General features: G+C 49.4%; 6 protein-coding genes across 9 annotated transcripts; 4 read left to right on the top strand and 2 right to left on the bottom strand.

The window, feature by feature from the left end:
• The first annotated feature begins 4,821 nt into the window (after window positions 1-4,821).
• Window positions 4,822-7,837, top strand: LOC119828074 (left-right determination factor 2). Its single transcript, XM_038350121.1, has 4 exons — window positions 4,822-5,071; window positions 5,830-6,076; window positions 6,273-6,518; window positions 7,474-7,837. The coding sequence occupies exons 1-4, from the start codon at window positions 4,822-4,824 to the stop codon at window positions 7,835-7,837; spliced, it is 1,107 nt and encodes a 368-aa protein (XP_038206049.1).
• Window positions 7,838-14,765: 6,928 nt separating this feature from the next.
• Pycr2 (pyrroline-5-carboxylate reductase 2) lies at window positions 14,766-18,451 on the top strand. The gene is made up of 7 exons (XM_038349340.2): window positions 14,766-14,987; window positions 15,226-15,296; window positions 16,234-16,413; window positions 16,533-16,754; window positions 16,949-17,041; window positions 17,133-17,296; window positions 17,824-18,451. The coding sequence occupies exons 1-7, from the start codon at window positions 14,921-14,923 to the stop codon at window positions 17,987-17,989; spliced, it is 963 nt and encodes a 320-aa protein (XP_038205268.1). The 5' UTR covers window positions 14,766-14,920; the 3' UTR covers window positions 17,990-18,451.
• A 19,187-nt stretch (window positions 18,452-37,638) lies between these two features.
• Window positions 37,639-40,557, top strand: Lefty1 (left-right determination factor 1). 2 transcript variants are annotated; one of them, XM_038350124.1, is made up of 5 exons: window positions 37,639-37,888; window positions 38,971-39,013; window positions 39,116-39,217; window positions 39,404-39,649; window positions 40,194-40,557. In XM_038350124.1, the coding sequence occupies exons 1-5, from the start codon at window positions 37,639-37,641 to the stop codon at window positions 40,555-40,557; spliced, it is 1,005 nt and encodes a 334-aa protein (XP_038206052.1). The 2 variants fall into 2 exon arrangements, with proteins under 2 accessions (XP_038206052.1, XP_038206051.1); XM_038350123.1 differs by having other exon boundaries at window positions 38,971-39,217.
• A 2,913-nt stretch (window positions 40,558-43,470) lies between these two features.
• Tmem63a (transmembrane protein 63A) lies at window positions 43,471-80,736 on the top strand. 3 transcript variants are annotated; one of them, XM_038348982.1, is made up of 23 exons: window positions 43,471-43,509; window positions 48,161-48,360; window positions 50,929-51,008; window positions 53,811-53,874; window positions 54,827-54,864; window positions 57,409-57,551; window positions 58,369-58,420; window positions 58,751-58,859; window positions 60,104-60,174; window positions 62,164-62,244; window positions 62,467-62,590; window positions 62,690-62,823; window positions 65,225-65,362; window positions 67,727-67,880; window positions 70,371-70,477; window positions 70,568-70,654; window positions 71,070-71,132; window positions 73,909-74,071; window positions 75,984-76,089; window positions 77,424-77,591; window positions 78,147-78,262; window positions 78,544-78,606; window positions 79,804-80,736. In XM_038348982.1, exons 2-23 carry the CDS (start codon window positions 48,175-48,177, stop codon window positions 79,969-79,971), a joined length of 2,415 nt encoding a protein of 804 aa, XP_038204910.1. In that variant the 5' UTR covers window positions 43,471-43,509; window positions 48,161-48,174; the 3' UTR covers window positions 79,972-80,736. The 3 variants fall into 3 exon arrangements, with proteins under 3 accessions (XP_038204910.1, XP_038204911.1, XP_038204912.1); XM_038348983.1 differs by lacking the exon at window positions 43,471-43,509 and adding an exon at window positions 43,510-43,642; XM_038348984.1 differs by lacking the exons at window positions 43,471-43,509; window positions 48,161-48,360 and adding an exon at window positions 49,019-49,303.
• A 1,439-nt stretch (window positions 80,737-82,175) lies between these two features.
• On the bottom strand, window positions 82,176-99,072 carry LOC119827559 (epoxide hydrolase 1-like). The gene is made up of 9 exons (XM_038349338.1): window positions 98,812-99,072; window positions 94,676-94,870; window positions 92,317-92,497; window positions 90,481-90,708; window positions 89,818-89,947; window positions 88,996-89,204; window positions 86,406-86,514; window positions 83,078-83,203; window positions 82,176-82,682 (listed from the first exon to the last, which is right to left on the bottom strand). The coding sequence occupies exons 2-9, from the start codon at window positions 94,856-94,858 to the stop codon at window positions 82,481-82,483; spliced, it is 1,368 nt and encodes a 455-aa protein (XP_038205266.1). The 5' UTR covers window positions 94,859-94,870; window positions 98,812-99,072; the 3' UTR covers window positions 82,176-82,480.
• Window positions 99,073-106,735: 7,663 nt separating this feature from the next.
• Window positions 106,736-138,673, bottom strand: LOC119828107 (epoxide hydrolase 1). The gene is made up of 9 exons (XM_038350162.1): window positions 138,516-138,673; window positions 120,750-120,936; window positions 118,210-118,390; window positions 112,601-112,828; window positions 111,608-111,737; window positions 110,923-111,131; window positions 109,079-109,187; window positions 107,542-107,667; window positions 106,736-107,135 (listed from the first exon to the last, which is right to left on the bottom strand). The coding sequence occupies exons 2-9, from the start codon at window positions 120,930-120,932 to the stop codon at window positions 106,934-106,936; spliced, it is 1,368 nt and encodes a 455-aa protein (XP_038206090.1). The 5' UTR covers window positions 120,933-120,936; window positions 138,516-138,673; the 3' UTR covers window positions 106,736-106,933.
• Between the last annotated feature and the right edge of the window lie 719 nt (window positions 138,674-139,392).

Here is a 139,392-nt window from a genome sequence, read left to right as displayed (position 1 = left end):
CCTGGTGGAAAGTGACAGGTGGCACAGCCGTGGGCTGTGGATCTAAGGAAAGGGAAGGCACAGGGCCATCCCTGCAGTCCAGGGTTGGCTTGCATGGAGCCTCCATGATGCCCCACTGAGCAGAATAGTGGCTTGGCCTGTACTGTGGGCCCTAGAGAGAATGGAGCAAACCAGGCTGGGGGAGATTGGTGCTCGCAAGGGGTGTCCTGAGGAATCTGTATTTTCTACAATCACTCAGAACATCCACCACATAAAAGCTCCAAAGGGCGGGGCTGTGGGGGAGGGGGAACGCATCATCAACATCCATCCCAAAGATTGACGGTTCATAAATAGTCTGGACTGTCCCCACTTTAGACTCTGATTTATAGAGCTCTAGGAGTGTCCCCTGCTCTCCAGGACCCGAGGAGCAGTTAGACAAGCTTTCTGCTTTTTCAGGCCTGACCTGACCCCACCCCAGACACTATGTCCCACTCAGATCCACAATATAAGGGGGAGGCCTGGCCTTTACATGACAAAAGTAGCTCCCCTCCCCCAACTTGAGCAATCTGCCCATTGTAAAAACTTTCCAATCCACATCCGCATTCTTCTTTAGGCAATTGGCTAATTGCCCAATTACTGTATTTCCCTAACAGAACTCTTAGGGCTGCTGGGAATCCACATCCAGAAGCCCTGGCCTGGGTCTCGGGAAGCCTTGGAAGTCTGGTAGATTGGCGCTCTGTTTCTCTGTCTGCTTCTCACGCTGCCCTGCCCCCATCGGGACCTGACTCTTGAGTTGTCTGAGTTCCCAAGTGGCCTGCGACTTGATGGATGGCTTCTACCAAAGCCAGCGCTGGGGATAGTGTGGGGTGCGGGAAGAACTGTGGCCTTTGAGTTGGCGCATCAGCTGTGTGTCAGTCCTGTGTGACTCTGATGGAGCTGTGGCTTCTCTGACCCCGCTTTCTCTGCACTGTCTGTGTGGCCCAGACAATCTGTTTCTGCCCTGAGATGTCTGGCATTACAGACTGGCAGGAGAAAGAGGATGTCAGTCTTTCCCAGGTTTTAAACATCCCCAGGTTCCGCAATTTCAGGAAGGGTTAAATAGACACCCCTAGTGGCCACCCTGCCCAGAACCCTTTCAGTACCAATTTCCGGGAATTCTAAGTCCCTAAAGAGGCTCCCAGGTATTCAGGGCCCTTTCCTTTTTAAGTTGAAGTAAGGTGTTTATTGGGGGTGAGGAAACACACATGCAGTAGACACTGAGAAAAAGACCCTCTGCGAAACCAAGGGAGGACTCGAAAAGGGGTTAAAGATGAAAACCCTGTTCTAGGTCCTTAAAGAAGCACAATAATGACTGGGCAGTTCCTGTCCTACTCAGAACCCAGTTTCTAGCTTGGCTCTGTCTTGGTGCAGAAGCACCCACAGGACCTCTGGAGAAGCAGGAACGCAGCAGAGAAGGGGTCCGGCCTTCTATCTTCTCTGGGAATGGACCTTACTGTGGCTTGGTTGTTCTGTTGCTGAATGGTAGAGGGAGGTACCCTGATCACTTAGGGTGTCTCTGATGGCCTCAGATCCAAGATGTCCATGAGATGGCAGTAGAGAGGCAGTAGAGAGGAGCATCTGCAAGTCAGGAAGTCGACATCAGCAGATGCTGTTCTTTGGCTCTGGGACAGAAGGTCTCACTGAACCACAGCAGGGCTTCGGGTGGTGTTACATCTTTGACACCAACCCGGCTATGATAAGCCACAGGGTTTCCTGTCAGCCAGTGGCAAGGGTGGTGGACTCTTGCATATTTATGGGACACCAGCCCAGAAGAGCTTCCAGGGACTAAGGACCACAGGTCCTGGTCGCCTGTGAATGTGACACTTCTGTGCCGTTTGGCCCGACTAAAACCCCAAATGTTAGCATCCCTTCCCTGTTAATCGCTTGCAAAGGAAGGCAGCCGATGTTCCTTTTGAAGAAGGCTGTGTTTGTCAGCCACCAAGGGCTCCTTTGGGCTGGATGCAGGGTCTTATATTTCACGGGACCCTCCTTAGGAGATGTGAGCTCCAGGATGGGATTAGTTTTTTTTTTTTTTTTTTTTTTTTTTTTTTTTTTTTTTTGTCTTGCTGGTGCTGTCAATGGAACCCAGGACCTTGCACGTGTTAGGCAAGCACTTAACCACTGAACTATCCCTAGCTCCAAAATGAGATTTGAATTCCTTCTGGGGGATTACCTAGTCTCCTCGGAAACAGAGGTGGGAGAGAAGAGGAAAGAGACCGCGAAGCAGCTGAGGCCATCGGTCTGTGACTGCGAGACCTCCCTCTCTGGGGCCAGCTGTCAGGGTTTTTATTTCTCTCATCTCAGTCTGCCTATCATGTGACTCAATCTCCATGTCATTTTCTTCAAATAACCCTACCCCTGGCAGTCGTTGTCCACCCTTGGGCAAGTCACATAGCAGTTCTGTGCCTCAGTGTCTTCGTCTATAAGGTGGCAATAATAATGACTGGTCCACCCCCAGGTTATTGTGAGGGTAAAGACTGAACAGTGCCAGCCATGAGAGTGTGTGCCTATAATCTTGGCATCAGGAAGGTCGAGGGAGGAGAACTTTGAGTTCAAGGCTAGGCTGGGCTACATAGCGAGACTGTCTCAAAATTAAACAAAGCAAGTACACACATCTTATAAGTGTTATGAGCCATTATGATTATCAGCAGATTTTTTTCTCTTTTTTTTTTCTTTTTTTTTTTCTTTTTTTCACAGTGGTGGAGCCAAACCTGAGGATTTGGGAGTGCTAGGCAAATGCTTTCCTACAGAACTATACCCTTGGCCCTATCAGAGTTGGTGTGTGTGTGTGTGTGTGTGGTGTGGTGGCTGTTTGGGCTATTATCAGAATTACTTTTTCCCTGAGTCCAAGAGAGTTTTCTTTTCTGTCGGGGATGTCTAAGAAAGACAGAAATAGTTTTAATAGGAGACAGGGCATACCCAGGGGCCAGTGTCCCCCAACTGGGAAGGCAGAGAGGTGGTCCCTGCCTACAAGGTCCTTTGGGCCTTAGCTCCTCCATGGTCACTGTTCACCTTCCATGAGAATCGAGGATACAGGAAGGGCTTTCCTTTTGCACACTTAGATCTCTGAGCAGGAAGAAGCATTAGGAGACAGATGCCCACATTCATGTCCAAAGGTCTCTGCTAACTGAACATCATGACAGGTGACTTTGTTCTGTAGTGATCTGACCAGTCTCTAAAATCTGTCTCCTGAGGGCTGCATGGATCCATGCTGCCAGCTTGAAATGGCTGGCACAGGTGAGCACTCAAGCAATGTCTGCTACTGCTGTACATACGTATGTATGTATGCATGCATGTATGTATCTATTATGTGTTTGTTTTGAGACAGGGTCTTGTGTATCCCGGGCTGGCCTCAAACTTGATATGTAGCTGAGGAATACCTGAAACTTCTGATCCTCCTGTCTCTGCCTCCCAAAAACAGTGCTGGATATTGAGCCTAGGGCCTCACATTCATTAGGTAAGTGCTCTATTGAACTGTACCCCCAGGCTCCACGTTGCTCCTACTGATGTCTTTACAAAAGCCACAGTGCTGAGAATGCACCCTTCAAGGGGATGATGATGAAAGCAAACCCTTCTCTAGCATTTTATAAGCTCCAGACTCTGTGCCCATTCATCTATTCTTCGTGCCAGCCCTATGCAGTAGATTCTGCCATTGTCACCTGTTTCTTCAGATGAGAAAAACAAAGCATCAAGAATGTAACGAAGTCCCTAAAAGTTCTGGCACCCACCATACTGTTTTAAAATGTAGTCGCGTGTCTGCGACTGTGACTGAGGACTGGACATGCTTCTGGGCAGATCTGGCCTCTGCTCTGAAGTTTCTGTCCCTAATTCTGTGACCGTGAACAAGATGAAAGTCCAAGTACTCATGGTATGAACCTAGTGTGTGGACCCCTCCCAGAGAGACTATGCTACCAAATCTCTAGTTAACAGGACTGTTCTTTCTCTGACATGGGTGGTGTGAGGACTGTGATGAACCCCGGGGGACCTAAGGGGGGACTGAAGGATGCAGGATTCTTTGACTCTGAGATATCTGTGAAAGTGACCAGGCCCAGCAGGAATGCGGGACTCAGCTCCCTCTGACCTTCTCCACGGACCAGCCTAGGCTAGATGACCTCCAGGAGCAGTCTGAGAGAACTTAAACAGGTTGGGCAGGTTGGGCATGGTGATGCACACCTGTCAGTGTGTGTGCGTGCACGCGTGTATGTGTGTGTGTATGTGTGTGTGGTGTGTGTATGCACTTGTGTAAGTATGGTGTGTGTGTGTGTGTGTGTGTGTGTGTGAATTTGTGTAAAGGCAGGAGGACTGTCACAAAGTTTGGGGCCAGCCTGACCTAGGATTGTTTCCCAAAATTTCAGTCCAGCCAGGGCTACATAGGTGACATAGTAATATATGTTTAATAAAATCAGTAGCTGGAGGAAGTGAAAGTGACTCTCCTTCTCCCAGGAATTCTTTTTCCCACCAAGCAGGACTGTGACACTGTCAGATAACCCCAACAGGCGTCAACAGTATTGTTGAGAGGCAGGGGCCCCACAGCCAGAAACCCTGGCCTGTGTATCTTCCAGACAGCTCTTTGTACCCTTTCTAGACAGCCCCTCCTCGGGGCTCAGGGACTTGTCTGGTGTTGAGCTCCCAGGAGGTCCCAGGGGTGTGACCTTTCTTGTCCTTCCTCCCTGCCCCCCACCCCAGGGCCAGCTATAAAGAAAGTCAGCACTAGCTCTCAGCAGGCCATCTAGGCCCCGAGAGCTTTTCAGGGCACTTTAGGGACCACATATCTGATATCCACAGTTCCTCCTGGGCAGCGCCATGCAGTCCCTGTGGCTTTGCTGGATACTAGGGGTGCTGCCCCTGGCTGGTCATGGGGCAGCTGTGACCGAGGAGCAGGTCCTGGTCAGGCTGCTGCAGCAGCTGAAGCTCAGCCAGGCTCCCATCCTGGACAGGGTGGACGTGGAGGGGATGGCCATCCCTGCCCATGTGAGGGCCCAGTATGTGACCCTGCTACAGCGAAGTCATGCTGACCGCTCCCGAGGCAAGAGGTTCAGCCAGAACTTCAGAGGTGAGCTCTTTCTGCTACTCCCGGTCTCTTGAGAGGGTAGACTGAGCATGCCTACTCTGGGGATGTCAGTGGACCCTTTCTTTGTGTGCATTGCACACAAAGGTGGGGGGCTTAGTCTGAGGGGTGGTGAAACTCAAACATGGCCCTGGAGGGTGGCTGGGTCTAGTCTCTGGCTGCGCACTGAGGACTGTCACTCTCGGGCAGGAGGAGGTAGATTAGGTTGGAGTAATGGGCAAGACCCAGACCCAGATTCTAGGAGGAAAGCATGGAAAAGCGGAATCTTAGGGTATGTGTAGGGTGTAGTAAGTACTAACTCTTCTGGAAGCAGTAGTGTGACTTAAAGGGGTCATCATCTCGGACCATCTGGGACAGTGGCCAACTGGGTTTTGTACTATGAACATCGAAGTGAGTGATGGGTTGAGACAAACAAACAAACAAACAAACCAGCATCCTGAGAACAGAGGTAGCCAGTCGTTGAGATGCGGGAGCCTAGATGGTAGCCTCTCCCCTAAGGACTGGGACCAGACCTCAAAACAGCCAGACCCAAGGCCAGGTGCTTGTGAAGACCCGATTCTCTATAGCTTCGTGAGTTCTGGGTCCCAGAGCTCTTTGTGCTTGGGATTTTAAATAACTGGGCTTTGTACCAGCGGCATAGAATGGGAAGTCTGTCCCAGCCGACTCCCAAGCACAGTGGTCCTGCCATCCTAGAGGTCTCCCAGTTCCTGTAGAAGCCCGGCTGACTCTGTCCATGTCCACAGAGGTGGCAGGCAGGTTCCTGGTGTCCGAGACCTCCACGCATTTGCTAGTGTTTGGCATGGAGCAGCGGCTGCGGCCTAATAGCGAGCTGGTGCAGGCCGTGCTGCGGCTGTTCCAGGAGCCGGTCCCCAGAACTGCTCTCCGGAGGCACGAGAGGCTGTCCCCACACAGTGCCCGGGTTCGGGTCACCATTGAGTGGCTGAGAGTTCGTGAAGATGGCTCCAACCGCACCGCCCTCATCGACTCCAGGTATAGGCTGTAGGTGTGTGTGTGTGTGTGTGTGTGTGTGTGTGTGTGTTGTGGGGGAACTGAGCTCAGCTCGGCCCTGCTGGGGGAGGGGAGCAGCAGAGGATGGGATGGGGACAGGACGGGACTGGAGACTCCTCTACTAGTAGGCTAGAGACAGTCTCCCAGTCCCCTCGTTTAACGCGCAGCTGTGTCTCAGGCTCGTGTCCATCCACGAGAGCGGCTGGAAGGCCTTCGACGTGACGGAGGCAGTGAACTTCTGGCAGCAGCTGAGTCGGCCGAGGCAGCCACTGCTGCTGCAGGTGTCGGTGCAGAGGGAGCATCTGGGTCCGGGGACGTGGAGCGCACACAAGTTGGTCCGTTTTGCTGCTCAAGGGGCGCCGGGCAGCGAGGGGCGGGGCGAGCCCCAGCTGGAGCTGCACACACTGGATCTCAAGGACTACGGGTAGGCTGGAGGTTAGGTAGCCTGGGGTACAACAAACTGAGTCATCCTTCCCAGGTGTCTTGGGCCGGCTTAGGGCTGGGCTGTGTAGGCTGTCCCATGAGATGACCCATTCCTATCCACACGAGTTCCTAGCGGTGCGTTTAGAAATGGTATTAGTCAAACATTGAATTACACACATTATTGTAACAGTTTGTATCCACTCTTCCCTTTATGAATAAGTCTTCGAGAATTTTAGCTTGAGCTATCTTAAACTTAGTTTTTTATTCAAGCTACAAGTTAGGTATATTTGGAGCAGACAAGGGCTGTGTTGCCCTGTGCATCTAGGGTCCTTAAACTGGATTCAATAACCATGGATCCAATGATTCTAAAAACAAAACAAAACAAAAACATCTTATTAAGCATACACTTTAAACATTTGTATTTGCTATTACTCTCTCTCTCTCTCTCTCTCTGTGTGTGTGTGTGTGTGTGTGTGTGTGTGTGTGTGTGGTGTACCTGTGTGCATTCAGAAATCAGAGGACAGCTTTGTGGGGTTTGTTCTATTCTTTCTCGTTTATAGGGTTCCAGGGACCCATCCAGCTCAGGCCTTCAGTCTTTCATGGCAGGCACTTTACCTGCTGAGCTATCTTGCCTGTCCCACATATGATTTTTTTGTTGTTAAAAATATTTTTATTGCTGGCCGGTGGTGGCCCACACCTTTAATCCCAGCACTGGGGAGGCAGAGGCAGGTGGATCTCTGAGTTCGAGGCCAGCCTGGTCTATAGAATGAGTTCCAGGACAGCCAGGGCTATTACACAGATCAACTCTTAGTAAGCAGTAGATGACTTTATGTTCTAGCATGTTTATTTGTTCTTTATCCTTTGGATGCCTTAAGAAATGGATGGTAAGTCTCCTCAGAGGCTCCTGACCTTGTCTCTGTCTGTCAGGTGACTTTGGGCCTCTCATTCCCCCACAGAGCTCAAGGCAACTGTAACCCTGAGGCCCCAGTGACTGAAGGCACTCGATGCTGTCGCCAAGAGATGTACCTTGACCTGCAGGGGATGAAGTGGGCTGAGAACTGGGTTTTGGAACCCCCAGGGTTCCTGGTCTATGAGTGTGTGGGCAACTGTCTGCAGCCACCAGAGTCCCTGACCATCAAGTGGCCATTTCTGGGACCACGGCAGTGTGTTGCCTCAGAGATGACCTCCCTGCCCATGATTGTCAGCATGAAGGAGGGAGGTAGGACCAGACCCCAGGTGGTCAGCCTGCCCAACATGAGGGTGCAGACGTGCAGCTGTGCCTCTGATGGGGCTCTCATACCGAGGGGGATCGATCTGTAGTCCCCGCACAGCCACTCTTTGACACTTAGCGAGTTAACTTGTCCTAACTCAGTGCCCACATTTCACCTTTGTCCCACAGTCCCACATCATGGCTGCCTTGTCCATCACCCGGTCTAAGCACTTACGTGAGTGAACACTGTCATCTCACTGGGACACCCTAGCCCGCTTAGCGGGGGACATGGCAGAGGACAGGTTGCCAGCTGAATCTGTTTTCTGGCCAATTCTCAGCTAGTTGTGCAACAAAACCCTATGGTGAGAGCAGGGGAATCCGCTAATTTACTCTATCACGTGGTGATATTTAAATTCATTTAAACCAAACAAAGCAAGTAGAAAAATCCCAGCGAGCCCCCGTTAGTAGGATATCTAAAAAAGAGCCTCCTTAGTACTAGCACATCCTAGACTTTTTAATTTCTTTTGGGACAGGGTCTCAATATGTAGCTCAGGATGGCCTCAAACTCAAACACACCTCTCTCTCTGCTCCCAAGTGCTGAGTTAAAGGCATGCACCATTATGCTCTGCCCCTTCTAGATGTTTAAAAACACACTGGCCAGGCAGTGGTGGTGCACACTTTTAATCCCAGCACTCAGGAGACAGAGGCAGGTGGATCTCTGAGTTTGAGGTCAGCCTGGTCTACAGAGCTAGTTCCAGGACAGCAAGGGCTACATAGTGAAACCCTGTCTCTAAAAACCAGAATATAAAAAAAAAAACCCAGCAGCAGCAGCAAAAACCAAAGCAACAATGACAAAACCCACATTGTTGTCTCCTTTGTTCTAAGAGCACTAAGAGGAAGGAGGAAGAAGAGCTACAGTTTGGGACACTGGTCAGGAAACCAAACACTTAGCTTCTGGAGCTGACCTCAAGCAGGGTCTCAAGGCCTTGGAGAAGCCTGTGAGTTACTGTGTTAGCTCAAAAAGGAGTGGAGGTCTCCAGCTCTGAGGCTTCATTGCCCCAGGGAACAGACGGCCCCCAGCATTGTGTGCTATTGCAGTGTTAGCGTGACCTGGGTGTGTTTAGCGTTCCCCATCTATCTTAGAGAATTGCATGAGAAAGTATGTGTGTTAACAGGATACTTTGTTTGTATTTAGCAAAAACCAGTTGAACACAGATTATCTGAAGGAACAAAATTAAAGTGATGTCTCACTCTGTGTGTCTGCGTCATCTCTAGTACCCTTCACTAGAGGGTGATGGGAAACGGTAGCAACGTGCTTGGAAGATAAGGGGCTAATCAAAGACTCCCAATTTGGGAAGCTTGAACACTGCACTAAGTTTAAATCCCCCATGTGACTCTTATTCAAAATATTATATTGGACAGTTAGATAAACCTCCTTTTTAGAAAGAACTTGCAGTGGAGATGCAGGTGATAGTTGCATGGTAAGCAAGCATTTCCTGGGCTTGGCAATAGCGTGTATATATCACATGTATGGTCATGCCCAAGTTAATTATCCCCACAAAAGAACCCCATGGATTCTGATGTAAAGTGCAAGAGGGCTTTTAATATTCAAACTCAAGTTTGGACCACACCTCCAGCACCCAATGCAGTAGGTGAAGGAAGTGTAGCGCCCCCAGTCATGGAAGGGGAGGGCTTTTAAAGGGGAAGCACCGTAATCAGGGGAGTTCATGTCCTGTTGGCTTGGGATTGGGTTAAGGAGGGCATAGGATAAGGTAGTTTCTGAAACCATTGGTCAGTTTTTTGGGTGCAAAAACCTAACAAAGAGCCATTAATAACTGACAAGGTATCTTCAAGGACAGGATGCCTCCTAGGAACATCTGGACCTTGTTAAATTTTATCACCCTGCTACCTAAATCCTTAATTGGCTGTTTTCAGGGTATCCGTTCAAATTTCTGCTATTGCTGCACATTTCTGGAGCTGAGCTCAGCCCCTGCTCATTATACGGCTTAAGATGAAGCCCTTCTTTAAAATGGAGTTTGCAAAGTCAAGGCCTCAGAGCATCACTTAAATCCTTGTAACTAAAGGCAGGTGCGGTGGTGATGCGCACAGTTAATCCCAGCACTCAAGAGGCAGAGGCAGGTGGATCGAGTTTGAGGCCAGCCTGGTCTACAAAATAGTTTCCAGGACAGCCAGGGTTGTTATAAAGAGAAATCCTGCCTCAAAAAAACAAAAACAAAAACAAAAAAACCAAAGCAAAAACAAAAACTATAGCTAACCAACCAAACAAACAAACAAATAAATTCTTGTAACTAACACACAGAAACTGGTCCTTTGAGTCTGGATAGAGTTACTAAGATGCCATTGTTTATGTCTGGGACTAGAATAAAATTATCCTTGGGGATCTTCCTGAGGACCCAGGCTTGATTCCCAACACTCGGATGGTAACTCACATCTGTCTATAACACATTTCCACAGGACCCAACACTGTCTTCTGGCCTCTGTGGGTTCTGGGTGTGCATGTGATGCACAGATATACACGCACACACGTTACCCATACACATTAATGGAGATAATTTGGAGCTATCCTTCCACAGTTGGTTAGTGAGAACAGCAGAATCCTTGGTAAGAGCAAGGACACAGTATGGATTAAATATACTTTTCTGGTCTGGTTTTGTTTGTGCCTTTGTGGGTTGGAGTCTACAGTCATCTCTAGTGCTTTAACACTAGGTGGCGCTCTGAACCCGGGTTTGCAAGTGAACTCTGCTATTGCTTTGTGAGTTGGCTAGCAGAGGATTGGGACCCTTTCCATGACAAGTGGAACTTGTCAGAATCTTTGGTCTGTCTGCATTTCCTTATTTGGTATGAACAGATATTTCTTTTACATCTCTACAGGAAAAAAAATCACAAAACTCTATTTCTTTTCTTTTCTTTTTTTTTTTTGAGACAGGGTTTCTCTGTGTAGCTGTGGCTCAAAACTATTTCTTGAGAGAAGGAAACAAATACAGGCAGTAAGCCAGATCCTGTTAGAAGTGGGACTTTTTTATTTTTCAATTTTGTATTTGTTTGTATAGTTGGTTTTTTTTTTTTGAGGCAGGGTCCTATGTTATATAGCTATGGCCTTGAACATTTGATCTTCCTGCTTCAGACTTTTCTTTTTTTTTCCATTTGCCTCAGCCTCTTAGAAGTTGAGATTACAAGTCTGCATGGACATCACAACACCTGGCTAGAAATTGAACACAATTCTATATTTTTTTCACTTGCACTGAGCTAGGGGTTGTAGCTCAGTGGTAGACTATTTGCCTAGCATACACAAAGCCGTGGGTTTCATCCTTAGACAATGCAGAGAAATAAAATAACGGCTGGGCATAATGATATAATAATGAAATAAAAAGAAGACGAGCTGGTTGTGGTGGCACATGCTGGTAGGATTTGCTGAAGGAGGCAGAGGCAGGAAGATCACAAATTTGAGGCTGGCCTGGGCTATACGTTTTGCTGAGTGGTGGTGGTGCACACCTTTAATCTGAGCACTTGGGGAGGCAGAGACAGGCTGATGATCTCTGTGAGTTCGAGGCCAGCCTGGTGTACAGAGTGAGTTCCAGAACAGGCTCCAAAGCTACAAAGAAACCCTGTCTTGAAAAAAACACAACAACAACAAAAAGAAAAAAGAAAAATGAATAAAGCCAACACAGAGGGATGGCTCAATGGGTTAAGGTGCTTGTCATCAAGACTGAGGTCCTAGCCAGGCGGTGGTGGCGCATGCCTTTAATCCCAGCACTCGGGAGGCAGAGGCAGGCGGATCTCTGTGAGTTCGAGGCCAGCCTGGTCTACAAGAGCTAGTTCCAGGCCAGGCTCTAAAAAAGCTGCAGAGAAACCCTGTCTCGAAAAACCAAAAAAAGAAAAAAAAAAAAAAAAAAGACTGAGGTCCTGAGCTGGATCCCTGTAATGCATTGCGGGAGGAGAGAATCAGTGCTCAGAGTTACCATCTGACCTTCGCATGTACACCACGGCACATACCCCATGGCACATATCCCATGGCACAAACCCCATGGCACATACAGCATGGCACACACACCATGACACATTGCTCACACACATAAATAACAAATAAAAACAATGTCTTAAAAGAAAAAAAGTGTGGGGGAGGGAGAGAAGGGAAGCAGAAGGCAGGGAGGGCTATGTGAACTACCCACTTTGCACCCTGCACAGCCTAAACCTGGTCACGTTCAAGAAGAGGAACTTTGTATTTTTTTTCTACATATTGTTAGGTCAATTTTTTACCCCCTGAGATAGGGTTCATAGGATTTTTCTCTTTCTGTGTAGTCATGGCTGTCCTGGACCTCACTCTGTAGACCATACTGGCCTCAAATTCAGAGATCTGCCTGCCTCTGCCTCCCAAGTGCTGGGACTAAAGGCATGTGCCACCACTGCCTGGCTCACCCTAGTAATATATATATATATATATAATATATATATATTATATATATATAATATATATATAGTCATACCGCACATAGTGAATGAAAAAAGAAATAAAGAGGAAAAGACATGACTGGTCCTAGGTATGGTAGAAGAGAGAGTTTATTGTAGATAAAAGAAAGCATAACCAGAGTGGGCAGGATCCCAAGCCACTTGAGCATGGGACACACACACACACATGGACACGGACACAGACACACACACGGACACACGGGGGGGAGCACAGACGACACACTGACCAGGTTCAGCAGCTAAGAGGACAAGAGGTAAAAGAGGCCAGTAACCAAAATGTCTGAATTATATAGGGAAGAGCCTCTGGGAGAAGGGCAGCCCAGTCCCTAGGGTGGAGAGTTCTGGGTGGGGGTGGGGGCTGGGGGTGAAGGGGGAGTGAGAGTGTACACCAGCCATACCCTGAAACCAGTAGAGACTAAGGGATGCTGGGAACCTGGCTGCCAGGTCTGCTTTGATATGTTAAATAGGCACCTCAGCCATTTGTCCCAGGGTTTGAGATTTAACGGTTGGTTTGTGTGAGATGGTTAAAAAAAATCCAGAGATACTGAATTCAAGGCCAGCCTGGTGTATACAGCTAGTTCCAGAACAGCCAAGGCTACACCAAGAAACCCTGTCTCAAACAAACAAACAAACAAACAAACAATCCACAGATAAAAAGTTTCATCAGTTTTGTCTATAAAATTGTTGTTTATTTAGTTTGTTCTATGTATGAAATAGTGTTGTCTAATATGTTTTTTTGCTTGTTAGCCACAGATGACCTTGTGCTGGGGTTGCTGGGATTGCCCTATCTCCCTTGGTTACAGCAGTGTGGGGGAGGGAGCCAGTCCTCACTGGGCTATATCGCCAGCCCTCCAACAGTAAGCTGGAATTTTAATTCATTTTTTTGAGACAGGGTTTCTTTCATCATATATCCCAGACTGGCCTGAACTCTCAATCTTCCTGCCTTGGCCACCCGAGTGCCGCGATCACAAGATCTGCACTTGGGTCCCGGCTTCTTGTTGAATTGTTCTTACAAAAACATCAAGATTAGAAAAATCTATTTTAAAATGTGCCTCACTGTGTAGAAAAAAGAAATATAGTGCTATTCTCCAAAAATGTCATTGGTTCTCCTTAGGTGGTGAAGACATTTCGGGGTGCCGGTCAAAGGTGAGTCCTTGCCTGCTCTGTGCAAGGTCTGAGTGCCAACCCCAGTACTGTAAAAGAAAAAAAGGACAGCTTTTCTACTGAACCTAATTGCTAATATTTGTGTTATAAACATGGATACCCATGTAATAAAATGAAGGGAGGGAGGACTGGGTGCTGGAGACTTGCCATCTGCTTAGCTGAGGGCAGCTCAGTTTTCTGTTCTATTGCCTGGATCACCCAGTTCTCAGAAAGGGGCAGGCCTGTTAGCGAAGGATAAGACAGGAGGAAAGCCCTGAGGCCCTGATTAAAAAAAAAAAAAATGAAGCTTCTGTGTTCCGACTGCTGGATGGGGAGAATACAGAAAGGACAGGTGGAAAGAGACTGAACTGGCTTGACAAGAAGAGGGGGTGCACCCATGGAGGAGGTGAATTTAGAGGCTGGGAGTCCAGGAAGGGAAAGGCAGAACACCCATGAAATAGATGCCAGATAGGACTTGATGCCATGGCAGCTTGGCATGGTCAGGCTGGGGCCGTCCTGGAGGGTGTGTCTCAGATGGCTGGGTGGGATGGTAGGTACCCCTCAGCTTCACGTTAGACGGCAAGAAGGCAGTTGGTAGGCAGGTAGTTTCTGCTCCTGAGAAGACTGGCACTTCTTAGAAGACTGGTCCACTGAGTTTGGAGTTTAGGACCAACCTGGGCAAACAAAACAAAACAAAAAGCGCCTGCGGCTACGCGGGCGCCCTCCCGTGGGTCTGGGACTTGTAATGGGAAGCTCTCTGGAATAAGCACTACAGTGGAAGAGACATGTCACTGGTGGACCGAAGCCAGGATAGCTCCTGAAAGGCCTCAATGCTGGTTCCAGTTTACATTCTCATTTTATCCTCTAAACCACAGTGTGGTGTGGACAAGCAAGTACGGTTTTACAGAAGCCAAAATGGCGATCAGCAAGTTGTCTAGATATCTCCCCAGGTCATTCTGTTCCAGGTAGCAAGTGAAGTCATGCTTGGCAAATAGACCAAACAAGCAGTGCTTTAAGTGAGCCACTAAATAAATCGACAATTCGTCATCCAATAATTGGCCTTTTCTACCTATTTCTACTTCCGAAGGAGCAAGCCGAACCGGCTTCCCCTGACACTGGAGGCGTACTGCTCGAGTCCTGCCATCTTCTGGTCTCCACGTGGGGTTCATCTCTTGAAGGCGCTTTGGAGACCCCAGTCCTGGATCAGAGTCAGAAGCAAGCCGCCCAAACCTGCAAATCCCAGCTCCCCGGGGAAGCGGAGCCACAGGTTCCACCCTCAGAGAGAGCAGGAGGCGGGCGTACGACGGACAGCGCCACCGATTGATTGGTCGGCCCCGAGTTGCCAGCCTCGGATTGGTTGCCTGGGACACGTGGCCTAACCGAGGCCTGTGTATTTGGCAGCGGATGCTCTGATCTTGCCGGGGCCTGCCTAGCAGTGAGCCCAGTGCATACCAGCTTGCAAGGTGCTCCGAGCTCTTCCGATCCGGATTTTTATACGCGTAGAATCTGAGACCGGAATTCTCGCGTCTCTCCGGGTCGGCGATTGCAGAGATCCTGCGGCCATGAGTGTGGGTTTCATCGGTGCGGGCCAGCTGACCTGTGCGCTGGCGCGGGGCTTCACGGCCGCAGGTGAGCGCGTGGTCAGCGTGGTTAGCCTTCCGTCTCACCAGAGTGAACGAGTGAGTGAGGAATGGTGAGTGGGTGAGTGAATGAGCGCATGGGCCAATGGGAATGAATGGGAGGTTTGCATCCATCTGCAGGGATGCCATAGCGTCGGAGGCCGGCGCTCCTAGAGCTGCTCTGGGCTTCCTTTGATGAACTACATGGTTGGGCCACGATCCCCTGTTGAAAAACCTTGTTTTCGCAGGCGTCCTGTCGGCTCACAAGATAATAGCCAGCTCCCCAGAAATGGACCTGCCCACGGTGTCTGCGCTCAGGGTAGGATGGATGGAGAGGAGTGGGAAAAGCGTGATTCGAGGTGACCCTGCGTCTGGCTGGCTCAGACCTTCCCCTAGGGAGGTCATCATTACAAGCCTCCCGCCTTCTTTGGGGCAGCGTTGTGTGGTGGGAACCCCCAGACAAAGTTAGGGTCGGATCCAGAATTTCTGTTTGCTAGTCTACTTAGCTTGGAACTCATTACATAGTCTAAGTCTGGAAACGTCTGCTTCAGCTTCCCAAGTGTTGAGAATCACAGGCATAAGTCACCGAGTGAGCCAGAGATTTAGTTTTTCTTCATTGATTAGTTGTGGGACACTGAAGTCCTCAGACACTCGGAGCTGTTTCCTCATTCTATAGCCTTTTACTGTTGAAAAGGACGGTGTTGGAAAAGGGCCTGGTGAGTTAGTTTCTTTCAATAAGGCTTAATATCCTGAGTCTTATAAAATCTGGCCGCCGTGGTGCAGGACCTAGTACCGTCTTATGTCCCTAACTCTGTACGGCCCTGACACTCACTTTGGGGTCCTACAGGAGAGCCCTGCAAAGGCTTGGTACTCTGGTAAACTAAGGTATTCTAGCTGTTATGTTGGGAGTGGACTTTGTGTAACTCTGCTCCCAGATTCCGTGTGCTGAGACCTCTGCCTGTGCTCTTTCCACCATGGGAGCTCTCACCTGGCAAAGGGGTGTCGGAAGATTGCTGGGGTTGAGGGAGCATCCACTTTTCTGGCCACCATGGAGAAGCTTGTCCTGCGTAACATCTGTGCCTTCTTGCCCAGTGGCAGGACTGGAAAATTATCATTTGGGGGTAATCATGGAGCCCTGAAGGGACAGAATAAAGAGTTTTGGTTGCAGCGGTCAGAGCAGGGGTTAGCTGTTCCCTGGGAGGCATGGGCTCAGCCATATTACCTGGTACTATTGACTGGGTCCTCTTCTCCTGCAGAAGATGGGCGTGAATCTGACCCGAAGCAATAAGGACACTGTGCGGCACAGTGATGTTCTGTTCCTGGCTGTGAAGCCCCACATCATCCCCTTCATCCTGGATGAGATTGGGGCCGACGTGCAAGAGAGGCACATCGTGGTCTCCTGTGCAGCTGGTGTCACCATCAGTTCTGTGGAGAAGGTGCTAATGCCCCAATGCCCATTGGGTGAAAGGAGGGGGTGGCCTGTGAGTGGCTGCTGATGGGTCACACCTGGGGAGCTGTGCCCTGGGTACTTAGTTGGCTTGCTCTCCTGTTCTAGAAGCTGATGGCGTTCCAGCCGGCCCCCAAAGTAATCCGCTGCATGACCAACACCCCCGTGGTGGTCCGAGAGGGGGCCACGGTGTACGCTACAGGCACCCATGCTCTGGTGGAAGATGGGAAGCTCCTGGAGCAGCTGATGAGCAGCGTGGGCTTCTGCACGGAGGTGGAGGAGGACCTCATCGACGCCATCACGGGGCTCAGTGGCAGTGGGCCTGCCTATGTGAGTGATCCTCGCTTGCCCATTGGCTTGTGTGAATCCTAGGCAACAGGAGGGACAGCGGGGCTTATCCCCTGAGCATGGCTGGCTCTTGGGAGGGACTGACTCTGAGGACTGGTTCTAGTCACCAGAGAAAACAGCCTCTGGGGCGTGGGTCCATGGTGCTTGTTTCCTGAGTTCAGAGAGTGTTTCCACAGGCATTTATGGCTCTGGATGCCCTAGCAGATGGTGGCGTGAAGATGGGCGTGCCTCGGCGTCTGGCAGTCCGGCTGGGAGCTCAGGCCTTGCTGGTTGGTGTCTTTGTGTTTGGCCTGAGGGCTGTGTTTTGGGGGTTACTGAGCTTCGGGCTGAGGTTAGTGCTGATGGCTCTTTGTGCTGCAGGGAGCAGCTAAGATGCTGCTAGACTCAGAGGACCATCCAGGCCAGCTTAAGGACAACGTCTGCTCCCCTGGGGGGGCCACGATCCATGCCCTACACTTCCTAGAGAGTGGGGGCTTCCGCTCTCTGCTCATCAATGCAGTTGAGGCCTCCTGTATCCGAACAAGGTGGGTGTGACCCGCTCTCCCTTCCTGAATTCTTCCATTCCTAGCCTGCCCTACGATGGGCTGGTTCTGCTTTTCTTAGATCTTGTGAGTGATGTCTTAGATCGTAGCTCTCACTAGTCTGTGCTCTCTTGGTGACCACAGCTTGCTTGACTTTTTTGAGCTAAGGGTTTGGTAGCCTCCTTCACTCGGTTCTTACCACAGTTTTGATTCGTAGGTGGGGAAGTTTAATGGCAAACAGATAAATGATGGAGGTGGAGTTCAACTCCTGCCCGGTGTAACTTTTAGCTCAGACTCTGTAATTCCCAAACTCCCTTTCCTGTGTGGTTCCCGATACCACTGGATGCTGTTTAACTTGGATCACACGAGATAAATGTGACATTCCTTGCTTAGTTAAAGAGGACTCTTGAGAAGCTTGGCTCCTCTTTGGTTTATGATTCTGAGTTCAGGTGGTATCAGGGTGAGGGTCTAGAAGCTTCAAAGCTATAACTCCAAGGTTTATCACCTTCCCTGTGGGGCTTTGTTTACAGAGAGCTGCAGTCCATGGCTGATCAAGAAAAGGTCTCCCCTGCTGCTCTTAAGAAGACCCTCCTGGACAGAGTGAAGCTGGAGTCACCCACGGTGTCCACCCTGGCCCTGCCCGGCTCAGGGAAGCTCCTCACGAGAAGCCCCGCCCAGGGAAGCAAGAAGGACTGAGGGGTACCCTGGGGTGTCCCTGTCCCCAGCAGTGCAGGGAGGTGCAGGTCTGGGGGTGAAAGCTGCTTGGATCTGTTCACTTGATGGCACCGAGTTCTCTCGTCCCATAGCAGCAGGTGCTCTGAAGAGGCAGCTAATCCAGAAGCCAGGTCGTCCTGCGCCTCTCTGAGAGAGGTGGGAGGCCCTGCGTTAACATCACTGTCAGCAGATGTCTGTGGAAAGAGTTAGTTAGATCCCAACGGTGTTTCCTTTGACCTCAAGAGGTGAGAAGAAGAGAAGGAAGGCCAACCTCTGAATTAAGCATATGTAGAAGAAGCAAGTGGCTTAGTGTTGCAGTTGGAAATGTGCGGAACCCCATGATGCTTTTGCTTAGCTCTGGCTTCACAGCTGTCCCATTAGAAGGTGAAGTTCATTCCTGGTTCTTACAGCTTTAATAAAGATTTTATTTATTTTTGAGATAGAGTTTTGGTGTGGGAGGTCCTTTGGTCTATGTGCTGCTTTCATTGGTTAATGAATAAAGAAGCTGCCTTGGCCTGTTGATAGGGCAGAACTTAGGTAGGTGGGGAAAATTAAACGGAATGCTGGGAGGAAGAAGGCAGAGTCAGAGAGACGCCATGGATCTGTCAGAGACAGATGCTGGGAATTTTAACCGGTAAACCACTGCCACGTGGCAATACACAGATTAATAGAAATGGGTTAAATTAAGATGTGAAAGTTAGCCAATAAGAAACTAGAGCTAATGGGCCAAGCAGTGATTTAATTAATGCAGTTTCTATGTGGTTATTTCAGGGCTAAGCTAGCTGGGTGGCTGGGACGAACAAGCGGGCCCTCCTAAGTACTTGTGCACCCAACCTGGCACTACAAACACACCCAGGTCTGACGGTTTCCTCTAATGTGTCATGCCCAGATCACGGAGTCCTCCCAAAACCAACCAGGAGACCAAGTCCTGTGTGTAAAAGCACAGAGTCTTTATTCTTACACAAAGTATTGGAATGATCAGAGAGCCTCCAGCTCAGTTAGGGTTGGGTTTTTATAGTAGCAAAGGTAGAGGTGAGGGATTTTTAAGGTTCAGGACTCCCTGATTGGCTGACATTTGTCTAGGGGCGTCCTGGTGAAAAGCGTTGGTGTGTGCTGGCAGGTGATCCTGTCTACAATGGTTGGAACGTTCGGAATTTCCTTTGGATGGTCTGTTTCTGGGTGGTCTCAGTTTGTGGTCTTTCTTAGAATTTAGGTAAACTACCGAGACTTGGGCCTCTCTTGAGTTTGTCGTGGCTGGGTCCTATAAATGCAGATCCCGATCTGTGAGGGAAAACTAAACGGAGATACAGAAAGACCAGTGCCGGTTCAGTTCTCAGTGAGCGTGGTGGACATTTGTGTAACAAGCCCGGGGCGAGGGACAGGTGTGAGGCCAGAGAGGCAGGGGGTTGTGGTCAGACACAGGTCTGCAAAGATAAGGGACTTTTTCAGCTAGAGAAAAGATGGCACAGGGCAAGGTGGCTAAGGCATGATCTCAGAATGTGACCCTTTAAGTGTGGGTAAAGTAGGGGGAGTGAGGGATGAAGAGTGTGAATGTGTGTGCCAGGTGTGGGGGCTGCACCTGGAAGAGTGTGTGTGTGCCAGGTGTGGAGGCTGCACCTGGAAGAGTGTGTGTGTGCCAGGTGTTGAGGCTGCACCTGAAAAAGTGTGTGTGTGCCAGGTGTGGAGGCTGCACCTGGAAGGTGGGTATATTCACAGGGAGATTAAACAGGGAGGAAGCACCACTAATCTTTGTCAAAAAAAGAAAACTGAGTGACTCAGGAGATGGCGCTAGGGGAAGGCTGAGCTCCATACCTAGCGCCCATGTCAAAAACTGGGCATGGCAGTGTGTGGCTCCATCTCACTTCTGGGAGGTAGGGAGGGCGTCCCTGGGCTTACTGGCCAGCATGTCTCATTGAGTCAGCGAGCGCCAGTGAATCCAGAGACCCTGTCTCAAAAAACAAGATGGGAGCTGGAGAGAGAGTCAGTGGGTAAAGCGGTTGCTGTACACATGTGTGTTTGAATCCCCAGACACCGTGTTCATCTCCCTCTCTGTGGTGAGATGGGAGACCAAGACAGGAGAATCCCAGCAGTCTGTGCGCCAACTAGCGTGGTTGGTTTATTCAACAGGCCAAAGAGAACCTGCCTCTGGCAAGGTGGAGGCGAGGACTGACAGCCAAGGTTGTCCTCTGACCTCCTCAAGTGTACCCACACATGTATGTATGAACATACATCACACACACACACACAAATAAATAGAACTTTAAAAAGGAAAAAGTCGAAGTGGTAAACAGCTGAAGAAGAGAAGAGCCCTGACTTTGACATCTGGTCTCTAGACGCACAGGCACACACATGCATGTGTACCCACACAAGCATGTGACATATGCACAGCCACACACATGCACCTGTGCCCACACAAGCATGAGCACACATCAAAGAAAGAAAAACAAAATACAATGCTGTACATTCATGAAAATGCCACAATGAAACCCATTGCTTCGTATGTTAGTTACTAGAGCTGGGCATGGTGGTGCACACCTTTAATCCCATCACGGGGGGGGGGGGGCAGAGACAGATGGATCACTGTGAGTTCAAGGTCACCCTGTCTCAAAAAAAAAAACACAATAAAATAAAAATAAATAAAGAAAATTTTAAATGGGGGTGGGGGGGGATGGTGGAGAAAACTCTGTTGCCTTACAGCCATCTGGATGATAAAGGCCAGGGCCTGGTCAAGTGCAATTAACAAAATCTAAGGATCCTTGGCTTCCCCCAGCAGTGCTCATTGTGATTGATTGTTTAAGAGTTAATCCGTGTGATGCAAAGCCCACAAGTCCACAGGGTCCCTACTGTGTGCTCAGCCAGAGCACAATGCCCCACACTTAGCAGGTGCTTAATGGGGGATGGTTGAGCCCTGAGATGGGGACAAGGTGAGAGGGAGTAGGCATGACAGTGTGTCAAACCTAGCTTCATCCTAGCTCATTTAGTTGGTTTCCTTTCCTTTCTTCTTTTCTTTCCTTCCTTCTCCTTTTCCCTTTCTTCCTCTGCCTTCCCACCCTGTGTGTGTGTGTGTGTGTGTGTACGCACACAAACACCCATGGAAGAACACTAAGTATATCTACTTCTGAGTCACACCCCAGCCCCTCTGCAATGCCATAAACTAACCTGTGGAACACAGAGACGTTTGAGAAAAATATTAACTGCAACAGCGACCACCCTGGGTGGCGGACACCTGTCACCCAGGGCCGAGCCCTTTGCCTGCCAAGTGGATATTTTGATCTTTGCTTTTAGGAATGAATTCTACTTGGGTCAAGTGGAGATGGAGTCTCAGAAAGGGCCCCAGCCAGGAGGCAGGGTTGCAAGCCAGCACTAGTAGAATTGATGTCCAGTTGATACTTGTGCCAGGTGACGTTTAAAGCTTTACTCCTCCACACTGTACCTCAGGTGGGCAGCCTGCACACATTCGCTCACCCGCCTGCAGTCTGGAAGCCTGACATTCAGGTGTCAGTGGGGTTGGAGCTCCTGAGCTTGCTGATTTCCTTTTTCTCTCGGGTTCCTCCTCTGTGTGTCTCTCCTGACTAATTTTTAAAGTGACGCCAGCCATCTTGGGTGAGGGACCACCCTCAATGCCTCGCTAAGTGTAGCTGCCTCCTTAAATGCCTTATCTCCAAATAGATGTGTCCTGTGGTATTGAGGTATGGCTTCGGCACATTGATTTCAGGTGGATCAGAGTCAGCCCAGACAGAGCCAGATTTGGGCCTCATGAAGACTCAAGGCTTGGAGGCTGGGAAGAGAGAGTACTGGGAACTCAAAGGGGAGCTTTTAGGATGGGAACGGCACGGAGTCTCTGAGGGTAGTTGAAGCCAGGGCCTGGGGAAAGTGAGCTTACGTTCTGGAATTTAGGGAAAAGGAATGAGGTTGGCGCAGCAGCCACCGTTGTGGCTCAGACTGTCAGTGGGTGTGAAGGCTCCTCCTGAGCTGCAGAGGGCGCTGCTGTACCAATCACTTCTTTGTGGGGCCCGCCAGTTGGAAATGCAGGCTGAAGGCAGTCGTCCTCCTCCTGGTGAGTCCTCCCTTCAGTGCAGCGGTCCTGCTGGAGCCAGGTTGCATATGGGACAAACGAAGTTGTGAGCACCAATAAGTGACCCAAAGCGTCCGCCTGTCAAATTTGGGACTCACCACCAACTCTGCTCATTTTGTCTCAGTATTTTATTTCTCCACCTTGCTCTGAAGAATCTGCCTTTCGCTGCTTATGTCTGGTTGTCAAGGTGCCTGGAAACTGAGATGATACAGGTCTGGGTGCTGAGAGCCCCAGGCTACAAGGCAACAGGATCTAAGAAGTGAACATTAAAATTAGCAAAAACCACATTCTCTGGGGATCACGAGCCCACTGTGTAAACATGGCGCAACCAAGAGCTTACCTCCCCCCTTCCCTGCTGCCTTAGTCAGGGGTAGCTAGGGAGGGCCTCGGACACACTCAGGCTCACACTCATACATGCACACATACCGCCCATATATCACACAAATTCACACACATCACTCAGTTACACAATATACTTCACACATGCACATGCGCAGAATCAATCACATGCACACATGCAGATTGCTTGCACACATGCCCACATGCAGAATCACATGTACAATGCAGAATCACATGTACACACACAGGATTACATGCACACATGCAGAATCACATGTAGACATGCAGAATCACATGCATACAGGCATTATAACATACACATATGCAGAATCACACACACATACATTCATAGTAATATGCACCCATATACCTACAGGATTACATGCTCAGACTCATATATAAACACACTAACTCACGCACATGCACTAACTTGTGCACACACTACCACTCTCACATGCACAACACTCATTAATATATATATGTTCATGAATATATATATTCATATATATATTCATGAATATATATATATACACACTCAGAATCACCCTTACACACATGCAAAAATACAGAATCACATTCTCATGTGCATACATACAAACTCAAATGCATACAGGTCATAGTCTCATAAACACACAGTAGTTGGTGTACACACTCACAGGTTCACACTCATGCATGTACACCCACCCTGAGGATACTTCTGTTTATTCCACTGCCACTGGTGAGAGATTCAAATGTGTGAGGTCTTTCCGTGGATAGTGCCAGTGGTGTAGACGGGAAGTGGTAACAGAATGGATCCCCATTGGAATGGCTGTTAACTACAGAGCCAGGTATACTGGAGGGAGGCACACATGATGCAAAGCAAAACCCTTTACAGTCTAGGGAGGCTCCTTGGCTGCCCAGGGTCACACATACCATCCTGACACTCTGTGCTGTGTCCAGCTCCTTAGACTCCCTTATGGGCAACTCGCAAGACAGCCCAGGCCTCCACAAACAGGCTGTCCTCATAGCCATCCCTTGTGCAAAAACCACATTGCCCCGTGACTGTAGTCCTATTCACTTGCAGGGCTTCCTGGATAGGAAGTGAAGACCGGTGTACAAAGCAGAGAGGCTTGTTCCATGGTAGGCCCCGGATCAAGTCCCCTGTTATAAATGACATGTTATTTTGTTGTTAATTAAATGACAAGGGGAGAGGAGCCTCCCAGGCTGAGAAACATGGGTAGGGGTTGCATGAGCTATGACGTGCACGTGGAAGTCAGAGGACACTTTTCAGGAATCCAGTGTGTGGGTCTGGGGACAGGAGGCAGATCATCAGGTGTGGAGAAAAGGACCTTTACCCACTAAGCCCTCTGACTAGTCAGACCTTGACCTTCTGAGCCTCCTGCCTCCGCCTCCCCAGAACTGGGACCACAAACATCTGCTGCTGGAAGTGAGGTTTTAATTAGCTCTCTGGGTGCTGGAGAGATGGCTCAGAGGGTAAGGGCACTAGCTGTTCTTCCAGAGGTCCCGATTTCAATTCCCAGCAACCACATGGTGGCTCACAAACATCTGTAATGTAATGAGACCTGGTGCCTTCCTTGCCAGCAGTACATTGTATGCTTAATAAATAAATCTTAAAAAAATACAGCCTGTAGGGATGGCTCAGCCGTTAAAGGCTAGGCTCACAACCAAAAATATAATTAGCTCTCTGGTCTTCTGAAGGAGAGCTTCATAGGCATGGAGCCAGGGCTGCCCTGGAAAAGCATGGGTTTGGGAGACAAAGGTAGATCATAGGACCTCCATGCTTGCCTCTTGCCCAGCTCAGCTATCTACAGTGGGATGACTTTTGTAGGCCTCATCTTCCCCAGCTGTGACACAAGACTGTGGACCAAGGCCTGCACCAGCACTAACTGCCCCCAGGCCTAAGCAGCCTCTCACCAAGGCACCGCCTCTCACGGCTTCTCTGACTTTTATGTCTGGGCTTTCATCTACTGTAAAGATAAAGCTATCCTCCCAGCCTCCCTGGTCCTGATTCTAATCAGCCTGCAGCTGTCTAAAGTGGGGTGTCTGTCCCCTCTTCTCTTGGTTCTTTGTCCCTTCAAGCTTTGTTCTTCCCTCAAGGGTCTAGCTACTAGTTATTTTTTCCAGAAGCTTCTTCTGTCTGGATATCAGCTCTGCTGGGTCTCCTGCTCTGCTACTGATGTAGCCAAAGCCCCTCCCCCAGCTGGCTTCCCCAGGTCTCTGGGTGTAGTCCTCTGTACACCCCCAGTAGCTCCTCAGGCTTGTTTTCTCATTTCTGTGTCCCTCCTGCATATCCTTACCCCTGCTTCTGTGGGTGGTACCCCTCCTTTCCTGGCCTGTACCCTGGACCCAGAGGCTCATAGCTCTGACCCTGGCCAGGAGGATGAACTTAATCTAGGAGCATCTTCCTGACTTTCTCCATAACAGCTATTCTACCTCTGTTCTGCCATACTGCAGCTGCTCCTGATTTGGGTGTTGTATCTGAAGTCACCCCCAGACTCCAGATTGTCTAGATTTTCTTCTGTGTTATCTTCTACAGAACTTATATTTTCTTTTTTTTCTCTCTCCTTGTTTTGAGACAGGGTCTCACTATGTAGCCCTGACTGGCCTAGAACTCATTATATAGAGACAGGTCTGCCCACCTCTGCCTCTCAAGTGCTGGGATTAAAGGAAGGTGCCACTACTCCTGGTTACTATTTTATTTATTTATTTATTTATTTATTTATTTATTTATTTATTTTGTATACAGTGTTCTGCCTGCACCTATGCATGCACACCAGAGGAGGGCACCAGTTCTCATTAGAGATGGTTGTGAGCCACCATGTGGTTTCTGGGAATTGAACTCAGGATCTCTGGAAGAACAGCTAGCCAGTGCTCTTAACTTCTGAGTCATCTCTCTGACCCTTATTTTATTGTTTTTTTTTAAAATATTTATTTATTTATTATGTATACAGTATTCTGTCTGTGTGTATGCCTATAGGCCAGAAGAGGGCACCAGACCCCATTACAGATGGTTGTGAGCCACCATGTGGTTGCTAGGAATTGAACTCAGGACCTTTGGAAGAGCAGGCAATGCTCTTAACCTCTGAGCCATCTCTCCAGCCCTTATTTTATTGTTTTAAAAAGACTTATTTTATGGGTCTAGACAGATGGCTCAGCGGTTGAGAGCACTTACTGTTTTTGCAGAGGACCTGGGTGCAGTTCCCAGCACCTACCTACAACTGTCCTTAACTTCACAGTTCCAGGGATTCCAACTTCCTCTTCTGACCTCCACAGTTGCCAGGCACATAAGAGGCCTACATGTATATGCTTAGGTTTTCTTTTCTTTTCTTTTCTTTTCTTTTCTTTCCTTTCCTTTCCTTTTCGTTTCCTTTTTCTTTTTCTTTTTCTTCCTTCCTTCCCCTTCCTTTCTTCCTCCCTCCCTCCCTCCCTCCCTTCCTTCCTTCCTTTCTTTCTTTCTTTTTTAAAGGTAAACTCTTACTATATAGCCTTGGCTGGCTTCAAAGTCTTTACTCACAGGAATGTGTCTGCCTTTGTCTCCTGAGTACTGGGATTAAAGGGTGTATGCTAGTATACTTATTCATCTTTGCTTTGAAATCTTGTTTGTTTGTTTTTGAGACAGGGTTTTTCTGTCTGATCTGAAAAACTCACTTGAAAAAGTCTGGTCTTGAACTCAGAGATCTGCCTGCCTCTGCTGGAACTAAAGACGCTTACCACCACATCCAGCTTTTGCTTTGAATTTTTGAGATAGGGTCTCACTATAGCCAGCTCAGGCTGGCCTTCAATTCAATCTGGAGCTAAGGATGGCCTTGAACTCCTGGTCCTCCTGCCTCTACCCTCCCAGTGATGGGTTTACAAGCATGAGTCACAACACCCTGTTTTCCACAATTCCCTTTGAGTTTATTTTTGGAGGGTTTTGATTAATGCAGCTCATCTTATAATTGAAGTGTTTCAAAAATCGTTACTGTATTGGAGTTGGGAATGGAAGTAGGTGGGCATTTGTCCAATAAGTGATGGAAGGTCTCAGATGGAGAAAAGTGAGACCAAAGACCAAAGGGACTTGTGGGGGATATGAGGGAGGGAGGAAGAACGCTAAAACGACTCTAGGTCTGGAGGCCTAACTGAGTATAGAAGTTGGAAACAAGAGGGTAGGGGCAGAGAACACCTGAGCATAGAGTTCTGGGCCCAGAGGAGAGGCCAAGCCCAAGCCCAGAGAAGAGAACCGCAGACCTGGCTCTTCTGTGACCTCCAGCTGTTGGCAGCCGCAGGCGGTTCAAACTTCGGTTGTATGGCCAGGGGTGGGGAGGTGGTGAGACACATCATTAAAGAAGGTGAGGCCAGCAGACAGAACAAATATCCCTCTGCAAACAGATCTCTTTCTTGAATGTGGATTCCGGGTAGTCTTTGGGAAAATCCAGTAATTGACCAATCAGCCAAAAGGAAGTGGATGTGGATTAGGGGTGGGTGGGGATTTCACAATGGACTGATTAGGTGTCCTGTGGGAAGGAGACTACCCTTTGTCGTGTAGGAGGAGCCCGGCCTGCTGGCCTTGTGGATGGGCGGGGCCGGGGGGGTTGTATGTGCACGGAAGTCTTGGGGTCAGACTGGACTAGAGGTTATTCTGAAGTTGAGTTTGCCACCCTGAAGGAGGGGGCAGAAGAATGGGGTACAAGAAGATATTGACTAGTGCTGATTGAGAGCCCAGCCGTGGGCTTGGGTTTGTGGTGGGTGGGGCAGGGTTGAGAAATTTGACCCCGTAATAGGTCAGGCTACCAAATAAGCATCAGGGCACAATATGGGGTCAGGGTTCACTGGGGCGCCTCCAGGACTGGGGGTCAGCTCGACAAGGCTCCGATCCCAAGGGGGCTCTGAGGCCAAGCAAGGGTCCAGAGTGTATTCCCTCTAGGCAAGAGTCCAGCAACCGACTTTCCCTTCTGGGCAGGGGCAGACACTACTCTTGTTGAACAAATGCGCCCAGGCCAGCCCAGGCACCTTGTAAAATCCCAGTCCTAACCCTGCGCTACGGAATTCCTGACCCTAGCCCAGAGCCTTGTGGGGTCTCCACACCCACCCTGGGTGGGTTCACTGCTCTCCCAGCACAGCTTGGCTTATTAGGGTCCCACTGGGCCAAGGAGGGAGGTGACTAGACAGGAAGAGGCATGTTTCAAGCATGTTTCAAGCCATGCGGCCCCTTCCTCTTTCTGACACGTGTTCATCCTTTCTGAGTCCCGGTGTTCATCCTAGATGCCTGTGACTTGGGAAGAGCCTTGGGACCTCTCTCCTCTTGTTAGGTGAGGCAAAGCAGAGGTAGGAGTCTGCAGAAATGACTGGAAGGAAGTTCAGAGATGTCATCAAGGGCCCTGTCTCACAGATAAGGAAACTGAGGCACAGGCTGCTGATGAACACATCTGTGGTCGCCTAGTTAGTACTGGCCTTCAGTGAACTGTCCTGAGGGTGAGGAGAGAGCAAAGGAGATGGGACAGAGCAGAGGTCCCCTCACCAACCCACGTATCTGGATTCCTGTGGCGGCAGTCGCCTTAAAAGGTTCACAGTCATCAAGAAATATTTGCTTATGTGATTGAAGAGAAAGAGAGGCAGGAAGAGAAGTCTGTGAATACCAGGACTTCCAGGTTTTTCTGCAGAGAAAGAAGCTACCTTAAGCAATCTTCTTCCTGCCTTAATACCTTTTAATTGGGTGGGATAGGTTAGGGAGGCAGAAAGAGAGTGGTATAACAGACAGAAAGAGGGGGTACGGGGGATGGAACCAGCACCTTGGGCATTCTAGGCAAGCTTTCTCCAACACAGAGCTACATCTCATCCTCTGCACTTTCCTTACCCTCTCCCCAAGTCCTCTGTGAAAACAGGTGGAGTTTGGACTTCTGAGAAGAAACGACTCCCCTCTCCTCTGCCCCCACGCGCTGTGGTGGTGCATGCCTTTAATCCCAGCACTCGGGAGGCAGAGGCAGGTGAAAAATGGAGAAAATGGAGTCCGTAACTTGCAGTGCTGAAGGAGGGAAGGGTGGGTCCTTCGGTGGGTCATTTTGATTCCTGCACAGACGTGACTGTGATGCAGCCATGAACAGAGATGCACTGCAGCAGGGTGCACACTCCCGTATGCGCATGCCTCCACCCCTCCCTCCTTGAGGGTTTTCTTTAATGGGAAGTGGTTTGCCTGCAGGTGCATCTGAGGTGTGACTAATGCCCCACAGAGAGCCAACAAATGACAATGAGGCCAGCGTGTGTGGCCGATTCCTGTCTTTAGCACCCCTGTATGTTTGGTAAATATGTAAAATAAAATGACTTCTCAATGACCTGTGTAGGGTTTCCATGTAGTTCAGGCTGGCTTTGAACTTGCTTAGTAGTGGATCCAGAGGGCTGAGATTACCATACCCAGTTTTATGCCATCCAGGGGATTGAACCCAGGGTTTGCCTGAAGCACCCTATCAACTGAGTCACAGCTCAAGCCTCATTTTGGTCGTTTCTCAGCATCCTTGTTGCCTGAGGGTGATGATGGTATTGAGTTGTGTATATTTCATTTTGTTCCAGTCTATTCCCAGCCCCGAGGTTTCATCTTTTTGCCTACGTGATATGGTAGGGGTTGTGAGGGTGGGTAATGTCTTCTTTTCATCAAGATTTTTTTTTTAATTTTGGTTTTTTTGAGACAGTTTCTGTGTAACCCTGGCTGTCCTGGAGCTCTCTCTGTAGACCAGGCTGGCTTCAAATGCGCAGAGAACTGCTGCTTCTGCCTCCCAAGTGCTGGGATTAAAGGCATGTATCACCAACACCTGACTCATGTACATTTTTTAAAGATTTAAAATAATATCTTTAGCTTACTTTTGCATATGTTTAACAGAGCTTCCCCAGTAAAGACTATCATAGTGAGAAGCCAAGAGAAGGGCCAGGCACAGCGGAGTGTGCTTATGATGCCAACACTTAGAAGACTGAGAGGATTGCACTGCGCTCAAGTCTGCTTTAGCTACACAACAAGCACAGGCTGGCCTGAGAAGAAGAAGGAAAGTAAAGAAGGAAAAGAAGAAGAAGAAGGAGGAAGAGAAAAAGGAGGAGGAGGAGGAAGAGGAGGAGGAGGAGGAGGAGAAAGAGGAGGAGGAGGAGAAAGGAGGAGGAGGAGGAGAAGGAGGAGGAGGAGGAGGAGGAGGAGGAGGAGGAGGAGGAGGAGGAGGAGGAGGAGAAGAAGAAGAAGAAGAAGAAGAAGAAGAAGAAGAAGAAGAAGACAACTTCTTTTTTTTTTTTTTTTTTTAAAGATTTATTTATTTATTATGTATACAATATTCCTCCCCTGTATGCTTGCACGCCAGAGAGGGCACCAGATCTCATTACAGATGGTTGTGAGCCACCATGTGGTTGCTGGGAATTGAACTCAGGACCTCTGGAAGAGCAGTCAATGCTCTTAACCTCTGAGCCATCTCTCCAGCCCAGAAGACAACTTCTTAAAGTGTACCTTTAAAACAGAAAAAGTCAGGCATGGTAGTGTGTTCCTACACTCTCAGCACTTGAGAAACTGAGACGGAAAATCAGTTTATGTTGGAGGGCAGCCTGGACTACACAGTGAGTTCCAGGCCTATGTGAACTACATACAGAGTTAGATCCTGTCTCAAACATAACAATAAACCTAAACCCCAAAACCAAGTGAACAAAAATAAAAAACAAAACATCAACCAATTAAAGGGGGAAAATGAAACGACAAGAGCCATGGTGTGACCACACAGTGAACTGGAAAAACCCAAGCTATGAAGGAGCTGCGGGCACCCCAGCCTGGATGGCCTTCTGTGGCACAGACACCTACCTCCTACTGCTCCTCAGCCTGTGTGGCCCTGAGGGAAGGCATGGAGCCCTGGAAGTCATGTGGTGGCTGCTCACTGCACCCACATGCTCTTTCTCCATGACTGTTCTCACTTAGTCTGATGTGGTCTTCACCCATACCTCTGTATGACTTGGGACACGGACCCTGGCACTAGAGGTCTTAGCACACTCATGGGTCTGGGCACTGTGGGAAGCCCCCCAACACGGGTAGGCATAAATCCAGGGGTTTGAGAAGCCAGGAGTACCCCTCTTAAACTTTTTCACTTGTGATCCCTTGGGCCTAAGGCATTTTTATGTGACCCCAGGTATACAGGGATATAAAATAGGTGTACAACTCAAACATTCGCTGATAGTAACCATAAAGATATTTATTTTGGTACAATTCATTGGTATACGCATGTAACGTGTATTAGATAGTGAACTGTCATTTTTTTCTTTGTTTTTTGAGACAGGGTTTTTCTGTGTAAGAGCCCTAGCAGTCCTGGAACTAGACCAGGCTGGTCTTGAACTCAGAGATTCACCTGCCTCTGCCTCCCGAGTGCTGGGATTAAAGGCGTGTGCCACCACCACCCAGCTTGTCATATGTTTTTATGCTTTTTGAAAGCAGGCTTGGGGAGTGAGAGGGACTCTCCAGTTCCAGACTCCAGCACCTTGTCTGGGGATAGGCTGCTCCTTGACTTTGTAATGGGAAGAAGGAAGAAGAGCAAAAATAAAACCATTGTGTCCTCGAGAACAAACTGCGGCTGTGTATTTCATCCTGCAGGACAGAGAGCATCTTCAGTCTCTATAGAGTCGATGGGCGTTTTGATTTCATAATCGTCAGCCCTGAGAATGCAATGTCACACAGATGCATAGTATAAAATGGCAAGAGTATTTCCAGGCCGTTTAAGCAACTGTTGAGAATTTCTGCCCAGAGAAGTGGCTCAGTGGTTAAGAATGCATTTTGCTGTTCCTGAGGACATGAATTCCACTCCTATTACACTCGCTTGTGGTTCATAACAGACTACAGTCTTGAACCAGACCTGAGATATTTCCGGTGGGTGTTGGAACCGCGTGATGCGATAGCATGCGCAGTTCACATGCTCTTTGTTCAGAACAGCGCCTGTTGTGGAGGCATACAATGCAAGGCAGATACCTGAGATTCCTTGTGCACTTGGCTTTAAATTAATCCCCATATGGGGTTGCAAATTACAGTTTAAGAAGCTGGGTGTTGCTGGGCGGTGGTGGCGCGCACCTTTAATCCCAGCACTTGGGAGGCAAATGAACTGGAAGCCAGCCTGGACTGCAAAGCAAGTTCTAGGACAGCCAGACCAGAACACAGAGAAACCCAGTCTCAAACTCTGCATCCCCAACCCCTGTCCCAAAGGAAGCCCTGTGCTCGGTTACCAACAGCCCTGGGCAGGGCTGGGGGATCCTTAGGCAGGAAGTATAGGCGATAATAAGGATGAGACTCCGGACTGGGAGGGCAGAGGGTGTGGGGCAGGGCAGGGATAGGATGCAGCCTTCTTGGGACCCTGGTGGATCTTGATTATGAATGGTGACTTTATAATTTCCATCTTAGGTGCTCTAAAGCCTGAATTTATTGCCTAAAGCTGTGCTCAATCACTGCAAATCCCCAAAATGAGTAAATATAGGGAAAAAACCCTCAAAGGATTAAATATCAGAAAAAGGAGCAAAATGATGGTTACTGGCAGCTGACTCCCTGCGCCCTGCAGAGGAGTGCGTGCGTCTCTGAAGAGTGCAGCCTAATTCTGCCTGGATCCTGTTTGGGTCTGGGTCCTGTTCCCTGTTCTGTGCTCACAGTGGCCAGCACTGCACAGCTTTGGTCTGTCTTCCCTGTCACAGGATATCCCTCCCATGCGAAGATTTTACTGCGTTTTATTTTTCCTTTACACTGTTACAAGACGTTTCTGGTAGGTTACTTCAGTTTATCCACTTTGTTGGGTTTTTGGTGTTTGAATGAAACCTAGGCTCTCTTGCATGCGGGGAAAACCCTCTGAGTCACACAGCCAACCTGTTTAGACTCATGCACACCACCAGTCTGACAGTTACCGCTACGAATGTGTTTATGGCAGACTGAGGGCAACTGCTGGATCTGAGAATAATGTAGTTTCTTCAGCTACAGAATGAACTGCTAAGGTGTTCTCTGCAGTGCTTCTGATTTTACTATGAGAGTTCCCATAGGTCCAAATAGTTGGTAAATTGGTATAATTCAATATCCATTCTTGATTGTTTTAAACAAATTTTTACTAAGCTGGGACTGTATCTCAGTGATAGAACACATCCTTAGCATACCCATGGTCCTGGGTTCAGTCAGACTAATAAATAACAAAACACTGCATGCACAACTGTGCGAATGCGCGCGCACATGCGCGCGCCCACACACACACAGGCCACTTTAAAAATTACTATGGATATTTTCTTAACATAAGAATGCATTTATCACAATTATGAAGTTTATACTTAGTGGGGGAAATAGTAAAGGAATCCTATTAAAATCACGAGCAAGATAGTGATAATTACTGTCATTACTTAGCATTAATCTGGAGATAATAGCTAATGAGTCAGACAGTAGAAAGAAAGGACCTCACCTGCAGAGCTGAGCTGCAGAGTCCTTTTTTTTCTTTTTTCTTTTCTTTTTCTTTTTTCTTTTCTTTTCTTTTTTCTTTTCTTTTTTCTTTTTTTGGTTTTTGAGACAGGGTTTGTAGCTTTGAGCCTGTCCTGGAACTCGTTCTGTAGACCAGGCTGGCCTCAAAGTCACAGAGATCCACCTGCCTCTGCTTCTGAGCACCACCACGGCCTGACACTTGCAGAGTTCTTGCCCAACATATAGTAGCCAGTACTACAAAATAAGTAAGTAAATAAATAAATAAGATTAAAAGAATAAAGTTAAGGAAGAAAGGGAGGAAGGAGGGAACCAGAGAAATAAATTCTGGAAAAGAGGAATCATATTATTATTAGCAGGTGTGGAGAGATGGCCCAGTGGTTAAGAGCACCTTCTGCTCTTGCAGAGGACCTGAGTTTGGTTCTCAGCACCCACATTGGGTTAAACACAGCCACCTGTAACTCCAGCCCCAGGCCTCCAAGGGCACCTGCACTTATGTGTGCATCCTCACTTCCCATGATCATGATTTAAAACTTCATATCATTAGCAAAGGTCTGGGAAGGAGCTTAGTCAGTAGAGTACTTACCTAGCATGCCTTAGGCCCCGGGTTCAATCCCCAGCACTAAATAAATCATGCGTGTTTGGAGGGCAGAGGCAGGAAGATGAGAAATTCAAAGTCATCCTTGGCTACACAATGAGTTTGAACCCAGCCTGTAAAACATGAGGAGAGAGAGAGAGAGAGAGAGAGAGAGAGAGAGAGAGAGAGAGAGAGAGAGAGAGAGAGAGACAGAGAGAGAGACAGAGAGAGAGACAGAGACACACAGAGAGAGACAGAGAGAGTGTGTCCCAGTGGCAGAACCAGAGCAAGGCCAGACACAGAGACAGACAGAGACACAAAGAGACAGAATTTTGTTGATCTATATTACATTTGCACCTAACAAAAGGAGATGATGAATTTAGAAATGTGAGTCACCTAAGCATTGTTACAAGGACTATAAAGGACCCAGAGGTTGATTTGACAGGTTACACATGGACATACACATAACTAAAATAAAGTAAAAATTAGAAAAAGGAAATGCACATTGTAGTGTGTTGGTATGGTAGTACTTCCTGTCTGACCATGCTCGCTAGTGTCAGAAAGTAGACATGTCTAGCATGCAGGAGACCCTGAACTCCATTCCCAGCACTGGAACAAACAAATAACCAAATAAGTCATGACTGTGTCTTAATTGCCACCCTGCTCACAGCCATGATAAGGTCTGATTGCCTAGAGGCTGAGGATCCTGTCAGGGTAAACAACTGGAGCTCAGGACCCATCCACCTAAGGCTCGCTGACGCCTGGGAAGGGGATTCTGGGTGGAAGAGACTGTGCTCTGGAGTGCTTAAAATAGAGAACTGGAGACATGTCGACATGGAAGGGTGGACATTTCATACGACCCCACCCCTAGACAAAGAACTATGTGTAACTCATCTCTGCAGGAGAGGAAGAACTAGCCTGTCCCACGATGGGCCCCTTATGCTTGTCCACTGCAGAGGGGTCAGCTCTGAAAGCACACACACACACACACACACACACACACACACACACACAAAACAACAGGGCCAGCAGGCTGTATTTACTTATATTAGTGTGCGTGCGTGCGTGCACGCGTATGTGTAACAAATATCAAATAAAAAAGAGGCTATTAACCTGAAAGCAGTAGGAAGGGTGTGGGAGGGGTTTGAGGAGGTAGGTGGAAGGGAGGGAGGAAAAGCAGGGGAACAAATGGCAAATGTTGATGATGTGGACGAAAATGAAGCTTAACCTTGGCTGGTGGGAAGGCAAACCTGTCCAATAACCGTGAAACTCAGTACATAGGTGTCTTTAAACAAATTTTGAAAATTTCCACGTGACTCAGTTAAAGCCTTCCTGGGTATTTGCTCCAAGAACTTGAGGTTGGCGCATGACAGAGATCCTGGCACACCAGTGATTATTCAGCTCTGTTCACAACAGTGAGTCAGGGAACCAACCTTGATGTCTCAAAACGGAGGACCGGAAAAGGGAAGTGGGGTGTGCAGGTTCAACTGTTTTCTCCAGGTAATGGAGTCATGACGTTTTCAGGAAAATGGGCGCAACTGGAGGTAAGCATATACGGGAGTTAAGTGGTCTCAGAAACACAGATGCTGCACCTTAGCTATCATTTTGGCTCCTAGATTGTGTGTATACATCTATCGTGAAAGTTGAACTGCCTGGGGTTATAAGGAGGACCAATGGGAAGAGAGAAGGGAGAGAAAGGAGAGGGTAGAGAGGGCGCAAGGAAGAAGGTGTTCAATGTGCAGTATATACATTAAGGTTTTTCTTTCTTTCCTTTTCCCTCTCTCCCTCCCTCCCTCCCTCCCTCCCACCCTTCCTTCCTTTTTTTCAGTTTTTCGAGACAGGGCTTCTCTGTGTAGCTTTGGAGCCTATCCTGGCACTCGCTCTGTAGACCAGGGTGGCCTCGGATCCTACTGCCTCTGTCTCGAGTGCTGGGATTAAAGGCGTGTGCCACCACTGCCCAGCCAAAAGCTTTTAAAAATTAAAATATGGATCGGTGAGATGCCTTAATGAATAATGGTGCCCGACACCAAGCTTGACAGCCAGGCCCCACATGGTGAGAGAGGAGCGCCAGCTCTTAACAGTCCTCTTTGACATTTACATACATACCATAACCTGTGGCTCCACCCCCAAATAAATAAATAAAAACAACAAAAAATTTAAAAATATCTATATATAAATTAAAAACACAGCTTGGGAAAAAATACAAAACTGGCTATGGTGGTCCACAGGAAGAAGAACCAGTTTGTTCCTATATTCACTTTCATAGATTTGAAGGTTGCTGAGTTGTAATTATTTTCAAAAGAATAAAAAAATGTCAACTTATATTTAGAAAGCTCATCCCTTCAAATAAGTTAATAGTGCAGGGCCATACAGCCCTAGGCAGGGGTTAGGGAACTACGTGATGTGCGGCCAGGCTGCCTGTGACTCGTGGGCAATCACACACAAATGTCTGCGCCTGCCCAGTGAGGGGACCCCAGACACCCGGAGCTCTCCTGGAAAGACTGCCCTGGACTTCACTTCGCTGACTTCAGAGGTCCTTGGGTCTGCTCTTACTCCAGATGGTCTCTACTCTGGAAGTCCCAAGATGACGTCCTGTTCCCATGGCAGTGTGCTGCTCCAGCCCTCACCTGGCACCCAGCTTCTGTTTGGAGTCAAATCACAGGAGCCAGAGAGTGGTAGGGGGACCCTGGGGAGGACAGCAAGCTTCTCTCTTACCTTAGCCCTCATTCCCAGCGTGACTGGGCCACTGGCCTAGAGTTAGGAAAGGCACCGTGTGTTGAGAGCACCAGGCTTCATTCCAGGGGTCCCCTCTCCCGGAATGGGCCAAAGACCTGGTTTGGGGTCTGCTTTCCAATCTCAAGCCTGACCTGGGTCAGACCCAGTCAGGAGTGGTGGGGAAGACAGCTGCTCTTCTGCATGACAAAGGAAGACCCTGCTGGAGAGCCAGGGGGACACACCGGCAAGTCTTGCAATCCACTATGGCTTTTCTCTTTAGCCCTTGACTGAGGTCGCCAGAATCTGCAAATAAAAGCTCTAGATACTGGTGTAATGCAAATCACAGGTAAACAACGAATAATATATTAGTGTAATCTGTCCCAGTACAATTCTTCAACCAACTCACAAATCCACATTCAGGTGTTCGGCCTCTGTCCTGGGGAGGGCTTAGTAGACTCTGGAATATAGCCACCACCACCAACCCCTCCCCACTCCCCCCACTCCCGCCTCCAGCCATGCACATTGCATTGAGTCCTTCTGGCTCTCTTTAGGTGCCTGAGCAGAACTTGGCAGAAAATAACTAGAGATATTGAAAGCGCTGAGTATGTGGACACTTTTTTTTTTTTTTTTTGTCTTTCAGGACAGGATTTCTCTGAGTAGCTTTGGCTGTCCTGGAACTTGCTCTGTAGACTAGGGTGGCCTGCATCTGCCTCCAGAATGCTGGGATTAACGGTGTGTGCCACCACCGTTCAGCCATGGGCATTGATCTTTATGTTGCCCCTTCTCTGAGTCATTATTCTCTTGGCTCAAAAATTGGGAGAGGGTGGACTTTAAACTCTAATTTCTATACAGCAAGGAAAAGAAAGGATGGAGCTTCTTACTGGCCAGTCCCAGGCTTTGTAGCTAAGGAAGGTCTACCCAAAGTAGGACATGCTGGCTCCTATCAGTCCCAGAAGTCTTTTGAACACCTGGCCAGGTGTACTGCGAAGCAAGTCGGTTGGAGAGCCCAGGTGTTGATTAGCGTTTGGTTCTTTCCAGGGTTTGGAAGCAGCAATGAACAAGACTATAAGCGCACATTCCAGACACTGGGAACAGGCACCCAGCAGAGAGTGAGCTCTCCACCACATCTCCAGGACCTGCCTCCCGAGCCGTGCTGGGGTTGGATTTGGGGCTTCATGTGTGCAGGGCAGGTAATCTACCACTGAACTGTTCCTGCCCCTACCCTGAATGTCTTAACTGGCCAGGCACCCTTAAGTCAGTGTTAAGACATACAACTAACAGACAGTGGTGACCAGATGTTCTCAGTCCAGACAGGCCTTTGTGTCTTTTCTAGACAGCCCCTCCTCAGGGCTCAGGGGCTTGTTTCATGCTGAGCTCCCAGGAGGTCCCAGGGGTGTGACCTCTCTCCTCCTTCTTCCCCACCCCCCTACCCCAGGGCCAGCTATAAAGCTGGTCTGCACCAGCCCTCTGTAGACTCAAGACTCCTTCGCCTGGGCATCACCATGCGGTCCCTGTGGCTCTGCTGGGCATTCTGGGTATTGTCCCTGGTTGGCTCTGGGGCAGCGCTGACTGGAGAGCAGGTTCTGGCCAGCCTACTGCAACAGCTGCAGCTTAGCCAGCCACCGGTCTTGGACAAGGCTGATGTGGAGGGGCTCACCATCCCCTCCCATGTGAGGGCTCAGTACGTGGCCCTGCTACAGCATAGCCATGCCAGCCGCTCCCGAGGGAAGAGGTTCAGTCAGAACTTTCGAGGTAAGCCCTCCCACATTGCCCTTAGTCTCTAGGCAAGGCAGGCTCACAGGTCCTTCCATCTGTGGTGTCAATGGGCTGTGGGTTTGTGGGACTCAGAGTGGAAGCCATGGGGTCACAGTCTGAGTGAGGGGTTTATTAGAAGGAGCAGGTCCGGGAGAGTGCTGGGTCCGGGCACTGGGGACCTGGCTGTGCACTGAAGGACCCTTGGGGATAGGAAAAGGGGGCTGAACTTGCTGTTAAATTCAGGAGCAGAGAAGAGGAGGAGAATGGAGGAAACAGAGCCCCAGGAGAGGTCAAGGCCACATAGAACTTCCTGGGGTCACCATCTGGAATAGTGGCGGACTGTTTTGCCATGAACAGAGAACAGTGGCTGGGTAGGGGCAGCCCTGGGTAGCAGAAAGTTCGGAAGAGTGAGAGTATAAGTATCTCATTGTCAAGACAGCAAGGGCTTGCGTGGTAGCACCGCCTCTTCCAGCTGGAATCAGCCCTAGGGCACAGCCACATCCCCAGATTTACTCTCCTATGGTACCTTATGGTCTGGAGACATAAGGATGCTGGTTCTGAACAGGTGATAGCGGTGACCGCTGAGGATAGGTGCGGCTAGCTGCTCAGGTGACCACCTGCTATCCTAGAGCCTCAGGTGTTCACAGTGACTGGTGCCATTTAGGATGCCACAGCCCTTAACATTTGCCCCAGGCTCTTGCAGTCTTGATAAAGATGTCCACAGGCTCTTTTGTGGAGGAATCATTGACTCAGTACTCTCCAGCTACCTTCTCCTGCAACCTTCGCTAAAGAATCCTGCATTGCTGCACTCTTGAACCCCATCAGCTCCTTCATTACACAGGGGTTCAAAGCCACCACCAGGGGTGGCAGTTGATAATAAAAAAGACACAACTCCACTGATTATTTTAGCATTCAGGGCCTCATTGCAAAATTTATAATTCCTAGGCAGGGAGAGGTACTTCTTTTCCCCCATGCTCATGGGCTTCCTGCTCCCAGTTCTTCCTGTAGATTAGTAAGGAACCTTGGCCTTGGGTCTTGGTGCCAGTAGAGGTCCGGCTGACTTTGTCCATTGTCCACAGAGGTGGCAGGCAGGTTCCTGGTGTCGGAGACCTCCACACACTTGCTAGTGTTTGGCATGGAGCAGCGGCTGCCGCCTAATAGCGAGCTAGTGCAGGCTGTGCTGCGGCTGTTCCAGGAGCCGGTCCCCACAACTGCTCTCCGGAGGCAAAAGAGGCTGTCCCCACACAGTGCCCGGGCTCGGGTCACCATTGAGTGGCTACGCTTCCGTGAAGACGGCTCTAACCGTACAGCCCTCATCGATTCCAGGTATAGGCGCTCTCTCTCTCTCTCTCTCTCTCTCTCTCTCTCTCTCTCTCTCTCTCTCTCTCTCTCTGTCTGGGGGAGGGGAGCAGCAGAGGATGGGATGGGGACAGGACGGGACTGGAGACTCCTCTACTAGTAGGCTAGAGACAGTCTCCCAGTCCCCTCGTTTAACGCGCAGCTGTGTCTCAGGCTCGTGTCCATCCACGAGAGCGGCTGGAAGGCCTTCGACGTGACGGAGGCAGTGAACTTCTGGCAGCAGCTGAGTCGGCCGAGGCAGCCACTGCTGCTGCAGGTGTCGGTGCAGAGGGAGCATCTGGGTCCGGGGACGTGGAGCGCACACAAATTGGTCCGTTTTGCTGCTCAAGGGGCGCCGGGCAGCGAGGGGCGGGGCGAGCCCCAGCTGGAGCTGCACACGCTGGATCTCAAGGACTACGGGTAAGGTGCTGTGGGTTAACTTGATAAGTGAAATCGAGAGACGAATGTGTAATTTGACTTAACTGTGAACTGACAAAGTTTCAGAGTGTGAGACTATTTAGAAAAGTCCCTCTGACTGTTAGGAAGCCCCCAGTAAAAAATTTTAAATTATTAGCTATTCACTCCCACATAAATATCCAATTCAGTCGTTTCCTTTGCCGTAGCACTCGGGCCAGAACCCAGGGCTTCACAACAGGCCAGTGTTCTCCCAGTGAGCTATATACCCAGCCCAGTTCTTGACCTGGATTTTCTCCTCCTCCTCCTCCTCCTCCTTCTTTTCTGAGACAGGGTTTCTCTGTATAGCTCTGGCTGTCCTGGAACTAGCTCTGTAGACCAGGCTGGTCTTGAACTCACTGAGATCCACCTGCCTCTGCCTCTCGAGTGCTGGGATTCAAAGGCCTGTGCCACTACCGTCCAGCCCAGTGGAGAGCTGGGTCTTAAGTCTCCCTCCCAGAGGCTCTTATTCTAGCCTTCTCAACTGACTTCTGATGTCTCATTCCCACAGGGCTCAAGGCAATTGTGATCCCGAGGCGCCTGTGACTGAAGGCACTCGATGCTGTCGCCAAGAGATGTACCTTGACCTGCAGGGGATGAAGTGGGCTGAGAACTGGATCCTTGAACCCCCAGGGTTCCTGATTTATGAGTGTGTGGGCAGCTGCCTGCAGCTGCCTGAGTCCCTGACCATCAAGTGGCCGTTTCTGGGACCACGGCAGTGTGTTGCCTCAGAGATGACCTCCCTGCCCATGATTGTCAGCATGAAGGAGGGAGACAGAACCAGGCCTCAGGTGGTCAGCCTGCCCAACATGAGGGTGCAGAAGTGCAGCTGTGCCTCGGATGGGGCTCTCACACCCAGAAGGCTGGAGCCATAGGCAAAGGAAGTGGCCTCCCCAACGATGTGACTTTCATGTATATCCGAAGTGTTGTATTGTACTGAGAGACGGGGATTCTGAATCCCTGATGGGCTAATGCCCTGTCTGTGTTCTTTGCTGAGCTCTCTGTATTGGAGTCCAGGCTCTTCCCCTAAATTTTACCTTTGTTATGAGGAATGTGACTTACTGGACACTAGGGGGCCCTACCTAGCCGTCTCTGTTCTTATAGTCACTGCACTGTATGTTAAAGCACTTAACATGTATAGTCACTGTAAGCTAAGAACAGAATTCCTAATTGCCATTGTTTCCTTAACCTGTCACCGAGCCCCAGTGACCTGACTTTGTCCCTAAGACACAAGTGTATCAAACATGCTCAACCTAGGTAATACGGACTTTGCTAGATGTGAATAAAATACATTTTGTTCTGTAACTTTTGTTGTTTGTTTTGTTGTTTTTGAGACAGGGACAGAGGGAGGTGAATCTCTGAGTCCGAGGTCAGCCTGTTCTACAGAGCCAGTTCCAGGACTACACAGAGAAACCCTGTCTCAAAAAAAAAAAAAAAATCCTTCATAACTCTAGAACAGGGCTCACTCCTCTTGTCCTCTTGGACTGATATAGGGAGCCTTTTACAGGATCGTCTGTAGCATGGTAGGATACCATGTTTACAGAGACTTTGTAGAAATAACCAGTGCAGAATCTCAGCCCAGGGAAGGAGCCTCTGAAATCTCTCTGCCAGTCTACACAGCTGTTAGCTAAGACTTCCACACCTTCTCATCTTCATCCATTAAATAGGTGCAATCCCTAAAATCCATGGCTCTGGTTTAAGGAACCAGCGATTTCATAATTGCTATACACACTGACTGGCACATCCTGGCTAGTCCAACTCACGCTTTGGGTTTGTTTTTTAGACAGGGTCTCACACGTTGGAGCTGCTTGTTTTTTATTTTAGCATTATTCTTTCTTTGAGACAAAGTGTCATGTAGCTTAGGATGGCCTCCAACTCCATATGTAGTTAAAGATGACCTTAAATACTTTTAAAATTAAATTGTGTATGTGTGTGGAGAGAGAGAGAGAGAGAGAGAGAGAGAGAGAGAGAGAGAGAGAGATCCAGCTAGCACGTGCTGTAGAAGTCAGAGGGCAAGCTTTTGGGAGCCGGTTCCCTCCTTCAACAGTGGTTTTTTTTGGGGGGTCAGGCTTTCATGGCAAGCACTTTTACCCCCTGAGCCATCATTGGTCTGGACCTGGACCTTGAGTACTGTGATTACAGGCTTGTACTACCATGGGTGACTTATGTGGTTCTAGGGATCAAACACAGGGCTTCGTGCACACTACCCAAGCACTCCGACAACTTGAGCTGCATCTCCAGCCCCTAGTTCATTGCTTGCATTCTGTTTTGTCAACTGGCACCCTGACCACCACACTACGGCCTTCCCTGGACCTTGAGTCACCTACTGGAGAGCAGCCATAGAAAGCCTTTTCTGCCGTTATCAAGGGTCCTAACGTATTCTTTTCTTTGGTAGTGGTGCCACCATCCTAACAGGACTGGGGCTAGACCCCAGGACCCAGGTCAGGCAGGTGCCAGCATCATCATCAAAGATAGGAAGTGAGGACTAAAGATGTGTGGGGTGGGAGCAGGGAGAACAGACAGAACCAATCTGAGGAGCCAGAGGAATGACCAGGGGACCATGATAACCAGGGATCTAGAAAAGCCAGCTAGCTGTGGGGTCTTTAACCAAAGCAGTAGCAGAGCAGGGGCGTGGCCAGGCAGAGCTAAGGGAAGACAAGGACAGAAGAAAGTTCTGGGAAATAACTGCTAGCTAGGCGCTTAAGGGAGAGAGGATGGAAGTCAGAGGGAGGAGAACGGAGAGAGGAAAGACACCCTGTTTCAGATAGCCACCAGCTAGAATCAGGGACAGGAAAGCTGCCAGGATATTTTTGTCTTTACAGTAGAAGATGAAAGCCCAGGCATGGAAGCGAGGTCAGAGAAGGGGCAAAGCTGTGCCTTGGGGAACGAGGAGCAGTTCCGGCATGAAGTTGGGTAGTGCTGGCAAGGACCCCACAGCAAGCTTTGGTTCCATTCTTTTCCTTGTGGAAACAGGCCTGCAAGTGGGTAGTTTGCAGCAGTGGCCGGGCCACAGTCCTCATTCCATTCACCAGCACATCCAGCGACGATCCTGCCCTGGGTGAGGGGGCAAGGCAGGTGCAGAGGCCGCTGGTTCGCTGGAAACCTCCAAGTCCCATTCAGAACACACGGGATGCTCAGCGTGTTTGGTCGCAGTTGGCAACGTTGGTGGCCCGGGCCGGAACAGTAACATGTGGTCCCAGGAACTCTAGAAATGCTGTATTTTATTTAGGGCAGGACATAGCTTTGGAACTTCCAAGGTCCTGGCTCCTTACCGCGGCGGTCCTCTCTGTGGCTACAGATGACTGGTGCAGGGTAGGTCTACTGTGCCCCGGTGCTCCCCCGCACTGCGTCCCAACTGGGCCAGCTTATGAAGTTCCTGGGGACATTCAACCCCACACAGAGCCGATCACGAACGTTTGCAGATTCTCTCCAGCGCCGACCATCCTAGACTTGGCCCAGTGTCCTCTTCAATGGGGATGTGCTGGGGCACAAAGGAAAGTCAGCCCCGAGACGTCCTTTCCCGGCCTTGTGCGCTTTAGATGGTTTGATCCCGACCGTAGACCTCGGTGAGGACGGCCACGCGTGGACCAGGGTTAGAGAACCACATATAGGCTCACTGCCCGGCGCACAGTCTTCGCGGTCCAGCTGGCGCCGGCGCCGGCGAACAGTCCAAATTAAGGAAGGCGTAGACGCAGTTCTGCGCATGTGCAAGAGGCGCCGGAGTTTCACTTTGCAACTTTTAAGTGGTGGGGACGCTGCCCCGCCCCTCCAGGTGCGGCCAGACCACTCCTACCCCCCTCCCGCGCGCCGCGCCACCGCCACCGCAGGTAAAGTGGGAAGGGGAGCCGAGCAGGGGGGAGGTCGCGCCCTGCCGCTCCCAGGATGTGCCGGCGGGGGTCCACACGGGGCCGGACGCCTCGGGTCGCCTACCCTGGCAGCTGTCGGGGTGGCAGTAGCCGGGTAGGTGGCTAGAGAGTGCCAATCAAACCCCGCGCCGCTGGGACTTCCTGACAGCCCTTGACTGCGTGGCTGACTTCCCTCCCTGTTCCTCCGCGGGCTTTGGAGCTTGTTTGCGGGGTCCGATCTCCCTGTCTAACTCGGCGGGCAGCCTCGGAGCCCTCTCTAATTCTTTACGAGGCTAGACCCGGCTAAAGCGGGCTTTGTACCATCCTGGTGACCACTCCTGCCCTGGTAGCATCGGATCGAGGAAACCTGGGGACTTGGGGAAGGCCGGGGGGAGGCGCGGGGGAGGAGGGGAAGCTGCGACGGTAAAGGAACCACATTCGACAACTTATCCTGGGACCTGATCAGCCTGGCTACTTGAGACCTCGGGTAGGGTGGAGTTTTAGTCCCAGGCAGGGACCAACAGTTGTAGGGACTTTTGCAAAAGGGAACACATTTTCTGTCCTGAAGCTCTAGTTGGTTCGCAGGGCCAGCCCCGTTGAGTTTTTTTTTGGGGGGTGTGTGTGTGTGTGGAGATGAGATGGTGGAATACTGAGCATTCGTGTATGAGTATACTCATTGAATGTGGGATGCTGACTATTGCTAAGGGTGTGCACCTAGGCAAGGCTACTGAGGCCACAGTGACTAATTGTTTTTTTTTTTTTTTTTGTTTGTTTGTTTGTTTTAAGACCGCCCCCTGCCCCTCTCTCTTAGCGAAGTCTTTGGAGCACAGGCCTGCCGTTTATTCTAGGCGTGCTTTGCTCAGAGCCGCCTATTCCTAGCCCTGGGGGCTAATTTGGCTTCTTCCCCACCCGAAAGCCTTCTGAGCTTGGTCTGGCTGCCCCTCGATGGGTGCGCTTCCTCCTGCCCTCTCAGAGCACGTTCCTTTGGGAAGGCGAGAAAGGGCTGGCTCATTGAGAGCCTAGGGAGTGTTCCTGCGACAGCCTCTGGCTTTTCATGCAGATTGTGGGTGGGGGCAGGTGGCCCCTGGCTGGAAGAGCTGAGGGTCTAAGACTGTGGGTCTTAAAGGTTGCCTTCCCTTGGTGCCCTCCTCTTTTCATTTTTCAAGTCTTCCATGTTTGCTCTGCTGCGTTTGATTTCCCTGATTCTAGCCCTTGGGGGACGCTGGGGTACAGTGGTTGCGCTTGGTGTCTGCAAAAGGCAGAACCTGGCTAAGAAGCTGGGTCTGACCTCTTTTTGCCCAGGCCACCCTCCCTGCTGGCTGAGCTCTCAGGTCTTTCCTTTTGTCTGGTTTTCCAGTCTGACTTTCCTTAAGTCAGAGTCTTACTGCGTGTCTCTTTCGATGGCCTGGAACTCGCAGAGAACCACCTGCCTCTGCCTCCTGAACTCTGGGATTAAATGGGTGTACTACCACACCCGCCTCCCTTAGTTTTTAACAAACTTTGTAAATTGTCCTTGGAAATGTGCTTGGCAAGAGAAGAATGACTTAGAAGTGTGACTGGGCTGTTAGGAAAGAGGAGCCAGAGGAACCTTCCTGGTGTCAAGGCCTCTGTTTCTCCAAGCAGCTGAAACAGTGATTTTGGTGAGCCACTCCTCCCACCCCAGCTCCACTACAGCACCTCCCTTCCCGGGAACAATGTCCCTTTGTGAGCATTTATGAGGATGTTTTTCCCTTTCTCTTCCCAAGCCCTCCTTGTTTGCTTTGTGGCCAGTTCCCTTTCCCCAGTTCTAGCCTTAGGGGACCGGAGACCATGCGGTGCTGCAGAAGCCCTCTGGGTCTGTATGAGGCTTTGGCTTGGGGTGGATGCCACCTCTAGCCCACAGCCACTGTGCTTCTGTGGGAGAGAAACCCTCCTGATTTTAGCAGGGCCTTGATTCACGGGACAAGAGGCAGGAAGCTGGCGGGGCTGTGTGAAGAGAGAGGAACGGGGCAGCACAGAGGAGCACCGGCAGCTGGTGGAGATCTGGGGGTTTAGGTGAAGAGCCAGGTAGGAGGAGACCCACTGGGCAAAGCCAGGAAATGGCCTGTGGGATGAGAGACATCCAGGCAGGTCAGAGAGTAGGACAGGGTGCCCAAGGACTGCTGTTCTGATTCCTAAGCTGGAGGAGGGTGACTCCCCTGTGACTTACATGACACTGGGGGCATCTGTGTTGCTATAGGACAGTTTGTGAGGGTTGGTGTTGCAAGGGCAGGTCAAAGTGGACAGCCTAGCAGAGCTAGACTCACTGAAACTAGGGAACTGTGGGGGGCTGGTCCAACTGAGGACCTCTCTCACAGTCCTTCCTCTCTACAGTGTCTGGTAAGCATGATGAATGGAAGGCCTTGCATCACCAGACAGGGATGTTTCGAAGTACTGATGTCCTGGTCGCTTTTTTCTTCTTTGAAACAGCCTTATGTGGAGATTTCTGTTAGCGCCAGGGCACCAGAAGCCTCAGGAGGTGTCAGCACTGAGCCTGGAGCCAAGTCTGTTGGGTTCAGCTTTCTATTGTAGCCAAGGCTGGTCTTAAAATCCCGATCCTCCTATTTCCTCCTTGAGTGCTGGGGTTGCTTCCTGGGTGAGGTTTAAATGAGACAAAGCAGCTTCAAGGTGGAGGTGACATTCATGACTGTTCATAACCACTAACCAATGGCTATAGCACCATACACAACTTCTTCCTCCAGCCACTGCAAGTTCCTTATAGGACACGAAAGTGATCCATTCTTAGGCCTGTCTCCCTCCCACCCTCCCCTCACTTCCTGTCAGGCACATTGTGTGTGTGTGTGTGTGTGTGTGTGTGTGTGTGTGTTCCCCAGCATAACAGTCCCAGGAGCCAGAATTGGAATTGAACCTCTACCCCCATACCCTCCCCTCACTTGCTATCAACCTCATTGCACTGTGCGAGTGTGTGTGTATGTGTGTATGTGTGTGTATTGTGTGTGTAAGAGAGAGAGAGTTTTGTGTGTGTGTGTGTTCCCCGGCACAGCAGTGTCACGAGTCAGAATTGGGGTCCCTCCCCTACCACAAACACTTTACTAGTATGTTAGGTAGCTCAGACATGGGCTTCAGTTCTCTACACCCCCTTTTTTTGTCCCTAATACTTGGGTTTGGTCTCTGTAGCAGGTAGAAGTAGACTTTGAGGAAGTCCTTTAGGGATTGTAACTTCAGCAGATTTGGGGAGGCGGGTGCCTAAGGAGGAAGGTGTTTTCTTATGACTCTCCACACATAAATTATGTGTAGAGTAGGCCAGAACCTGGGCACCAAAGTCCCCAGTCTCCAGTGCCAGGGGACAGACTCTAGAGAGTTCCATTAGATTTGCCAGGAGTTCCAGGGGTGCCATAGCCTGCAGCTGTGTCTGCTTGAAACACTGAGCCTTCTGTTAGAGGGGAGGGGGGGGAGGTGTGGACGGAAGAGGGAGGAGCTAGGGGCCTGCTTTGCCCTGAGCCTCGCCCAGGAGAGGGCCTAGGCCTCTCCTCTCTGGCTGTCCCTCCCACTTTTGCCTCTCTTAGGGCAGCACCTTGTGAACAGTGAAGAGTCAGGTTTTTTGTTTTTTTGTTGTTGTTTTGTTTTTTGTTTTTTGAGACAGGGTTTCTCTGTGTAGCTTTGGAGCCTGCCCTGGCACTTGCTCTGTAGATCAGGCTGGCCTCGAACTCTCAAGTAGATCTCAGTAGATCAGTAGATCAGGCTGGCTTCTGCCTCTCAAGTGCTGGGATTAAAGGCTGGCTTTTGCCTCTCAAGTGCTGGGATTAAAGGCATGCACCACTACCACCAGGCGAAGAGTCAGGTTTTGAGGCTCAATCTTGCTTCATCCAGCTTCTTGGTTTGGGGGACAAGTAGTCATAAAGTTTCAAAACTTGGGTTCCAAGTACAATCAGTCTTGGAGATCCCAGCTCTGACATTCTGGGGATAGATAGTTGGAGAGGGCTCTTGTCCTTGGCTCAGAAGGATGTTCACCTACTAGTGTCTGAGGTTTCCTCTTTCCAGCCTTTGTGGCCTTCTCTCCTTCTCCTGCCTGTTTCTGGATGCCCTGAGGACTCTTGAAGGAGTTATTTTCCCAGAAGCACTTGAGGCTAGAGGAACTTCAGCACCTCCTCTGCCACAGCAGTGGCTACCTCTGACCACCCCGTCCCTTTGCCTCATTTACCCCTTTTCAGGGCATCTGCTCATTGTGTACCCAGCTGGGTCATGTAGTCTGACCATTTGGGCCATTCCCAGTCTCTGTGAACTCTACCAGGCGCAGAGATACGGTGCTCGGCTTTCCCGACTCTGTGCTGAGGGTCTCTGGTGCTCCACCTTCATGGTGGAGGGAGGAGGGCCGACGACATACACTTACCTTTGGCTGTGGCAGCCCTGGCTGGGGAAACGGAAAGTTCCCACCCTGATATTATACTTCTTTTTTTTATTTATCTATTTATTATGTACACAGCACTCTGTCGCGTGTATGCCCGCAGGCCAGAAGAGGGCACCAGACCCCATCACAGATGGCTGTGAGCCACCATGTGGTTGCCGGGAACTGAACTCAGGACCTCTGGAAGAGCAGGCAGCGCTCCCAACCTCTGAGCCATCTCTCCAGCCCCATATACTTCTTGTTCCCTAGGGAGAGAAGGCAGGATGACCAGCTCCCCATTCCTGGATCCCTGGCCATCCAAGGAGGTGTCCATCAGTGAGCGCCTGGGCCTTGGAGACCATCCCAATGACTCCTACTGCTACAGCTCAGCCAAGAACAGCACTGTGCTTCAGGGTGTCACCTTCGGAGGCATCCCCACTGTCCTGCTCATAGATGTCATCTGCTTTCTGGTAAGGTCCTCTCTCAGTTTAACCCCTTATTCTCTAGGACCGTCTAGGAACCGCACGTGAGGTAGATCCACACACCCGTGTGTGCTCTGTGACCCTGGGCATGTGGTAGATAGACCCTGAGGTCTGGAACCACTGTAGTGATTCCTTCCTCAGAGGACGTGGGTCTTGTGTGGCAGTGTGATCATGATCCCGATTGCAGAGCCACTTGCCAGGTCTGTCTTGTCTTACTGGCCCTCAGTGTGGGTGGCTGTTGAGGGCCAGAAATAGATTGCTAAAGCTGACCTTAGGGGGTACATGTCCCTTTCTTTAATGTCGACTTTATGTTCCCAAAGATTCCTCCAATTGAAATAGGTGTTATTATCTTTGCAATGGCTCAACAGTGGTTGAGGTGTGTGTGTGTGTGTGTGTGTGTGTGTTTTAGGGATGGAACCCAGGGCTTGTGCATACTTTTCTACTGAGCCACATCCCAGCCCAGTTAGTTTAGATTTATTGGGATTAACATGTACTGTTATTGTTGGTTTTTTTTTTCCTAAGACCCGGCCAGAGCCGTGGCTCCCTTGACTCTAGCATCTAGGAGTAGAGAATGGGATAGATGGAGGGTGGCGTTCTGCCCAGGACTGGTGGCTGAGTAGGAAAGCTAGGAAAGGAGGGGAGGCAGTCAGAGGACCCCAGTTCCTGCCCAGCAGGGGCAGAGGGCCCCACACCCACGTCTCTTGACCTTACACTTGACCTCACAAGGTTTCTACAGCCGAGGTCTACATTGTTGCCCTTAAAATTCGCTACATTGTTGCTCGTCAGGTCTGCTACAGGAAACTGCTTGTTCTCACCTTGGCTTTTGCCAAAAAAGGAATCCTTACTATTCGTTCTCAGCACCATCCTATTGGCAGGAGAAAAACAGTTCTCCATGCTTGTGGGACTTGGCCAAGAGTGTGGAGCAGGCAAGGTATGGCAGTATACTGAAAGGGGGGTGGGGTCTATGCCCTCAGGATGGAGAGAGCTGCGCAAAGGTGAAGGCCTGAAGAGCGCTATGGAGAGCCCAGGTGGGCTGGGTAGCTGCTTAGGAAGAAAGTCACTTTTATTTAGACTGTGCCCATAGGGGTGATTTTCTTTTTCATAAGGGACAAGGTCTCACTATGTTGCTGAAGCTGATCTCTGAACTCCTGGCCTCAATCAATCCTCCTGCCTTAGCTACTCAAATAGGTGGAATGACAGGCTTATACAACCACAATGGATTTTTTTTTTCTCAAGACAGGGTTTCTCTGTGTAGCCCTGGCTGTCCTGGAACTCACTTTGTAGACCAGACTGGCTTCAAATGCAGAGATCCACCTGCCTCTGTCTGGGATTAAAGGCTTGCGCCACCACTGCCTGTCTAGGAGTGTAGATTTTTATTGCAGGAACTTATGGGGTCAAGCAGGGGCCATATGCAAGCCAGAGGGTCCTAGAAGACCTAGGTGCGGGAAGATGTCCACACTGCATGCACAGAGGCAAGGGAGCAATGGCAGAGAGAGGGTGAGCACATGCTAAGGGGCTTGTGTTTGTCCTACAGGTGAGTCATCTGCCTTTGAAAATACGTCACCCACTTCTGGACTTACCTTAAGAAAATCTCACAGAAACTCAGGGCTTATGGATTTCCCTTAAGGGAACAACATTCACCTTTAAAACCCCAGTTTCTAGGCAGGGCCTCTATCAATAACCTAGTATGACCTAATCCTGACCTAGAACGTCTAAGGCGCCAGGTTCCATCCCAGCACTAAATAAACACATACATAAATAAATCCAGCTTTTGATCAGAGCAGGCACGCCTGTGCTATTCAGGATGCTTCTTTCTCCCATCTCTGAATCTCAAAGGCACCTGTGTAGTTTGGGGGCGAGCTGGCCAAGGTGGAAGTAAAGGGCCTGGGGAGACAGGTAAGCATCTCAGACATCTAGAGCGAATAGGCAGAGAGGGGCCTCACTTCCTCATGGGGCTGCTGGTGTCACACAGGCCTATTCACTTCTCCCAGCTCTCTGGGGTTGGGCCAGCCTAGAGTGCCAGGGCGTGACAGGCTCACTGGGTGCTCTTGCTGTGTGGCTGCAAACTTGCCTTTAGAAGAAACAAATGCAAAGAATCTGACTTAAAATAAAATATAATATAATTAAGAAAAATCAAGCCAGGTGCATCCCCTTAGTCCCAGCAACCACTGGCTGAGGCTGGGGGATCACTTGAACCTAGGAGTTAGAGGCAAGCCTGGACAATCTAGTGAGGGCTTGTCTCTAAGAACGCGGTTTGGATGTGAAGTAAAGGGGAGAGCGGTTTTCTCAATCAGGTGAGGTCAGACCTCATCTTCTGACTTGGGGTCTGCTGCGGCTGATGTACTTGAGTAGGAAAACATCACTCAAGCCTGTGGCAGCGTGACAACCTTGGTGACTTGGCACAGGTGGTGGAGGTTGTTGAATGAGTGGAGGAAGGTGTCAGGCTGCTAAGCTGTGTGTTATTTCTGGGCTAGATGGGTTCTTCTAGCCCGCTGAGTCTGGCCATCCCTAGAGCCCGGCCAATGTTCTTTAACTTGTTTTTTTTCCCCCTTTTAGTTTTTAGTCCTGGTGTTTTCCTTCATAAGGAGAAGATTCTGGGATTATGGCCGCATAGCCCTGGTATCAGAAGCAGGCAGGTAAACAAAACAAAACATTTCACTGAGAATGTGAGCACATCTACGCACCCCTGAGTGTGAGTGTTATGTATGGATATGTGTGCCTTGTGCATATATGTGTGTATGTAAATGCACGTTTGCTTGCATGTGTGTACATGTATATGTGTATGCATATATATATGTGTGTATGTTGATGCATGTGTGTTTCTGGGATGGGCTGGAGTCAAAAGTTCTAACTTCCTTTCTGCTGGTCACCAAAGATCCCTTGGAGGCCTCCCTTCTTGGAGTGTGCTCAAGGAAACTAATGCTGGAGATCCCCTCTCTCCCCAGGCTCGGGTTTCGGGCTGTGGAGGATCCATCATTACTTTTAGGATTTTTGTCACCCAGGAAGGCAGATAACATTTCCTTCCTCACCTTGGACACAGCTCTCTGAGAATGTCAAGTCTGAAGTTAATTACCTTGCTCTGGGGCTGGCTTAGTGACAAAGAAGGAAGGCAGGTGTGGGGAAGCGACCCACCTTCCTTCCTGGTCAGTTGGACAAGCCTGTTAACCAAACACAGGCCAGACCTCAGGCCTTTCCAGTTCTTCTTTGGGTGGGACAGCTCTGTGCATTTTACTAAAGGTGAAGATGATCCTAGAACTGGATTTTCCTGTTTGGTCTGGTTGCTGTGAATCTCTGGAAGGCGTGTTGGCTGAGGCAGCAAGAAGGGAATGGGAGACAGCCCCACTTTCATGTCTATCCCGGGGGCCCCACTTTCGTGTCTATCCTGGTGGCCCCTGTTTTCTTGTCTATACTGGGGGCCCCCACTTTCGTGTCTATCCTGGTGGCCCCCACTTTCATGTCTATCCTGGTGGCCCATGGTCATTGCTTCAGCTTCTGAAACGTTGCAGTGGTGGGGTGATGAAGGATGGTGCATTTAGAGAGATGCTTCCTTTCCCCCCCAAGAGATCCCTTCAACTGTTCCACTCAGCTTGGGCCTGAGAATAAAGATCCTGCCTCAGGACACAGGAGAGGCCGTGGGAGCTATCTTCTGTGGGAATGGTTTACTTTCCAACTCTTGAGGACACGTCTTTCCAGACAAGGCTATTTTTGCTCGTCTCTTCCCTCCATGTCACAGAACTGGGGAGGGCATCTCATTCTTGGACAAGGGGTCTTGGAGGACACTTTGAGACAAATCTGAAATGCTGCAAGAGGTGGGGTAAGCAACCCCTCTTCTAGAGCCAGCTCCTCAGTAAGTTCAAGCAACACATGGCACTTTAATAATATATCATACACCTTGGCCAAAGCGCTGAGCTCCAGGTTCAGTGAGTGACTCTCTCAAAACAGAAGACAAAGAGAGGCTGAGGGAGATGCTGAGAGTTGGCCCCCTGTCACCACATGTGTATGCATGTATATCTTTACCTTAGCACGTGCACACACGCAAACACACACACACACAGACACAGACGCTACCATGTTTAACATGCCAGTTCATCTACTCTGAGATGCACACTTGAGTGTTTTGCACCTTTAACAGTAGAATTGGGATGCCTCTTTTTTGTCGTTGTTGAGAAAATGTATCCTATGCCCTGGCCTCACAGGTTGGCCAAGTTCTTTGAACTTGGGGTCCTCCTATCTCGGCCTTCAAGTGAGTACTGGGATAATTACAGGTGTGCACCACCATGCCCAACATGAGATTATCAGTTATAGCTTAATTGACACCATTGTTTCTTTCTTAATGGTTCATTAAAAAAAAACTATGCACCTAACCACTGCTGGTGTCTTGTATTAGATAAAACACTGTGCGTATGTAGGTACATGTGTATTTTTTTTTATATTTTTTACAGTTTTACAGTTTTTAAAAAATATGTATGTATGTATGTATGTATTATGTATACAATATTCTGTCTGTGTGTCTGCCTGCAGGCCAGAAGAGGGCACCAGACCCCATTACAGATGGTTGTGAGCCACCATGTGGTTGCCGGAAATTGAACTCAGGACCTTTGGAAGAGCAGGCAATGCTCTTAACCTCTGAGCCATCTCTCCAGTTTTACAGTTTTATCTTATGTGTTTTGCATGCATACATGTCTGTGTACCACATGTGTGCTTCGTGCCCAGAGAGGACAGAAATGGGTGTCACAAGAGGGTGTTGGGTCCTCTGGGACTGGAGTTACAGATGTTTGTGAACCACCATGTGGGTGCTGGGAATTGAATCCAGGTCCTCTGGAAGAGCAGTCAGCGTTCTTAACCACTGAACCATCTCTCCAGTCCTGTGTGTGTGTTTTGAAGTGGATCCATTCCACTGATGAGGCCTTGCAAGTATTCTTACTTTTCCTTAGCTTACTTCCTAGGTAGGAGGAGGGGTTACTTATTCCCCTGTTCCTGTGGCCACTCTTTCTTAGGCTCTTTTCTCTGGAATGAAGCCTCTATTTATTGCCTGTCATTCCAGTCACTTTGGTAGGATAAAATGTAACCTTCCAAATTGATTTGCATGTCTTAGGAAAGGCACTGTAAACAGGCAACATTCTGAAGTTCCTTTAGGTGGGACCAGTTCAGTGCTGAACTTGGAGTATGTACACACATGTATGGTTCCTTAATGCCACCTGGCCCTGTGCTGTTCAGCCCATAAAGCACAGAGTTTTATGCCATTTGGGTTTGTAGGCATTGCCTCTATCTTTGTTTTGTTTTATTTTTGAGCAATTTATATTTGTTGCAACTATTGAGAGTCAATAGCTTTGAAGCTGAACTCTAAGATTAGACAGCAAGGTACTGGACATGTATATTCAACCTTTTCGAATTTTAGAATTATTTATCTTTTTTTTTTGTTTCTTTTGTGTCTCCAGTGAGACCAGATTCCAGAGATTGTCATCTTCTTCCTCAGGGCAAGAAGACTTTGAAAATGAACTGGTTGGTATCCAGGGGATGGTTGTTTTTGTGGCCCGAAGGGCAGAGGATACATGTAGCGTGGTGGTAATGACTGACGGAGGACTGGACAGTTGGACTGGTTCAGTGGCTAACAGCAGCACTGCGGTCTATGAGTGTGGTCCACGCTGGAGGGAGCTGCCCTCCACATGCACTGAAACACGGGGACGCAGAAGAAGCTGGAAGGAGCCAGTGTTTAAGTGATCCCTCACCGCAAGGCTCCATTCACTGCAGGCAGAAAGGGCTGTGGGTCCCCAGGGCTTTGCCAGCAACTTGACTGTGACCCATGAGTTGCTCTTCTCTCACACTTACGGTTCTTGTGTAAGAGTTAATTATTGACTCAGCTGCTGGATGCCGAGCCAATGTGGGCAGGAACCCTGCCTCATACAGCCTTGTCCCCAGCACTAGATATCTGGGAAGTACTTAGTCACTGTTGAATGAGCAGATGTTTGTCCTTCCCAGCAGGCAGCCACCTAGCTATGAGTAGTAGGACATGATAGACCACAGAACCTACACACACTTCTTCCCTCTCCAGGGCCTGCTCTCGGGTATTTTCCAATTCTCTAGACTTGTTCCTATTCCCCCACCCCCACTCTTTTCACCATTTGGAAATAATTTTACAGAAGTTCTTATTATTTTTCCCAGCTCTTGATTGAAGTTTTGTGATCTGACCCTGGAGCTTATATAATGCCACTGATTTAGACAAAACTTAAAAGGTTTTTAGCAAGATTGTGTCTTTTTTTTTAAAGTTCCGCCCTCCCCGTGGGGTTGTGCCTTGCAAAGGATGAGAGCCCAAGGGAGTAACTGATCAAATGTGTGAAGGAAAACCCTGTTTTACCAGCAAGACGTGGGATGGTTATTTAATCTCAAAGATGTGATTGTATCTGCTTCCCAAAGACATAGGTGTTGGATGCTAATACCTGTTCTCCGTCTCTAGGGATGCTGCCCTTGGCTGACTGCCATCTTCCGCCTGCAGTGAGTAAGACGGGAGTGTCTGCCAGGGCACGTGACTTCGTGTGGGTGTTTGATCATTCAGGAGGACGTAGCTGAGATGTTTGATCCTGTGATGGTGTCTTGCATACTTTTCCAGCTCAGGACCCCAACAGGGTATAGGGGCTAGAACAGAAGTGGCTGGGAAGCCCTGTAGTCAGGGTACAGGGGAGAAGGAGGCCTTCCCGGCACACAGCCCTACTGGCACTCAGGGATCTCCACACTGCAGGTGGATTTCAAAGGTTCTTGAAACTTAAACTTTATTTAAAAAATATTTCATGTTGGAGAGATGGCTCAGGGGTTAAGATCACTGGCTGCTCTTCCAGAGGACTCAGGTTCAAATCCCAGGACCTGCACAGCAGCTCCCAACTGTCTGTGACTCCAGTTCCAGGGAATATGGTACCCTCACACAGGCTTCTCCACCTGATCTTGGACGCAACTCCCATCAAACACCACCATTTACAACAGGGTCTCTCACATATTAGTTCGCTAAAATTGGCCTCCTCTGTGGATTTTTATCGTCTTTCATCAGTTCTAAGATGGCCTTTTCTTCCGTATTTCCACTTATCAGAAAGGAGGACCTGCAGCTGTAGTCGTGGTTGCTTAGCTGCCAGCACTGTCTTGTTTGTAGTGTGACACATAATGACGTGTGTCTAACAGGGATGACTATGTAGACTTTGGAGTGGACAGCAACAAGGAGCAGAGCCAAGACTCCTGTAGCCCTGATAGCTGGCTCCTTCTAGAACAGGAAAAGTGACCAACCAGGCCTCCTTTATCACCAAGTATTTCTTAGATTTCTCTCCTTAATTCCCACATTTTGGAAAGAGAGAGAGAGAGAGAGAGAGAGAGAGAGAGAGAGAGAGAGAGGGAGGGAGGGAGGGAGGGAGGGAGGGAGGGGAGGGAGGGAGGGAGGGGAGAGAGAGAGAGAGAGAGAGAGAGAATTTTCAACTAAATGAGGTGGCTGTATGAATATGGGATTGAACCCAGAGCTTCATGCATAGTAGGCAAGTGTTCTACGTCTGAGTTAGATCCCTAGCCCTTAGCTAAATATATTTTATTTCTCCGCTAACTTATTCCAACACATATAAAAACCTGCCTAGTAGAGTTCCTTTCCCTATCCAGTCACTGTTAAATATTAAGTAGAATAATTTCTGCCTAAAGTAAACCAAAACGAAACTTTAATTAGCTTGCATAATTATTATAAAAGAAAAGGATAATGGGCCGGGCAGTGGTGGTGGGGCACACCTTTAATCCCAGCACTCGGGAGGCCAGCCTGGTCTACAAGAGCTTCCAGGACAGCCAGTGCTGTTACACAGAGAAACCCTGTCTCAAAAAAAAAAAAAAAAAGATATCATAGAATGAAACATGTCAGTTTGCAGATATTGAGTTCCTCTCTCAGGGCCTCAGTTTTCCCACCTGTTGAGTTCTGTGGGAGTTGTAGCTGAGGTTGTGGGCAGGAGGCAGAGTTATTGGGAGAAGCCAGAGAACTTGTTGAAGCAAGAGGAACCAAGTGGGTGTGGGTGTGTGGGTGGCTTTTTTAGAAGTGTAAACGTGTTAACTGCAGAGCTCACCCTGAAGTGAAACACTGAGCGAGCCTGAGACCCACTCGCCCCTGAGCATCCATGGGAGTGGGTGCGCTTTTTTTTCATTGCATCCTTGAGCTCTGCTGGGCAGATGAGGTGGGAAATGGGCTGTTAGTTCCTCTGAGCCCGGTAAGGCTCGGGAGTGCTGAGTCCGCACAAGGTGCTGAGCTGCAGGGCCCACGCTGCAATGTGTAAACTTCTTCAGGCTTCCAGACTTGCTTCTCTGGGTTTACCACACAGGGCTTTCTTGCTGTATGCAGAATATTCAGGAAAGAGCAGGTGGAACACCTGGCCCTCCTCCCTTTATGACAAGAAAATCTGACTGTTGTGAGCCTGGGATTTTCCAACTGACCCAGGAATTCTCTGTGGGTAGGAAGGCAGATCAGGTCATTTCCCCATCTCTGGGGCCGTGGGAGGGACAGAGGGAAGGAGTGATATACTTGGATGGAATGACATAATATGTTCAAAACATGGCTCCCCTTGTTCTCCCAGCCCTTCCTGGGGTGGGGGAATCGGAGAGAGGGTGAGAAGGAGGGCCCAAGTACACTGCACTGTGTTCCCCAAATGGCTTTCAGCAGCCATCTTGCTGTGGAAGCAAGTAGGGACTGTGGGGAAGGTGTACCACGTGACTCATCCGTTATATAATGGGCACACAGATGTTTTTAACAGCAGAACACGGAGGATGGCAAGTCTCTGCTGAGAGCATGGCGTTGGGACTGGAGGTGGCCCCTAACTCATGCCAGTAGCTTTGCAAGTTGTGTGGTCCTTAAAGCTCTATGGTTTTTCTGTGCGTCTGTACCCACACATCAAAGGAAAGGATGTGGGCTAAAAACACTGTCTCCTACAACAGTCATAAGGGTTGGATGAAAACTCCGTGCAAGGCCTTGCAGGCCTGGCCTCCTGTTGCTCCCTGCTAAGAATGTCTCCACGTGTGTGTCTTGGCCAGCGATGACCAGATCCTGGAGTGGTGTGGGGAGGATGCCATCCACTACCTGTCCTTCCAGAGGCACATCATCTTCCTGCTGGTGGTGATCAGCTTCTTGTCCCTGTGTGTCATCTTGCCTGTCAACCTCTCGGGAGACTTGCTGAGTGAGGCCCTTTCTTGCCCATTGTCTGTGTTGGGAGGGAGTGGGGCATTGACTCTATGGAAGGGACTCGGTAGGGTGTGATGTGAGACAGTCTTAGAGTGACTTTGAGAAAATTATCATCCAAATAAAAGATCTGGAGGAGAATCCATCCAAGTCTGGGCTGGGAGCTGGGGTCCCTCATCAAGTTTGGTTCTAAGTTGGGGAAAAAAGCAACCAACCGACTAGCCAACCCCAGGTGCAGTAGGATTGGAGGTTTCAGCAGCTGCATTTTGCTTGTTTTTTTGAGACAAGATCCTACTATATAGTCCAGGCTAGTCCTCCCTCACCCTCTCGAGTGTTGGGATTATAAATATAGCCTCCACTCCCAGCTTCAGAATCTATTTTTCAATTTCCTGCCCTTACCCAAGCCCAGAGGTTACTATTCACGGACCCAGAAGATATCTGTGATACACAGTCAAGTCATTGTGGAATTATATCTTCTTAGCTCCCAAAAATGCCATCCCAGACCCACCTGTGACATCTAGTGGTTCTCAACCTTGAGAACCTTGAGCTGATAACAGCCAAGGATGCTTCTAGTTATCATTGAAGCATCTTTAAAGCAAACCGCAGTGCAAAATGAACTTAAATTCTGGCTTTGCTGGCACAGTAAGCTGTAGCAGTGGCCCTGGGTGATGGAGCTCTAAATAGGTTGATGAATGATGTCATTGTCTTCCATGTCTAGGAAGACACACCATGTCTAGGCATCTTGTGCTGTACCTCCCTGAGCTATAGAACTTTTCTCATTGTGACCCTGGACCTAAGTGTCTGTTTCTCTGCAGATAAAGACCCGTACAGCTTTGGGAGGACGACAATAGCAAACCTGCAGACGAAGTGAGTACGGAGCTTCTTGACCACAAAGGAGGCTGGTTTGGGAGCCTGGAGCAGGCTGGAAACACCTCAGTGCTGCTGGGTTGCTGGGTTCTGGTGTGACCATGTCCTGGGAAGCTTCAGTTTTGTAGGGGGCGTAGAGCCTAGTGTAAGAATAGGGGTCTCCCCGAAGTATTTGCTCACTGATGAGGGCCATTGACTACATGGCATCTGTTAGAGGCAGAGCTATTGGCTCTTGGGAAGGTACCCACTGAGGGTGGTCCCTCCCCAGCCCTGCAACCTGTCCCTTCTGTTGGGATGCCCAACCCTGACCGCAGGTGATGTCTTCCTTAGCAATGACCTCCTTTGGCTGCACACTGTCTTCTCCGTCATCTACCTCTTCCTCACTGTGGGCTTTATGTGGCATCATACACGGTCCATCAGATACAAGGAGGAGAGCCTGGTGAGTGAGGCTGGGGCCGAGACCTGTTCTGGGAGGGTGTCGGGTGAGCGATGGAGGGAATAGCCCCCATGGTCTCCACAGAACCACATCAGTAGTGAACGTGGGGGGTGCTCTCACCTGGCATTACCACCACCACCACCACCACCACCACCACTCACTATATATATTTTAAAGACAGGGTCTTATGTAGCCCAGACTGATTTTGAGCTAGCTATGTAGCTAAAGGTGACCTTGAACTTACGATCATCTTGCCTCTACCTCCCAAGTGTTAGGAATATAGGTATACATCGACATACTCAACTTATTATTATCATTTGATTTATTGGTAAGCTGTAATTTGGACATTTTCCTTCAGTTTGCCAGTTGCTATTTGATCTGTGGGGTCAGGGTTGTAGTTACTGCTATGAAGTAGAGAAGTACGTTGAGAACTGAGCGTGAGCCAAGGGTAGAGTGCTTGCCTGTCGTGTGCCAGACACTGGCTTTGATAACCCAGCATGCCAAAACAAAATAAATGCCCATCCCATTTTAGCTTCCTTTGTTAGTTACTGTGATAAATACCATGATGCAAAGCAACTTAGGGGAGGAGAAAAGTTTATTTAAGCTTATACTTCGAGAACACAGTCTATCCTTGAGTCTTGGCTGGAACTGAGACAGGAACTCTGGGAGAATACTGCCTACTGGCTCATCACTCCCAGGCTGATGGCCTTCTATATGGTTCTGGACCACTGGCTTAGGGATGGCGCCACCCAAAGTGGGTTGGGCTTTCTGACATCAATCATCTATCATGACAGTTTCTCACAGATATGGCCACAGACCTGTCTGCTCTGGGTGATTCCTCAATTGAGGTCCCTTCCTCCCAGTGGACTCTAGGTTGTGTTAAATTGACAAAAACAGAACAAAAACTTAAAACAAAAAACTATTCAACACCCTGTCCCCAAGCCAGAACAGGTGCCCCACTGTGACTTGGTTTCAACGCCTTTGCTTTGTTGCCTGACTCCTTTGAGTAGCTGTCACTCTCTGGGCTCTCTCAGTTCCCTGCCCTACAAAGGAGGCTCAGGAGTTGATTTGGAAAAGGAGGCAGCATAAATAACCCCTGGGCCTCTTCAAGGCCAGGAGTGAGAAAACGTGAACCCCTCATCTACCATGGTTTTCTTTCTCGAGATGTGAAGGAGGTAACACCTGCCCTTCCCCCATCACCCTGTGACTTGTCTCTGTGACTTTCTTCTTGATATGGTCTCTGGCAGGTGAGACAGACGCTGTTCATCACAGGACTCCCCAGAGAAGCCAGAAAGGAAACTGTGGAGAGCCACTTCCGGTAAGAGAAAGACCCTGTGAGCCACTCATGGTGAACAGGGTTGTTGGACCGGAGCCTCTGAGGCCTGTGCTGAGGATGGACATTTGTGTCGTCTGTTTGGATATGCAGGGCTAATCCCTCCCTGTCATAGGTATCAAGTGACTTCCAAGTGTGTTGCTGCTGAGCTGTGCTAGTGGCCTGGCGCGGGTGTGGGGGGTGTGTGGGGAGGTGTACTCTGTAGCTTTGTGGTGAAGCCTCCGGGATCCAGGATCCAGAGTGCAGACACAGAGAGTGTTCACACAGAGCTGGTCTCCCAGGCCCGGGAATGTTGGTCGTCCATTGGGAGAGCCTCTGACTGTCAAGGGCTCTGGGACAACCTCTGCAGCCATAGCTCCTGCAGGCAGAGCAGGCAATGTGTACAGCCACAAGCATAGGGAAAGGCTCAGGTTCAATTCCTAGCAAAAAGGAGCAACTCCAAGGCTCCCCCTTCATCCTGGTCAGTTCTGCCATCACTGACTCCTAGCAAATACTAGGAGTTAGCTACAAATTAACTTTGTGCAGCTTATGAGAAAAAAACCACTAGGAAATAATTAGCATAAACAGAACTATAAAAGGATGTTTAAAATTATTGCCAAATCTCTCCTTCAGTAACTACAACTATTTTTGGAAATATTTACATATATTTACATATGTATGTGAATAAATTTGCATATTTACTTGATAAGAGAATAATTTTTCTGTTCCTTGAGAAATATTCCTCTAAGTTGCCTGCCAGGCAGTGTTTGGAAACACTGAGTCTACTTCATGCACACACTTAAGTAGAAAAACAAGTGTCCTCATTGCCAGGCAAACACTGTGACTAAGACTTTCCCTGTTCTAGGAAGCCTTCCTGGGGAAGGCTGTTGTACTGCCTTGTGGATCTGTGGGCTTGCTCTGCAGCAGGGCCACTTTCTCTGGGAATCCCTTCCTCAAAGCGTTTTCTTTTCATCCTTTTGTGGTTCCAATTATTGAATCTTGCTAGACAAAGCCTCTACCGCTGAGCCACATCCCCAGTCCTCCCCTGGCTCTTGTTGGGGTCTGAAATAGACCCACTGACCAACAAATTAGTTGGCTCCTCCATGGGAACCTTCTCACACACTCACTAAAATCTAAACTTAAGCAGGCTCTGCTCCCAGCACCCAGAATAGCAAGCAGCAGGTGGTGCCCATGTGGGCCCAGAGTCCTCAGGAGTCACGTGGACAGTGTTTTGTATGTGGCGCAGGGCCATTTTGTGGTAGCTATTGGCTGACCTTGCAGCTAGGCTGCCTAGCTTCAGCTTCTGGCTCAAATATTCACTCACTGTGTGACTCTGAACATACAGTGCTTACCCTTGGTGATGCAGGCATTTTGTTGACTGTTAGTATGTGTCTGGATGTTTTCCAGCTTGAGCATGTTTTGCTATTCTTAGACCCTCTAGAGGGTCTATTGCCTTCAAAAAGGTTATGGACAGAGTGGATTTCAGCAATAGCCTAAGGAAGATACATCCCTAGAACAGATGATCAGTCTCTGTCTCTGAGTGGCTAGGGAGGATAGTGGTGCTGGGGATGGAACCCAGGGCTTTGTGTGTGCTAAGCACTCTACCACTGAGCCACACTTCAGGCCTGTTGTATACGTATTTCCCCATGAGCAATTCCTCCCAACCAAAAGTTGAGTAAGTATAAATTTGTCAGTTCAAGGCAGTTACTTTCATATTATTGAAAACTATGCCTCTGGGGCTAGGGATATAAGAAGTGATAGAGCATATATTTAGTATTCACGCGGCTGTGGGTTCAATCCCTGTCAACACACACACACACACACACACACACACACCCCTCTTGGTATTAAACTTCAGTTTTTTCCTCTTTGGAAAATTAGGAACAGCTGGTGGGCAGCAGCAGCATGATTCCATTGCAAGGGCAGGGAGGGCAGTCATTTCTATAGGGATCTTCTCTTTCAACGGCTTTCTCTTCCCTGCCTTGCTGGCCACAGGGATGCGTATCCTACGTGTGAGGTGGTGGATGTCCAGCTCTGCTACAGCGTGGCTAAGCTGATGTACCTGTGCAGAGAGAGGTAAGGGAGGTGATGTCTGAGCTCAGCTGCAGCTTTCCCACCTCCTGCCCCGAGATGCTCACTTGCTTCCTTGCTGGGACCCTTCAGCTGGCCAGGGGAGGGTGGGCCTGCCTCTTCCTGGATCTCAAAGCTAAGCTCCTAACCCTGCTGGTGGGGACTTGTTGGCTGTGGCACGGCCCCAGAACGGTGAGTCTGAGTTTGAGCCTCACTCCTCCCATACAGGAAGAAGGCAGAGAAGAGTCTCGCCTATTACACAAGCCTGCAGGCCAAGACAGGCCGAGTGACCCTCATCAACCCCAAGACTTGTGGCCAGTTCTGCTGCTGCGAAGTGCAGGGCTGTGAGCGGGTGAGGCATTGCCACCTGCCTGCCTGGAGCAGGGGACAGGCATGGGTGCCCTAACACCTGCGCAGGGCCGCATCACCCAGGGGCTGTATCTTCTGGCAGGAAGATGCCATCTCTTATTACGCCCGAATGAATGATAGATTGCTGGAGAGGATCACCGCTGAGGAGTGCCGGGTCCAGGACCAGCCCCTAGGAATGGCCTTTGTCACCTTCCGTGAGAAGTCCATGGCTACTTTGTGAGTACGACAGAACTCCTCATCCCACCTGCTCACATTTGTCTCCTTGGGGGAATTCCAGTCTATATTTGAGTGACAGCTGGTCAGCCTGGGTATGGCATGGTCCTTATTGACCCTGCCAGACTGATGTGGCCCAGCCCCACAGCTGAGCTTCCACCAGTGGCTCCAGTCCACCAGTCCACCGTGCTGTTTGTGGGTAGCAACCTGCCAGGTGTATTGAAACTCAGGACCCAGGGTCCTGCTCTGTCTCTTGACAAGTGGACAGCTATGGGGACCGTCTGGAACACTCTGGGTGTCCGTAGCTACAGAATCCGGGAGCTGCAAGCTTATGAAGCTCTCTCAGGCCTCGGACCTTAGTGTCACCTCGCCTTAGAGCCCCGAGTGTGTAGGGTGCCAAAGCTCTTGTGCTTTCTGCGCCTCAGGCATGGTGGCTCTGGGGATGGCCTCTGGGATGCTACCAAGGGCGCTGGCCTCTTCTGTAGGAAGAGGAGAGGCTTTGCTCTGAGGTAGCAGAGAGATTCTGTGGGTTAGCCAAAGCGAGAAGCTTGAGATGGCGAGGGTGGGCCATGAGTCCTAGGAGAAAACTTCAAGAATGGACAGTATGTAGTGCGACCTGATGCCATTCCTGACCTGGGGACACAGTGAGGACTGGGAAGTGGAGCCACTTGGCTGGCACAGAGTCAGCTTTATGTTCCAGTGTTACAAGGAGGCGTAGAGGGTGGCTCCTTGGAGGCACACCGTAGTAGGACAGTGTAGACAGTACGGAATGTGCAGACGCTAAACCTAATGTGCTGGGCCTCGGTTTCCCTTTCTGTAAAATGATGCCGCAACCTGTTGCTTGCAGAGTCATGTCGAGGATGAATCAACACCCTCTGCATCGTGGCAGGAATGGCACTTCTTTTTGATTGTTTGAGACAGGATCTTAAAATAGTTCAGATTGGCTTGGAACTCACTATGAGACCGAGGCTGTAATGGACTAAACTCTGAAGCTATAAGTCAGCCCCAACTAAGACAGTAGACAAAGCCATAAGCCTTAGTTAGGACTTCTTCTTTTTTTGAAACTATTTATTTTTATTTTATGTGCATTGGTGTTTATGTCTGTGTAAGGGTATTGGATCCCCTGAACCTGGAATTACACACAGTTTTGAGCTGCCATGTGGGGGCTGGGAATTGCACCAGGGTGTAGTGATGAGGCGGGCAGGCCTGCTTTTCATCCCGCCCGGATCCCACACGGCTAGCTTTACACCCGAAATAACAACACACAAATTGTATTCATTTAAACACTGCCTGGTCCATTAGTTTCAGCCTCTTATTAGCTAATTCTCACATCTTGCTTAACCCATATTTAGTAATCTGTGTAGCACCACAAGGTGGTGTCTTACCAGAAAAGATTCAGCATGTCTGACCTGGCGGCTGGCTTCATGGCGACTGTCTCAGAGAGGAGAGTCATGGCGACTGCCCGAGGCATCTGCCTCACTCCCAGCATCCTGTTGTCTACTCCACCCACCTATGTTCTGACCTATCAGGCCAAGCAGTTTCTTTATTAATTAACCAATGAAATCATCAGATAAATAAAAGATACACCTACATCACCAGGGTCCTCTGGAAGAGCAACCAACCAGTGCTCTTAACCACTGAGCCATTTCTCCAACCCTTCGTTAAGGTTTCTATTGCTGTGAAGAAACACTATGGCCACAGAAACTTTTTTTTTTAAATATTTTTCAGGACAGGGTTTCTCTGTATAGTCCTGGCTATCCTGGAACTCACTTAGTATATCAGGCTGGCCTTGAACTCACAGAGATCCGCCTGCCTCTGCTTCCAGAGTGCTGGGATGCCACCACTGCCTGACTACAACAACTTCTATAAAGGAACACATTTAATTAGGGCTGGTTTACAGTCTCAGAGTTTAGTCCATTATTATGGCGGGAAGCATGGTGACATGCAGGCAGACATGGTGCTGGGGAAGGAGCTGAGAGTTCTACATCTGGATTCACAGGCAGCAGGAAGTCACAGTGAGTCACACAAGGCCTGGCTGAAGCTTCTGAGACCTCAGAGCTATCTCCCTAGGGATGCACTTCCTCCAACAAAGGAACCCCACACCAGCAAGGCCACACCTCCTAATAGTGCTCCTCCCTAATGACCCATGGGGGTCATTTTATTCAATCTGCCACATCTGCTCATGATCCTCCTGCCTCAGCCTCTCCAGGGCTGGGACTGCAAGTGTGCAGCAGAGCATGTGGGTCTCTCTGAGCACTAATAATACAATAGTGACAACGGGGCAGGCATTCTGTGCGTCTGTGGCTGCTGTGGCTGCCGTGGCTGCTGTGGCTGCTGTGGCTGCCGTGGCTGTGTGCGGCACAAAGGCGAACCGCACCGTAACAGCTTCTGCATTTCTCGACAGCATCCTGAAAGACTTTAATGCCTGCAAGTGCCAGGGCCTTCGGTGTAAAGGGGAGCCCCAGCCGTCCTCCTATAGCAGAGAACTCTGCGTCTCCAAGTGGACCGTCACCTTTGCCTCCTACCCTGAGGACATCTGCTGGTAAGTTCCCAGAGGATGGGAGAAAGACCCGGTTTTCTGCAGAGCTTGGGGAGTGGGTAGAAGGATGGGGCATTGGGAGTGTGTGTGGGGGGTGTTGCCTGGTTACCTGAAGCATAGATGTGGCCTGGCTTTTTTTTTCTTAAAGAAATATTTATTTATTTCTGTGTGATGGTGGCAAATACCTTTAATCCGAGCACTTCGGAGGCAGAGGCAGGCAGATCTCTGTGAGTTTGGTCTACTGAGCAAGTTCCAGAATAGCCAGAACTGTTGCACAGAGAAACCCTGTCTCAAAAAATCCCCCAAAGACACCCACTGAAACAGTTTACCTGAGCTAATGGGAGCTCACCAACTCCAGCCATACAGGGAAGGAACCAGCATAGGACCAAACTAGGTCTCTGAATGTGGGTGACAGTTGTTTGGCTGGGGCAGTCTGCAGGGTCACTGGCAGTGGCTCCAGGATTTATCCCTACTGCTTGTACTGGCTTTTTGGGAACCCATTCTCTTTGGATGGATACTTTACTCAGTATATAGTAGGGAGGGCCTTGGACCTTCCCCAAAGCAATATCCCTTACCTTCTCTGAGGAGTGAGTGGATGGAGGGTGGGGTGGAAGGAACGGGAGGAAGGGAGGGAGTGGGAACTGGGATTGGTATGTAAAGTGAAAAAAGATAGTTTGTTTTCTTTTTTAAAAAATAAAATAAAAAAGAGAGAAAAAAACATGCCCCCCAATATTTATTATTTTATTATTTTTTGGTTGTTTTGAGATGGGGCTCATAGCTGAACTTACTATGTAGACCAGGCTGTCCTTGAACTCACAGAGATCCCCACCTGCCTCTGATATTAAAAGTGTGCACCAGTATGACCAGTTCTTTATCAAATGTTTAAACACCTACTGTATGCCAGATACTATTCTACTTTTGTTGGTTTTATTATTTTAATTTTTATGTACATGAGTATTTTGTCTGCATGTGTACCATCTCTGTGCCTGGCGCCCACAAAGGCCAGGAGAGGGTTGTCATTGTTCCTGGAACTGGAGTTACAGATGCTTTTAAGCCTCCGTGTTGGTGCTGAGAATCGAATCTGGATCCCCCGAAGCAGGCAGCACTCTTAAACATTGAGTCATCTTTTGACCTGTGGCCTCGCATTTAATGGCCAGCTGCACAGGTCACGTGGCACCAGGCTCTGGGCCTGGTGCTGTGATGTGTTTGATTAAGTCAGGCAGAGGAGTCTATGCTTTGTCCTATGGTCAGTCTTTAACATTCAAATGCTGTCCAGAAGAAATATCATGTCAGCTATGTACCTTATTAAAAACTGTCTAGTAGCCAAGTTAGAGAAAGAAATGATTGAAATTATTTTTTTTTTTTTTGAGACAGGGTTTCTCTATGTAGACAGGGTTTCTCTATGTAGCTTTGGAGCCTGTCCTGGCACTTGTTCTGTAGACCAGGCTGGCCTTGAGCTCACAGAGATCGCCTGCCTCCCTAGTGCTGAGATTAAAGGTGTGTGCTATCACTCACTCCGCGACTGAAATTAATTTTAATTTAAACCTCTATAGTATACTCCAAATGCTAACATCGTAGCATGTGATATATATTTTTAAACCAAGACTCATGTTTCTCCCATTCATATTCAGTCTTTGAAATCTGTTGAATATTTTATGCTTCTTGGACCTCTGTAGCTGAGGCCATCCACACCCCAAGTGCTCGGTAGCCACGTGGCTATGTGACTGCCACATTATACAGCACAGCCCTAGGTAGAATGGAGGCCTGCTGCTGAGCTGAGCCATGTCTGTAGACCTCGGGCCAGATTTAGGACCCACCCTGACGAAGGAGGAATCCAAACCTGCTGCCTGCTCGGCAGGCCTTCTCGGTTGCTTGGGTGGAGTAAATCTTGGATGCACATTATCCCTCGCTTTTGAGCTAGCCTGTGACATCGTCTTCCCTCTGGGTCATAGAGCATCCCAGAATCGAGGCTGTTTCCGTGGGGTGAGGAGTCAGGTCCCGCTGTGCCTATCTCCCTGCTTGCCTCCCTGCGCCTCAGCCCATGCCCTCCCTGGAAAGAATGTACTATTAGTTACAAAACATTGCATCCCTCAAGAAGTGTCAACGCCGGAGTTTTGCCTGGACGGTGTCGGGTGTCTGTGACATCACTGGTAATTCCCGTCACTACTGACAACTGTTCTGAGCTCCATGACCTGAAACTCGGCTTTCGGTGGCTGAAGGCCAGTGCAGAGAACTCGCCTTGCTCAGCCAGAGTCCTAGTCTGGCCTTCCTAAAGTTGACTTGACCTGCCTTAGCCACAGGCGCTGCCTGTGTTGTAATTGGCTGTGCCTGGGAGACTAAGCCCCTTGGCTGATTTGCCCTCTGCAGGAAGAACCTCTCCGTCCAGGGTGTCCGCTGGTGGCTCCAGTGGCTGGGCATCAACTTCACTCTGTTTGTGGTGCTGTTTTTCCTGACCACACCCTCCATCATTATATCCACCATGGACAAGTTCAATGTCACCAAACCCATCCATGCGTTGAATGTGAGTGATCGACCTTCAGGGAGAGGGTGGTGGGGAGCAGTAACCGGACATGGGGCTTGAAGGCTTGAAGCAGGGGGTCGTGTCACTCGGCCCATGTTTGCCCTGTGTGCGTGTGTGTGCGTGCACGTGCACAAGTGTGGAAGCCAGAGAAGGATATTAGTTGTCCTGTTTATTACTTTGAGACAATCTCTCGTGGACCCTGGTAGAAGTCTGGCAGCTAGAAGGCCCAGTGATCTTCCTGTCTCCACTGCTTACAGTGCTGTGGGCACAGGCAGGCACAAACCTGGCTTTTCACACGGACCGCTGGGGATTTGAACTCAGATCCTCATGCTTGCACAACAAGTAGTCTTACCCAGTGTAGCCTTTGAAGCTTTAAGCAGGCACGGTGATGTCTATCACAGAGCCTTTATGGTCACGCAATTATGTTCACTTAATGGGATCAGTCTAATGCTCAACAGGAAAGGTCGTCTGAGCTGAATGATATCTGTTTAGCCTGAAGAAATGTGAAACATTTATGAAAAACTGCATGGTTATTTTGCTAAGCTTATAGTAAAAGTAGAATATACAGCTTGGCATGGTGGCTCACACCTGTAATCCTAGCACTTGGGAGGTAGAGGCAGGAGATTGAACATAAGTTCAAGGCCACACTGGTTTACAGAGTGAGACCCTTTTTCAAAAACAGACCAGCCAAGTCTGGAGACATGTCTCATGGTTAAGAGCTTTTACTGCCTTTTTCTAGAGGACACGGGCTCTGTTCCCAGCACTACCCCAGTCAGCTCACAGCTGCCTTCACTCTGCCCTCCACATCAGCCTGAACGTATGGCACATAGACGCACACAGGCAAATATACACATGCATAATTTAAAAAAAAACAAGGCTTAAAAAACCCCCCAGCCAACCAATCAAACATAATCCCCATACTTATTGTAGAATTGCATTTAAGCAATGGCTCCAGTGATGTATATATATTTGGCTTTACTTTCCAATTTAGTTCTTATTGTCTTGTTTTTTTTTTGTTTGTTTGTTTTTGTTTTTGTTTTTTCGAGACAGGGTTTCCCTGTAGTTTCTAGAGCCTGTCCTGGAACTAGCTCTTGTAGACCAGGCTGGCCTCGAACTCAGAGATCCGTGATTGTCTTGTTTTAAAGCATTGTATTTGCTGTAGGTAATGAATGTTTTTCAAAACACCTCAGATGATCAGGCAATGATAGATACTTAAGAGGCTAAGATAGGTCATATGCCAGATGTGGTAGTGTACACCTATATCCAGGGCTTGGGAGGGGTCCTGGCCCCCTAGTCCTAGCTTTGCCACCACTGACTGGTAAATTCTGAGCCTGAGTTTTTCATCCATTAGCTGGATTGGTCACCTGTGATAGATGGGAGGAGCATTTATCTGACTCGAAAGACATTTAAAAACACCTAAGTATGCACGGCATAGTTTTCTTTAGACAGACAACAGGTGAAATTCATTCTCTTGCCAATCTTTTGGTGCAGACATAAGGCCTATTTTTCTGAGGACTTCTGCTGGTTAGAGGTCCCCTTTGTCTGTCTTATATAAACTACATTCTTATTTCACCAATTCTGATCCTAGTTTGGGTTTCTTTAAGTAAGAACTTAGACTGTGGGTGTAGCTCATTGCATAACAAGAAAGCAGCTTCATAGTTTTCCTGTCCCAAGTACCCCAAATTAAAGAATAAATAAAGTAAAACAAACATTTAAACATACATGCATGTCTAGTGCTTGAGGAAGCCAGAAGAGGGTGTTGGCTCCCACTAGAACTGAAGTTATAGATGGTTGTGAGCCACCAAACGGGTGCTGGGAATTTACCCCATGTCCTCTGGGAGAATAGCCAGTGCTCTTAACCACTGAGTCATCTTTCCAGTCCCTAATTTACTCTTACGTAATTCAACAACCTATTTTTAGAAATGGACTTTAATAAATCTTTTCAAAATGTTCAACTTAAGCTTTTAAATTTTTCCATATTTATTTCTGAGGTCCTGGGAACTCACACATACTTGGCAAGCACTCTGTACTGAGCCATACCTCTAGACAGCCGCGGCTTAGTTTCAAAGAGAATTTTTTTCCCTTTTTTATGTTCCTTTAATCAGTGAAAATAAATTCTGTAATGACAGTAGCCAGTACAACCGGTATAAACAGGATTAGGATCAGACACCATGGGGCTGTGGCAAGCTGGAAAGTGGGTGTTGACCAGTTGGAGAGGAGCCCTCGGCCCTCCACTGAGGATGGAGAAGCAGGTCTCCTCCGGCCCATCAGATGAGTGGAGTTGCATTGCGCGTGTGACTCCTCCCTCAGCTGTAAAGGTCGCGTAGCCATGAAGTGCAGTTACTGTTTATTTGCTAGGGCTTGAGGACTGCCCACCCTTTACCCAGCATGGCTTTGGTTCTGGAGGATGGCTAGGAGCACTTTGAGATACCGGGTCCCCAGAGAGCCCCAACCCTATCTTGACCCTCTGTGGTGACTCTTGTCTTTCAGGACCCTATCATCAGCCAGTTTTTCCCCACACTCCTGCTCTGGTCCTTCTCGGCGCTGCTCCCAACCATTGTCTACTACTCCACACTGCTGGAGTCTCACTGGACGAGGTGAGCAGAGTCTGAGGCTGTTCTGGAGTGGATGTCTCTTACTTGATGAGCAGGCACATCACTGGATCAACTCGTCTCTGTCCCCTGCAGGTCAGGGGAAAACCGGATCATGGTGTCCAAGGTCTACATATTCTTGATCTTCATGGTGCTGATCCTGCCCTCCCTCGGCCTGACTAGGTACATCCGCCTCCTGTCCAGCCCCGCTCAGAAGCCTGACCCAGTTCTTGCCATCTAGTCTGGAAGTATAGTCCTTGGAAACAAAGAACTGTGAACAAAACTTAGAGAGGACTTTCCTTGCAGGGAGGGTCTAGTCCTAGCTGTGTTCTTCTTGTGGAAGGAAGTGCCTGTTAAAACATGTGTGACGAGTCACATGTAGGGGGCACCGCAGGGAACAAATGCCTCAAGATTGGGGCTGCTTGTAGAGGGGAAGAAAACGAAAGTGTGTCGTGACTACAGCTAAGCGCGGGGAAGAAAACCGGAGGGCGGATGGTGTGAGCAAGACCTGGGTTTCATCTCCAGTATTGAGACAAACAAACAAAACCCCCCAAGATCCAAATGAATAAGAAACTCATGGAGTTCGTCTGCTTTTCAGCCTGGATTTCTTCTTCCGGTGGCTCTTTGACAAAACTTCCTCAGATGGCTCCATCCGGCTGGAGTAAGTATGGGCTCAGCCGCCATCCAGAGTGCAGATCTCAAGAGCTTTGTGAGGGGAGGGTGCTGCAGAGTGGTGTCAGGCCTCAGCTCAGGCTTTCTCCCCTGGAAACAACAGGCCTTGCAACCACACCAGCCCCCTGCATTCCTGGAATATATGTGCGAGCTGGCCTACTTTGTGTGTGCTTGCAGAAATGTGATTGTCATTTAGGCCAAGACTCAATTAGTGGCAGTCACTCTTCTTGTCTGAGACTTATTTACAGACCACAGAGCCACTGGGGGAAGGCGCTGCTGGGTTTTAGCGATGCTCCAGCCAGGGAAGGATGCTAATTAAACGTAGTGGCTGTGTAGCCTGTGGACCGTTTAGCTAGGGGAATGGAGTTTAGTTTAGGGCTGGTGGATGCCCTTGTTACTACTGTAAGCCTATGTTACACTCACAGAATTGTGACAGCTGTTATTTAAAATGGCTCTCGGCTAAATGTTTGTGAGTCCTTATTCAGCCCTCACAGGAAGTTATGAGGGGGCTGAGGAGTTAGCTCTGTGCATAAAGTGCTTGCTGTGTGCGAGGACACTTGTCGTCCAGGCACGAGGAGCCAGAGACAGGAGGATTCCAGGAGCTTATTGGCCATCTCCAGCTAGTGGGTGGACTCCAGTTTCAGTGAGGGAGAAAGAGAGAGACAGGGTCTCAAAAAATAAGATAGAGAGCTGGGCGGTGGTGGCGCACGCCTTTAATCCCAGCACTCGGGAGGCAGAGGCAGGTGGATCTCTGTGAGTTCGAGGCCAGCCTGGTCTACAAGAGCTAGTTCCAGGACAGGCTCTAAAAAAGCTGCAGAGAAACCCTGTCTCGAAAAACCAAAAAAAAAAAAAAATAATAAGATAGAGAACCATAGAGGAAGATATCTAGTGTATATGTATGTATGTATGTGTGTGTATATATATATATATATATATATATATATATATAGAGAGAGAGAGAGAGAGAGAGAGAGAAACAGAGAGAGAGAGAGAGAGAGGTGGGGGGAGAGGGGGAGAGGGAGAAAACAGTGAGGTAGATGTTATTCCTGTCTCAATCTTAGAGACAGTGGGGTCAGAGATAATGCGTAGCTCACCCAAGCTTGTCCGGCTAGTTATTCAGCCTAGTTCACTGTACTCGAGGGCTTTCAGCAGCCCCAAAGGCTCCAGACTGATTGGCAATGGTTATGGGAGAGGCTGGCCTGAAAGGTTGGGGCATTTGTTTCTTGCTGAGTTGACTGGTGACTCAGGAGAAAGCAGCTACAGACAGACAACTACCTACCCAACTAGCTCTTGCCTTGGTGGCCAGTGGCCTCTGACTACCAAATCCAGTGGCCAGCTCGCAGTTCCTGTTCTCTGTGACCTGTGAGCCCCACCTGGCATATTGCCTGAGGCTCATCCTGGAGACAGTGTCCTCACTTGACTCTGGACTCTGCTCATGGTCTCCCTGCACACACAGAGTCTCCTTTGCAACCTCCTTGAGACTTCCTGCAAAGCTGAGTCGGCTGCCCAAGGGCTCTATCCTAGGCTCCATCCTCCTCATCTGCACCCATGGCTTCACTGCTACTTGACTACTGAATCCAAATATGTGCACAGAGGGGCTAGAGGTGTGCCTCGCTGGGCTTCATCCAGCACCAAGAAGTTAGAGAAAAAATTAAATTCCACGGTATCCAGGTTATCACTTTAGAGTCTGTCTCCTTCCCCAGCCTCAGATGGAGCCCCTCCTGTGCACTGTAGGCTTTACCTGCCCTAACTGGATCTGTTATGCCCACAGTTTCCTCACAGCTTTCAGTGTTGGTCCAGAAAAGGCCTGGAGCTCACCGTGCCTTTTTCCTTCCTTCCTTCCTCTCATGCTGTACCCACTTTCTCAGAAGACACCCCAATTCCATCTCTAAGAAAGATGGAGAATCAGACCCTGCCTCTTGACCCCACCAGCACCTCACCCACTGTACCCCATAGCTGTCATAGTGTCCTCACCCAGTGTACCCCATAGCTGTCATAGTGTCCTCACCCAGTGTACCCCATAGCTGTCATAGTGTCCTCACCCAGTGTACCCCATAGCTGTCATAGTGTCCTCACCCAGTGTACCCCATACTGTCGTAGTGTCTTCCATGCTGTAGGAGGCTATCAGCCTCATGTTCCTCCTCTCTCTGCCGCTGCTTTCCAGGCTCACCTCCTCTCACACTGTTCCCTGGGAACGCCAAGGCCACCACTTCTCATCAGTGTCATTACCCATGGCCTCCTAAACGCATCGACGTTCCCACACAGCAGACAGCCCCTCACTGCCTATGTTTGGGCTCCAGAGGGTGTGCAAATGCAAGGGGCTTGGGTTTTTTTGTTTTTCTGTTTGTTTGTTTGTTTGTTTGTTTTGAGATGAGACAGGCTTTCTCTGTAGCCTTGGCTGGCCTGGAACCTGGAACTTGCTCTGTAGATCAGGGTGGCCTTGAACTCAGAGATCTCTGCCTCCCAAGGGCTAATTTTTTTTTGTTTTATATTATTTTAAATTTTGAGAAAATGTCTTGCTATGTAGCTGGAAGGGCCTAGACTCATGATCCTCCTGCCTCTGCTGTCTTTCCCAATGATGGGATTTCAAGCATCATAGCCTGATTTTCTTCTTAGCTCTTAGCACAGTAACTGACACTCAGCTGGTCTCCACAAACGTGCACCGAATGATGGAGGCAGGCAAAGCCCTCCCAGAGGTCCCCGTTCTCCTTCCAGCTGGAAGGAAGCTCTGGGCTCCCAGCTCACAGGCCTGCCTCGCTCCCTAGGTGTGTCTTCCTGCCAGACCAGGGTGCCTTCTTTGTGAACTACGTCATCGCCTCAGCCTTCATCGGCAGTGGCATGGAGCTGCTGCGGCTGCCGGGCCTCATCCTCTATACCTTCCGCATGATCATGGCCAAGACAGCCGCTGACCGCAGGAATGTTAAGCAGGTACCACCTTGGGTCCTCCCAGTGTCTCCCCCTACTTCCCCCCCGTGGGCCTCTCAGCTCTCTGGAATAAGTGCTAGGCACAGTGACAAGTGCTTTTCAAGTCCTGGCCCAGGGTCGCCTCTGCCTTGAACTCAGAGAACCTCTTTAGATTGTGGCGAGTCTTTCTCTAGCTTCCATTCTGAATCATGGGCTGAAAGAAAGAGCTTGGGATTTCTGTGGCCTAACCAGTCTGGCCACATACTGTCTAACTTTTCTCATCCCCCGTACAAAGGACCTGACAGAGGAGCTTAAGGAAGGAGAGAAGGATTTATTTTGGCCTCCAGTTTGAGGGTACAGTCCATGGTGGAGGGAAGGTGTGGGGGTGAGAGCATTTTGTACCTGTGGGGTGGGAGCCCGAGACAGCTGCTGACACTGGATCCAATCAGGAAGCAGAGAGAGCCGGATGCTGGTACTCAGCTTGCTGACTCTTTTCCCTCTTTCATTCAATGTGGGACTTTTAGCACGCGTACGGAATGATGCCATATACCTTATGGTGGGGGTGGTCTTCTCAGTTAAACCTCTCTAGAAATACTCACACTGAGAGCTGTGTCTCCTCCAAGGTGATTCTAAACCTGGTCAAGTTGACAATCGAGGTTAGTCATCACAGGCGAAATGCATAGCTAAAAGCTATGTCATTAATGGTTTAAGCACCTGCTTAGCAAGAGAGAGATGATAACCAACCCATAGATCCCCTTCTTGGGGGTCTCTGGACTGAGTCTTAGGAGTGCTCTGGTGTCCGGGCTCTTTCAAGCTGTGGTACTTTTCCAGACCTCCTAGGTCGGGTGGTGTGGGCTCGCTGTTTCCCTACGCCTTGGTGGGGAGAAGGAGGAGGCCGGGCTCGCTATTTCCCTGGGCCTCGGTGGGAAGAAGGAGGAGGCCGGTTGTTGTCCTCCATATTTTGGGATGGATACGACCAGTCTCCTTGTTTTACAGTGGTACTAACTGGGCTGGCTCAGGCCTCCTGAGCTAGGGTTGAGCTGTTGGCAGGGAGAATGCTCAGTCTGTGTGGACTGACTCTATGGAGTATACTCCAGCTGTATCTGCCCCAGGGGCTCATCGCCCTGGTGGTTGGACACAATTACAAGGGAACTCTAGGAGAGCACACACAGAGCCTTGGAAGATCTGACTGTGAGCTTCAAGAATCTGGAGCTGGCTGGAGAAGAAGCCGAGGCGTTCAGTAGCACTCATCCTAGCTAGTCCTTCCCAGCTGTTGCAGAGAGCCACTTGTTGATTCCCAGATGCTCAGCAGCTCAGACCCCAAAATAATCACACAGAAACTATATTATTAAATCACTGCTTGGCCCATAAACTCTAGCTTCTTATTGGCTAACTCTTACATCTTAATTTAACCCACCTCCATTAATCTGTGCATCACCACAAGGTTGCGGCCTACCAACAAAGTTTCAGCAAGTCTGTCTCCAGTAGCAGCTCCATGGCTCTGACTCTGCCCTTCTTTCTCCCAGCATTCAGTTTAGTTCCCCCCCCCCCCACCTACCTAAGTTCTGCCCTATCAATAGGCCAAGGCCGTTTCTTTATTAAACAATGGCATTGCCGGGCGGTGGTGGCGCACGCCTTTAATCCCAGCACTCGGGAGGCAGAGGCAGGTGGATCTCTGTGAGTTCGAGGCCAGCCTGGTCTACAAGAGCTAGTTCCAGGACAGGCTCTAAAAAAAAAAAAAAGCTGCAGAGAAACCCTGTCTCGAAAAAACAAAAAAAAAAACAAAAAAAACCAAAACAACAACAACAAAAAAAACAATGGCATTTACAGCATATTACCCAACCCTATTGGAAACCTCCCATCTCCCATGCTTGGTACATAGAAGGATGTTTGGGGACAGAACCCACCTAGAGTGCCTTAACCCTTTCTTTCCTAGAACCAAGCCTTTGAATACGAGTTCGGAGCCATGTATGCATGGACGCTGTGTGTCTTCACCGTCATCATGGCCTACAGCATCACCTGCCCCATCATCGTGCCATTTGGTAAGTGGCCCTGGCATCGGTCTCAGGGTTCGTGGACAGCTGACTCTTTCACACCTCCCTGATTGCTACCACCAGGTCACAGTGGATTCCCAGCAGAGTGACATCTTGTAGTTACTCTCTTATCATGTCTGGCGTGAGTTTCTATTCTGGTGTATCATGGTATATTTTTTGATTTGTATGTGTGTGTGTATTTTGTGTGCATGGGTGAGTTTGGGTGTCCATGCACTTGGTGTCTAGGGCAAAGATAGGTATTGGATTCCTTCCTTCCTCCCTTCGTTCCTTTCTTTCCTTGATTTTTTTAAGCACAGGGTCTCCCTTTGTAGTGTTGTAGACTCTATGTAGACTAGATTGGCTCAACTCCCAAAGATCTGCTCTTCTGAGCCTCTGCCTCCTGTGCTGGACTGCAGGTGTGAGTCACTATGCCTACTCTCAGATCTCTTTGTTGCTCTCCACTATGGATGAACACAGAGCTCTTTGACTGGTAGGCCGGCTAGCTCTGGGGAGCAGTCTAGCTCTGCTTCCTCTTCCCAGTGCTGTGGTTACAGATGTGTGTCCAGTGTTTACCTTGGTGCCCAGTGTTTACCTCAGTGCCAAATCTGATCTCAGGCCCTCACGCTTGCGGTAGGCACCTTATGTACTGAGCTAGCTCCTCAGTCATGATTTTCATTATTATTATTTTTATCACCATCATCATTATATAGATTATATATTTTATAAAGACAAAGTCTTGCTATGTTGTTGCACAGATTGGCTTCAAACTTGGGATCCTCTGCTTCAACCTCCCAAACACTGGGGTTGTAGCTGTTTGTGCTGCCTTGACTGACTCCTTTTAATATAATTTAATTATTTAATTAATTAAGGGCTAGGTGGCTAAATGACTCAGTGGTTAAGAGCACATACTGTCCTTGCATAGAATCTGAGTTTGATTCCCAGCACACACATCTGTCAGTTTACTGCCTGAAACTCCAGCATCAGAGAGTTGATCTCTTTCATCTCCTTGGTTTTATATACACACATACACATTCACATAAATAGATTAAATAAAATAAAATAAAAGCCTGTCCTGACTAGCTCTTGTAGACTAGGCTGTCCTCGAACTCACAGAGATCCTCATGCCTTTGCTTCCAAGTGCAGGGATTAAAGGCGTGCGCTACCACCACCCAGCCTTAATTATTTATTTTTTGAGACAGGGTCTCACTGTATAGCTCTGGCTGTCCTGGAACTCACTATGTGGACCAGGCAGGTCTCAAATTCACAGAGATCTGCCTGCCTCTGCCTCCCGTGCTGGGATTGTGGCCCAGCACGACCTCTAGCTCAGAACCCCTCTTTTGCAGGTCTCATCTACATCCTGCTCAAGCATCTGGTGGACCGGCACAACCTGTATTTCGCTTACCTCCCGGCCAAGCTGGAGAAGAGGATTCATTTTGCTGCTGTGAACCAGGCCTTAGCAGCTCCCATCCTCTGCCTCTTCTGGCTTTTCTTTTTCTCCTTCCTTCGTCTGGGTAAGGGCATTCTGCTCGTGGCCCTCATTCCCACATGCATACCAGCCAGTTTCACAGCATCAGTATGGTGGAACGTGGTGCTTCTGGGTGAGGGCTGGTTGGTATGGTGTTGGCAACCTGGCTACTGAGCTAGGTCAGGTGTGGCATAGCTCCAGAAATCCCCATAGAGCAGACAGATCCAGTACCGGTTCGGTGGGGGGTGGAGACTGAGCCAGAGGATATGAGCTCTACAGTCACCCCTAGGGAGTCCCTGCCCTGTCCAGCCCTAGGCTCCAGAGTCTTGGGGCAGCTGTCCCAGCAATCCCACTATCAAATGACCATTTACTTGGTGTCCCAGTGTCCAAAAGCTGACTAGGGATGATTCTAGCCAGCATGTGGGTCCTATACCCTGTGTGCTCTTGGCTGTGGGGATTCCTTTCTGACTGTTGGAGTGAGGGGTGGTGGTGGGGGCTAGGGAGCAGTCACCCACAGTTTAGACACCAGGCCTGGCCCCTTCCTCGACAGAGCAAGCATGACAGGCAGTCCCCTGCCTCAAGGCTGCACCTGTGTTCCCAGGTCTGACGGCCCCCTCCACTCTGTTCACCTTCCTGGTGGTGCTGCTCACCATCCTGGCCTGCCTGCTCTACACTTGCTTTGGATGCTTCAAGCACCTGAGCCCCTGGAACTACAAGGTACCCACCTGCTGCCTGCCATGCCTCAGGCAACTCTGAGGACAGCAGCGGCTCCCTCTTCTTCCTCCCTCCCCATGTGACCAGCCCTCTCCGGCTCATGTGATGTGACTTCCCTCCCTCCCCTATTCCTGGCCCCTGTCCCCATCCCTCAGTTGAGCTGCTTTGGGAGTCTGGTGCTGGCTGGTCCCATTATTCTACTGGTTACTAGTCTGTTTGTTTGGGGGACCTTTGTTCAGAGAGACCAGTTCTGTTTGTTATTGTGTCTCTGCTGTTGTCCACAGACAGAAGAATCGTCAAGTGACCGAGGAAGCGAAACAGAGGCCCACGTGCCCCCATCATTCACAGTAAGCGATCTGTGTTTCTGTCCCTATGGTGGCTGTCTTTTCTCCCTCTGGTTGTAAGGCCCCATCCAGAGAAGCCATAGGAATGCACTGGCATAGCGCTAACTAAAAAGAGATCCCAGGTCAGTTGCCAGGCTAGTTTTGAGCTAATGTCAATTGAAAGGACTCTATAGTCAGCCAGGATGCTGCTGTACCTGCACGCAGGAAGCTGCCTTGGCCACTGAGGCTTACCTACCCAGTGGATGTCCTTCTTTCTGTGGGCCACAGTGCCCTGCTCGCTTGCCCTCTCTCAGCCCCACTGCCTGGAGAGTTGGACCTTCAGCGTCGCTGTATCCGGAGGTCCTGTGGCTGCAGCTCTGTCACTGGTTATTCGAGTGCCTGTGTGAGAGCCTGGGACAGCTACGGGAGACAGCAGACTTGTGCCCCTTTGAGCTCAGCAAATGCTTAGGGCACCTTTTCCAGAAGAGGCTGCCAAGTTGGAAAGGCCCCCTTCTTTCTGGTTTTCCCTGCCTCTGTCCTCCAGGGTGCTACATCAGGGTAGCGCGTGGCCCTTGAGCCCCAGATGGTAGAATGGTAACGTCTGGCCATCCTAACAGGTGTGAGGGTGGGACACTGGTGGCCTCTTCAGTCTTGGTCCTTCTAGTGGCTAAAGACTCCTCTTAAGGTCTGTCCTTGGATAAACCCCTAGAAAGAAGGTATTTGGTAGCATAATTACCCAGAGACACCCTTGCCTCTGCCAGCCAGCAAGGAGAGCAGTCTGGGTGAAGTGAAAAATCCTTCATTTCCAGCCTGGGCCTGTGAGGTTGCATAACTTGCATAACTGACAGACACGTATCTCTACAGACATCCTGGTTCCCAAATAAGCTGAGACAGTCACCCAGAGTTCAGCAGCAGGAAGGATGTTTCTCTGAGAACCAGAGGAAGTCACTCTTTTTTCTTCGTATTATCAGAAGAACTGGGCTGTAGACTGCTTTCCATTTTGCTCTGGCTGCTGAGAAATACACAGTTGGCTTACTTAGGGTCCAGATGCCCCCATGTGAATGCTATTTCTCTTTCCTCCTTCTTTTCTTTTTCTTTTTTGCTATTTCTTGATATGCATCCACCCACTGGCGGAAAGGGGTAATGTGGGGCATGACCAGGATGTGGGGTATCAGACCTGCCATCTTCCAAGCAAGACCTAACTCTCGAATCTGCCAACAGCCCTACGTGCCTCGGATTCTGAACGGTTTGGCCTCTGAGAAGACGGCATTATCCCCGCAGCAGCAGCAGACGTACGGTGCCATCCGTAACATCAGTGGGACTCTTACTGGGCAGCCTGTGGCTCAGAATCTTAGTGACAGCCTGGCTGATGCTTACCAGGAATCCTGAGAGTGGGCAAGCTGCTGGTCTGACTGGCTCAGGGCACTCAGGAGGGACTGGAGCCCAGACAGGCTCTTGAGTGCTTTCCTGTTTTCAAGCTTCTGTTTCGTGAGAGGAGGGAACCAGCAGGTCATGGGGGCTCAGGCCCATGGCTGAGGGTATACGGTAGGGCTGCTGTTCCTAAGCGCCATCTGTAGGCTGCTTTTCTGGTTCTAGTGTGGGGAACACCTGCAGCTCTCTCCCTCATGTGGCCAGATGAGGATGTGCACATTTCTTCCTCCACCCACCGCAAGGGTACAGTTCTGAAGGTGGGATGATGTCCCCAGTGGTTTGTTGTCATGATCGTGTGTTGGAATTTTGATCAGAATGATCAGATTTAGAGACCACTGATTGATGGGGAGATGTGTCCAGGAAAACCCGGGAACGCTGCTTAGCCTTCTGTAAGCGGATGCATAGCTAATGACCAGCGACCCTGCAGCAGTTGGGTCAGAGACAGAGCCCATGGGGGGGGGGGGTCCTACAATGCTTCCCAAGCCTGCAGCCCCTTCTCAGGGAAAAGTGGACGGCTGTAGGGACCAGGAAGCATCTTGTCCTTGCTGCCAGCAGCAGGCAGCATGCACTTGCCCACTGGCTATGTGGCCACCTTCACACCTGCTGTACCTCTGGGTTTTTGTATCATGTTGCCTGAGATCCTGTGACTGGGGTCACCCTGCAGTAGGCAGGGACACTGAGAACCATTAATAAAGTGGCCACTCGGTTGGTGGTAAGATCTCATTCCTTATGCCTCTTCCAGGTTAATGTGTGGCTTTCCATGTCCATGTAGGCTTCATCTAGCCTCTACCTGATGTGTCTGCTCTGTCCAAAATGGGAGGGGCGTCGTCAAGGGACGTTAGGAGGACAGAGTGGCAGACACAGAGAGAAGAGGGTGCCCCTCTATTTCTTCTGTTTTGGGCAGCTCTTTCTTTTTCTAGAGTGGGATCTGGGATTGGGCTACAGGGGACAGGTGGAGGCCCAGGGTCCACATGGAGAAGAAGAGGTGTGGCAAGCAAGACACACATGGGGATTGGGGGACTTAGTCATCCAAGGTTGGGTGAAGGTGTGGGCTAGGGCAGAGCTGTGGTAGATCAGAAACAAACCACTTGGTCCTGTCTCAGTTCCTTATCACAGGGACCAGGCAGGATCTGCCCATCCCTTTTTCTTGTGGCCCTTGCCTAACAGGGCCCTTTCACTTGAGCTAGTCGGCCACACTGTCTTTTCTTGATCTCTGTAAGTGTCTGGATGGTGCCAGCACTACTCTGGGGGCTGCTTGGTTCAGGGTGGCCCCAGTCAGTGGTTATTTCAGGCTGTCTTTGCTGCCCTTACCAGTCTGGGCTGTTTCACATGGCCCAGTAGGCACAAAAGTACACGGGCAGAAGTGTGAGCTCGCCTCTGGGAGGAGGGCCCCATCTGGGTTGGAGTAGAGGATGTTGTTTGTAAAATCATTTGTCACCAAGGCTATATTGCTTAACACAGGTCCATAGCATGTCAGGTAAATTTTAGGAAAGATGCCATAGGTGTCAACGGCAGGTGTCACAGACAGGTGTGAGAGACAGGTGCTGAAGGGAACTCTGTTCCAGAAAAGCTTTATTAGGAGCATTGTGACCTACAAGGGGGGGTCTTAAAGAGAGGGAGCAAGGCAGAGAGCCTCTGAGGTGTGGGACAAAAGGAGTTCTTGGCAAGTGGGGAAGGCTCCACACCTGGCGATCCATCTTACCTGCTAGGAGCCAGGGGGCCAGGAAGGTACTACGTAAACATGAAAACACAATTCAAAGTTGCCTTGAGTCTAGGGGGCAGCAGTGGCTTGCCCACAGCTGCGAGGTGGAGGGGAGACTTTGAGGACAGAGCAATTGTTAGCTCTCCTTCTCCCTTTTATAGCATGAATAATAAAAACCCAAAGACAGATATTGGGGTTCAAGTTGAAGATCAGAAAAGCAAAGCAGCCAAGCACTAGAGAGTTCTTACCTCTACCAAGGCTGGGTGATCCTGTCCTCATCCTGACTGTAGACCGACACCCAGAGCTCCTGTCTCCTCCTGTTTTATATTCTGCTCTAGTGCTGGGATTAAAGGTGTGCACCACCACCGCCCTCTATGGCTGACTAGTGTGGTTGCTGGGATTAAAGGTGTGTGCCTCTACTGCCTGGCCTGTATGGCTGATTAGTATGGCTGCTTTGCACTCTGATCTTCAGGCAAACTTTATTATTAAAGCACAAACAAAATACCACCATACCCTTCTCTGGGGGAGGCGTGGCTAGATCTTCCCAGAGCTGGGGCACTTGGGGGCACCTGGGTCTTAAAGTGACCACATGTTTTAAGGTCCGTGACCTAAGGGGTGGTAAGATGTGGAGGAGCACACCCAGGCTCCCAGAGCCTGCAGGGCACAAAATCTTAAGCTCATTTCTTCAAAAGGGGGCGTCTTTCTTAAGGGAGCCAGGGGAGGTGCCAGGGCGGCTGCTGAGGCTGTGGTTGGTCCCCAAGGGCATCACTGCAGCTCAGCGAGGGACACGAACTTGCGGATGTCCTGGGCCAGAAGCTTGGGCTCTTCAAAGGCAGCAAAGTGGCCCCCACGCTCCATGTAGGAATAGGAGATGAGCTTGGGGTACTTGACCTTCACCCACTTTTCTGGAGCATGCAGTAGCTCACAAGGGAAGGCAGCATAGCCGGTGGGCACCAAGACCTTCATCCTGCGGGTAAGAGGGGTTGCTGTGGATTAAGGCTGCTCTTATGTCCCATGGGCAAGGCCAGGGCCTCAGGGCTGAGGGAGGCCATGTGGACCCATAATGACAAGAACAAACTCAGGAATCAGTCAGCCATTCACTACAGCCTCTGCTTCTACTTACTAAGGATGCTCTCTGCCAGGGAGGACCATGTAACAGGTCATGTGAGCTTCTAAATACCCACTTTCCTGTTCCTTTGCTGTCACCTGAGCATCTCAGTGTAGATGTTGTAAACCCTAATACCTCTGTCCCAGCAGAGCAGGATCCAGAGAACATCTGCTGTCTTATCTTCTATGGATTAAAGGCCAATCCGTTACCAGCCCCAGCCCCAGAATCCTCTCTCCCTGCTCAGCCAGGCTTACCCTTCATGCCTATGGACCATGACGCCCTGGCCCAGGTTCTCCTTGTAGAAGCGCTGGGAGGAGACAATGGTTCCTGTGGTCCAGTAGATCATGATGTTGGTCAGCAGATCTTCCAGGGAGAACTTCCTGGGAAAGCACACAGGATGCCCAGGCTCAGTGCCAGGGTCCTTGCCTATCTGACTTCCCTCAAATGACCCGTGTCATTTTTTTTTCCATAGGCCGACTGGGTCAAGGTCCTGTTTCTAGGTGGATAGCTAATGCAGAGTGCTGACCATGGCAGACCCCAAGTTCTAAGTTTCTCACCTGTCTCACCACCAGATGAGCCCAGGGGTGCACACCACAACTTCTACCTTCTCCTTCCTCCTGGATTTTCCAGGGCGCGGCTAGCACTGCCTACTCTCCAGCGACCATTCTCCCGCCCCCAGTTCAAGATCCCAGGTTTCTCAGAGTAATGGATTTCCCTCTCTTAGGATGCTAAGGGATTTGAAACCCCTGGCAGCAGGGAGAGGCTGGTCTCCTGGGTATTCCTCAGGAGCCGGCATACAAACTGGCTCTAGGTAATGAACCAAGAGTCAAGGGACCCAGGTAGTCTTGGCCCTAGTACTAAAGAGCCCTGGGACTCACACTCGTTCGCTATGCCCATGTCTCAGTTTCTCCTTTGGTAAAAGTAGAATGAGTAATGCTTGGAAGATATGAGGGACATCAAAGTAAAGCATATAGAAAACATGGGTCCCTTGCTTCGATAGCAGGCCAATCAGTGTGATGATTTGGATAGGAGGTACCCCACAAAAGGTCCAGAAACTGATATAAAGCTTTGGGGGGGAGTGATTGAATCCTGAGGGCTCTGACCTCATGAATAGACAGCTCTAAAAATGGCATCCCAATTTGATGACATTTGGGAGGTGATAGTCAAGAGGAGTCTGGCTGAAGCCTGCAGGGTGCTGGGGGCCTGTTCTTAGGCTGTGTCTGCTCTGTGGCTCTGCCTCACCGTTGACCCAGAAACAGCCAGATACCACAGCTGGAATCTCTGAAATCACGAGCCACAACACACTCCCTTCCTTTTGAGTTCACTGTCCCTTGGTAGAGGAGAGGAAAGACAAGGACTTGGGGACATGTTTTGCCTGGGTTGGGTAACAGGGAAGACATCTCTAGGAGGTGATCTTGACACCTTGATCTTGTCAAGACCTTGATTGTGTCTTGAAAGAAGAACAAAATGGTGGGAGGGTGTGTAGACAGGTTAGCTTGGCAAACACCACAGGGCTGGAGGTGGGGATAGCCTGAGAGCCCAAACCTTATCGCCTTGGGGATCAGGTTTTGTATTAGGTCATGAAAGGAAAGGAGGAAGACAACAAGGGGAAGCCCTTATTCCCAGGAGCTCAGTGAGGGGCTGACGAATCCCGGTTGTCACTGAAGGATGTGGCTTTGGCAGGGTCACAACCCCAGAGGTTCCCAGGAGCTTTCTGAAGGGCCCCTGCTCTGGTCTTAGGCTGTCTACTGTGGATGCTGCCACTGCTCCCGTGATGTTGCCTGACCTTAGAGCCTTAACCCTGCTGTTATCTGCTGTTCAGCCTTCCAGTGGTCCAAAGCCCCCACGTGTTCTCCCTGCCCCTCTGGAAAACCCAATCCTAGCTACTGTCACTTTTGAAGTTCCCAAACTGGTTCTTCCTAGCAGGCTGGTACCCACCCTTCCCTCTTTTCTTGCCACCCTCTGTGAGGACATCTTGGCTGACCAGATAGCCATGTCAACCATCCGTCTTGGTTTCTAGGTCTTTTCTGGGCTCCCCTATCTGCCTTGTTGGCCCCACACTGTCAGTCATAGTCTCCCCGGACTCTTCACATACAGCCTAGGGGCTCACAATATCGCTAGGGTCCTCCTGTTCCCAGCCTGCCCAACATCCATGCTCTGGTCACTTGCCCGCAAGCTCCCCTGAAACCTTTCTCAATCCTGTATTCAGAAATCGTCCCTGCTGCCCAGACCCAGAGAAAGGGGCCTCTTACTGGGTTTTGTCTCCCCAGTCTTCCTGCCTGTTTGTCTCTCCTTTCCCTTTTCTCCCTTCTCTGTGGTTAGCAAAACTTTGCAGCTTCCCTGGGTGCTGACCTTCAGATTTTTTTTCTATGTAGGTTGAACTTGGCTCTAAAGACCCCTCCCCTGAGCTCTACATGTCTGGGTCCAGGCCCTGCCCCTCATCACAACCATGCCAAGAATGATATTACTGTCTATGCTGAGATGACCATTTGACATTCATGCCAGTACACACATGAATGCACAAACACCCATCTACCTAGTCACAGTTTTCAGGGGCCTGCACATTCACACCTATGCACACGCACACATGCACACATATATACACAGTGGTTAAGGGCTTATACACTCACATACCTGTGGTTACTAATATACTTACACACTCAGAGTTGTACACTTACCTGTGTACACATATGCATATACACACCTGTGCTGGCTCTTAGGCATGCATACTCACAGCCTCTCACATGTGCACGAACACTCTCATGCATGAGCATATGTGTTTACATGAAAAAGGCTCAGGGGTCCTCATAGTCCTACCTACAAGTTCCTTCCTCTTACTCTCCATTCTTTAGCTTGAAATGTGCCATTTCCAGTCATTGATATCTGGACCAGAAACCCTGGTTCTGTGTCTTCCTTGTCCCCTCAACCTCAGCTGCCCTGGCTCTCTCTTCCCATGGTGCCTGTCCCTGCTCCTCACACCTGGACCACAATACACAGGCTGCTCTCCCTACCTGGCCCTCAGCTCAGCTCCAGGTCGTGATTTAACTGATTATCAGCAGCTATGGACTGAGAGCAACCCTAGGAGGAGTTTGCTGCTTTCCGTGACTTCCCACGTCCTTTTGCCCAATGATCTTTCCATTCTCTGAAGCATGCTTTGATTTACCTCTGCCCTGCTTTCACTAGTGGAGTAGGGCAGGGACATTCTGGAGTGTTGAGGGCTAAGGGGACATTACAGAAATATTTCTATGAAATGGAAAATAGGGAAAATTTAGGTGATGAGATGCTGCCTTGGGAGGGTCGCTCACTGTCCTGGAGACTCTCCTTGCCTGTAGGGGGAGCTGCTGAGTTCTGAGTCCTGTGTCACTAACCTATTCAACTAGACACTTGTTCTGTGGGTGCCTCCACCTCTCCATCCTCCACACAGGGTCTCTCTGGTCACTAGTGGGGTGGTAGGATGTGTAGGACACCAAAGACAGGGGAGCTTGCTGGCCCTCTATAGAGGCCTTGATCAGGGATGAATGATGGGCAGGGAGAGGCAGAGCCTGGGGACTGGGTCCTTGCAGCAGGGCCGTGGGGCCTCACCTCTCCAGGCCTCCATCCTCCAGGTCACGGTATTCTGGGTTGGTCCAGGTGGAGAACTTTTCTAAGATGTAGGCAGCCAGGCCCACGGGCGAGTCGTTCAGAGCACAGCCTGGATGGGAAGGAGCAAGGGAGGGATTCGAGCCTGGTGCCAGAGAGTATGACTCCAGGACGGAGGTGTGTGGCTGGATCAGCGTTGTAATAAGCAGAAGCCCTGTCTCCAGCACAGCCCTGCCACACGTCCCACATCTAGAGCCCTTGTAACATCATCCGCTGAGTGGATCCAATCCTCCCCATGATCACCTGGACTGAATTTCTTGAGGTCCAAGAGATCTCTCTCTCTCTCTCTCTCTCTCTCTCTCTCTCTCTCTCTCTCTCTCCTCCCCCCTCTGTCTCTGTCTCTCTCTGTCTCTCTCTCTTTCTCACTCACACACATGTACACACATGCATGGGTTCACACACACATACACACAAGCAAACATACATACATACACACATTTTCTGTGGTATTGAGCCTTGAACCCAGGGCTTCACAAATGTCCAAAACCCCCGCCATTCACCCAACTTACAATGCTGTTTCTATAAAGATGAGAATTTTATACTTAAAATGAAAACCAGGAGATATGGCTTAATGGTTAAGAGCTCTTGCAGAGGACCTGGGTTCAGTTCCCGGTACCCACATGGCAGCTCACAACTACCTGTTACTCCAGTTCCAGGGGACTGAATACCCTTTTCTGACCTTTGAGGATTCCTACACACTGTGCACATGTATACACTCAGGCACATACATACATGCATATATACATACATACATACATACATACATACGTGCATACATACACACACAAAAGAAAGATAGAAGGGCCGGGCGGTGGTGGCGCACGCCTTTAATCCCAGCACTCGGGAGGCAGAGGCAGGCGGATCTCTGTGAGTTCGAGGCCAGCCTGGTCTACAAGAGCTAGTTCCAGGCCAGGCTCTAAAAAAGCTGCAGAGAAACCCTGTCTCAAAAAAAAAAAAAAAAGAAAGATAGAAGGAACGGAAAAGAAAAGAAGAGAAACAATCTAAAAGTATCTAAGAGGAAAATCAATTATAAATATTGACACATGACTGAGACCAAATAACATTCCAGAGGTTAAAACTCTAGGGCCCTGGGGTGGAGCTTAGTGGCATGATACCTACTGAAGACTTTTCATTGATCCTTAGCACCAAACCAACCGGACAAAACCAAAATAATAGACCCTGAACAAACAACCAGCAAAAGCCCCAGACCAAACCAAACACAAGGCTTTGACCATAGCATGTGTTAGTATCTGGAATGTTCTGTTGCTGTAGGAACTGTGAGATGCCCAAAAATGGGTCCAACAATTCTCGGGTGTCTTAAGTGAACTAGGGGAACATCCAGAGAATCCTTCCCAGTCCTCCACTCCTTTAGGGCAGTAATTCTCAACCTTCCTAATGCTGAAACTCCTTAATACAATTCCCCATGCTGTGGTGCCCCCCAACCATAAAATTATTTGCATTGCACTCCGTAACTGTAATTTTGCTACTATCATGAACTGTAATGTAAATATTTTTTGGAGACAGAGGTTTGTCGAAGGGGTCACAACCAACAGACTGAGAACCCGCTGCTTTAAGGTTCCATTTACCCTTGTTATTAAGTTGCTTCATGGCTCTATAGATTACAGAAAAGCCAGAGCAGTGCAAATGATTCTTGTCTGTAGAGACGGACAAAGGCATTTTCTAGGGATCTTTATTTACCAATCTGTAGATGAACTTTGCAGTCCTTAAAAAACTGGTCTGTAAGCTGGGCAGTGGTGGCGCATGCCTTTAATCACCCAGGAGGCAGGGGCAGGTGGGTCTCTGTGAGTCTGAGGTGAGCCTGGTCTACAGAGTGAGTTCCAGGACAGTCAGGGCTATCCAGAGAAACTTTGTCTTGAAAAACCAAAAAGGAAAGAAAGGAAACTGGTTTGTGCTCCTGTCTGCCTTTGCTGATAACACTTTACTGGTTTCCTGAGAATAAATGAGTTAGATGTACTGGGACCTGCTCACTGATCCTGGTAAAACTGCCAGCTTTTCAAGTTGTCGTTTTCCTGGCAGGGTTTCTCTGTGTAACAGTCTTGACTGTCCCGGAACTCACTCGGAAGACCAGGCTGACCTTGAACTTAAAAAGATCCACCTTCCTCTGAAGGGCAGTGCACCACCACTGCCTGGCAAGCAGGTTTTAAAACAAGCTGTCTGTGAATAGAACCAGGGAACAAAAATGGTGGCTAGCCCTCATCTCAGAGTTGACTGAGACTTCTAGTCCCTGTGGCACCCATAGCTGTTGAACCCTTAGACTTAAGCCCCAAACCCTTTCTCTTTACTCCTTGTAGAGGACTAAAAATCAGGCTGAGGATGAGCAATCTCAGCCCCTTGAGCCCACGATGAATTACATTAGTGGAGGTGTTTGGATTATCCTGGGAATCTGGAAAGCATGTGGGACCTTGGGAACCTGCCTCCATAGAGAATGCAGTCTCTGTTCGGAGGTCCTTGCTTTCGTTCTGTGAGCAGTGTTCCTAAGAGGAACCGGTTTCCCTCTCCTGAGTGTACTTACCCACAGTGTCTGGCTTGGTGGCCTGGATGTGTAGGTAGCCACTCTCCCTCACGATGCTATTGAAAACCTTTTCCTTGAAGGGGTACAGCAGCTCGATATCCCTCTCAGTGTAGCCAAGAAATCTCCCAAAGCGCTGGCCCAGGAGTGGGGTCAGGTTGTAGATATTTTTTGTCATGAAAGCTATATTCAGGTGTAGGCCTTTCACGTGGCTGTGGACCGAGAAATGGGCATGGGTGATTTTTGCCTGCTATGGAGGACTTGGAGGGGAGATGGAGGAGGACAGGGACAGGCCACAGAACTGAAGAGCACAAGCCGGCCTCCTTCATCAATCTGTCCCAGTGGGAATGCATGGACTTGGAGGGGAGGGGCGGGAAAGGACAGTTTCTAGAGAGTTCTTGCCAGGGCAGTTTTGGAGTCTGCCAACCAGGAAGGTCAATCAGGTGTGTCCAGCTTGCAGCTCATGGACCATGTGTGTACCAGGAAAGGTATGAATGCCACTCAGTACACGGTGAGTGATATCAGATTGCGGTGTCAGAAGGTTGGACAAGCATGGATGTCACCTGTATCTCTCCTCACTGTGGTTAGCCTGGGTGCCTGTCTAAGGGCCACTACTCTTGTGTTACCCCCCCAGAGGAGGGTGGGACCAGTGTATGCTATTCTCAGATACCCCTCTTCGGCACCATGGAGGACTTGGCTTAGAGGGAGCTCCCAATCTCCTTCTGGAGAGGGCCTAGGGTGAACAGCCCTGTGTCCTGTGTAGATGGTGTACATACACAGATCCTAGCGAGGCTGTACCATGCCTGGATGACCACATCAACTCACTTGGGAACCATCTGGGCCATGTTGGTGCAGATGAGGGACCCCCAGTCCCCGCCTTGAATGTAGAATTTCTGGAAGCCCAGTCGCGACATCAGCTTGTAGAAGATCCTGGCGGTGGCCACCGTATTGAAGCCTGAGTGTGAAGGGCACAGACAGGGGAGTCATGAGGACGCCTTCAGAGCACTCGGGTGCCTGCAAGTGCCCTAGACCAGCCTCCCTCCAAGCTGAGAAAACAGAGGCCCACAGAAAGCTAGAAGGAATATTAGAGCTGCAAGGACACTTTCCCCGGACACAGGGAAAGGGTGAGAGCTGCCTTCCTCAGGATAGGGTGCTGATTCAGGCAGGAAGGTGTGTGCAGAGCTTGGCTAGTCACTGTAGTTTGCAGGATACCCTGCACAGGGACTTTATTAGCCATGTTGGCCTAGAGCAGGGCATGGCCCAGGTATGGAGCTGCCCCTGAGCAGCAAATGCAAGAGTCCACACCTGAGCAGTGCTAGGTAGCCATGTCTGTTGCCTTGGCTCATGCCCCTAAAGAACTGGCTATGTAGAACCTAAAATGTCTGTCAGACTCTCTAGCTTCCCTGCTTCATCTTAGAAGGAGAACACCGTGGCATCTTGGTTATATGAGGCACAGCCTGGCATGTGCCACCCTCCAGCACCTTGTACCTTTCTTGCTAGATGCCTCTGAGAAGCCATAGCCAGGAATGGAGGGGCAGATGACTTCAAACACGTGCTCGTCACTCAGGCCATGGGCCTTGGGGTCAGTCAGCAGCGGGATGATCTTGTAGAACTCATAGAAGGAGCCGGGCCAGCCGTGTACCATCAGCAAGGGCTTTGGGGTGCGGCCTGAGGGCAGCTGGGGAGGCTTCACGTGGATGAAGTGGATGTCCAGCCCTGGGGACAGAGCACAGTCGGGGTGAGGGAAGGAGGGGCCTGCTGCAGTGGAGGCTCCTGGGCACTGAGGCCACCAAATAACTATAGATGGCTCAGAGAACCACAAACCCAGGCCAGCAGAGCATCCTGCAAACACCAGGCCCAGCGCAGGCTGCCAGTCCTACCAGATCACACAGGATTGTCTTAGCCCGCTACTGTCCAACTTGAACCGAAGGCCAGGACTATTCTCTTTGAGCATTTATACCCTGAACAGGCTTTGTTCTGCAACACTCTAGTAACCATGGTTACTAGGTAGCCAGTGAGTGAAAGTTGTGTTCCCTGAAAGAGAAGGACTGCTTAGTGCCATCCTGGGCATTGCCTGACCTGCTTCCTCCTCCTCCATGGGCCACTTGTCCTGACGTCAGGTTCTGTGAATTTGAAAAGCTTGCACAGTGGCCCTGGCTTTTCTTAAGTGTTTCGATATCTGATTGCCTGTAGGGTCTGCGGCTGTGAATTTTTGACTTGGTGGGATAGAAATCGTCTAGCAGACAAGTCTTTGGGCAAATCCGTGAGGGGTTATCTAGATTAGCTTCAGGTGGGAAGTCCCGTCATTAATGTGGGCAGCACCAGGCCCCGGACTAGGTTACTGGACTGAATGGAAAGAAGAAAGCCAGCTGAGCACAAGAATTCATTGCTCTGTGCTCCTGACTGCAGCTGCAGGAGAATGGTTTCTTTATGCTCCTCCCACCATGACGTCATCGTGATGGCCGGCACCCTTGAACTGTTAGCTGAAATAAACCCTTCTTTTCTTAAACATGTGTGTGTGTGTGTGTTTGTGTGTGTGTGTACAAGTGTGTGAGTGTGTGCGCATGTGTGCAGAGGCCAGGGAGGACATCAGAAGTCCTTCTGTAATACTCTGCTTTATTCCGTTAAGACAAGGTCTACCACTGAACTTAAAACATATGTTGCCGGGCGGTGGTGGCACACGCCTTTAATCCCAGCACTCGGGAGGCAGAGGCAGGCGGATCTCTGTGAGTTCGAGACCAGCCTGGTCTACAAGAGCTAGTTCCAGGACAGGCTCCAAAGCTACAGAGAAACCCTGTCTCGAAAAACCAAAAAAACAAACAAACAAACAAAAAACATATGTTATTTTGCTTGGGCTGGGAGCCCCCAAGGATCTCCACCCCCTGACCCCACACTTCTGGGGTTACAGCTGTGATCTTTATTGCCAGCTTGGTTGGTTTGGGGCTCACATGGGAGATCCGTGTGAGGGTGTTTCCACAGAGGCTTGAGAAGCGAGAAGACCCGCCCTGAATATGGGCAGCATGGGATGGCCAAAAGACAATACAGAAGATAGGAGAAAATGAGGAGCTCACATTCCTTTTTGCTGCTTCCTGACTACAGATCCAGTATGACATTACTTCCTTGCTGCAGTGGCTTCCCATCCATGATAGATTGTACCCTCAAACCATGAGGAAAACAAACCCAGTGATACTTCACTTGTTTTTGTCAGGTTTTATGTTGAGCATTGAGGAAAATAACAATTCAACTGGGTCACTCATCTCACACAGGAAGGCTGCCCCTGTGACTCACACACCCCTAGGCCCGGCTGGGCTTCTGCAAACTCACCTTCAATCTTGGTCTTGAAGTGAGGGTACTGGTTGAGGATCTCCACCTGCTTCCTCCAGTCAAACTCGTTCCTCCAGTAGGACACCACTTTCTTCAGGTAGCTGGCGTTGAAGCCATAGTGGAAGTGACTGCCCTCCAAAGGTGGGGATGGCCGGAACCTATCGATCCTCTGGTGTAAGTCCTGCAGTGAAGAAGCCAGGGTGAATGGGCAGAGGCAGGAGAAAGCTTGAGGCCACAACTCAGAGTGAATCCTGCAGCCACAAATGGACACCGTGGAGGGGCCACATAGGGCCCATGGATGTCACTGGATCCCCGAGAGACTTATGGGTTCTCCCTGTGGACTTCAAATTCCCTTTCATCTATCGGTGGGATGGGAGATGCAAGGAGAGACTGGAAGACTGCTCAGGCCACACATGATCCGTTCTCCCTTCCAGCTCCCTTCCAGACGTCTTCTCATTCCTTAGGTGTGTCAACAATTCTCACTTTGTTTTGTTTTCTTGAGGCAGGGTTTCTCTTTAGCCTTGGCTGTATTGGGCACACACTCTAGACCAGGCTGGCCTTGAACTCATAGAGATCCGCATGCCTCTGCCTTCCCAGTGCTGGGATTAAACATGTGCACCACCACTGCCCAGCTCCAATACTCGCTTTTAATTCACCAAGCCTTGTGTAGAGCAGGAGTTGCTAAACTTTGTCAATAGCCACAGAACAAAATTACTAGGCTTTGCAAAATGCAGGTCCTTCACTTTCTCCCTGAAGCAAAGGAGCTGCCACGGATAACCCCTGAATGAGCAATAAGGCCGTGGCCACATATGACCTCCGCATGAGCAGTGGGGCCGTGGCCACAGATGAGCCCCGCATGAGCAGTGGGGCCGTGGCCACAGATGAGCCCCGCATAGTCAATGAGGCCGTGCTCCTTCAAGCTTACATCCATGACTGAAGCTCAAACAATAATTACATACCTCCAATTTCTAGTTTTTTTTTTTTTTTTTTTTTTTTGCCTTTTGTCCACACTGATTTCAAGATTACAAAAGTCGTTTTTGACAGTGGCCAGTGCAGGAAAAGGTCACAGGCTACATCTGGCCTGTGAGCCACGATGTGCCAGCACTTGCTAACAGTTGAACAACTCACCCTAACCCAGTGAGATAAAATGGACCATTGAGGAGACAAGTCCTGGGTGTGAATCAGGCTAACAATCCAGCAGTCCATCTGGGCATGCTCATTTCAGGTCATAGAACAGCTCAGGCATCACCAGAGACTTCCCCTGGGCTCTGGCCTCTCCCGCACAGGCTTGCCATCTTCAAAGCCCAGCTTCTGTCCTCAGCCTCCTAGTTCTTGGTCCCTTTCTCCAGAACTTTAGTGATCTTCAGTTAGTGTGTCTGATGACGCTGATTCTTACTAATCTGTGAGTCTCCAGATCTTAACACCATGTATTCCTTACTCATCTGCCAATGCTGAGTGTGTGCATGAAGCTGTATGGGGGGTGTGTGTCTGTCTTCTCCTATGCATTCCATAGAGCGCCTGCACCTTGTGGGTGCTCAACTACTTAGGATGGATAAAAGGATGGGCAAGACCATGTTAGACTATGCCCCAGGCCCTTCCGGGAGGCTCTTTCCTTTGCTCTCTGTCCCTACTGGTCTGCTTATTTTGACTTTGGGGTTCTGCAGAAGTGACCTTGGAATTGCAGCTGATTTATGACAATTCCTCTCGTTCTCCTGGGACTCATGGCTACACCATTTTCAACTTCATTTTTATCCTCTGTGAGCTGAGACAACGCACCGCACTGGGCAGCTTGATGGGCCCAGGAGAACCCAGCACACAGTAACAGCCTACCTATGGCTAACCTTGTGATTTCCAAGCTGTTGCATTACTTAGGGGCATTTCCTCACTCTGTCAGTGAAAGTGCCACAAGGAATTTAGAGCATCTGTTCTCTTTTCCCTTCAAGCTATCTCAAGCTCCATCCTTTGGGTTGGGCAAGGGGAGCTGACTTCCTGTGACTTGTGGGCAAGACGACTCCCTGGCAGTCTTCCCGACCCATCCTGGCCTCAGGTTAAGGCTGGGAACAACAGGAGAAGATAAACATCTAACCCTAACCCTAAGCCCTAACCCTAAGCCTAACCCTAACCCTAAACCCTAAACCCTAACCCTAACCCTAAGCCCTAACCCTAAGCCCTAATCCTAACCCTAACATCTTTCTAGGGAGTAGTCTCTATCTTGCTTGAGAAGAAGGCTGGACAGATAAAGGGTCACTGAAGGTCTGTCCCCAAGTTCTTTCCCACCCCTGCCTTCATCCACATCAGAGTGGAGCCCCAACAGGGCTACCTCTCGGCTTTTGCTCCTGCCTGAGAAAGGGCGTCTCACCTGGATCTCCTCATCTGATGTTTCCACCTTGAAAGGTCGGATGCTCTCATCTTCTCTGGCTGAGGACTTCGACCCTGGGCCCCACCAGCCATCTCCGAGTGGTAAGGTTTCCTCCTTGTCCCGGGAGACAATCCGGTAGATGACAAGGCCCAGCACTGAGGCCAGGAGGAGTTCCAGCCACATGACTCTGTGAGACTGAATGGGAAAAGAGAGATAGCAAGCTGTAGCATTAATTAAATTTGACAAAAAGAGATTCACTAATACGCCTGCTTAGCAGGCATGAAGTTACATAGAAATAACTAGCCGAAGGTCCCTGCCTCAAGGTTACTAGAACGTAGTTGTAAAGCCTGTCCAGACCTGTTCCTCCTAGACAGTACAGAGAGCGGTCAGTTGAACTTAGGTATGTTGAAGCTGTGCTTTTAAACTTGCTCATCAGAGGCCCCTTCTCTCATTAGAAGAGAGCAAACATTTGACAAACTTCCTTGAAGGAATGATCTTGAGAGCTTCCCAAGTCTTGTTAAAGGCAGTGTAACCAAGTTCTTCAGCCCTGTGATTAGCAATTACCAAAACAAAACAAAACAAAAAACAAAAAACTTAAAAAACAAAACAAAACAAAAAACCCACATTGCAGCATAGAGGTAACCAAAAGCCTTCATTTTCTGCCTCTGCAACATTTGCTTCATTGCTCAAAAATTCTCGTGAGGTAAGACCTTCACGGCCACCTGCAGATGGAAGCTTGTGTAGGATCACATCACAACATTCTACATACAAGGTGGCCAATTTGTTTCCAGGCTGAATTCCCTGAGCATTAGCAGGGCTTCCAATGCACAGTTGAAAAGGAGTCTCTGAGCACTGGTTGGACTTCTTGTTGGGTTGGGTATATTTCCTTTTCAAGATTATGGGTACAACAAGAAGAGTGACTTGGCCAGGACTAAGTAGGCCAGAGACTCCAGCTGCCAATGGGCTGCTCCCTGGCACCTGCCCCACGAACTCCTGGCTTTCACATTTGTCCTGTAAGAAAAATGTCAATAATGACAGAGCAAAAGGCATTTTTTCCTTCTTTCTGAGACAGGATTGCTCTGTGTAGCTTTGGCTATCTTGGAACTCACTCTGTAGATCAGGCTGGTCTTGAACGCACAGAGTATACCTGCCTCTCGAGTGCTGGGGTTAAAGGCGTGCGCCACCATCCAGCTGAAAGCCATGCTTCTTGTTTCCGCTGTTGTTTTTTCACATGAACCCCAGAGTTCATGAGGAAGATTCTTCTACGTGATCGCTTGGTGGTAGCTGTCACAAAAGACTGCCACACCCTAGGTTCACACACGGCCACCACAGCCTCACATAGAAGTGCTTCTTCAAGGTGTCAGCACAGTGGCTCTGCACCCCATCCCAGAGAGAAGCCTCTGTCCTTACCGATCACCACGGTCAAGGATCATTTGTAAAAAAAACAGCCTCTGCCATGTGTCTTTTAGTTTCTTTTGTTTGCTTTGCTTTGTCTTAATTGCTGTGGCTGTGGCTACAATCCACATTCTTAACCACACTAGGCCAGAACTCTTCCTCTGTTTCTTCATTTCCACATTCCGTATTCTGCCTTTTTAAAACATCCCTTTGTTCCAGCCTCTTTTACTATGTGCATGGTTTATGATTCGTGTGTTCCCAGTGCTGGGCTCTGTTGTTTTAAATAAACAGTAGCCTTCAGACTCTGCTTTTTGTAATTATCCTGGGGGGATTCTGACTATGACCCACAGGAGGCCACAGACTGTTGAGCTCCAGCCGACTTCCTGCCTCAGTTTCCCTAGGACCCAGGACAGTAGGCATGGACCATGCGTTCAGTTTAATTTAGGCCTACAATCCTGAAATTGTGTTTAGAAAAGTTGGAAGCCAATGAGAAGTTAGGTAAATTCACCCCATTCCCACTGTATCACGAAAACCATGAACTATCCTGGGGAAACGAGCATGGTGACTTTGACACAGCCTTGGATGGGTCCCTGGGGCACATTCTGAGGCCTGGGACCTCTGAGGAGCCTTTTGCTCCTGCTAGGAAGGCTTTCTGTCTACCTAGATCCCTGGGAGATGAAGGACTACCCACTGTATGGGCCTGACAGCAGGGCCTGGGTCTGAGTGGAGCTGACTGGGCTCCTTGCTCCATCTCTCTAGAGGGTTGTCCGTCCTCAAAGGTTCTGGGAGACGGAGTCCAGTTGTTGATAAAGCGTTAGGAAGCCCATCTTTGGCCCCCGTATCATCTCTGTGTATTTCCAACAGCTTTATTGAAACAGAAAGCACATACCCTTCAAATGTTTAATCCAGTTGGAGTAGACTCATGCCCAGTGTAGCCACCTATATGGTTGCTCCATGTTCCACCCTCCCCTGGGCCCAATGCAACCACTTCTCGAATTTCTGTGGCTACTCATGGCCCATTAAAGTTCAGAAAATCAGGTTATGTGTTAATCCCCATTTGATGCCTCTGCATTTCCCCCCCCCCCCCATCAGAGAGGAAAAGAACTTGGTTTCTGCAGACCAATAGGAGGAAGGCTCAGCCCAGACTGTGGCCTGGCTCCTCAGCTTCCCTTTTCCCAGGGAGCAGCCAGCACGGCTATGCTGGAGGAAGTAGGCTGGAACATGAACCATGTCCTCGGGACAGTGGCAGAGGAGGTTTCATAGGAGGCAATGCGTGTAGGAGCAGTGAGATGACTGGTCATAGAGGGGACCAGATGGGCGCAGGGCCACTCCAGGCAGTGGAAGTGTAGGCAGGAAAGCATCCTGTCTGTGCGTCAGGCTCTTTCTGGGTGTTTGCAGAGGCCCCAGGATACCGCTATAGAGAGTCTCTTAAAGCTGATAATCTTTAAGGTGCCGTTCCTGAATACACGAGTGTGCAGAGGGATTCTGCCGCACTGTGGCTAGGTATTGGGCACCTGCTTCCTGGCATGTATGGGAACTCACACGTGGAAACTGATTATGTCTGGACAGTGACCTTACCAACCTCCCCAAGCCCGTCATCAGCCCTGGAGTCCACCTGTTTCTTCCCTCACACCCATCCGTCACTAGGTACCACACCGCTGCCACACAGATTCAACCCCCTCCATGGCCAGCTCCTCTCTGCTCAGACTCCCCACCCCACCTCAGATACTGCTGTGGCTTTCAAGATCGACATGATTCTCACTTGTGTAGCCCTCACTTCAGCCAGCTTCCAGAGCCTCGCCCTGTGAACACAGATGTAAACTTTCCCACACATTTCCCTTCTCAGTTCTGTGGGAATCAGAGTCTCTGTGACAAAGTTTCCGGGGAGCCTTACAGTACCAGAAGCAGGCTTTGCTGGTCCCGCCAGAGGGCTGCATGGGGGCATGCTGGGGAGTGAGCCATTCTCAGCCCGACAGGGCTTTCCTTTCCTCACCCTCAGTGCCTGTCCCCAGGAGACATGTTCTTAATCAGTCAGGTGGCAAGACCAGCATTCCTTAATTAAAACAGACCAGGGATGGGCACAGACAGGCCCGTCCGACTTTAGTGGATTAAGAAAAGAATGTTGAATGAAAGGAAGAAAGAAAAAAAGAAAGGAAGAAAGGAGGGAAGGAGGGAAGAAAGAGAGGAAGGAAGGGAAGGGAGAGAGGAAGGGAAGGAGGGAGGGAGGAATAGAAAGGAGGGAGGGAGGGAGGGAAGGAGGGAAGGGAAAGAAGGAAGGAAGGGAAGGAAGAATAGATTGTTGCACAGGTTTCTTTCTTGTTTCCTTTTTTTTAAAAGGAAAGCCACCTCCTCCCTGTCAGAAACCTTACTCTCGGAGAAGGTGCACAGTATCCTCTGGAGCCTCTTGTCATGGAAGGTAGGGTAGATGTAGGGACTATGGGGGACACAGGGAATAAGTGCCCTGGCAGACTGGGCAGGTGTATGCAGTTCCCCCCGCCCGAGGCTAAAACCATAACAGATCCTGTTACCAGGAGGTGAGACTGTGCCGGTCTCGGCTCCTGCCGCGGTCCCTAGCACCCTGCACCACAGCCTGTGCAGACAGTCGCTGTTTTTTGAACCCAGCTGAGCAGGTCCTGGAAGCAAATGAGCAAATTTTGCATGACGTCATCAGGAAAGCAGCAAGAAGGGGCAGCAGGAAAGATGACCGGCTTGTCCAAGGATCTTGACAATCAGCCCCCTACCTGATTGCAGCAGGTGGCGACCAAAACACCGCTGTTGCTTTCCCTGGGGACAGCAGTGCCTGATTTCCTCTTCTGGGCAGGGCTATCCCAGCGTGCCTGGCTGTCCACAAGGACTCAATGCTGGCTCTGATTCCTCGTCAAGCAGCAGACCTGTGGAGCTCTGCACACGGTAGCATCCCGAGCCCTTGGGAGAGGTAGGGCAGACCGAGTGCGAGCGTCCACCCACTCTCCTTTGTACACTTGCACAGCCCAGTGACTCAGCTGATCTGTGTGTATCCAGGGCAGTTATGACTCTGGACTTCAGACAGCAAACTGAACTTCAATGACCCGGAGGCCGGGTGCCAAGAGATCACCGCTGGCCCTCCATCTAAAGGAAGGGACTCGGGGACCTAGGGTGTTAGGATGGCCCATGCCAACTTTGCCCAGCAGGCTTCTCTTTTGGTGGAGTTTTGGGTTATGTGTGGAGAAACGGCAACCTGAAAACGTTATGTTGAAATTTCAGAAATAATTCATAATTGAAAACCGCGTGCCACTCTAGGTGACGTGATAACAGCTCCCACTGTCCCACTCCGTCCCGCCCGCTTCCTAAGCCATGCCTTAGTCAGCTGCGTCAAAACTGGATGCTCTGGGCACCTGTTAGTTACTCAGTGGTGTTCAGCTGTCACAGCAACTGTCACAGTATGGCAGAGCTGTGTCCTGATTTCATTTCATAACAGTTCCAAGGCTCAGGTCCAGTGATACTGGCAACGCCGTACAGAATACAGGCTGCGGCTACCATTCACCTGGATTATTAGTTAGCGTTGTTGGTCTCTCCCTGGCTCTAATTACAATCAGCTTTCTCATGAGTGTATATTCATTGGATAAACATATGCATTCTAATACTCTCTTCAATTTTAGGCTGCTACCAGGTGAAGTTTCTGGGGACGCAATATCTTCCAATAAACCCAAGTGAAGTTATAGCGGGGAACAAAGTAACAGCTCTAAAGTGAAATTTGAATTGTTCTCTTACACTCTGATTAAGATAAGACTACTAGTACTTTGCTCAAGGAAGGGACCTTGAGACTCCCGATCTCCGACTACAAGGCAGGCTTGACTTCACCAACCTCCACTCCTTATTTTATAGCAGGTAATAAACACTATTCTAGATTAGCCCGGAGTAGCAGCCGGCGTTGACCTTCTGTAGGTTGGGTCTTGAGGGTGTGCTACTCGATGGTGCCTACAGATTCACGAAGAAGACACAAGTCATGGAACTGAATATATAGCTCGGGAAACAACAGCAAAAACTGACACGGGAGGGTGTCAAATTGCAGTTCTGTGCTGCAGAGCTAAGTGATGACCTCAGAATGGGAGGAAGCTTTTTGCTGGTGCTTCATGCAACAGAAGATTAATATGTAGAACACACAAAGAATGAAAACCAGAAGAACAAAAGATGCAGTTTATAAATGGGCCAATGCTTTGAATGGACATGTCTCAAAGGAGGACCAAATGGCCAATAAACAAGGAAAAATGCCCAATGTATTTTGCTGTTAAGGAATGCATTGCCATCCAGTAAAAATGGTTGCTATCGAAATATCTAAAAGTAACCAATCCAAGTGAGGGCATGGGGAACAAGGAATCTGTATACACGGTTGGTAGGAACATGAATTAATGCAGCCACTGTGGAAATCAGTATGGAGGTTCCTTAAGAAACTTAAGTTAGAACTACCATATGACCCAGCCACAGTATCAGTTATAAGCTTGGAAGAAGATAAGTCACAATATCACAAAGAGACCCTGCACATCCATGCTGATCGCTGAATTATTTACAAGGCCAAGAAACCAGCATAGAAACCAACAACAGATGAATGGATAAAGAAAATGTGGCATGCACACACAAAGGGGCTTTTACTAAGCTATAAAGATGAATGTCTTTGCAGGCAAATGGTAGAAGTGGAGGCCATCACATTAAGCAACTAGTGCCTTAGTCCACTAAGCCATGTTGTTGGTCGTGACACAGAAAGACAAGTGTTCTAGCTGTTTTTCTGTTGCTCTGATGAAACAACCATGGCCAAGACACTTACTGAAGACTTTATTTGAACTTAGGGTCCCGGAGGGGTAGGAATTCATCACGGCGGGGTAGCATGGCCGCAGTGGTGGGCTTGTGACAGGAGCAGAACATTGGGCTCTCACATCCTCAACTGCAAGCAGAAAGCAGCTGGGTGAGGCCTTGAGCTCTCAAATGCCCTCAGGAACATATTTCCTCCAGCAAAGCCTCCAGACAGTGCCAACAACTGGAAACCCATTAAGTGTTCAAATGTCTGAGATTATGGGGGAGATTTCTCACATGAGAAAACTAGGGAGGAGAGGAAAAAAGGATCTTAAAGACAGAAGCTATTAGGGAAAGGCACCAGGAGAGGAGAGAAGCGTGGGAGTGGCCAGCTGTGGCAGCACACACCTTCAATCCCAGCATCTGAGAGGCAGAGGCAGGCAGGTCTCTGTAAGTTCAAGGCCAGCCTGGGCTTCCTAATGAGACTCAATTTAAAGAAAAGTGTGGGAGTGAGAGACTTGCAATGGTAGGTGTGATGGCTAATCAGTTATCAACCTGATGAGCCCTGAAATCACCTGAAGATGGGTGAGCCTCCGGGCATGCCTGGGGGGGATTATCATGAGGAAGGTTAAGTGAGGTGGGAAGAGCTACCCACTGTGCTGTGGACAGGACCATTACCTGGGGTGGGGTCACAACCACAGGAGCACACTCTCCTCTCTCTCTGCATCCTGATTGTAGGGGCAATGTCACCTCACATTCTTGCCGCTGTGACTTTCCTATCACAATGGACCATGGAACCATGGGTCAAAATCAATGCTCCCTTCTCCATACATTGCTTTTAACATTTTTAACATTTTAACATTTAACATTGTATTTTAACAGGTAACAGGAAAAGTAACTAGATGGTAAGGAAGAGTAAAGAGCCATAGAAATATGCATAGAAACCCAATAAAGCCATTGGAATGCCTGTCTGAAGAAAAAGACAAGGCACCCCCGTCTGCCCCCAGCAGCCATTTATAGACTTAAGCCTAACACTACCTGTGGTGGTTTGAATGTAATTGGTCCCCATAAACTCATAGTGACTGGCACTATGAGGAGGTGTGGCTTTGTTGAAGTAGCTATGGCCTTGTTGGAGGAAGTGTGTCACTGAGGAGGCGGCCTATGAGGTCTCATATATGCTCAGGTCATGCTTAGGGCTTCAGATCCCTTCCTGTTGCCTGCAGGTCAAGATGTAGGACTCTCAGCTCTGTCACCAACACCTTGACTGCCTGTATGCCCCATGTCTCGTCATGATGACAATGGGCTAAATCTCTAAAACTGGAAGCCAGCCCAGTTAAAAGTTTCCTTTCATAAAAGTTGCTATGGTCACAGTGCCTCTTCACAGCAAGAGACCCTGGCTAAGACACTACCTTGATGGGCAGGGCAGGACACCTCCTGCCAAGGGCCAGACCGTTGGCTAGGAGGAGGCAGATTGCATTTTTTTACCCCAAAGGAAAGGCTGATAGAAGCCAGGCCATGGGTCAGGACTGGATGGTGAACAATCAGTCAAGAAGGCGGTCTGTCTGCACAGCCCTGACCACAGGCCCTCCCCACCACGCAAAGAAACTGGGAAGTGCATCCCCCAGGGTGGCAGTAGCTTTATTATTGCAATCTGTAGAAAGTGGGGTCTCCACTGGGAGCCATTTCTCCCACCCAGGAGTTCCAGTTTTAACTTGAGGAACCCCATTACCAGTGCACCCAGATGATGTTCCCAAGAGCAGTAAATAGGCTCCTCCTCCTTGTATCCTCCCTGGCATTGGCTGTCATATTTGGGACTTTGTAGATGGAAGTTTCTGTCCCACCCAGTCCCACAACCATTCAGTCCCTAAAAAACACACAGAGGCTTTTTTAAGATTATAAAGTGTTTGGCCTATTAGCTCAGGCTTATTATTAACTAGCTCTTACAACTTAAATTAACCTATAATTCTTATCTATGTTTAGTCACGTGACTTGGTACCTTTTCCCAATAAGGCATTCTCATCTTGCTGTCTCTGTGTCTGGCTGGTGACTGCAGACTAAGCTCTGAGTCTCTTTCTTCTCCTGTCTTATATTCCCCTTTAGTGCTGTAATTAAAGGCATGTGACTCCCTACTACTGGGATTAAAGGTGTGTGACACCACTGCCTGGCCTCTACTGGCTTAGTTTTGCCCTCTGATCTTCAGGCAAGCTTTATTCATTAAAACATAAATAAAATATCACTGTAGAATATTTCTTTTCTGTGTATTTTTCGGGTCATTTGTTTTCCCTCTTTTGAGCAGCTCATTTGCAATCCATTAGCTGGATGATTTTTTTCAGGGGGGGTTGTGGGGGCATGTCATTTCTGGAGCTCAGTATAGATTACCCCCTGTCAGATGTGTAGTTCCGTGGGCTTCCCCCTCACTCTGTTGATGGTTTTCTTTGCTGCACAGGTTTTTTGATGTCCTGTAACTGGTTTGCGAATTCTTGAGATTTCCTGGCCTATTTAGGTCCTTCCCAGAAAGTCCCTGTCTGTGGTGTCTATATCGAATTTGAGTTGTTTCCTTGATATTTCTCTCCAGAAGTTTCAGAGACTCGGGTCTTAATGAAGGTCTTTGGTCCACTTTGATTGGATTTTTGCACAGGGCGAGAGATGTGGTGTTAGTCTTCTACACTCAGATAGCTAGCTCTCTCATCAGCATTTGCTGACACTTTCTATCAACGTGTTTTTGACACCTTGAAATTAGGTGGCTGCCATTGTATAGGTTTATATCCAGGTCCTCTCCTGTTTTCCATTGGTCCACGTGTCTATTTTTGTGTCAGTATCATTGATGTTTCTGTCACTATAGCTCTTTAAAGCAATTTGAGGCCAGGTACTGTGATATTTCCAGCATTGTTCTTTCTGCTTAGGACTGCTTTGGCTATTTGGGACTGTTTGATCCAAATACATTTTTTAAGTAATCTTTTTTTAAATGATTTGTGAAGCATATTGTTGGAATTTGGATAGGTACTAAGTTCAATCTATAGACCACTTTCACTAACATGGACATTTCTACAATATCAACTACGTATTCATGCGCACTGGGGACTTTCCCTTTTTCTAGTGTCTTCTATTTCCTTCTTCAGTGTTGTACAGTTCTCACTGTAGAGGTCTTTCACCCCCTTTACTACATAGATTCCTTTTTTAAAATTAGTTTAAAATTTTTATTCTTTTACGCATATGGTGTTTGCCTACATGTATGTCTGTGTACAAAATGCATGCCTGGTGCCTGCAGATGCCAGAACAAGGCACTGGATCCCCTGGAAATGGAGTTACAGATGTCTGAGTCATCATGTAGATGCTGGGAATCTGAGCCTCTGGAAGAGCAGCCAGTGCTCTTAACTGCTGTGCCATCGCTCCAGCCCTGGTAGTTTATTTTTTAAAAGTTATTGTGAGTGGATTTTGATTCATTTATGATTTCTTTCATATAAAGTTACTGGCTTGATATGGTGCTTTTGGCTACTAGCGACTTTGCTGAAAATGTTTATCAGCTAAGTGTGTTTGGCAGGGTCTTTAATTCTTTTTTTGGGGGGGTAATAAGAGTTTTGCTCACATGTATGGCTGTGTAGCACATGTGTGCCTGGTGTTCACAGAGGCCAGAAGAGGACGTCAGATCCCCAGGAACTAGAGTTACAGATGATTGTGAGCCACCATGTGGGTGCTAGGAATTGAACCCTGTCCCTAGGAAGGGCAGCCAGTGTTCTTAACTGCTGAGCCATCTCGCCAGCTCCCTTTAGGGTCTTTTAAGCATAGGCTCATGCACTCTAGCAGTAGGTATGGAGCAGTCTCCTTTCACATTTGTATCTTCTTCTTTTAGAAATAAACTCTAAGTTTCTGTTCACTCACACGTCATTCTCGGGAGATAGTTCTGTCCCCTGTGTGAGTCTTGTGCCCATGCATCCGCTCTGTGTTAGCTCCCTGCCCCTTACCCACCAGTCTCAGCATGGTTAACCAGGTCAGTGGTCAGTGCTTAGGGCCAGATGCCATTATTTCACTTAATGGTGCCCTGATAGGCAAGGGGGATCACGTGACATTCTGAATGCCCAAGAGGGACTTCGAAGCAATTCCCTCAGGTGAAAAGTGAATGTTCTTAATGTATGAGTAAAGAAACAGATACCAAGTGCTGAGACCCTGGAGGATCAAATCTTTGATCCATTCAACTTATGGAGAAGGAAAAGAAAATTCCTGTCATATTTCCTGCGGCCTCACACACCATACCAGTTCCAGCCAGTGTTCAGTAGTGATGGGCAGTTTTCATGTATTGACTCGGAATCTCGGAAGGCCTTCCCTGTAGATAAACGGGGAGCTTTGTAGGATGGATCCCTACCCCCTGGGCTGTAATGCTCTCCTCACCTGCCCACACTCAGACCCACTGCCTGGAGGACTGGACTTCAGTGAAGGAGGCTCTGGATGAGTGAAACTTTGCCATTGGTTATTCACAGGCCCATGTGAGCTCCTCTGACAGCCACAAGGGGGCGGCAAACACACGCTTCTGAATTCAGCAACCGCTTGAGGCATCTGCTCCAGAGGGATAAGATGCCAGGATCCCTTTCCTTCCTGGCTCTCCTCTTCTCTAGCCTCCAGATGTTGCTTAGCAGGAGGCTGAGGGTGGGAGTCTCAGACCGCAGAGCAGTGATGGATGCTACCCTAATAGCCAAGGACAGGAGAGCGGCCCTGGCCTTTCCAGCTGATACCTCCGTGAGGTCAGGGACTCTTCTTAGAATAGTCTGTCCTTGGACAGTCTCTCCAGGGAAGATCTCCAGGGACCGTCATTACTCAAGGACACCCGAGGCCCTTCCAACAGCAAGAGAACAGGCCAGATGGGTGCTGGAGATCCCTCGTTCCCAGCCTATGCCGGGGAGGAGGCATAGCTTATAGACCCGTCTCCACAGACAACCTGGCTTCCCAAATAAAGTGGGAACTTCCCAGAATACAGGATCAGGAAGACGTGTGTCCTCTGAGGAGTTGGGGGAAACACCTATGTTGCTATCCTGAAGCAGTCAGGCCTGACATGAACTCCAGATGGGTTCCAGAGCCCCAATGCAGCCCCATGCAGGGACTCCCAGTGGGGAGGGGTGGGGACCAGAAAGACCCCTGCTGTTGCTGATGCAGATGGTAGCTGTCTCCTAGAAGTTGAGAAAATTATCAATAAAGTTCCCACAGGGCCCAGCTGGTAAGACTCCATCTTAGTGTCTGCTGAGGGGGGGGGGGGGAGCAGTGTCTTAGTGCTCATGGGGGAGGGATATGAAGACAGAGAGGGAGTTGGAGAGTGGGGTGCCCAGGTTGGGTGTTGGGCGTGTCCTCAGTCTGATACCGCAGCCTGTAGAAGGTAAGGCAGCCCCTGTGGGGTCTTGGGGCTGGGAAGCTACTTTTGACAAAGAGCATTCTTCCTGTGGTTCACCGGGGAATGCCTGAAGGACAGGATCATGACAGGAGGAGATTTTTCAGGGAAGAGGAGGAAGCGTGCTGTAGCGGCACAGAGCCAAACCTGGGTGAGACTTCCCTCTACCTCAGAGGACCATGGGACCAACACAGCTCTGCAGATCTCTCTGAGCTCACCTGGCGGGGCCTGGGGTACTCAGATCTTCTCACAGACAACCACCAGCCACACTACTTCTGTTCCTAGAGTTGGGTACTGTGAGCGGCTCAAGGGGTGCTTGTAGTCTTCTGGGGTCTGCTAGTGCAGCGTGGCCTGGACTACTCACTGGTGGCATCTCAGTGCATCTCTGCCGCAGTCAGCATGGCCAGGTTCAGAGGGCCCAGCAGGACCCTCCATGATGGGGCTGGGGCACCTGGCAACTCTCTTTTGGAAGGAAAGCCCCATGTGGGTGTCTAAGAAACACGTGGAATTTGGTCCAGACACTCTTAGAAATAAAACCATTTATCATCAAAGCTTAACCCTGGTGTGCAGTGGGGTGATGAGAGGGGACTCTGGGTGGGGTTAAGTGTGGACCCCCAGGGTGGTCAGAGGACAGAAGCAAACATTCCTTAGAACGGGGTCATCCTCCCCTCAATGTGCCTCCAGAGGAACCAGGGCTGCTGCTAAAGCCATGGTTAGTGTCATCACTGCAGCTCTGCTAGGGACACGAACTTGCGGATGTCCTGGGCCAGAAGCTTGGGCTCTTCAAAGGCAGCAAAGTGGCCCCCACGCTCCATGTAGGAGTAGGAGATGAGCTTGGGGTACTTGACCTTCACCCACTTTTCTGGAGCATGCAGAATCTCGGATGGGAAAGCAGAATAGCCGGTGGGCACAAAGACCTTCATCCTGCGGGGGAAAAGGGGTAAAGGTGAGGCGGAGATGCTGTGTTCTCCTGTTTCCAGAGGGGACACCTATGGCCTGGGGAGAGCTCAGCTAGATCATGGAGCCATCAAAGGCTTACACTACCCTCCCATTATAGTTCCTGCTTTTCACTTACTAAGGACCCTCTCTGCCTGGGAGGACCAGGTAACAGGTCATGTGAGCCTCTAAATACCCACTTGGCGAGTCTGTTTCCTCGCTGTCACCTGAGGGTCTCCATATAGACCTTGTAAACCTCAATACCTCCGTCCCAGCAGAGCAGGATCCAGAGAACATCTGCTGTCTTTCTTATCTCACCATCTTGCCTTCTTTGAATTGAAGTCCAAGTGGTTACCAGCCCCAGAATCCCCTCTCCCTGCTCAGCCAAGCTTACTTCTCATGCCTATGGACCATAATGCCCTGGCCCAGGTTCTCCTTGTAGAAGCGCTGGGAGGAGACAATGGTTCCTGTGGTCCAGTAGATCATGATGTTGGTCAGCAGATCTTCCAGGGAGAACTTCCTGGGAAAGCACACAGGATGCCCAGGTCAGTGAAAGCTACGGCTGTTAAGAACAAAGGGGCTGCCCCTTCAGGCTGGGAACATCAGGTAAGGCATCGCTTGGGAGTGCAGGGAAGGGCTGAGGAATTACAGTTGCCACTCACGGCTGTGACCTTCCACAGCTCCAGTGATCCCTGGTAGCTGTCTGCCTTGTAGACGGGCCTCTGTGTTGGTGGCCCACTGCAGTGTGCTGCCACCTCTTCTGTGACACCTGCTGAGCCCTGTGGTCTTCCGAGCCTTAACTGTGACTAAGCTATAGCCCGAAGTGGCCTCCCAACCCTGCTGACCCCATTCGATCCCAGTTGCTGACTCCTCCAAAGGTCCCAACCTTGGATGTGTCCTGATGGGCCACACGTCTATCACAGCCCCACCTGCCTGGTCACCCTTTGTGAGAACATCTTAGTCTGGCAGATGCCAGTGCCCACTGTGTCTGGGCCCGACATTTCCAGGTTTTTCTGCCCTAGAATTGTGATCTGCCAGTGTTGGTCCCTGAATCACCCATCCGCCTCCTTGGCCGTGCCAGCTTTCTCTCCTTCCCAGGCTAGCCACACTATCTGTCACGTTACCTCTAGGCCCCTTCTTCCAGCTGCCCTCCCTGCTCCTCCACCTCCACTCCCACTCCACCCTCAACTCTATTCTCAGTCCTGCTTCCTGAACTGCTCTTACTGCTCAGGTCTGTAGAGTGAGGCTCTTATCGGCCTCTGTCCTTTCCGTCTGTCTGTCCCATCCCTCTGTCCTTTCCTTTCCCTCCTCTGTAGGGATGTTCCAGCATCTCTAGATGCTGCCATCCACATTTTCTGTGACATCTACCCCAGGACAACCATGGGTCTGTCTCTTCCATATGATATTTTGCCCATGCTCTACCTCTGTGGATCCCGGCTCTGAATGGACACCCCTGCTTGGATGTCTTGCAGTCTGTGCCTCAATGTGACCATGCCACAAATGAGCACGGCATCAATGCTAAGCTCTGTGTCACTCAGCACTGTGTCAGAGGGACACACAAACACACCCTCACATGTATGTGCTCTCACAGCTCTGCCTCTCCCCACTGGTTTCCACAGAACCCACAGGCTACATAGGTGCCATGAGCGGGGGTTCAGCTATCCTGCAATAAACAGTGTTTGCTACTTTGGGGACTTCCTGGCACACACATCTTGTCTCACCACCAACTGGAAGTCACCGGACCTTGCTGGCCTCTACCTCCCTGTCCCCATAAGGACAACACTGGCCATGGAGTAGAAGGTGCACCCAGTCAAGGGCTGAAGATGGTTGCTGGCTTCCCTGTGGAGCGCCTTGGGGCGGGGATGGGATGGCAGGCAGAAAGAGGCTGAGCCTGGGGACTGGGTCCTTGCAGCAGGGCCGTGGGGCCTCACCTCTCCAGGCCTCCGTCCTCCAGGTCACGGTATTCTGACTTGGTCCAGGTGGAGAACTTTTCTAAGATGTAGGCAGCCAGACCCACGGGCGAGTCGTTCAGAGCACAGCCTGGATGGGAAGGAGCAAGGAAGGGATTCGAGCCTGGTGCCAGAGAGTATGACTCCAGGACGGAGGTGTGTGAGTGCCACAGAGCAGCAGCAGGCCCAGCAATGCACCTCACTTCTGAAGCCCTGGCCTGAGTATCCTCATATAGCAAGGGGGGATCAATAGCACAGCCAGCATTAAATATCATGGCTGGGGTACCAGCGTAGAACAAATGCACAGCCAGCATTGAGCATCATGGCCGGGGTAACAGCATAGAAGCCTCTCAAAAGTCATACTGAGCAAAAGGAGCTAGAATACAGAGTCCATGCGGTGTGGCTCCAGTCACCAGAAGGATGTGTACAGGAAAATGCACCCTAGGGCACCTAGTTAGAGGAGTGAGGGGGACCCATTCAGGTCCCGAAAGAGGACATCACCTGTGTTGGACCCATGGGGCCTGCATTTACAACATGTGTAAGGGACAAGGTTGGCCTGCTCTTCTGGAGAGTGCAGCTGGAAGGCACATGAGCTGGAGACTGACTTCTCGTGTGAGTGTGTGTGCGCACGTGCGTGTGCACGCAGGCACATGTTTTGCTTTTAAATCATATGATGAACATCTGTTTCACAACTGGAAAGGAATCCTGACTTTGCAAAGGGCTAATGTGATCAGGGGCTGTCTTTGGTGTGGGTATGGGACAGCCATGGGAACTGTGGGAAGCTTTGAAATGAGCAAAATGACTCCCAAGTGTCCTCTGAATGGACTTGAGGGACATCCAAAGGACACCTCACAGTCCTTGGTTCCTCTAAGGCAGTGGTTCTCAACCTATGGGATGTGACTCCCTTGGGGGTTGAATGACCATTTCATAGGTCATAGGATATCAGATATCCTGCATATCAGATATTTATATTACAATTCATAACTGTAGCAAAATTATAGTTATGAAGTAGCAATTAAAATAATTTTACAGTGGGGGGGTCATCACAACATGAGGTACTGTACTAAGGGGTCACAACATTAGGAGTGTTGAGAACCATTGTTCTAGGGTGGGGTCCCACCTTCCCTTGTCTTGTAGCTACTTTACAGCTCTGTAAATGATAGAAAACCAGGAAAATGCAATGGTTCTGGTCTCCCAAGAAGAAATACATTCCCCACCCCCACCCCCATGGGTAATTTTGTTTCTATACTGGGGTTGGACCCAGGGATTTAACAGTTTCAAGGTAAATGCTCTCCCACTGAGCTACCTCATGGACATGTTTACTGTGTCTACTCTGAGATCAGGTCTCAGACTAAACCACCCAGGAGACCTTGTCTTGCCGTAGCCTCCACAGCAGCTGGGATTACAGGCTTGCATCACCAGGCCTCACTACTTGGGGGTGTTAATGAGTTCTGTATCCACTAGAAAACAAGTTTGTATTTAATACCTTTGAACAAACTACTGTTTGATCATCCTATCTATGAATTCAATTTTTTAGTTTATTTTTTCCTCTCTCTTCCTCCTCTTCTTTTGTGAGTCAGGAGTCTTGCCATATAGCTCAGGATGGCTTGGCACTCACTGTGTGGACTAGGTACCTAAAACTTGTGGAGCTCCCCTGGCTCTACCTCCCATGCCTGGGATTATAGCTGTACTGAGTGGCAGATGGCTTAGCTAGCATGTGTGATGCCCTGAGTTCAACTCTCAGCTTGTTAGGGCTCTCTTGCTGTAAGCTGTGTTCTCAGGGGCAGTGGGATTCCCTCTGGGTCTCCCTGTCCTGGTGTGCTTACCCACGGTGTCTGGCTTGGTGGCCTGGATGTGTAGGTAGCCACTCTCCCTCATGATGCTGTTGAAAACCTTCTCCTTGAAGGGGTACAGCAGCTCGATATCCCTCTCAGTGTAGCCAAGAAATCTCCCGAAGCGCTGGCCCAGGAGTGGGGTCAGGGTATAGATGTTTCTTGAAATGAAAGCCATGTTCAAGTGCAGTCCTTTCACGTGGCTGTGGGCAGAGGAATGGGCACAGGTGAGCTTGGCTGCTATGTGAGAGGAGATGGGGCAGATGGGACAGGCCACAGGATTGAAGAGCCAGTCTCTGTTGGCACCTGTCCATTGGGGTCATCCACTGAGTTGAGACGAGAGGAGGGAATTGTTCTAGAGTATTCTGGTCAGGCGTGTTCTAGATCTTGTCCAACATGATCTAATACAGGCCTCTTCGTCTGCTTTAGACAGCCGCCACAGTTATTCCAAGGTGAGGATGGGGTCAACATGCCCTCTCTCACCCAATGAGGGAAGATCTGTTTCCTCAGCTCCAGGCCCACAAGCATCTGGGCTGTGGGAACCTGGCTAAGGGGTGCTCCAATGTCTTGGACACTGCTGGAGGGGCCCTAGAGTCAACAGCCCGTGTCCTGTGTGGATTCCACCCACACAGAGATCCTGGAGAGACTGCACCATGCCTGATTGACTACATCAACTCACTTGGGAACCATCTGGGCCATGTTGGTGCAGATGAGGGACCCCCAGTCCCCGCCTTGAATGTAGAATTTCTGGAAGCCCAGCCGCAACATCAGCTTGTAGAAGATTCTGGCAGTGGCCACCGAATTGAAGCCTGAGTGCAAAGGGAACAGACAGGGTGTTCTGCACAGTCTGGGGAATCGTTGGTGATAGCTGGACTTTGGGCTTTGAATGAGTTTTAAATACAGCGGCAACAGTGGCAGCTGACAAAATAGCAAACATCCAATCGCAGGTTTTCAATAGGCTGTAAAGATGAGCGGAGGTGCCTGCCCGAGAAAGCAAGCAATAAGGGAACCTTCCCAACATGCCCCAGAAATCAAAGAGGGAAGTTGAGGCATCAACTAGAATCCCCCGTGGAGAGTTTTCTCTCCATGGACGAGCTTCCCACTGTTGGCATTTTTATGAGATGGGACAAACACAGCAGCACTTGAACTCTGCTTTCTAGCTGTCCTCCAGGATGCAATGGTCTTAACACTCTGAGCTGCTTGCTGGTTTTCCTTCTTCCTATTATAGAGTCAGGGGACCCAGGACTGGGTGCCCTGAAGGACACTTTGAGATAAACATGCTTGAGTCTGAAATAGGGGGTCAGGCTAGGGGTGTCAGCATCTTTGCTTCCAGAGCCAGCTTCACCGTGAGCACAAACAGCGCACAACTGACCAGTAAGGTGAGTATTACTCAGGGAGTCATGGCTAGTGCTCAGGTACCTGTGAAATTCTCCAGACCTTTCTTTCCCCAGCTGAGCACAAAGTAGCTCAGAGGAGACCAGAAGGAAGGAGCCTTGGCGCCCTGAGGAAGACACAGACCACAGGGCAGTGTGCCTGGTCCTGCCACCCTTGGGGCACTGCAGCCACCGAAGTCTGTGAGCTACACAGCACAGGGTTCCAGGGGATGCTGCCCCTAGCAGGTACCAGTAGGAACAGACCAGTCTGGAATGTGCCACCCTCCAGAACCCTGTACCTTTCTTGCTAGATGCCTCTGAGAAGCCATAGCCAGGAATGGAGGGGCAGATGACTTCAAACACGTGCTCGTCACTCAGGCCGTGGGCCTTGGGGTCAGTCAGCAGCGGGATGATCTTGTAGAACTCATAGAAGGAGCCGGGCCAGCCGTGCACCATCAGCAAGGGCTTTGGGGTGCGGCCTGAGGGCAGCTGGGGAGGCTTCACGTGGATGAAGTGGATGTCCAGCCCTGGGGACAGAGCACAGTCAGGGTGAGGGAAGGAGGGAAGCTTCCACTGCTGCAGTGGAAGCTGAGGTCCTGGGGATCTTGTTTCCCTGTGTGCCATTCCTGGAGAGACTAAGCGCTGTGTCCTTGGTGTCCCTAAGGTACTGATGACAGTAATAACAAGTCTCACTGGTGGGTGCTTACAGTGAGCTATGTGCATGTCCTCGCTGACCTCCCAGTCACATTAGAGTGTGATCTCTGGAGGGCAGAGATGGTCTTCAATGCACTTCCGGGATTCCACAGCCCAGGACAGAGCCTGGCTTACAGCAGGCTCCGTAAGTACTTGTCCACTGAGAACACAGCAGGGCGGGAGAGGGCCGTACACCCAGCAATAGTGGGTTGCATTTGACAGAGCTCTTCAGTACAGTCGTGAGAAGTGACTGTCGTCCGTGTGCTCACGTAATGTACAGAAGAGCTCATTGCCATGGAATTAAATGACCATGTCATGGCCACGGTGTAGCCCAGTTTCTTGGACAGCCTTATGCATAGTATATTCACATACATGGGGTTACATGTATTTTAATTTTCTTTTAAAAATGGGACTATTTCTATTACTCTTCAACAATTTCATATATTATACATGCATACCTATATGTAAATGATTCGTGATAGTACCCACTCCCCAGGACTCCCCTCTCATATTCTTGTCTTCTTTTCTAACTCATTGAGTCCAATTAGAGCTGTCTGTATGTGCATGGATAACCTGCCATCAGCTAAAACCCTGAAGAAAAATGACTTCCCCACCAACCGCCAACAGCTTCTCATCTGGGGGAATGCCATGTTGGGTTATCGACTAGCCTGACCTGCTTGTTCGTGAGTGCAACAGCCATTATGTAGCTTATATTCTCATGAACCTTCCAGAAGCTGAAAATTTTGGAAGTCAAAAATGCCTTCATCAGTCGCAGATCACGTGCCTAGTATACATGAGGCCCTGTGTTCAGTGTGAGCGCACTCACACACTTATACACACATAGATGCACGCACACGTACACATACACACGGATGAACATACATGCATACACACATGCACTCACGCACACACACACGCACACGCACATGCACACGCACACACACCCCTCCTCGGTTCCCTGCAGAATAGCTTGTTTCCTCTGTGGTAATGGGGCCGTGTAAGAGTTGTGCCTAGACAGACTGTCACCAGCCTGGGAAAAGGACCAAGTTGTGGTTTCTACAGAATGCATATTGAGTTCACATCATAGTAAAGGAGAAAAACCATGGACTAGACCCTTGGGGGCCAAGGACTTTATATAACTCTGTATGCAGAGATTTGAAGTTCTCAGGGATAGGCTCCAAAATTATACAGAGCAATCGTCTAGGAGTGGGACAGCTGAGTACTTTAGTTTTATTCTTTGTGATAAATGTATTTAATTTTTCTATTATGAGCAGATATAAAATGTATACATTTTCTATATGTATTGGCTGAAGCATTTCTTATCAATTATAATTTCCCAATTATAAAACTAAACTCTTTAAAGACCTATCCTATTGTATGGCCAGGAGTGTTTTGTCTGAACGTATATCTCTATACCACACGAATGCCTGGCACTTGCAGAGGTCAAAAGAGGGCATTTGATGTCCTGGGAACTAGGGACCCTAATTCTCTGCAAGAGTAGGAAGTGCTCTTAGCTGCTGAGCCCGGCTCTCTAGTCCCAGCACTAGACTTTTGAAGTTCTCAAAATTGTTCTTTAAAAACTTCATCCATTCACATTGTACTGCTGGGCCTTGATCCCAGGCATTGCATGTTCTAGGCAAATGGCCAGCTGTTGAGCCACACCCCTCTCCTGCAGCCCTGGACACCATGACTGTAAAAGGCAGGGCGGGCCCTAGAACTTATTCACCTGTTGTTTCCACAAAAGTCTACGCAGTCTTAGCATCTCCCCAGCCCGGTTAGTCTGCCTCTGTCAGTTTCTGTTTCAGATACCTCACCTAGGTGGAACCGTGAAGGATGCACCCATTTGTAAAAGTCACCTGCCACCCCGGACTATATAATAAATACCCTCCCTAAGGCTCATCTGCCCATGGCGTCACACTGCAGATTTTTTTTTCCTTTTGAAACTGTTATCTCTGTCCCAGGTTGAGCCTCAACTTTTGATCCTCCAGCCTCTGCCTTCCGAGTGCTAGGATAAGAGATGATGACACCCGCTCCGTTTTTTCCCTTTCAAAGCTGTGTGACATTGGTACCTAATTCAGTGCTGTGCAGTTCAGGGTTTCTCGGCTTTAATGAGACCTTATTCTCGGATGAAGACGGATGTTGATCTGAGACCCGACTCATGTTCTAAAGGACTGCTTCCTTTAGCACAGTGCTCATGCACAAGAAACGCTTCTAGAACATATTTCCTTTTAACAAAACTAAGAAGCTGTGCTTGTTCTATTTTAGAACCTTGTTTTTCCCACCTCCCAGTACCTCCCAGGGTCCTTCTCTGCTGCTAAACTTACTGCCATCTTCATGTTTACTTTAGTGGGCATCTTTTTTATTTTAGTGGGTATTTTTATGATTTCTGGACTACACTGCATGGTATGAGGCTATTTTTAATTCAAAATTTAGTACCACATCATCTGATTTCAAAATTAGGAAAAAAAAAAACCCCTACACATCCACATGGGCTCTCCTGAGGTTATGTAAAAAGAGCAGAATTTGGATCTAGACTAGGAACTCACTGACAGGAATACTCACATTTATCTGTGCTCCCTTGTAACAATTACATCACAGAAACTCAAAGTTATTATCATCCTTATTAATTCCTATTAGTATTAGATACAGAGCCCAGTGTCTTGCACAGACTGTCACTGGGCTACATTCAAGGCAGGAGGATGCAGAAAGCAGGGTGAGCCACCCCAACCTGTGGGGTCCAGGAAAGGAGCGGAAGGGAAGAACTGCGGGGTATGAGGACTGAAGTGACAGCTGGCCCACAAGGCCACCAGAGAACCAGGATTCCAAGCTCAGCAGCAGACCCCATCCTGTCAGGACCAAGCCTGGGAAAGCACACACAACTGCTCAGGGGTGAACTCCAGGCTGGAACTGCCTTCTTGGATTATTTATACACGGAGGAAGCTTTGTGTTGTGACACAGTGACTGAGGCGTCCAGAGGTCACTGGGGTAAAGCTGTGTTTCTAAGTTTGTCACCAGAAAGGAAACAGCCCTTGGTACCTCCTGCCCTGTACTCTGTCTTATTCTCCAGCATTGGCTCACCTGTCCCTCACACTTGACTAGCTCCTATTTACCTTGGTGCAGTGGATCCTTCTTCCAAGAAGCCCTTACTCACAACTGTAGGAAGCAGCTTTGGAGCCTTCTCTCTGTGTGCCTCTAACCATGATCCATAAGACAGGAAGACCCAAACCCTTCCTGTCTAAGTGCCCATCCCAGGCTGAGTACAATACTGGGATAGAAAAATACCCAGTTCATATCAGCTGCACGGATACAGAAAAGTTGAGACGGCAGAGAGATCCATGTCTAAGCTCAAGAAGCAGTGGCATTGGCTTTAAATGACAACCTGTGGGGGACTGGTACGTCAGTCTGAACAGATCGGCTTTGGGAGAGTGGCTTGGATGCTCTTGACAAAGTCATGGCAGGAGATGCCAGGTTCTGGAGAACTGTTGTGGGATTCCCCTCTGTATGCTTTGGATATGATTGGCCAATTAATAAAGAAAATTGGCATGGCCTGATAGGGTAGAACAGAGCTAGGTGGGGAAGACTAAACTGAATACTGGGAGGAAGGAGGCGGAGTCAAAGAGAAACCGTGTAGCCCTGCTGGAGACATGGCGCCAGAACTTTAGCCAGTAAGCCACAGCCATGTGGCGATACACAGATTAATAGAAATGGGTTAAATTAATATGTAAGAGTTAGTCAATAATAAGCTAGAGCTAATGGGCCAAGCAGTGAATTAATTAATACAGTTTCTGTGTGATTATTTCGGGACTGAGTGGCCAGAAACCAACAAGAGGTCTTCTTATAACAGAAAACAGCCAAGCAGCACACATGAAGAATGAAACTTGACCACAGAGTAACTCCAGACTCCACCTATAATCCCAGCTATTTGGGAGGCTGAGGCAGAAGAGTCATTTATTTATGCTCCCAAATTCAGACCAGCCTGGACCATACAGTGAAACAGCATCCTAAAAAAATGGACAAAGGATTTAGACACAAATTTCTCCAAAGATCTAAAAATGACTAATATGCAATGAAAAGATACTTGATACCATTAATCACTGTGAATAACAAGTCTGCATCACCACGAACAAACAAAATGACTATATATGTATACACACACACACATATGATATCAATCCATAGCCTTTAGCATGGCTACTGTCACAAATTCCAGGAATTAACAAGTCTAGGGGGAGGATATGGAGAAACTGGAACATCTGTGCACTCTGGAGAAACAAAATGTTCTGTTGCTGATGGTGATTTCTCAAAAAATTGAGTATAGAATTTTTATCTGATTCAGCACTGCCATTTCTGGGTGGCAGCCCAAACAGCTGAAGAGTCTCTTTGCTTTCTTTTGTGTTTTGAAACAGGGTCTTATGTGGATAGCCTGCTTTGACCTAGAACACTTCATCCTCCTGCCTGTACCTCTAAAGTGCTGGGACTACAGGCATGCAGCACTGCGTCTGGCCATAAGCTCACAACCATCTGTAATAAGATCTGGTGCCCTCTTCTGGTTTGCAGGCATACATGCAGACAGAATACTGAGAATACTGTATACATAATTAATAAATAAATTTTTTTAAAAAAATTTTGCTTTCTATTAAGGGTCTATTAATTCAGATAAAATGACCCTGGGGTCAGCCTTCCTGGAAATAAAGAGTTGACTTTGTGTCTTCAGGGCTAGTCTGAGGGACAGTGTGAGGGGGGACTTGGTCATGAGGTTGAGGGCTATAGTTGGACAGGACAGTTTATCACAGGGTTGACTGTTGCGCACCCCATTGGATTGCCTAGCCCGAAACTCCAGCAGGGGCTGAGCTGATTCAGTCCATGCGCAGACCCCAGGCTTCCTTTACCGATACCGCACAAGGACCTCTAGATTCCTAACTGGACTTTACAAGTCTCTGCTTGCAAAATCATTGCTCTGCCATCTAGTGCTACACACTGATGGTTTGTTGACTCTTGGCATTATTTGTACATCCTGGCAAGATGGTGAACTACAACATCTTTGTGACCTTCCACTGGATTCCGGGGTGCGGCAGCATGATTGACTTGGGGTCACTGACCTTTCTGCATCCTGGGGTGCTGCAGCATGGTTGACATTGGGTCACTCATCTCACACAGGAAGGCTGCCCCTGTGATTCACACACCCCTAGGCCCGGCTGGGCTTCTGCAAACTCACCTTCAATCTTGGTCTTGAAGTGAGGGTACTGGTTGAGGATCTCCACCTGCTTCCTCCAGTCAAACTCGTTCCTCCAGTAGGACACCACTTTCTTCAGGTAGCTGGCATTGAAGCCATAGTGGAAGCGACTGCCCTCCAAAGGTGGGGATGGCCGGAACCTATCGATCCTCTGGTGTAAGTCCTGCAGTGAAGAAGCCAGGGTGGGTGGATGGGCAGAGGCAGGAGAGAGCTTGAGGCCACAACTCAGAGTGAACCCTGCAGCCACAGATGGGCACCGTGGAGGGGCCACACAGGGCCTATGGGTGGCACTGGATCCCTGAGAGGCTTATGGGTTCTCCCTGTGGACTTCAAATTCCCTTTCATCTATTGGTGGTATGGGAGGTGCAGGGAGAGACTGGAAGACTGCTCAGGCCACACATGATCCGTTCTCCCTTCCAGCTCCCTTCCAGACATCTTCTCATTCCTTAGGTGTGTCAACAATTCTCACTCTTAACACACCAAGCCATGTGTAGGTCTGGAACTGGAATACTTTGCAGGGAGTCACATACCAAGATTTTAGGCAAGATGCAAGCTCTCTACGTTTTCCATAAAGTGAAAGAACCAGCCACAGATGGTCCCCACATAATCAGTGAGGTCGTGGCCACAGGTGACCCCCACAAGAGCCGTGAGGCCGTGCCACAGATGACCCCCGCATGAGCAGTGGGGCCGTGGACACAGATGACCCCCGCATGAGCAGCAAAGTTGCGCTCCAGTCAAACTTATACACAGGACTGAAGCTCAAACGCCAGACAATCATTGCATGACTTCAATTATTACTTTTCTTTTTTTTTTCCCCATGCTCCTTTAAAGACACCAAAGTTTACTCTCCAGGCAGTTAAAATACAAGTGGTAGGCTACACTTGGCCTTGAGCATGGTATGCTGGTCCTTGCTGCACAGTATCAAACAATCCTAACTCAGATAAAAAGGACACAGGATCCAAATACAGTGGATTCAGTTCAAAGTTCAGCATTCCAGCCGAGGGACGTGCCTGGTGCCTCATGGAGTGGCTCAGGTGTCATTATTCCCAGAGGTTTTCATGTCCCTGGGCCTCCCCCAAATAGATTTGGAAACTTAGACTCCTTCCAAGTCTTGGCTCCATTCACGAGGATCCTCAGAGCTCAGCTTCTGCCCTCAGAAGCAAGGGCCCAGTGTGCCCAACACAGGAACCTCAGCCACTTGCTCTTGGCTTCAGTCCAGTTCCCGGTCTCAATCCCTTCCTTCTGGGACCTTTTGTGACCTTTTGCTAGAGCCCGATGACATTAATCTCTCCGGATGTGTGGGTCACTCTATCTTTGGATACTCCCTTTTTGAGGATGGATGTTAAATGCTGAGCTGTGTGAGGGAGGGATCTCTGTTCTCCAGGCACCTGGTGGGGCACCTGTCACAGTAGCTGCGTAAGGATCACACGGGGAAGCAAAGGATGGGCTTTGTAAGGTCTGCCCCCTTGGGACCTCACTTGAGTCTGGCTCCTCCAGAAGACTTCCTTCTCTCCTCCCTCTACCCACTGGCCCCTCCTTTCTGACTCCAACTCTACGTGGAAAGGCCAGGATCCTTAGACTCAGAATCTATCACCCAGGACCCGCTGGACCATTCTCAGGGCCCACCTCTGAGAACTGGCGCAACAAGTGATTGATGTGGATTCCCCTCTATATGCTGTGAATATGTTTTCTTGCCACTGGTTAATGAATAAGGCTGTTTTGGCCAATGATGTAGCAGAGCAAAGCCAGGCAGAAAATCCAAAAGAAATATATATATATAGAAAGAAAGTAGGTGAAGTCAAGGAGATACCATGTAGCTGCCAAAGGAGAAGGACCTGGAAACTTTCCAGTAAGCCACAGCCTTGTGGCAATACACAGGTTAATAGAAATAGGTTAATTCAAGATGTAAGAGCTAGCTAGAAATATGCCCAAGTCATTGGCCAAAAAGTGTTGTAACTAATATAGTTTCTGTGTGATTATTCAGGTCTGGGCAGCTCGGAAATGAAAGAGCAGTCTCTGTTTACAAGTGACAATGGACAGGCGTGGTGTAATGATATGATGGGCCCAGAAGTAGTCAACACAGTAGGGGCCTACCCAAGGCTGAACCTGTGGTCTCCATGTGACTCTATTTCCTGAACACTACTTCCCTCTGTACTTGTGACTTCCATACCTACCCCTGGCATCTGCTCACTTTCTCCCTTAAACTCTGGACCAGCTGCAAGTGGGCATGAGGGGAGGGGGATGGAAGCTTCCTTTGGTCTTTGATGTACACAGTGACACTGGGGAGCCCTCTTGGGTCTTGCCTGGGAGAGGAAAAGTAGCTAGAGAGATAGGGTTAGAAAGTAGGAAATACCATTTAGGAGCGAAATGCATCTGCCCTCAGGGGCTAGAGTGGACAGACAAAACCTCAAGACAGCCCATTTCTTAAGTTCCATCTTCAACCATGTCCCCACTCTGTTTTAAGGAAACCACAGCCAGTCTGCCCCTTTGGTTCCTACCCAGGCTGGGAAAAGGAGTCTCACCTTGATCTCCTCGTCTGATGTTTCCACCTTGAAAGGTCGGATGCTCTCATCTTCTTTGGCTGAGGGCTTTGACCCTGGGCCCCACCAGCCATCTCCGAGTGGTAAAGGTTCCTCCTTGTCCCGGGAGACAAACCAGTAGATGACAAGGCCCAGCACCGAGGCCAGGAGGAGTTCCAGCCACATGATTCTGTGAGATTGAATGGGATCCATCAGCAAGAGGAGCGACCCAGCCAGAACCTCACGTCTAGCATGCAGAGACTAGCTACCAAAAAGGCTATTCCCAGTGCATCCCCCAATGTGATGTTACTCTTGACTGTCAGCTTGTCCCAAAGCTAGGAGAAAGGCCGCCAGGTGTGCTTCTGAGAGTGCTTCTGGAAAAGATGGACTGAGGTGGGAAGGACCACCCTGGATTTGGCCGGTGCCATTCCACGTCGAGAGCCCCAGGCTGAACAGAGGGAGAAAGTGAGCTGAGCACCAGCACCCAGCTCTCTCTGCTCCATGACTATGACACAGTGTGACCAGCGACCCGCTCCTGGCCTTATTCATGTTTATCCTGTGAGAGAAGTGAAGGGCGCCAGGATGAAAATGGGGTTCATTGTGTCATCCCCACAAAAAATGCTTATGAGAAAATAATTCTTCTACGTGACTGAGAGTAGCTGTGGACAAGGACTCTGTCATAACCTAAGCTTGCACAGTGGCGGCCACAGTCCCACACAGAAACACTTCTGCAAGGACAACAGTGTAGCCAATGTCTTCCACCTCATTATGAAGTCACTTTCTTTATTAGTAACAGTGGCCAAGGTTACTGTTTCAATGTATTCGCTGTCGTGCAACTTTGTTTTAATTTCGTCTGTTATTGTTACTATTATTATTATAATTCCTGTCTCGAGAATAGTAGGCAAGGGCTCTATCACTGGTGAGCCACACTGCCAGTCCTCATTTTTGCCTTTAAAAAACTCCCTTTGTTTCAGTCTTTTCTAATATGGGCATAATTTACTCACCTGCTGTGAGCCTAGTCTTAACAGCTGAGCCATCTCTACAGTCCTTACCTGAGTATTCTTATTGCCTTGTTTTTTGCTATTCCAAATTAATAGTAATATTTGGAGAAACACTGGCTCTTGTTTGATTTTAATGTTTGCGATGGAGTTTGGCTATGGTATCTAGGCTGGCCACGAACTCCAGCCATCTTCTCTCAGGCTTTCTAGTACCCAGGATCACAGGTATGCCTCACCATGTCTGGTCAGTAATTTCCTAAATTTAGGCCAACAATGCTGAAGAAACATAATATTAAATTATGTAAAATGTTAGAGAGACAAACTTACTCATAACTCCAGTAAGTAATGAGAACTGCCCCCCTCCCTGGGACACACATGTGGCTTCAGCACAGTGCTGGGTGGAGCTATGGAGGCTGCATATGGAGGCCTGGGCCTTCCGAGGGACCTTCTGCTCCTGAGGCCATTCAGAAGGCTCTCTCTACACCCTGATGTGTGAAAAGAGGGGCTGCTGTCCCATGTGTGGTCCTGGGAGGAGGGTTCCTCATGGGGCACAAGGAAAGTGACAGGACAGAGTCCTGGGACCCTGCACACAGCTGGTGGGGAACAATGCTAGGAAGCGCATCTTTGGCTATGCATGTCATCTCAGTGTGTTTTCATTAGCTTTAATGAAATAGGATGGACGTGTCTGCAGTGTACTCACGGGCATGGGCCAGCAACTGCACAGCTGATATCGGCTATTGTCATCCCAACAAAGAGAAAGCTTACACCCTGTACCTGTCGCTTCTCTAGTCCCCAGAGAGGCTTCCTGGGCCCTCGGTAACCACATCTCCGGTTTCTGTGGGCACGCACTATTACATTTCAGAAAATCCAAGCTGTATTAGCATGCCCATGAGTCTGAGTCTTTTGTCTTTTCTCTCAGAAGGAAGAAGAACTTGTATCTGCAAACCAATACAGAAAGGTCCCAGCCCAGCATTGTGGCCTAGCATCTCAGCTTCCATCTTCCGAGTGCAGTGCCTTGCTTGGCACAAACATGAACCTATCCTTGGAGAAAGGGCAGAAGAGGTTCCCCTGGACACACTATAGTCAGGACCGATCTGGAGCAATGGAGGAGGAGCAGCAGCCTAAGGCAGGAAAACCCTTTAGAAAAACACCTGTGTGCACTCCGCCCGCTAATTTCAAACGGTCAGGTCTCAATCAGTGTTGAGGCCCCAGGTATAAACCTGATAAAAAGTTGCCCTTTTAAGCTGAGAACTGGGCCACCAGGTACCATTTCCAGAGATACCAGGCCATACAAATGGCCAGTCATGAGCCTTCCACAGAGCAGTGGCTGGAGTAGGGGCACCTGTTTCTTGATGTGGACAGAATCTCATATGGAAACTGCTTCTGTCTGGCAGTGACCTCACTGATCACCCCAGTGCCGCCTTCAGTCTCAGAGCCACCACTTTTCTTCCCTTATACCCACCCATCACCGGAACTAGTGCCACGGCCATCCCTTCCTGAACAGAGACCTCATCACCCCACATCAGATGCTGCCAGAGATCTCAGCCGAAGTTGATGGGATGCTGAGATCCCAGGACAGCCATCCGTGGAAGCCATGCGCTGTAAATACAGACTCCTACTTGAACTTGTCTCCCTCTTTGAACTGGAAGGGTCTGTGTGGCTCAAAGTCTCTGTGAGAATGTTTCCGGAGAGTCTCGGTGCCTGAGAGCAAGCTTTGCCCATCCTAGTAAGAGGATGCTGCATGTGTGTAGATCTCTCTGTGTGTATCTCTGTGTGCGTTGATCTCTGTGTGCGTGTATCTCTCTGTCTCTGTCTCTCTGTGTGTGTGTATTTGTGCACCTCTCTCTCTCTCTCTCTCTCTCTCTCTCTCTCTCTCTCTCTCTCTCTCTCTCTCTGTGTGTGTGTGTATTTGTGCACCTCTCGCTGTGTCTGTGTTCATGCATGTTCTCTCTTTCCCTGTGCATGTGTTTGTGTGAATCTCTCTCTGTTGGTGTGCACTCCCTCATTCCAGCTCCAGACCAAGGCTCTTGTCTCTCAGCCTGAGGCTCCCTCAGCCCTTGTCCTCAGATCCCCAGTCAGTCGGGTGGTGAGAGCTGCTTAAATTAAAACAGGTTAGAGACAGCTGAAGTGGAGCCCCTCTGAAGCCAGACAGGGACTTTGCATGGTCTTTTTTTTTTTTCTTCCATTTCCAGAGACTCTGTCCTTGCCAGAAAGTCCTCTTCTTTGAGAAGACAGAATACTGTCACCTGTCACCCCAGAACTACTGAGAGAAGACCAAGTTCACACAATGTCTTCCCGAGAACTGCAAGAGGCAGCAGGAAGGAGAGCTGACCTGCCCAGAGAACTTGACAATCAGTCCCCCCACCTGAGTGCGGCAGTAAAAGGCCGAAGACTCCTTAGTTGCTTTCCTTGGGGACAGAAGTGCCTGCCTTTTCCTTGGGGGGGGGATTATCCCAGCATTCTCTGCTCTTCCCCAGGGCTCAGTGCAAGTGCCTTGATCCATTCGTGGTCACATCACCCAGAGCCAGAGGACAGGTGAGGGGGGCTGAATGTGAGTCCCTACCTGCCCTGCCTTTTCACACATGCACAGCCCCAATGACTCAGCTGATCCGCTGTGTGTGCAGGGCGGTTATGATTCTGGACTTCAGACAGCAAACAGAACCACAGTGATAGAGACCCGGAGTCCCAGAGAACAGAATCCAGGTAAAAGGGCATTCTGATGAGTCATGATGGTCTTGCCACACATTGTCACCCCCTATGCAGGGCTTTGTTTACCCATGGGTGACAGAAGCCTGAAATGTAAATAGAAATTTGAGAAATAATTCTTAGTTTAAAACTGAGTGCTGGGCTGGCAAGATGGTGCCATGAGTAAAGGCACTCGCTGCTAACCCTGGTGGCCTTGGCTTGACCTTGGGGATCCACATGGTGGATGGAAAGAACTGACTCTGGTGAGCTGTGCTTCCACCTCTTCACATTCCCTCCCTCTCGCAAAGACCTCAAACAAACAAAACCCAAAGCTGGGGCTGTAAGTGGTGACCATTGCCCACTGTTTTGTTCAATGTATCCATGATATATACACTAGGTGTATCCATGACGTATACACTAGGTATCCTTTAGCTGCATAGGAGCACCCACAGTTATCACAGAGATGGTTCCAGTGACTCCATTTCACTTGGCTGCCGTGGTGCTGGGATGTCCCACAGTACAGCGCTGTCAACGTGCAATTGAGTTATTAGCTATTGTCAGCTTCCCATTGGGTCTCATTATAAGCTCTGCTTTATCATGGGCAAGAAGGTACAGGAATGTGTGGGACATTACAGGTTTCAGAACTGCTTTTGGCTCAAGGCATTCATGTGGTAGGGTGTCTTGGGAAGTATTGTCCTTCAAAAAGCTAAAGAATAGAGTGCTCTGTGTGTGTGTGTGTGTGTGTGTGTGTGTGTATGTGTGTGTGTATGTGTAAATCAACAGATCTAAAGAGTAATTTAAAGGCTCTGTCTCTTACATTTGAATTCAAGTGACAAGAGTATTAGTATTATCCATTATTGTGGTGGTTTGAAAGAAAATGGCCCCCATAAAGAGTGGGACTATCAGGAGGTGTGGCTTTGCTGGAGTAGCTGTGGTCTTGTTGGAGGACATGTGTCACTATGGGAGTGGGATCTGAGGGCTTGTATATGCTCAGATCATGCCCAGTGTCTCAGACTACTTTCTGTTGCTTACAGGTCAAGATGTAGGACTCTCAGCTCTGTCTCCAGCACCATGTCTCCCTCACGCCACCATGCTTCCCGCCATGATGACAATGGACTAAACCTCTGAACTATAAGCCAGCCCCAGTTAAATGTTTTCCTTTATAAGAGTTGCTGCGGCCGGGCGGTGGTGGTATCTGCCTTTAATCCCAGCACTCGGGAGGCAGAGGCAGACGGATCTCTGTGAGTTCGAGGCCAGCCTGGTCTACAAGAGCTAGTTCCAGGACAGGCTCCAAAGCCACAGAGAAACTCTGTCTCGAAAAACCAAAAAAAAAAAAAAAAAAAAAAAAAAAAAAGAGTTGCTGCGGTCATGGTGTCTCTTCCCAGCAATAGAAACCCCAACTAAGACAATCTTATAAAACAGTAGTATACTTTGCTCCAGTGCCTTGGAGCCCCTGGGCCTTGAACTACAAAGCAGAACTGGCTGCAATGTCTCAGTTCACCCCTGACTAACACTGCTTGTTACTTAGTAGCAGGTAATAATAGCACACAAATACCCAAGCCTCTGATTAGCCTCAAGTAGCTTGCATTGCCCTTCTGCAGGCTGGATTTGCTGAGTTTGCTAATAACAGTACAGGTGAACCCACTATTCATGGACCTTTTCTAGAAACAAAGAAACAAACACAAAAGTTCCCCAACACTTATTTAAGATAAGAATCGGAGAAGGACAGTGCCTAGCTACATGCTTGTGAGGGCTCCAACTCATGGCCAAAGACTGCATTCCTGCCCCAGTGAATGCTGCATGTCCCCTCCCTGGCTCTCTCTCCCAGGACATGTTGACAGTCTGAAGCTTTCAAACCAACTCTGGGACCTCAGAACACTGATAATCGTGCTCCCAGATACTGTGGCCCCCAAGGAGTCTCCTGGACTGTGAGTCATTTCTCCTCCAACAGAAAGGCTAATAAGCAATACCTTCTGCTAGACAGTGGGTAGTACATCCTGGAAGGGGTAAAGCCTGGAGTCCGACCAATCAGAGCTGGTGTCCATGGTGTCGATGGATATCTTTCCCCATGCACCCCTCCTCCCCTGAGACTGAGCACTTGGGATACCCACCATCTAGAGCATGGTAGACTTGGCTCCTGCTCTTTTGGAGACTAGAAAAGGGGCTTCAAGCACTCTGGTGGGTCCTGAAGTCCACTGGATGAAGAGTACAGGTGTGCATGTAGTTTAGGAAGGGTAGCAACTGATGCAATTTGCCATGGCGGAGGCCACTGCAGGGAGACGCCATCATGAGCCCTGGTGGTCATGGGCACCTCCACTGTGATAAGCCACTGACTTTTTCATGGACCTTCTACGAGAGGTCAGCCTCAGATGGTCCAGTTTCTGGAAGAGCGTGGCTCAGAGGGAAGACCTAACCTTGAGTCCTCTGGGAAGGCGTGTCCTTTCATTGTCCCTAAATGGCAGGGACCATGCAATGCCTGTGGTCAGGGATGCATGATAGCACACTTGGTTACACAGTGAGGATGCTACCTGGCTTTCCTTCAGAGTGTCGGTGCCATGACACCCCAAATAGCAGCTTTGACACATTGGCATTAGGGACAGGTGAATCTTGGAGGTACAGTAAGGGGCCTTCTAGTGTGTTTTCTTCTTTAGGTGGCTCCGTTTGCAGCTCTACCATTCCGCAGCTGTGGGGCTCTGGAGAAATTATGAAACCCCTTGACCCTTTGTCATCTAGAGTGCGGGGATCATCAACCTATCAGGCTGCTGGTGAAGGCTGAAGGGCTCTGAGCAGGTGTTCCACCAAAGTGGGTGTCCTTTCCTTTTCCCTAATTCAGTGTGTGGGACTCTCATATCCAAGCACTCTACAGCAGCCTACGTGCACAGAACCAGGCTGAAGGGGAAAGGGTGCATAGTGGAGACGCCTGTGTCCTGAGGCATCCACTGTCCAGCGCAAGCGGTGTCACCAAAGCTGTGATGCAGAAGGATTAAGCCCAACCCAGCTCATGGAGGCCTGAGACCACCCAAGTTCTGTAAGTCATGTCCTTGGGGTGCCTGCTTTTGCTATTAGCTCGGAGAAGTTCTGTTCTCACCACCAAGGCTCCCACTGTTGTCTGCTGAGCCTCTACCTTGTGGCGAAGAGCTACAGTGATTTCTTTTGTGTGGTTCCTTTCCGCTACAGTAGAGAACATTCTAACATCTTCAAAATACCAGAGTTATGCCAGCAGTGGTGGCACACGCCTTTAATCCCATAGGCAGAGGCAGGCAGATCTCTGTGAGTTCAAGGTCAGCCTGGTCTGCAAAAGTTAGTTCCATGACAGGCACCAAAGCTACACAGAGAAACCCTGTTCTGGAAACAACCTAAATGCCCCTCTACCAAAGAATGGATAAGGAAAATGTGGTACATTTATACAATAGAGTACTACGCAGAGGAAAAAAAATAATGACATCTTGAAATTTGAAGGCAAATGGATGGATTTAGAAAACATCATATTGAGTGAGGTAACCCAGACCCAGAAAGACAAATATAATATGTACTCACTCATAGATTTTAGACATAAAGCAAAGAAAAACCAGCCTACAGTTCACAATCCCAGAGAACCTAGACAATAAAGAGGACCCTAAGAGAGACATACATGGATCTAATCTACATGGGAAGTAGAAAAGGACAAGATCTCCTGAGGAAATTGGGAGCATGGGGACCTTGGGAGAGGGCTGAAGGTGAGGGGATAGGCAGGGAGGAGAGCAGAGAAAAATATATAGCTCAATAAAAACAATTTTAAAAATATCATTTTAACATGAACAATTCTAAGTTGAAATTTGATAGAACAAGGTATATTAACAGCAAAACTACAACTGAGTAAGAATTTTCATGTTTTAGAAAAAAAGTATATTTCTCAATTTAAAAAAAAACAGCAACTCTGTCTTGAAAAACCAAAAAAACAAAAACAAAAAAACCAAAAACCCCAACAGAGTTTAGGGGATATCGGGAAAGAATGGGCAACAAAACACAAAAGCACAGCTCCCAAGCTCTTTTCCATCACGCTAGCACCTGAACCTGGGGGCTAATTCATCTGTATCAAAGGTTTCTTTCTCCCAGTAGTCTTTTTATTTGTTTTGTAACCCAGTGTTCTAATGAGGAAAAACACGTGCTCAGAGTTGGAGAGGAAGCCTTTCTAAAACAAGGCAGGGCTCGGGGTGTGGCTCTGGGCTGAAGTTCCTGGCACGTGGAGATGCGTTTGGTGCCTAGTGCTACAAAAGCCAAAGGAAACCGTATTTTCTCTCTTGCAGCCATGGTATTCACCCCACGAAATGATGAGTTGCCTAGTAAAGAAGATGTGTTTTTTGCTTTGGAGGGTTTTTCTGTGAAACACAGTCCTGGCTGTCCTGGAACCTGCTTTATAGACCAGGCTGGTCAAATTCACGGAGATCCAGCTACCTGTGCTTCCCTAGTGCTGGGATTAAAGGTGTGCGCTACCACCTACTGGAGAAGATGCATTTAAACAACAAAAGGCAGCTCGATACATTTGTTACAACATTGTTGGGGAGGATGGGAGGGAAATGGCTCAGCGGTTAGAAGCATCAGCTATTCTTTCAGATGATGGGGATTCCATTCCGCTCACATCCACCTGATTCTGCACTTCCGGGGCCCTGGCATCTGCCTGCATTGCACACACAAGGCTCACAGATACACACCCAGGCAAAACACCTAGGTGCATAAAATTAAAAAAAAAAGCCACATAGTAACTGGAAGAACAGGGGTCATTTATTGGAAATTTGGGGAGCAATCAAGTCTTTATAGGAAGAATTAAAGTTATACATATTTTAATAGTAGGTGCTGGTATGCATCTCACCTTGGTGGCAGAGTGCTTGTCCAGCATAATCAGTGCCAAAGATCAAATATTGTACTTATTAGCTTTTGTACCATTCAGATAACTTTTAAACAAATGCACATGTTATCTACTCTATTAAACGTAAATTTTAGTTTTACATTTCTACACCATGAAAGCTTTATTTGGGAATCCATTTCAACAGTGTCAGAGTCTTGTACAACACACCCAAGCAGGTATGACAAGAGTGACCAGGGCACTGCTGTGCAGCTTCCTTCTGTCTGTGATGTCCGTGAGACAAAGATCGGTCTGGGAGCCTATGTGCGCCAGCAGCCTGGTGAAAATGTAAATCCATGCAGACAAAGTTGGCAAGGTGGGGACAGGGTAAAGATAGGTGTAGGGAGAGAGGGACAGGGCCATTGGAGAACTGGTATGTAAGAGAGGGGGACATCGTTTATATCCATGCAGTGACCCCACTGTTACCACAGAGATGACCGTTTACTTTTCTTCTATGCTTTTCTTCCAAAGCATAGCTATCAAGTCTACCTCTGCCATCACTCCCAGCCCAGGCACCTGCAGGATCTCCCCAGGACTGCTCTGCAAGGCCCTGACCGACCCCTCCCCACCTCAATCTCTGCCTACCACATCACATTCTCTTATTCAAACTTAACTGTCTGTCCGTCTGTCTGTCTGTCTGTCTGTCTGTGTCTGTCTGTCTGCCTGCCTGCCTCTCTCTCTCTCTCTCTCTCACACACACACACACACACACACACACACACACACACACACACACTTCCCATGATTCCAAGGCAAAGAAAACCCGCTGAATGTGTCCTTGAAGGCCTGTGTGGGCTGCCGACCCACCTCTCCCCGCCGCCTGCAGCTGGGCCACACATCATTGTTTAGTTCTTGTGTTCACCCATCTCGGGTGTCCCAGAGCTCTGAGGGGGCCGCTTACTGCCACCTCCTTCACTTCTGTTGGTGCCTGGTCCCCATGCCGTGTGTGCCTCTCACAGGAAGCGGGCCTCTTCAGACCCCTTCTGAACTCTCAGACCTTGGCACTTTTCAGATGCTTATCCATCCAATACTGACTGAATGAACTAAAAAATTCTCTGGATAATGTAGACAACAGAAGTTTTGAATGAAAAGGATTTTAAATTCTCCTTAAGCAATACAGCTTACCTCTTGGTCTAGTCTGGATGCTTGAAGGACTGAGGAGTATTCAAAGCATGGAGAAAGACTAGAGAGTAGTGTTGGTGCCAAAGGGTACTCATGGCAAGTCCCAGGGTTTGAGCTGCCAACTGCTCTTGGAGAGAAATCTGCACTCTGTAACCCAGCAAGTGCTCAGACATGCTCCCTGAAGTCACCCTCAAGTACAAGCTAATAGTGACTCAGCAGATCTGCTCTTTTCAAGGTAAACAACAGGCCTGGATACTGGGGTGGGGGGACTTTCCAGAGCCAAGGCCAACCAAGAGTCCAGCCCTGCCCGTGTTGGCAGTAGGCCCTGGGTCTGACTGGGCATGAGGCTTGCAAGAGTTCTTGGTCATGGCTTGGGCTCCTGGAAGCTCCTCCTGAGGCCACCACACTTTGGCTTGGGAATTATGAGGGCAGAGGAGATGTGGGGAAACCATATACCTGTTACCCTCAGATGTCAGGCCAGAGGAGAGGGAGGTGAGGCCTCCTCTCGGCCTAACCAGCCCTGCAATCCCATCTCCCTTCCTGGGGAGACAGGGAAGCATTTGGTCTCTCCTGCACTCCAGTCAGCCTGCCACACACACAGACATTCCTGTCAGGGAGCAATGATGGACAAGCAGAGGCCTCCTCAGACCATACAGATGGCTAATGGCCAGCCTCTTCTCCCTCAGGGCCACTGTGGCTGTGCTTTGGTGGCTCTGTATTGGGCCTAATGTCTTGTTTCTCTCAGAGCACAGCCTTGGAGCTGAGCTGAGGAAAACAGATCAGAGTCAACCAGCAGGAGAAGGTTGGAGTGTTTTTGAAGGCAAACATGGAAGAGAGAAAGAAGGGAACAGTGTTGGGTTCAGCAGAGGTGGGTGGAAAATTTAGGACCTGAAAGTGTACTCTCCTGAAGCACCCCAGGGCCCAAGGCCAGCCCAGCTGGAGGCCAGGCCCTCAGTGCTGTCCCTGTACCCTAAGGAAAGAGACTTGTCCAGGCCTCAATCTGACCACCGGCCACAGAGGGGATGGCTGGGAGGGCTGGGAGCACACGTGTGAGTGGGCGGGCCTTGAATGGCTTCGGAGAGGGGGTGAATACCAAAATCAACGTGTGATTATTGTTTCGACCCTGTGTTTATAAGCCTTAAATAAGGAGGTTGGACAATTAGCCCGCTAATTAGTTAGGAAGTTTTATTTTATTTAGTCTCAAGCAAAAGTTCCATTGCAGATGTTTTTGAGATCTCATTAACTGTGGCCTCGACTCCATTTTATGGGTTCACAGACAAACATACTCCGCTAAAAAAATTTTTTTGTTTGGCCAGGCGGACATCTTTAATCCCAGCATTCCGGAGGCAGAGGCAGATGGATCTGAGTTCAAGGCCAGCCTCGTCTACAGCACGAGTGTTTTGGAAAAGACAGGGCTACACAGAGAAAACCTATCTCAAAAACCCAAAACAATAATACTAATACTAATAATTTTCTCCAGTGTTAGGGTGGGCCGCAGGGCCTCACTCACACAGGCACACGCCCTATCACGAAACTGTCACCCCCTATTCTGTTTCCACTTATTCCCCCCAGTGCTGCCACACAGCTTTTAACGTCCTCTAACAACAGAAGGACATTGCCAGGTCAACGTGCTAAAGCCTGGGAGCTTCACCAGAGCCCTCTCTCAGCTCCAGCTCTGCCAACTAAAACAGGAGCGGTCACATTTTCCACTGGCTTAGATACCTGAGGAGCATGGCTCACCTGCTTTAAGGAGGAAGTGTATTTCATGGCTGCTGTGGTGCTGGGATGGCAGATGCCCATGCTGGGACAGCAGGCGTGGACTATCTGGGATACATACCATTGCCTTCCTTCCCACAACACCCCACCCTCATGTGATTTTCCTCAGTGGTTACAACCGCATGGTCTGGAAGCTTCCTCACTATCAGGCAACCAGATTGCCTGGAGCCTGGGCCTTCTGAGCAATCCAGTCCTCCTTCCTGACTACTTGGGTACAGGGTGAACTTCCTGCAGAGCTCCCTGAGGCCTGGCCAGCCTCTCAGCACTGTTCCCTGGGATGTTTCATTTTAGGCTGGGAGAGTATTGAATTTGCTTATAGCAATGTCTAGGTTGCAAAAAGAGAATCAAAAGTCTCCAAGGCCTATGAGTAAGGACTTAAAGCAAGTGCCAAGGGAGTTGGGTGTGGCTCAATGGTAGAGCACTTGTCTAGCATTTGTGAGGCCCTGGATTCAATTCTCAGTACTGGAAAGTGCTGTAGGATAATGCTCTTGTACACTGTAAAGATTTGTCACTCATATTAATTTAATAAAATGCTGATTGGCCAGTAGCCAGGCAGGGAGTATAGGCGGGGTGACCAGACTAAGAGAATTCTGGGAAGAGGAAAGGCAGAGTCATTCACCAGCCAGATGCAGAGGAAGCAATGAGAATGCCTTACTGAGAAAAGGCACCGAGCCATGTGGTTAAACATAGACAAGAATTGTGGGTTATTTAAGTTATAAGAGCTAGTTAATAATAAGCCTGAGCTAATAGGCCAAACAGTTTATAATTAATATAAACGTTTGTGTTTCTTTGGGATTGACTGCGGGACCAGGCGGGACAGAAACTCCTGTCTACAGGAAAGAAAAAATTCCAAGGTCACCTCTGCTGTTAAAATGCCAAGGTCACCTCTGAGTTAAGATGCCCCACCCCAACAGGGCATCATCTCCTCCTGAAGTATGGGCTCTCAGACGACAGAGCTGACAAGGGCTGGGTGGCCTCCATAATGGGGTGCATGGTGAGAAAAGAACAAAGTCACCTCCCCTCACTGGGGCTGGAGGCTTCCATTTTTCTAGGTGGTTCTATTTTCTCAGAGGGACAAGCTGGTGGGGCGGTGGGTCCACCAGAGACAGGCAATCTCCAAGTGGGGAAAGCACCCCACACTAAGTGGGCAGGGGAGACCAGCTCCCCTAAACTGCCTTGTCACCTCAGGCACACAGGTCCAGAAACCTGGGGTCTGACTTCTTTATATTTTAAAACAGTTTAAGAAACACACTGTCCAAGGAAAGTGGATTTGCTTACAATTTAGACAAGTGAGGGGTCTCTAAGTTTCTCCACACAACAGCATCTTACACCTTCTAGAAAGCCATAAAGCAAGGGCAAAACACACCGGTGAGTATGTACGCTGGTGACATGACTCCTCCAGGGCATGCATAAGGGGAAGGTTTTTATTGTAGATATGAGGAAGAGAACGACAAGAGGCATCTGGAAGAATCCATAGAAGAGAGGGAAAGTAGTAGATTGAGCATGGCCAGCAGACTGGACCCAGCCACGACTGAAGCAGGAATGGAGCAGACAGAGCGGGAGAGATGTGTGTGTGTGTGTGTGTGTGTGTGTGTGTGTGTGTGTGTGTGTGTTTGGGGCGGGGGCTGCTAGTGAGGGAATAAGAGATGAAGACAAAGGGACCAAGAGTACACATCTCCAAAATAGCAGGGCTACAAGGAGAAGGAACAGCTGTAGTGTGGGAGACCCAGGAGCTGGGGAAGTTTATGGTCGCGGAGGAGGTAAGAAGAGCTAGTCACCTGTGATACTGAGGGAGCCTGGAGGCCAGCATGCACTTTGGTGTGCTAATAGGCACCACAGATTGCCATTTGTTCCTTCTGCAGTGGAGAGGGAACTGGCTCCTTTGGTAGAGGGGAACAGGCTTCACACATTCCTGAGGAACGCTGACTTTTGTCTAACCACCAGGAATTGGGAAAATGGAGCTTCCTTTGGACCAGACAGTGAGACAAGCTTACTTGCCTTTCCCAGGGCCAAGGGAACGTAGGCTGCCTCTGCTCTTTGTTCTAGAGATGAATTTTAATTTCAAGTCTTGGCTAAAGAATATGCAAGTCTTAAAGGGCCTCCTGTTTTTCAAAGAGGAAAGAATTCACTTATTTTGGGCCTGCAGGGTTCTCTGTCCCTAAGTCTATTCTTCTGACGTAAGTCCATTTAAGTAAAGAAAAAAAAATCAAGACAAAACGCAAAGGAGATGGCAGTCTGTAGCCCATCTGATAGCTCAGGGAGGGGTATAAGTATACATCTAAATCTCTCTCACCGGGGCATCAGCATGGGACCATAGCTACATTTCTACTTCAGACACCAACCCTGTCTGCCAGGAAGGAGTTTGGGTTTGGCTCTGAAACTATGTCTGGTACTACCTAAGAGCCAGACTTCCAAACAGTCACAGTCATTCCTTCTGCAGAAGAGCCAGCTCTGGGTAGAGTGGACAGAAGACAAGCCAATAGCTGTGTCAGGTTCAAATCCTGGGGGTTAGTTAGATAAAGGCCAGCATTCCTCAGGAACTAGTGAAGCCTGTTCCCCTCTACCAAGGGACAAAGGGCCCTCTCTGGTACCTATTCGCATGCCAAAGCCCATGCTGGTCTCCAGGCTCGCTCACTATCACCAGTACCTGTTAAACATTTCAGAGTTCATGCTGGCAACCTGGCTCTTCTTACCCCTCCCCTATGCTAACTGTCCCCAGTGAGTTCCCTCCCCCGCAGCTACTCATTGACCTTACAACCCTGCTATTTCTGCTATGCCAGAGAGCATTTGTGTCCTCTCTCTCTCTCTCTCTCTCTCTCTCTCTCTCTCTCTCTCTCTCTCTCTCTCTCTCTCCTCTTTCTTGGTCTCCTCAGGATGCCTCTGACTGTACTGTCTCTCACATCTACAATAGAAACCTTCTGCTCACCCAGACCCTGGAGTAGCCACATCCTCTTTATACAAGTTGCTCCTCACCTGTGACTCTCTGATGGCTCACGGAGGCACTGGGACCCCTTACCCATGACTGTGGCACCCCATAGCTTTCCCAGGTCACAATGCAAACTGCAGCCAGCCAGGCTATAGCCAGGCAAGTGTGTCTGTGGCAGGGGTGCTCATGTGCTCAGGCACCCACGGTCTAGAGGAAGTTCACCGAGAGCCTGGATTGTGATACTGCAGTAGAAAGACAGGGGACATTGAGAGACAAAGGAGCCCCCCCCCCCAAGATCTGGTTAAGTCTCTTGCCAAGAATTTTCAAACTGCCTGCAAGGGGCTATAATCCTGAGAGAAACCCTCACAATAAGACCAAACCATGCTTAATAGTCAAACCACATGTCTCCACTTCCTTGTGACATACAGTAAGAACTCCTTTGACCTTTTTTGACCTGCTTTAAAATATATCAATACTCCTTTCTTATCGACAAACTGGTGTACAATGAACCCCATAAATCACCTCATAATCTCAGTTCCTAAATAAAAGTTTAGATAAAAATAGGTATGCTAAGACATATTTAATCTAAATCCTTTGAACAGATTGACTTCAAAACTCACCAAGAAACTAGGTGGGACTGTCTCTTGAAATGGCACTCACACACAGACAGGTACCACCATTATACTATGAGACGGGTCTCATGGTTGTCCTATGTGACAGGCACCACTGTTGTTCTGAGATGGGCACCACCGTTGTTCTGTGGTGTCTTCCTCTGGGAATAACACCGCCACCCTAGTGCCATCAAGGAACAGAGATCACCCTGGCCCCTTTGTGACAGGAGAACACAGTGATAGCTAAGCCAAGGGCAACGGAGATCTTAATATACCCCGGAAGGAGGGAGAGGAAAGGCCACAGTGATGAGCTGTATGTGTCCTCGTAGCAGCCGACAGCCAGACTTTGGCATTATCACCTCATGCAATACCATAACCTAGGAAATAAAGGGGATTTCCCTCTGTTTTCAAGAGCACTTAAAAAAGAGGATGTTTGCTCCCAATAACCTAACCAGTAAGTGCCAAAGAGACACCCACATTGCACCGCTGCTCACCAGTCTCTCCAACCCTAAAGGCAGCAAAAACTCCTGCTTCTTACTCGGGAACAAGGCTTCTTGATTCCTGGCAAGCCAGCTAGAGAATTTTCTGTACGGCCTTTTCAATAACACAGCTGGAACAACACTTTGCCCCTACAGTGAGCTCCCCAGGCCTTGGACGAGCGCACAGGGTGTGGCGTGGGGGTGGCCAGCGGCAGCCAAGGGAAGATGAGAGAAGATGCCACTCCAGCCCTGTGATGGTGACAGGGTAAGTGCTTCTCTGACCCAGTTGGTGTAATGGATTACATGATGGAGATGGGGACCCAGTCTCCCCACTTCCCTGGGCACCGTCATGCAGAAGGTTCTGAGCAGAGGTTGGTTTCCTCTTGGGGACCTTTTCCCAGGATGATCAGCATAGCTTGCTAAAGACTCTGCCACATCACTAGCTTGGCCTGACAGCCACCTGCAGATGACCCAGGAAGTGGGACTGAGTAGTGGCCTTCTTGTCTCTAATCTCATCCTTGACTTCTATTGTCCCCCATCCTCTACAACCAGGCTGTTCCCATGTTTTCAGGTCTCAGAACGAGAATCAAGAAATGGAATTTGGACAGCTTCTGCCCTTCAAATTCTTGAGCCTGAGCCAGAATACTAGGGGAAAAAAAAGAGTGTAGGCACCAGGTAGGCAGGAGCTATGCCTGGGCATGCCAGCACCTCTGTAATGGGAGAACAGGTAGGATGTTGCTCATAGTGACAGGGGCTTTTTGTAGGCACCACTTGGGCCCTAGACAGAAAATGGGCACCCCAGGAGTCTGGTGGGGGTGCACACTTTCCCAACTTGCACTAAAAGTCCCTCACTCTGCTCACCCCGTACTTCTGTGGCAGCCGGGGTGTTAGGCACAGCCAGAAGGCAGGCACAGTCATACCAGACAACATGGAGCATTAGAAACAGTGCTGAAGCTCCCACAGCTGACTTTCTTGGCAGTTAAGAGCCTAGGGGAAATCTTTTCTTGGAATCGGGACAGCAGAAAGCTCAGGGCCCTCTCTTTGACAATAGTCACTCCTCTCAGACTGCAAATGAGGAAATAAAAGTCATCCACACGAGGCCGTACCCTCCTGCCTCAGGACCTGTGCGTTCTTTCCCCAGTCTAGCGCAGCACCCCTGCCCACACACAAAGTGACTATCTCTTCAGGAGTGTTGAAATGTTGCCTCTGTGAGGCCTTCGATCTCCACTCAACAATCCGTTTCTCTCTTTAATACTTTTCTGTTTTCCACAGCACGCATCATCTTCTAACACAATTTAAAATGTACAAATATATACTTGTTTATTTTGTGGTGCTGGGCTGGAGTGTGCTTGTTGTCTGTCCAAAAGCTCGACCCATGAAAGCACTCCCCCTGCCATTCCCAGGGTGTAGGGCGGTATGTGAACAGCCGTCCGGTCCCTAGGCAGAGCCCCATTGGAGACACTTCAACAGGGACACAGGCAGCCATCACGTGGCCCTCCTCGTGTGGGTATTTGGGAATGGAAACTGTTTGCTGAACACGCCCGTGCTTTTTTTCCCTCCCTCCTTCGTCTTCTGCTACGTCAGACCAGGCACAGCCAGTGAAAGACTCCTCTTGAGGAAGGAAGCCACTATCACACTAAATGTTATCCTCTGGAGCACTGTGACTTAAAAAAAAAAAAAAAAAAAAGATAACGCCGAATTCAGAGGGCCGAATTCAAAGGCAGAGAAGCAAGCAAAACACCCCAAATGTCTAACTCAACAGTTCTCGCCAGCAGCGGCAGAATGCTAGCAAAGGCGCGGTCTTAGTCTCGGGTGAGCTGCACGCGTAGGTACCCGATGCTTCCATCTCCCTCCAGATCCCGCCAACCCTGCTCGGGCAAGGCGAACCCCGCTTTGGGCTGCTGGAAGTTTAAACAGCGGGAGGTGCGGAGTGGAGAAGTAAAAGGGTCCCTGTACCGCTAGCGCCCTCCGCCACCAGGGTCGGGGCAGGTGCCTGGACAAGCCCCGAGCCTGGAGCCGAAGGGACAAACCTGCACCTGTGGGGGACAGAGCGAGAGAGCTAAGGAGCGGCGCTGTCAGGCCTAACACCCACCCCTTGCTTCCGAAGCGCACCGGGACGGCCCAGGGAAGGGGTGGGGAGGAATGGGGCGTCAGACGCAGGACGAGGAGGCATGGCCGACTGCACGCTGGGGATCAGCCTTGGGATAGGGGAAGAGCATTTAACTGCAGGAGCTAAACGCAGCCCTAGCAAGTCTCAGGCTGGGGTGCCACCGCTGTCCCCGGAGCTTACGGTTAGGATCGCGCTCACGCTCCAGCGGCCGCAGGTGTGCAGTCCCTCCACTCCCCAACTCCTCTTGCAAGTCTGCCGGACTCGAGCTGCGGGGACCCCAGCAGCCCGTTAGCTCCGCCCCCGCTAGCCCCACCCCTCTCTCAGTTCCACCCCCGAGTTGCCTAGGCCGCCAAGGCTTGCTGAGCACCAAGCAAAGGTTTCACCTTGCCAGGCAGTCTGCAGCCTGTGGAATCTAAACCCCAAAGCCGAGCTGGCCAGGTATGACAGCCTTTCTCCCACCCGTTCTCTCACCTTTCTAGCGAGTAGTTGTAATTATTTTATAAATGAATTGGCACGTGAACAAAGTTTAAAAACAAAACCAAGGTCTGGGGATAAGCTTGGGGGTCGGATGCTTGTCTTGCATGGACAAGGCCCTGGGGTTCATTCTCAGAACCACAGAGAAAATACAAGTAAATAAACTAAAGAATGAAGTGTGGATATAAACACACACACACACACACACACACAAAAAAAAAAAAAAAACTTGTCTTTAAGCACACACTGTGAGGTGTGATAGGGACGCCAAGCAAAGGCCAGCACAGCGAGGAAGGAGGCAAAGGTGCCCAAGCAGAAATGCCAACCACAGTTCCTGGCACTCTTGGGGCTAACCTGCTCTCCACTGGCCAGCCTGCCCAGACCCCTGTTATCACCTCTACTGCGCTCCTAAGACTAGCCAATAGCCTATAAGTGCTTCAGTCAGCACACTGACAGGATGACCGGGTACACCACTGCAAGGGAGGGCATAGCCTGCTGAGGCCTGCTGGGAGGTTCAGGTTTATCCCTCTGCACACATTTGAGGGCAGGGTTCTTGATTTTCACCTCTCACCCTTGGCTCCAG

The sequence above is a fragment of the Arvicola amphibius genome, chromosome 12, assembly GCF_903992535.2.
Source record: "Arvicola amphibius chromosome 12, mArvAmp1.2, whole genome shotgun sequence".
Taxonomy (NCBI): Eukaryota; Metazoa; Chordata; class Mammalia; order Rodentia; family Cricetidae; genus Arvicola; species Arvicola amphibius.
This window is presented reverse-complemented; position numbering and strand designations above follow the sequence as displayed.

Excerpts from the sequence above, each read along its gene's own strand:
- Lefty1 (XM_038350123.1), top strand. The coding sequence starts at position 37,639 with ATGCGGTCCCTGTGGCTCTGCTGGGCATTCTGGGTATTGTCCCTGGTT. Across the intron at positions 37,889-38,970 it reads GTTCAGTCAGAACTTTCGAG|AGGTGGCAGGCAGGTTCCTG; the intron begins GTAAGCCCTCCC and ends CATTGTCCACAG. Across the intron at positions 39,650-40,193 it reads CTGGATCTCAAGGACTACGG|GGCTCAAGGCAATTGTGATC; the intron begins GTAAGGTGCTGT and ends TCATTCCCACAG.
- LOC119828107 (XM_038350162.1), bottom strand. The coding sequence starts at position 120,932 with ATGTGGCTGGAACTCCTCCTGGCCTCGGTGCTGGGCCTTGTCATCTAC. Across the intron at positions 112,829-118,209 it reads CTTCAAGACCAAGATTGAAG|GGCTGGACATCCACTTCATC; the intron begins GTGAGTTTGCAG and ends CTCTGTCCCCAG. Across the intron at positions 111,738-112,600 it reads AGAGGCATCTAGCAAGAAAG|GCTTCAATTCGGTGGCCACT; the intron begins GTACAGGGTTCT and ends CTTTGCACTCAG.
- LOC119827559 (XM_038349338.1), bottom strand. The coding sequence starts at position 94,858 with ATGTGGCTGGAACTCCTCCTGGCCTCAGTGCTGGGCCTTGTCATCTAC. Across the intron at positions 89,948-90,480 it reads AGAGGCATCTAGCAAGAAAG|GCTTCAATACGGTGGCCACC; the intron begins GTACAAGGTGCT and ends CTTCACACTCAG. Across the intron at positions 82,683-83,077 it reads ATGGTCCATAGGCATGAAGG|GATGAAGGTCTTGGTGCCCA; the intron begins GTAAGCCTGGCT and ends TCTTACCCGCAG.
- Pycr2 (XM_038349340.2), top strand. The coding sequence starts at position 14,921 with ATGAGTGTGGGTTTCATCGGTGCGGGCCAGCTGACCTGTGCGCTGGCG. Across the intron at positions 16,414-16,532 it reads CCATCAGTTCTGTGGAGAAG|AAGCTGATGGCGTTCCAGCC; the intron begins GTGCTAATGCCC and ends CTCCTGTTCTAG. Across the intron at positions 16,755-16,948 it reads GTGGCAGTGGGCCTGCCTAT|GCATTTATGGCTCTGGATGC; the intron begins GTGAGTGATCCT and ends GTGTTTCCACAG.
- LOC119828074 (XM_038350121.1), top strand. The coding sequence starts at position 4,822 with ATGCAGTCCCTGTGGCTTTGCTGGATACTAGGGGTGCTGCCCCTGGCT. Across the intron at positions 5,072-5,829 it reads GTTCAGCCAGAACTTCAGAG|AGGTGGCAGGCAGGTTCCTG; the intron begins GTGAGCTCTTTC and ends CCATGTCCACAG. Across the intron at positions 6,077-6,272 it reads ACCGCCCTCATCGACTCCAG|GCTCGTGTCCATCCACGAGA; the intron begins GTATAGGCTGTA and ends GCTGTGTCTCAG.
- Tmem63a (XM_038348982.1), top strand. The coding sequence starts at position 48,175 with ATGACCAGCTCCCCATTCCTGGATCCCTGGCCATCCAAGGAGGTGTCC. Across the intron at positions 54,865-57,408 it reads ACTGCCATCTTCCGCCTGCA|CGATGACCAGATCCTGGAGT; the intron begins GTGAGTAAGACG and ends TGTCTTGGCCAG. Across the intron at positions 57,552-58,368 it reads CCTCTCGGGAGACTTGCTGA|ATAAAGACCCGTACAGCTTT; the intron begins GTGAGGCCCTTT and ends GTTTCTCTGCAG.